At 34.1% G+C, this 144179-nt stretch overlaps 6 protein-coding genes, 2 long non-coding RNA genes and 1 pseudogene across 26 annotated transcripts in view; 5 read left to right on the top strand and 4 right to left on the bottom strand.

Annotated features, from left to right (window-relative positions):
* The window catches only part of LOC150034751 (uncharacterized), a 9074-nt gene extending 3458 nt beyond the window's left edge, over window positions 1–5616 (top strand). The window contains exon 4 of the mRNA XM_090316836.1: window positions 5578–5616. Coding sequence (XP_090172962.1) covers window positions 5578–5616 — 39 coding nt within the window. The remainder of the gene's footprint in view (window positions 1–5577) is intronic.
* Window positions 5617–27116: 21500 nt separating this feature from the next.
* Window positions 27117–28078, bottom strand: LOC150034750 (uncharacterized). Its single transcript, XR_016531601.1, has 2 exons — window positions 27841–28078; window positions 27117–27736 (listed from the first exon to the last, which is right to left on the bottom strand). It is a non-coding gene; the product is annotated as an uncharacterized LOC150034750 (long non-coding RNA).
* A 23480-nt stretch (window positions 28079–51558) lies between these two features.
* Window positions 51559–53973, top strand: LOC120082700 (BTB/POZ and TAZ domain-containing protein 1-like). The gene is made up of 5 exons (XM_039037977.2): window positions 51559–51868; window positions 52096–52229; window positions 52331–52634; window positions 52736–53052; window positions 53541–53973. Exons 1-5 carry the CDS (start codon window positions 51632–51634, stop codon window positions 53752–53754), a joined length of 1206 nt encoding a protein of 401 aa, XP_038893905.1. The 5' UTR covers window positions 51559–51631; the 3' UTR covers window positions 53755–53973.
* A 23054-nt stretch (window positions 53974–77027) lies between these two features.
* LOC120083394 (organelle RRM domain-containing protein 2, mitochondrial) lies at window positions 77028–89017 on the bottom strand. 4 transcript variants are annotated; one of them, XM_039039146.2, is made up of 4 exons: window positions 88570–88988; window positions 88410–88478; window positions 88214–88320; window positions 77028–77316 (listed from the first exon to the last, which is right to left on the bottom strand). In XM_039039146.2, the coding sequence occupies exons 1-4, from the start codon at window positions 88844–88846 to the stop codon at window positions 77272–77274; spliced, it is 498 nt and encodes a 165-aa protein (XP_038895074.1). In that variant the 5' UTR covers window positions 88847–88988; the 3' UTR covers window positions 77028–77271. The 4 variants fall into 4 exon arrangements, with proteins under 4 accessions (XP_038895074.1, XP_090172697.1, XP_038895072.1 ...); XM_090316571.1 differs by having other exon boundaries at window positions 77028–77303; XM_039039144.2 differs by lacking the exon at window positions 77028–77316 and adding an exon at window positions 86011–86316 and having other exon boundaries at window positions 88570–89017.
* LOC120083393 (protein REVEILLE 7-like) lies at window positions 81884–85028 on the top strand. The gene is made up of 7 exons (XM_039039143.2): window positions 81884–82105; window positions 82327–82394; window positions 83005–83136; window positions 83231–83342; window positions 83431–83492; window positions 83676–84104; window positions 84228–85028. Exons 2-7 carry the CDS (start codon window positions 82383–82385, stop codon window positions 84927–84929), a joined length of 1449 nt encoding a protein of 482 aa, XP_038895071.1. The 5' UTR covers window positions 81884–82105; window positions 82327–82382; the 3' UTR covers window positions 84930–85028.
* Window positions 89018–101951: 12934 nt separating the features above from the next.
* Window positions 101952–106212, top strand: LOC120083693 (DHHA1 domain protein). Of its 12 annotated transcripts, none has more exons than XR_016531417.1 (8): window positions 101969–102413; window positions 102587–102923; window positions 103323–103457; window positions 103860–103942; window positions 104800–104905; window positions 104994–105145; window positions 105210–105428; window positions 105882–106212. XR_016531417.1 is itself a non-coding variant. In XM_090316592.1 (7 exons), exons 1-6 carry the CDS (start codon window positions 102133–102135, stop codon window positions 105069–105071), a joined length of 1020 nt encoding a protein of 339 aa, XP_090172718.1. In that variant the 5' UTR covers window positions 101952–102132; the 3' UTR covers window positions 105072–105084; window positions 105210–105457. The 12 variants fall into 12 exon arrangements, 4 of the variants coding, with proteins under 4 accessions (XP_090172718.1, XP_090172720.1, XP_090172719.1 ...); XR_016531416.1 differs by having other exon boundaries at window positions 102038–102413; window positions 104994–105084; XR_005483503.2 differs by having other exon boundaries at window positions 102038–102413; window positions 105878–106098.
* NAC057 (NAC domain containing protein 57) lies at window positions 105544–108810 on the bottom strand. Of its 2 annotated transcripts, none has more exons than XM_039039534.2 (3): window positions 108550–108795; window positions 108188–108465; window positions 105544–106169 (listed from the first exon to the last, which is right to left on the bottom strand). In XM_039039534.2, exons 1-3 carry the CDS (start codon window positions 108704–108706, stop codon window positions 105864–105866), a joined length of 741 nt encoding a protein of 246 aa, XP_038895462.1. In that variant the 5' UTR covers window positions 108707–108795; the 3' UTR covers window positions 105544–105863. The 2 variants fall into 2 exon arrangements, with proteins under 2 accessions (XP_038895462.1, XP_090172721.1); XM_090316595.1 differs by having other exon boundaries at window positions 105864–106199; window positions 108550–108810.
* Window positions 108811–110153: 1343 nt separating this feature from the next.
* Window positions 110154–111020, bottom strand: LOC120084153 (putative pectate lyase 2 pseudogene; annotated as a pseudogene).
* Window positions 111021–128555: 17535 nt separating this feature from the next.
* LOC120083275 (uncharacterized) lies at window positions 128556–142013 on the top strand. Of its 4 annotated transcripts, none has more exons than XR_016531094.1 (12): window positions 128556–129023; window positions 129118–129191; window positions 129308–129373; window positions 129466–129518; window positions 129605–129662; window positions 130348–138377; window positions 138472–138545; window positions 138662–138727; window positions 138820–138872; window positions 138958–139015; window positions 141346–141406; window positions 141788–142013. It is a non-coding gene; the product is annotated as an uncharacterized LOC120083275 (long non-coding RNA). The 4 variants fall into 4 exon arrangements; XR_016531095.1 differs by lacking the exons at window positions 141346–141406; window positions 141788–142013 and adding an exon at window positions 139677–141319 and having other exon boundaries at window positions 130348–132145; window positions 138004–138377; XR_005483395.2 differs by lacking the exons at window positions 141346–141406; window positions 141788–142013 and adding an exon at window positions 139677–141333 and having other exon boundaries at window positions 130348–138364.
* The last annotated feature ends 2166 nt before the right edge of the window (window positions 142014–144179 follow it).

Raw genomic sequence — 144179 nt, 5'->3', positions numbered from 1 at the left:
AAAAATTGTGAATATCATCAAAATTTTCCTCTTTTAAAATTGTTTTTTACAACAAAATATTTGAATGAAGATAGAAGATAAAAGTTTCAAGCCTACCATTCTGGAGGAGCATCTGATTGGGGAACTGGGAACACAGCTACACAAGACGAAATTCACTCTTTTCCCGAGGTCGGAGTAAGTAGATAAATTTCTTACTTAAGGGTTGATTCTGAGGCTTGAATAATGTGACGTCACACCCTCTCCTAGCCCAAGAGAGGTTTGGTCATAGTTGGACTATGATTTATTGTTCATTAGAGTGGTACTTTAGGAGTTAGATGTAACTATAGGGGCAAAACAATAATTTTGGCCTAGTTGTACTTACGAGTAATTTGTGAAGGGTCATCGCACTATTGACTGGTTATACTGCAATGTGACGTCACACCCTCTCCTGGCCCGAGAGAAGTTCTACAAGAAATTCTCAGAATTTTTTTTCCTCCCAATCTCAATTCTCCTCTCTAATCTAATCTTTCCTTCCCCAAAATCACAGAGCTCGCCAAACTCTTATAATTCTCATTCCAGAGAATATAGAAGACTCCTTTTGGTAGTGGCGATTTGGGTTAAATTAGGATTTCGAGTTCGTGGCCATTTTGCATAGGAGAATTCTTACGCGAAAAAAGTTCTTCAAGGGTTAGTATCTCTTTACTTAATTATCTCTTTCTCTTATTTTTTTAGCATGCTGTAAAACTTAAATTAAATGCATAATTCTTCTTTAATTTTATCTGTAAAACTCTTGTTCTGTAAAATTGGGATTTGGGTTCGATTCCCGCTTCCGCTCAAGGACCTTCACTGATTCCTTCAGTTGGTATCAAAGCAAGTATTTTGCCCAAATTTTTTCAAATTTTTAGAGTTAATTTTATGGTTTAATGGTGGGATTTTAGCATTCTGTATGTTCATGTGATGAATGTGATTGTAATTATTATATGTTTTCATGATTGGATAGTTTTGTTTTATCGATTTCAATTTACTTTTAATTTGTAGGGGCCCACATTTTGCGGCAATTTTTTTGCGATCGATAACTTGAAATTTTGAGTCATTCATGGCTATTCTGGTCAAAATCTAGAGAAGATGAGGCCAAAAATCGAAGGAGACTCAAAGAAAATCGCAACTGTACAGTGCATTTTGTATAGTAGCGTTGCAATGCTGTCTCTAGCATTGCAACACTGCGATTAGGCGAACAGCATTCTATCCGTATCATTGCAACACTAGGTCACAATGTCGCAATGCTGCGAGATGGAAAGAACATTCTGGTTCGCGCCCGGTTGGTTCATGGCTCATTTGGTTCATGCCCGGTCTGGTTGGTTCGAGAGATTCATGGTTGGTTCGGGCTGGGCAGTCCGATTTGTGCGGTTCAAGGCTTGATTCGCTTGTTTTGAATCTGTTGACTATGATTATTTTATTATTTATGCATTTGATGTATATTTTTTTAAATTAATATATAAATATCTTAATGTATATCATATAGTATAAAATCTCACTATAGGTTATGCATTTAATTTCATGCAGCATTTGTATTATAAATGTTATAATATATATAGTTGCATGATTGAATTAATATAGCATGCTCGTGCATCATATAATTTAAGTGTTATACTATATGTTTGCATGCATTAATAACATTGTCATGTATCATTTATATTATAAGTGTTATAATATATAGTTTTTATGTATATATGGATGAATGTTATTAAATATTTTATTACCTTATTATATTAATGTATATATAGTTAGTCATGAAATGGAATTGCATGAAGCATGACATTATTTTAGGTAATTTATAATTGTTATAATTTACTAAGTATGTCAATGATGCAATTGTATGATTTTAATTTTTTTCATTTGTTTTAAAAGTTATAATTAAATGAAATTAGAAATTAAAATCAATAATTTAGAATTGCATGCAAACCTTAGGTTAAAATCATTTTTTAAAAATAGTTTTAAAATATGATTCACATAGACCTAAGATCATTTTTCTAATAAGATTAGAAATTAAGTTTAATCTTTTAATCAATTTAATAGGATTAAATTGATTCTTAATTAAAAGATTAAATTTGTAACAAATGTGTCTATAAAGAACCTTTTGTCTAATGTTAATTTTGTCTTGGCTGGGGTATTTAAGTTAATAGAAACGTAACACCTCTACCTAGAAACTTACCTGGAAATGTGAATTAGATAGATTTGTTACAAGCATGCAATGACTGATTGAAGTTTATTAAAGTGTTTAATAAACATTAATCAAAGTTATTTAACCATCCAAAGTATGTGCTATTTTTGGTCAAATTAAACAAACACTTAGCTAAAAATCAGTAGCCATATTTTCCTCAGTTAAATAACCCTAGGTAAAACACTCAATGGTTGAAAAATGTGGTATATGATACTTCACTTTACCTTTTCATGTTTCTCCCTAAAAAGTTCACATCGTGAGACCTATACTCGGCCTCGAGACACCTTTGCTTGCGTCCCCCTACGGATGGTGTTTGTATAGATCAATAACAAGGTGAATGGAGAGAGTATTTATAGTAAGTGGGAGTGGGCATGTGTCAACATATCCCATAGTCTCTCTCATTAGTTGGTATTAAAGTTTCATGCTCGGCCTTGAGCACCTTTTCTTGTGTCCTCCTACGAATGATATTTGCATGATTCTTTACCTCAAACTCTAGAAATGGATAGGATTATTTTAGTTTTTGCCCTAATCGGTTTTTCCCTACGGTTGGCTCACTGGGGCAGAACTCTAGAATATAAAATGAGGGATTACACTAACAAAAAATGTTAAGCGAGTTTAACAATTTCTGGACCGAACAATGGTGACTGATAGTTGCAGTACCAAGGAGTTGTTCTATCTATTGGTTGAAATAGTTTCATTTCAGTGAACAGACACCTGATCATCCTACGATGGCTTTTGTCTTGACTCACTGAAACATCATTGCAAAATAGATGTCATTTAGGGTGCGATAGATTATTTTGCTAAATTTGATTGGATTTTCAAAATGAGTTAATGCATAGATTACCAATATAAATAATTTGTACGGTTTCAACAATTTATTAACTATGACTTTCGTGACACTTAATTTTCTCGTCGTTGACAAACTTATAGGGGAAACTATACAACCTGGAAAAACACAATCAACACAATTTTAATCATCGATGACTTCCGTTTTGTCCTTAAGGAGGATTTTTCTCCTATTCCTACTTAAAATGTTCGAGAGGCATACGAGCATTGGACACGGGCAAATGAGAAGGCCGAGGTGTATATTTTGACGAGCCTTTCAGAAGTCTTGGCCAAGAAGCATGAGCCCATGATCACTGCCCATTAGATCATGGAGTCCCTGTGGAGGATGTTCAGACAACCGTTCGCACAACTCAGGCACAACGCTCTAAAACATATCTTTAATGCCTGTGTGCAAGAAGGGGCATCTATTAGAAAACATGTTCTCAACATGATGGTCCCCTTCAACATAGCGAAGATGAATGAGTTGGTCATTGATGAAGTCAGTCAGGTTAGCTTCATTTTGGGATCTTTACTTGAAAGTTTCCTACAGTTCCGTAGTAATGTTGTTATGAACATGATTTTACAATCTTACCACTTTACTCATAAGCTTCAGACTTTTGAGTCTTTGATGAAAACCAAGAAACAAAAGGGAGAGGAAAATGTTGTCTCGTCCTCAAAGAAGTTCTACAGAGGGTTGTCCTTTTGAACTAGGCCTATGCCTTCTTCTTCCGAAACCACAAAGTGGAAGAAGAAGAAAGCTAGAAAAAGGGAAAGTTAACCTACTAGCTGCTGCCCAGAAAGACAAGAAGGCCAAAGCTGCAAAGGGAATTTATTTCTATTACAACCACGAGGGACATTGGAAGAGAAACTATCCCAAATACTTAGCAGAAAAGAAGAATACTAAGCAAGGTAAATACAATTTACTTGTATTGGAGACTTGTTTAGTGGAAAATGATGATTCAGCCTGGATAATTTATTCAGGCACCATTAACCATGTTTGTTCTTCATTTCAGGGAACTAGTTCCTGCACTAACTGAAAGCTGGGAGATGACGATGCGTTTTGGAACTGGGCACGTTATCTTAACTATGGCAGTGGGAGAGCTCAGACTCTACTTATAGAAATCCTATATCTTATTAGATAATGTATATGTGGTTCTAGGTTGGAAAAGGAACCTAATTTCTATAAAATGTCTTCTTGTTGATGCCCTAAAGTCTCGTGTCCTGAACTTTGTAAATAGTTTGTACGAACGCTTGTGTTGTATAATATATAATATTTTACTTCACTTCTTGTTTTTGCTCAGTTGTGTGTTTTATTTGCTTTACCACAAACTAATAAACATAAAATCTTTGGTTATTGGTATGTAACTTAAACATGTATGTGGTGACATACAAGTGGATCATGTCTTAAGTGATAACCAAAATGGTCTATAGTATATGGATATAGGAGGGAAACCTTATCCTAGTAACGTTACGGATGTGGCCCAATTTGTGGAATGGTCACAAGTGTTGTGACTTGTCACAGATGGTCTGATCCTGATCATTCACATAGGAGACATGCGAGCGGGGGCATCCTATAACAAAGAGTTTGCATAGAACATGACCACAAAGTGTTAACGTTTCATTATATAACACCGTTCATGACAGAGACTTCACTTCACTAGGATAAACATAGGTAACATAACCTCAAACCTGACTGAGTTGGGAACTTCTGCCATTGAGGGTGGTCCTTTGATTTGTATAGGTGCGAGTAGTCAAGTCACCGACTCAAACCTACTATTTTGGGGATTCGTCTAATTTGGGAGCTGGGAACTCAGCTACACAAGATTGAATTCACTTCTTCTCCGAAGTAGGGGTAAGTAGATAGATAGCTCCCTTAAGGACTGATTTAGGGCTTGAATGATATGGCGCCACACACCTTCTCTTGGACCGAGAGGTGTTCGCACATAGTTGGACTATGTTGTATTGTTCATTAGAGGAATCAGTGGTACTTAAGAAGTGAGATGTAACTGAGGGGAAAAACAATAAATTGGCCTAGCTATACTTACGAGCATCTGTGAAAGGTCATGTACTCATGATTGGTTATATCCGATGGACACAGAAATATATATGTGGTAAGAAGAGTTCAGCTGTTGGTCTTTAGTGGAATGCCTAGCAGTTAACGGATGGTGAATCTCGTGGCTAAAGAGTTTAGTTAGCTATTCACGTACTGTTGGAGCTTTGAGCCATAGGTCCATAAAGTCCCCTAGGTAGCTTGGATAAAGTTGAGAATCAGTTTTTGGGTTAGTTTGAAATGTTCAAATTGATAAGAGGGAGTTCGATTATATATGATATAATTGAACTGGTTAATTATATATCATATAATTGACTAAATGTATGAGATACATTATCTTGGAGGAAATTAGATATAAATATGATTTATATGAAGTAAAAGAGAAATTATTATAGTAGATATATGATATCAAACTATAGGTTAAGAATATGATATGATTATATTCATTTATTAATTAATTGGTTGGCTATGTGATAATTGGCCGAATATTTCTCCTGAATAGTGTGTTAGTGGGAAAATCAAATTCGATTATTGTAACTGAAGAATAAAATGAAAATTGTTTTCATTTTGCAAAAAGTTCGAAAAAATCGCTCAAGGTGTGGAAACGTAAACGATCTCTTAGCTGAGAGCCTATACGATAACGTCTTATCGCTTAAACGACCGCACACCCCAGGTACTAAACGATCGCACGCGTTCTCTAAGCGATCGCTCAATTTTCCTAAACGATTGTTTAGCACGCCGAGTTTTCTAAACAATCACTTACTAATTACTAGATGATCGCTTAGTAAAACCTACACGATTGTGTACCTTTTCCTAAATGATAAGCACCCGCTATACGATAGCCTTTCTCCCACTTGATTGTCATTCTACACGATGGTCCCTTTCCTCCTTCCTCTACCAATTCCATCAAAGTCCACTCTTTGGATTCTCACTCCGAGAATACCAAGGGCTCTAAGTGGTGGTGTCGTCCTCTATTGCTGCTTATTCGTGTGTTGCCATTCGTGTAGATGCTCGTGCTGCTGGTAGTCGACTGTTTGCTGGGCGATAAGGATCGTAGAGGGATTTCTTCCACTAATTGATTTCAAAGTGAAGATATTCTTCAATTGGTATGTTTATTCAATCTATTGTATTTTATTTGTCAAAGCATGCCTATAATTAGTGTTAAATAGCATGCCTGTTTTTTAGAATGTGAATGTGGTAATTCGGTGACGTTTGTCCTTCCTCGTTCATTATTTGGGTTTCACGAAAATCCTTGCTATGGTAGCAGATGGCGACGTTGAGGATCCGTTGTCTTATCAGAAGGCAATGAAGGATGTAGACTGGGATGAATGGGTCAAGGCCATAGATCTCAAGATGGAGTTGATGTACTTCAACTCAGTATGAGATCTTGTAGATCAGCCTGATAAGGTAAGACTTATAGGTTGTAAATGGATCTACAAGCGCAAACGAGGTACTCATGGGAAGGTACAGACCTTCAAGACTCGACTTGTGGCAAAGGGTTATATCTAGGTAGGGGGAGTCGACTATGAAGAGACTTTCTCGCCTATTACCATGTTAAAGTCGATCTGCATCCTCCTGTCCATTATAGCTTATTATAATCATGAGATCGGGAAAATGGACGTCAAGAAGACCTTTCTGAATGTCAATCTTGAGGAAAACATTTACATGGTACAACCCGAGGGACTCATAGCTCAAGGTCAAGAGCAAAAGGTTTGCAAGCTGAATCGGTCCATTTATGGGCTAAAACAGGCATCTAGATCTCGGAACATATGGTTTAATACTACAATCAAGTCGTATGGCTTTGACCAGAACGTTTATGAACCTTGTGTCTACAAGAAGATCATCAACGCTTCAGTAGTCTTCTTAGTGTTGTATGTAGACGATATACTACTTATTGGGAATGATGTAGGTCTACTGACTACAGTTAAGAACTAGCTGGCGTTCCAATTCCAAATGAAAGATTTGGGAGAGGCTCAGTTTGTTCTAGGTCTATAGATCTTTCGGGATCGTAAGAACAAAGTGCTAGCACTGTCTTAGTCATCGTACATTAACAAGATGTTGCTCAAATACTCGATGCAAGACTCCAAGACCGGCCTACTGCCATTTAGGCATGGAGTCATTTTGTCTAAGAACATGTGTCCTAAGACGCCTCAAGGGGTTGAGAAGATGAGACGAGGCAAGGTTCTGTACTCATCCAGACATTTGCTACGTTGTGGGCATAGTTAGTAGGTATCAGTCTTAACCAGGCAAGGTTCACTGGACTGCAGTGAAGAACATCCTCAAGTATCTTCGAAGAACGAGGGATTACATGCTCGTGTATGGATATAGGGATTTGATCCTTGCTGAATACATGAATTCTAACTTTCAGATATGTCTAGGCCCAATACCCTCTATTTTGATAATAATGGGGCAATGGCGAACTCTAAGGAGCCTAGGAGTCATAGGCGCGACAAACACATAGAGCGAAAGTATCATCTAAACCGCAAGATAGTGCATCGAGAGGACGTGATCATCACGAAAATTGCTTTGGAGCACAATGTTGCTAACCTGTTCACGAAGGCTCTCACGACTACCGTGTTTGAGGGTCACCTTCGAAGCATGGGTCTATAGGATCGGGCGGCTGGACTAAGGCAAGTGAGAGATTTTCTTGTACTGGCTTTTATGCCCTAGTTATTTTTTTGTACTAGTTTTTGTACACCCCACTTTGCTTTAGGACAAGTGGACGATTGTTGGGGTTGATGCCCTAAAGTCTCGTGTCCTGTAGTTTGTAAATAGTTTGTACGAACGCTTGTGATGTATAATATATGATATTTTACTTCACTTCTTATTTTTGCTCAGTTGTGTATTTTATTTGCTTTACCACAAGCCAATAAACATAAAATCCCTGGTTATCAGTATGTAACTTAAGCATATATGTGGTGACATACAACTGGATCATGTCTTAAGTGATAACCAAAATGGTCTATAGTATATGGATATAGGAGGGAAACCTTATCCTGGTAACGCTACAGATGCGGCCCACTTTGTGGAATGGTCACAAGTGTTGTGACTTGTCACAGATGGTCTTATCCTGATCATTCGTGTAAGGAACATGCGAATGGGGGCGTCCTATATAAAGAGTTTGTATAATACCTGACCACGAAGTGTTTATTGGGTTTTATGTCCTAAAAACTCGCATTTTGTGAAATAATAAACATCTTCTATGATCAATATACTTGTTATTGATTTCATAAATTGTACGAAAGACTAAATCCAATAAACTAAGACCAGTGACTATTGTATGAGTACTTGAACTTTATGTAGAGACATAAGAGTGATCAGGTTCGAGTAAATAGTTAAAATGATCTATGGCACATGAATAAGGTTGGGCACCTTATTCTGGTAACACCATTGAATGCAGCCTACTCTATAGTTGTTAGAAAGAGTTGAATAATGCCCTAAACTCTCGTAGGGTCTTGTAGTTTGTAAATACCTATATGAACAAACGCTTGTGATGTAATAATATGAGATATTTTCTGCACTGTTGTCTATGAAATATGAGATATTTTATTTACATTAACCACAAACCAATAAACTAAGATCCCTGGTTGTCGTTGTAACTTAACCATATATGTGGAGACATACAAGTGGATCATGCCTTAAGTGATAACCTAAATGGTCTGTAGTATATGGATAAAGGAGGGAAATCTTATCTTGGTGATACTACGGATACGACCCGCTTTGTAGATATTACAAGTGTTGTAAAGTGCTATAGATGGTCTTATCCTGATCATTCATATGGAGACATGCGAGCGGGGTGTCCTATACAAACGGGTTTGTATAAGATTGGACCACGAAGTACTTAATCTCGTTATATAACACCGTTTATGACAGAGGCTTTCATTTCACAAGGATGACCATAGGTAACATGACCTTAATCCTAAGTGAGTTAGGAATTCCTACCTATGAGGGCGGTCCTTTGATTTGCATGCGTGCGAGTGACCAGATTGCCTACTCAAACCTACCACTTTGGGGATTCATCTAATTGGGGAGTTAGGAACTCAGCTACACAAGATGGAATTCACTCCTTCCCCAAACTAGGGGCAAGTAGATAGATTGCTTCTTTAATGGTTGATTCTAGGGCTTGAACGATGTGGCGCCACACACATTTTAATAGCCCGAGAGGTGTCCACTCATTGTAGGACTATAATGTATTATTCATGAGAGGAATCAGTGGTATTTAAGGAGTTAGATGTAATTACAGGGGCAAAACGGGAAATTGGCCAAACTGTACTAACGAGCGATCTGTGAAGAGTTATCATACTGTTGACGGGTTATATCCGATGGACATAGAAATATATTTTTAGTGAGAAGAGTGCAGCTGTCGGTCTTTAGTGGAGTGCCTGGCAGTTAATAGATGGTGGATCTTGTGATTAAAGAGTTTAGTCAGCTATTCACATACCGTTGGAGCTTCAAGCTCCAGGTCCATAAGGTCCCCTTGGTAGCTCAATGGATTCAAGTTGAGAATCAGTTTTTAAGTCAGTTTGAAGTGTCCAAATTGACAAGATGTGATATAGTTGATATGATATATGAGATACATTAATAGGAAGAATTTGATATAAATATGATTTATATTGAATAAAGGAGAAAAGGACTATGGTTTAAATGTTACATATGATGCGATATTAAACCTATAGGTTATAAATATAATATGATAAGTTAGTTATTATATTCATTTATAATTAAAATAATTATATGATAATTGTAGGTAGTTTTCTCCTTTAACCATGCGTGAAAAGAGGAGGTTATGATTAGTTTTCATAACAGAAGGATAAAATGAAAAATGTTTTCATTTTGAAAAGAATCATTTCATTAATAGCATTACCAATCGTTTAGCTAATTAGAGATTATACGATAACCTTTTAAGCGAGAACCTAAACGATTGTGTAAAGCACCTTTGACTAAACGATCATGTAAAGAAATTTGCTAAACGATCGCGTGCCTAGCAAGATTCTCTAAACGATCGTGTAAACGATCAAGCCTGTTTTTCTAAACGATCTTGTATTTGCTGAGTTTTACTAAACCATCAAGCACATAAAGTCTATGCGATAGACAGTTCCTTCTCCCATTTGCTTAGTCCATAGTTAGATCGTTGTTTCCTCCATCCCTTTACCAAATCCAACAAAGCCCACACCTCCTAGATTCTCACTCCGAGAATATCAAGGTTGCCGAGTGGTGGTGTCTAAGAGGGTGTTTGTTCGTGGAGAAGTTTGTTCGTAATCTAAACAACAGCAAGGTATTGACCAGACGATTGGGTAGGCAATCTGGGTGAGAGAGAGATATTGTTGTCCAAGTTCTTCATGAGAGCAAGAGATCAGTAGAAGAAAAGTTCTTCAAAGGTATGTCTCTCGTTCCTTTTGTTTTTAATTTCTAAAGCATGTTGTAATTTGTTCAATGCTGCATAACTATTCTGTATGTTTGTGAATGCCTTTATTTCCATCACAATGGATTTGGATCGATCATGCTTCCGCTTATGGGTTCTCTTTGATAAGAGTTCCTTCAATTGGTATCAGAGCAAGGTTATGATATTCCAAATCCCTTTCCGTATAGAATTGCATTTACATTCTTGGTGGGTGAAAGCATGTCTACATTCTGTTTAAGTGTTAACTATGTTTGCGGATGTGGGTTAATGGATTTTCTAAGATGATTGCCTCTGGTTGTTGAATTCTTTTACATTTTCAAAGTTAATTGTAAGGGTCCCTATATTTTTGGGCATATTAATTTGCTATCGAGTCTATAATTCAAATTTTTTGAGTCAGTTTGAGTCACTCGTGATGAAGCTTCAAGGCTTGGTGAATGCATATTACTTCGAGGAAAAAGAAGACTAAGCGCTAGTCAAATTGTGTAAACAATGGGGTAAGAGATCGTTGAGTATGGGATACTCAGTTGCAAGGTTGACGCGTGCGCACTACACGATCCTGTAGGTCAGCAAGCTTCACCGCTTAGTCACTAACTAGACGATCGTTGGGTAAAGGTTACTTATCGCTTGCTTTTCATCGTCTAGACGATCATGCTTCATAGCATCGTTGTCGTCTACACAATCATTTGGACTTACGTTTAACTTGGTGCACTGAGCGATCGAGTAGCCTTCATGTTTCATCGTATAGTCAAAGGTACTCGATCGTACCTAAGCGATCGTGATTAGTCGCCCAATTTACTAAACGATCATGAAGAAGTCTTCGCCTGGGCGGTTCAAGACATGGTTCACTTGTGAACCGGCTTGCTCGATGGTTTTATGAAATAGATAGAATTTAATTTCCGTTTTTTTAGGTTAATCATCCAGGTCCATTAGTTTTCGGTGAATGTACATAAGATGCATGTTTTATTATATGTCATAAAGTATGCCATAGTTGAAATCTCACCATAGGTTATGCATTGATCATGCATCATCTCTATATTGTAAGGGTTATGATATAGTAGTTTGCATGATAAAATTATACAAGAGCATGCTCATGCATCATATAATATAAGAGTTATATTTATGCATGCATTAAGCATATTCATGCATCATCTATTATAAGTGTTATAGTATAAGGGTGTATGGAAGCATGTATGCTTTGTTCATTACCAAGTATATAAGAGTTATATATAGTAATGAATGGACATTGCATGAAGCATGACACATAGGTTAAATTTATAAGAGTTATAAATACCTAGTTTTGCTAAGCAATGTGGATAGTTTTAATTGTTTCTTTTATCAGAGTTATAATAGAATTTAGAACTAAAGTCAATAAGAAAGACATGCATGCGAACTTAGGCTTGAATCATGTTTTAAAAAAGTTTTAAAATTTGATGGGGATAGACCTAAGATCACAGTTCTAATGAGATTAGAAACGTAAGGTTTAATCTTTTAATCAGTTTAATAGGATTAAATTGGCTAATAAAATATTAAATATGTAGCAAATCTATCTATAAGGGACCTTTTGTCTAAGGCGGGTTCTGTCTAGGCTGAGGTACTTAAGCTGACGGAAATGGAACACCTTTACCTAAGAACCTACATGGAAAGAGGAATTGAACTTGTTTAATATCAAAGACAATAATTGTTTTTTTAGCAAATTAAACACTCTTATGGTGGACGGATTAGGGCGGGACTCAAGGGCCAAAAATGAGGGTTACACTTATGCAAAATTGTTAAAGGTTAACAGTTCTTGACCGAAAAATGGTAACTGCTAGAGTCAGTTACAAGAGTTGTTTCTGTCTAATAGTTAAAAATATCTCAACCTAGTGAAGAGACACCTGATCACCCGACTGGTGACTTTTGTCCTGCCTCGCTAGGGCATCATTGCGAAATAGATGTCTTTTCACTTAGCGTACATGGAAACTATTTTGCTAAAACCAAAATTAGTGTTAAAAGTGGTAATGCATAGACTCATTAAGTTTGTTCTTATTTTTCGCAACGTAAAAATGGCTACAACCACATTAGCTCTTTTAAGTGTCGAAAAGTTGACTGGTGAGAATTATGCTAGTTGGAAACATATGATAACTATAATTTTAATCATCGATGACTTGAGGTTCGTCCTTATGGAGGAATGTCCTCCTATTCTGACTCAGAACGCCACTTGAAATGTTTATGAGGCTTATGAAAGATGGACACAGGTAAACGAAAAGGCCCAAGCTTACATCTTGGCCAGTTTAAACGACGTTTTGGCCAATAAGCATGAGCCTATGGTCTCAGCGCATGAGATCATGGAATCCTTATGGGGAATGTTTGGACAACCGTCTGGATAGCTCAAGCACGAAGCTCTCAAATTCATCTTCAACTCCAAAATGGAAGAGAGTACATCTGTTCGAGAACATGTTCAGAACATAATGGTCCACTTCAATGTGGCAGAGATGAATGGGTCACGCATCGATGAAGGTAGCCAGATTAGCATCATTCTGCACTCGTTGCTAGATAGCTTCATGCACTTTGTCAATAATGCTATACTGAACAAAGTTGACTATACCCTTACAACTCTCCCCAACGAGTTGTAGACATTCCAATCCTTGCTGAAAAGTAAGAAGAAGAAGATATGTAAGGCAAATGTTGCTTCATCTTCAAAGAAGTTCCATCGGGTTCAACCTCAGGGACTAAGTCTGTACATTCTACTTCTAACACTTCCAAATGGAAGAAGAATAAGGGTGGTAAGTGGAAGGGGAAGGTACCTACTAATCTACAACTTGTCGCTTAACAGGGAAGGTGACCAATGCCAGTTGAAAAAAGAAAGTGTTTCCATTGCAACCAGGACAGACACTGGAAGTAGAACTGTCCTCGCTGGTTGAAGAATAAGAAGAAGGCTAAGGCCAAGGAAAAACAAGGAATATGATTTACTAGTTTTGGAAACTTGTTTAGTGGAGAATGATGATTCTGCCTTGATTATTGACTATGGGGCCACTAATCATGTTTGTTCTTCTTTTTAGGGGATTGGATCCTGGCGGCAGCTTGAGGCTAGAGAGATGACGATGCGAGTAGGTACCGGGCACGTCGTCTCAACTGTGGCAGTGGGAGGACTCCATTTGACTTTACAGAATAAATTTATCATTTTGAATGATGTGTATGTTGTTCCCGAGTTAAAGCGAAACTTAATTTCTGTAAAGTGTTTGAATTGAATGCAAATATACTCTTCAATTTTCATTGAATAAAGTGTTTATTCTAAAAGATGGTGTTGAGATTTGTTCAGCAAAATTGGTAGACAATTTGTATGTGCTAAGACCGTTAGCAACAAATTCCCTCTATAATAAAGATGTTTAAAACTGTCGTAACTCAAAATAAATTACTTAAGGTTTCTCCTAAGAAAAATGCCCATCTTTGGCACCTTTGATTAGGGCACATCAATCTCAATAGGATTGAGAGGTTAGTGAAGAATGGACTTCTAAGCGAGTTAAAAGAAAATTCTTTACCTGTGTGTGAGTCATGCCTTGAAGGTAAGATGACTAAAAGACCTTTTACTGGAAAAGGTTATCGGGCCAAAGAGCCTCTAGAGTTAGTGCATTCAGACCTTTATGGTCCGATGAATGTACGAGCCTAGGGAGGCTATCAGTATTTCATCACTTTTACTGATGATTACTCCCAGTATGGGTATGTTTATTTGATGCAACGAAAGTCAGAATCCTTTGAAAAGTTCAAAGAGTTTAAGGCTGAAGTTGAAAACGCATTGGATAGACGGATTAAAACACCTCGATCAGATTGGGGTGGAGAGTTTTTAAATTATGAATTCCAGAACTATATGATAGAACATGGAATCCTTTCCCAACTCTCAATGCCTGGTACACCTTAGCAGAATGGTGTATGGGAGAGGAGAAACAGGACCTTGTTGGACATGGTTCAATCGATGATGAGTTACACTTCCTTACCGGACTTTTAGAGTTTTGCAGTGGAGACTGTAGCTTATATCCTCATTGTATTCCATTCAAGAGTGTTACCAGAGCATCTTTGGAGTTGTCAAACGAGCATAAAGCTAGTTTGTGTCACTTCCGCATATGGGGTTTCCCAGTACATGTGCAACCCCAAAGGTACACGAGGGGGGTTATTTCATGATCCTAAGGAAAACAAAGTGTTTGTGTCGACGAACGCTACCTTCTTAGAGGAGGATCATATGAGGGAGCACAGTCCACGTAGTAAGATCGTGTTGCGTGAACTTTCCAACGAAACTATTGAAACTTCAAAAAAAGTTATTGAAGGGCTTGCTCCATCAACAAGAGTTGTTGATGAAAGTTCATCTGATAGGTCAGAACCACCGCAAGAGTTGAGGGAACCTCGACATAGTAGGAGGGTTGCAAACCCACCTATTCACTATATGGATTTTACTGAAATCTTGACTATGATAACCAATGGCGAAGTTGAGGATCTGTTTTCTTATTATAAGGCAATGGAGGATGTTGACCAGGATGTACTTCAACTCAGTATTGGATCTTGTAGATCAAACTGATGAGGTAAAACCTATAGGTTGTAAATGGATCTACAAGAGAAAGCAGGGTGCTGATGGGAAGGTGCAAACCTTCAATGCTAGACTTGTGGCAAAGGGTTATACCCAGGTGAAAGGAGTCGACTATAAGGAGACTGTCTTGCCTGTTGCCATGTTAAAGTCTATCTGCATCCTCCTGTCCATTGTGTCATATTATGACTATAAGATATGACAAATGGACGTCAAAGATTCCTTTCTGAATGGTAATCTTGAGGAGACGATTTATATGGTGCAGCCCGAGGGGTTTATAGCCCAAGGTCAAGAGCAAAAGGTTTGCAAACTGAATTGGTCCATTTATGGGCTGAAACAGGCGTCTCGATCTTAGAACATTATGTTTGATACTGCGATCAAATTGTACGGCTTTGACCAAAATATTGATGAGCCTTGTGTCTACAAGAAAATCATCAATAGTTTAGTAGTTTTCCTAGTGCTGTATGTAGACAATATCCTACTCATTGGGAATGATGTACGTTTACTGATATCAGTGTAATCCAGGATAGGGTCAATGGACCACCGTCAAGAACATCCTCAAGTATCTTTGGAGAACGAGGGACTACATGCTTGTATATGGATCTAAGGATTTCATCCTTACTAGATACACGGACTCTAACTTTCAGACTGATAAGGATTTTTGGAAATCCACTTCAGGCTTAGTGTTCACTTTTAATGGAGGAACTGTGGTATGGCGAAGCACTAAGTAGGGATGCATCGTTGACTCCACAATGGAGCCCGAGTATGTAGTGTCTTGTGAAGCTGTTAAGAAGGTCGTTTGGCTCAAAAAGTTCCTGACTGATTTGAAAATTGTTCAGGAAATGTCTAGGCTCATCACCCTTTATTGTGATAATAGTGGTGTTGGGAGGGCCTAGAAGTCACAAGCTTGGCGAACATATAGAGCGGAAGTATCATCTCATCCGCGAGATAGTGCATCGAGGGGATGTGATAGTCACGAATATCGCTTATGAAGGCTCTTATGGGTATAGTTTTTTAGGGTCACCTTCAGAGCATGGGTCTAGAGACCGCCCGCGGCTGGAATAGGGCAAGTAGGAGATTTTTGTACTAGGCCTTAGTTCCCTAGTTTATTGTTTTCTACTTGTTGTTATCTTGTACACCCACTCGCTTTGAGACAAGTGGGAGATTGTTGGGGTTGATGCCCTAAACTCTCGTAGGGTCCTGTAGTTTGTAGACACCTATATGAACAAACACTTGTGATGTAATAATATAAGATATTTTCTGCACTGTTGTCTATGAAATATGAGATATTTTATTTACATTAACCACAAACCAATAAACTAAGATCCCTGGTTGTCGTTGTAACTTAAGCATATATGTGGAGACATACAAGTGGATCATGCCTTAAGTGATAACCTAAATGGTCTGTAGTATATGGATAAAGGAGGAAAATCTTATCTTGGTGACACTACGGATACGACCCACTTCGTAGATATTACAAGTGTTGTAAAGTACTATAGATGTTCTGATCCTGATCATTCATATGGAGACATGCGAGCGGGGTGTCCCATACAAACGAGTTTGTATAAGACTGGACCACGAAGTGCTTAGTCTCGTTATATAACGCCGTTTATGACAGAGACTTTCATTTCACAAGGATGACCATAGGTAACATGACCTTAATCTTTAGTGAGTTCGGAACTCCTGACTATGAGGGCAGTCCTTTGATTTGCATGGGTATGAGTGACTAGATTGCTGACTCAAACCTACCACTTTGAGGATTCGTCTGATTGGGGAGCTGGGAACTCAGATACACAAGATGGAATTTACTCCTTCCCCGAACCAGGGGCAAGTAGATAGATTTCTCTTTTAAGGGGATTGCTCTTTTAAGGGCTGATTCTCAGGCTTGAACGATGTGGCGCCACACACCTTCTCATGGCTCGAGAGGTATAAATTCATAGTAAAACTATGATGTATTGTTCATTAAAGGAATCAGTGGTACCTAAGGAGTTAGATGTAATTACACGGGCAAAACGGTAACTTGGCCCAGTTATACTTACGAGCGATCTGTGAAGGGTTATCATACTGTTGACTGGTTATATCCGATGGACACGAAAATATATCTGTGGTGAGAAGAGTGCAGTTGTCAATCTTTAGTGGAGTGTTCGACAGTTAACGGATGGTGGATCTTATGATTAAAGAGTTTAGTCAACTATTCACGTACTATTGGAGCTTCAAGTTACATCATAAGGTCCCCTTGGTAGCTCAATAGATTCAAGTTGAGAATCAGTTTTTTAGTCAGTTTGAAGTGTTCAAATTGACAAGAGGGAGTTTGATTATAATTAAACTGATTCAATTATATGTGATATAGTTGATATAATGTATGAGATACATTAATTGGAGGAATTTGATATAAATATGATTTATATTGAATAAAGGAGAAAATGACTATGGTTTAAATGTTACATATGATGTGATATTAAAACTATAGGTTATAAATATAATATGATAAGTTAGTTATTATATTTATTTATAATTAAAACAATTATATAATAATTGTGGGTAGTTTTCTCCTTTAATCGTGCGTGAAAGTGGGAGGTTATAATCAGTTTTCGTAACTGAAGGATAAAGTGAAAGATGTTTTCATTTTAAAAAGAATCGCTTCATTAACTTCATTATCAATCGTTTAGCTGATTAGAGACAATACGATAGCCTTCTAAGCGAGAGCCTAGACAATTGTGTAAAGCACATTTGATTAAACGATCATGTAAAGCAATTTACTAAACGATCGCGTGCCTAGCGAGATTTTCTAAATGATCGTGTAAACAATCAAGCCTGTTTTTCTAAATGTCGTGTACCTGCCGAGTTTTACTAAATGATCAAGCACATAAAGTTTATGCGATAGACAGTTCCTTCTCCCACTTGCTTGGTCGTATAGTTCGATCGTTGTTTCTTTCATCCCTCTACCAAATTCAATAGAGGCCACACCTCTTGGATTCTCACTCCGAGAATACCAAGGTTATCGGGTGGTGGTATCTAAGAGGGTTTTTATTCGTGGAGGAGTTTGTTCGTGATCTAAGTGATAGCGAGAGATTGACCAGACGATTGGGTAGGCGATCTGGGCGAGATCGAGATATTGTTGTCCAAGTACTACATGAGAGCGAGAGATCAGTAGAAGAAAAGTTCTTCAAAGGTATGTCTCTCGTTCCTTTTGTTTTTTAATTTCTAAAGCATGCTGTAATTTATTCAATGTTGCATAATTGTTCTGTATGTTTTTGAATGCCTTTAACTCTGTCACAATGGATTTAGATCGATCGTGCTTCCGCTCATGGATTATCTTTGATAAGAGTTCCTTCATCTCCACATACATGTTTATGTTACAATGATAACTATGGATGTTAATTTATTAGTTTGTAGTTAATGCAACTAAAATATCATATATTTCATAGAAAAAATGAATTATCAAATATTAGTATGCACATACAAGTTTCTTCATACAAAGTTTACAAACTATAGGACCCTACGAGATATAGGGCATCAACCCCAATAGAGAGATCCTCGACGTAGTGGGAGGGTTGCGAACCCGCTTGTCCATTACATGGGTTCAACATAAATCGTAGCTATGGTACTTGACGGAGATGTGAAGGATCCATTGTCTTACAATAAGGCAACGGAGGATGTTGACAAAGACGAGTGGATCAAATCTATGGATCTTGAAATGGATTTTATATACTTCAATTATGTTTGGGATCTTATAGATCAACCTGATGGGGTAAAACCTATAGGTTACAAATGGATCTACAAGAGGAAACGAGGCTAGACTTGTGGCAAAGGGTTATACTCAAGTTGTGGGAGTCGACTATGAGGATACTTTCTCACCTATTGCCATGTTAAAGTCTATCTGGATCCTCCTGTCCATTGCCTCATATTATGACTATGAGATCTGACAAGTAGATGTCAAGACTACCTTTCTAAATAGAAATCTTGAAGAGACCATTTATATGGAGTAGCCTGAGGAATTCATAACCCAAAGTCAGAGCAAAAGATTTGTAAAGCTTAATTTGTCCATCTATGGATTAAAGCAAGCATCTCGATTTTGGAATATAAGATTTGATACTACAATCAAATCTTATTGCCTTGATCAATGAGCCTTGTGTTTACAAAAGAATCATCAACAGTTCAGTAGCTTTTCTAGTGTTGTATGTAGACGATATCCTACTTATTGGGAATGATATAGGTCTACTAACTTAAATTAAGAATTGGCTAGTGACCCAATTCCAAATGAAAGATTTGGGAGAGGCGCAGTTTGTTCTGGGCATTCAGATCTCTAGAGATTGAAAGAACAAAATGCTAGCCTCATCTCAGACATCGTATATTGACAAGATGCTTGTCAAATTTTCGATGCAGAACTCCAAGAGAGGTTTACTACTTTTCAGGTATGGAATTATATTGTTTAAGGAATAGTGTCCTAAGACACCTTAACAAGTTAAAGAAATGAGACGGATTCCCTATGCATCGGTTATTGGCAGCCTAAGATATGTGATGTTATGTACTAGACCTGACATCTGCTATGCAGTGGGGATACAGTAGATATCAGTCTAATCTAGAATTTGATCATTGGATCACCGTTAAGAACATCCTCGAGTATCTATGAAAAACGAGGGACTACATGCTATGTATGGTTCTAAGGATTTGATCTTTACAGGATACACATACCCTGATTTTTAGACTGATAAGTATTCTAGGAAATCCAAATCAGGATCAGTGTTTTAATACAAGGGCAGTAGTCTGGAGGAGCTCCAAACAAAGGTGCATTGCTGACTCCACCATGAAGGCTGAGTATGTAGTAGCTTATGAAGCTGCTAAGGAAGTTGTGTGGCTTAGAAAATTCTTGACTGATCTTGAAGTGGTTCCAAACATGTCAAATCTCATCACCCTTTATTGTGATACTAGATGGTGTTGTGGCTAATTCCCAAGAGTCTCGGAGCCACAAACGCGGGAAGCACATAGAGTAGAAGTATCATCTCATTTGAGAGATTGTGCATCGAGGAGACGTGATTGTCACACAGATAGCTTTAGAGCACATTGCTGATCTATTTACAAAGGCTCTCACGACTAAGGTGTTTGAAGGTCACCTGTAGAGTATGGGTTTACGAGACAGACCACATTTAGTTTAGGGTTCTGTAGTTTGTAATTGTATTGTACAAACATTTTATTTATTTAATAAAATATGAGATGTTTTATTTGATATTTAGTAGCATTAGACCCCAAAACTAATAAACTAACATCCAAAGTTATCTTTTGTAGCTTAAACATGTATGTAGAGACATACAGTTGGATCATGTTTAAGTGATAACCTAAATGATCTGTAGTAGATGGATAAGGCTAGATATCTTATCCTGGTGACACTACAAATACGACCCGCTTTGTAGATGTTACAATTGGTGTAAAGTGCAACAAACGATATGATCCTGATCATTCATGTGGAGACATATGAACGGAGGTGTTCTATACAAAGGAGTTTGTATAAGATCGGACCACGAAATGACTAGTCTATTATATAACACCATTCATAATAGAGACTTACATTTTACCTGGAGGATCATATGTAACATGACCTGAATCCTTAGTAAGTTGTGAACTCCTGCCTATGAGGGCGGTTCTTTGATTTGTATGGATGAGAGTGGTCAAATTGCCGACTCAACAAGCCTACCATTTTGGGGATTCGTCTGATTGGGGAGCTGGGAACACAACTACACAAGATGGAATTCACTCCTTCCCTAAGGTCGGGGTAAGTAGATAAATTGATCTCTTAAAGGCTGATTTCGAAGCTTGAACAATGTGGCACCACAACCTCTCCTGGTCCGAGAGGGGATTAGTCATAGTTGGATTATGATTTATTATTCATTAAGGGGATCAATGGTATTTAATAGGGATGTACATGGTTCGGATTAGGCCGGATTGGAAGAATTTTGTGGACCAATCCAAAAATTCGGGTGGGCTAATAATGAATTTTTGAAGGGTCAACTCAACCCAACCCTGAGGTGTACATAGTCCGAGTTGGGTCGGGTTGGAAGATTTTTGTGGACTAACCCAAAAATTCGGGTTGACTAATAATGAAACCTATTAGTTCTTTTTTGGAGGGTCAACTCAACCCAACCCAACCCAAAATTTTCGAGTTGGGTCAAGTTGGGTCACCGGTTCTTTTTTTTTTTAGTTTGACTGTTTTTTTTTTTTACTTTTATATATATATATATATATTCGGGTGGGGTTACCCGAGACCCAACCTGAATTTAATATTTTTTTTAACATTTTTAACCCAACCCAACCCAACCCAAAATAAAATCTAACCCAACCCTTGCGGTTTGGGTTGGGTAGGAACCCACCAAAATTTTTTGGGTTGGGTCGGGCTAGGTCACTGGTTCTGTTTTTTCTTTTTTTTTTTAATTTTGAAATTTGACTTTTTTTCGTTACTTCCTTAATCCTTTTCTATTGAACAATTTGATATTTGTGGGTCAATAAACCTTTGTATTTACAAAAGTGAACTAATTCTAAATATATTATATCAATTAATAAAAAAACATGTGTAATGAAACTCTACCCACCCCCACGACAAACATGGAACCTCCCAAACATCAAAAAACACACAAATATCATAAACAAGGACCAACACACATAAAACTTAAACTTTGTCCCCAAAATGGTTTAAACCAATCTCAACCCACCCCCACAACATATTAGAACTTCATAAACATTCATAAACACACAAGAACTCCAAATTCAACGACAAGACGAGTGTAATAAAACTCTACCCACTCCCACGACAAGACGAGTGTAATGAAACTCTACCCACCCCCTACACAAACATGGAACCTCCCAAACATCAAAAAACATACAAATATCATAAACTCTACCCACCCCCCACAATATCAATTTTTTCCTAAATTAAATTCATACAATTCTTGCATGGACATCTTATTCGTCCGGAATCATTAACATGAAATTTTGCCATATCTAAAAACTGGGATATTCCTTTTCTATACTCCACCGATAACTTATTCCTTAGTTTAATCCATTCTTTATTCATCCTTAAAAATAAATCTTTTCTGACCAACTTGTAATCCAAAACAATAACCTGGATTAGAGAACAAAGTACAAAATTTTTATTAAGCATGAATTTTGATTAACTTAATACAAAATTTCAAGTTTGTTCGGAGTATTTAAAATTTTAAATAATTTATAATACAAAATCTCTTTAAATTTACAGATTTCAAGATGGAATCCAATTTGGCTGACCATTTAAGGATGGAAACTTGGATATGGATAAGTATTTAGTATGTATGCAGATTTTGAAGGAATAAGGTTTAATGGTTCGTTTAATTTGTAAGATTTTTTTTTTTTTTTTTTTTTTTTTTGAGCAAGAACACTCTCCTCGAGAAAAATTACAACTTTAATCTGATAAAAAAGAGATGAGAACAAATATAGTTCAAACAATTAAATTAATTATTGGTGGATCTGTTTCTTTGAGTTGTTTGAAAATTTAACAAAAAATGGAAAGGGGATTCTTAGGTTCATGGGTTTTGAAGAGGTAGAAGATGAATTATGGAGGTTGGAGAAAGAAAATTAAGGTCCTATTTGGTAATTATTTTGTTTTTTTGTTTTTGTTTTTTGAAAATTAAGTTTATTTTCTCTTCATTTATTGTCTATCATTTGCATCTTTTTTTTAAGTACAAGAGTTGAATTCTTAGCTAAATTCTAAATTTCAAAAACAAGTTTGGAGGTAGAAAGTAGATAACAAAGAAAGAAATTTGGGTTAGTTTTTTAAACCATTGGTAAAACGTAGATAATAAAGGAAGAAGTAGTTTCTATAGGTTTAATTTTCAAAAAAAAAATTAAAAACCAAATGATTACCAAACGAGGCCTAAGGAATTAACAAGTTAAATGTACAAATATTGTTTAATGAAGGGAGAGATGTATGGATGTCAGAATATGTGATAGAAACAATATTTGAAATATCGATGTCGATGAAAATATCAAGGTGTGTTAATTTTATGAAAATTTCTATGAAAATATCGATAAAATTTCAATCTCGATGGATATTTCTGGAAGAATTATAAAAACAAAAAATTCTAAAAATAAATTTAAATTAGTAAACCAACATTTTATGATTTTTAAACAAGTTAACATATCTATTATTTATATTATATATACATTAGTGATATTTTGTTGCTTAATTATTATGTTTCATGGAAATATCAATTCACCTCTTATGTCGATATCAAACCTATAAAAATGTAGATATTGATGAAAATATTGATATGTCGACGGAAATAGTAGAAAAAGTAAAAGAAAGAAGAAGATGAAGAAAGAGGACAAGTAAACCTATGTATAAGAGAATATAAATTGGATATTGACCAAAGAGTAATATTCAAGAATGAAAAGTAAATTTAATTGAGTGATATGGATTACTATTATAATTATCGAGATTATTGTACGGTTAAATTGGAAATTGCATATTGGATCGAAGTTTGGATAACAAAAAATTGACTTGAAGTCTAATACATAGTAACTCTATGAGTGGTTTATTTTATAAAATATTTTATTATTTAATTAAATATTATGAAATTTAATTTGATGTGATTTAAAAATATTTTCATGATATTTTTAGAGAGAATTTATGAATTTCATTGTCTTATATTCCATAATGATTTACAATATTTATTTTGTGAAGATCGAAAATAGTTATCAAGATTTTGAAGTAAAATCACGTTTTAACATGATTTTGTTGATTTTTTTATTCTTAATCTCAAATTAATTAATATTCTGATGATAACAAACCTACTCTTATTTAATAAAAATTTTAGTGTTTTGAAGCCTCTATTAATACCTAAAGTAATGACATGAAAATGGACCCAATTGAAAGGAGACATTTGGAGCTTTGGAAGAGTGGTAGGCTTGTGATTTTTAGATTTTTTTTTTTTAAAAAAAAATTAATATTATATAAATTTGTGTCTAACGACTAGTTTTGGGTATAGGGTGGATATTTGCTTTTTGTTGGATTTAAAAGAAATGATTTAAAAATATATATTATTATATTACTTTTTGTTTGTATCTAATAGCAATTTGATTGAACCACTGTAAAAAACATTGGTGTTAATTTTCTCTATCCTATAGTACTTTAATTTTGCACATTTATTACGTGAAATTAATTGCAATATTTGTTTTGAAGTTAATTGTTCATATTTGTATATTTTAATTGGTAGTTAACTTCTACATTTATTATCAATCTTGTTATTAGAATCAATTTGGGAGCTTTAAAGTAGTATTGATAACTTCTTGATTATTTTGGGTTGAATTTATTTGCATGAACTTATTGTTTAAATTACCTAGCAAAAAGTTTTGTTAATTTGTTTAATTGGACCCATATTAGAAAAAAAAATTTAATTAATTTTGATAAACCTTGTTCACCCTATAGGATTGTTATATCGATCCTACCATTGGTATCAGAATGAGATCACTCTTCTTTTTAATCAATTTTTTTTTATCAAAAGTTATTTTATTTGGAACCTATTGTTGGTGATTTATTCGTACAACTGGTATTGGAGAGGCTGCTTATTTGATAAATTATTTTTTTCATATATTATTTTGGTACTAAAAGTGTCTTATTAATATTTTGAAAATTTTATTTGAAAACTCAATTGCTAGAATTATGGCAATTATAGATTATTGTGTTGATAGACCTCTATTCTTTTATGGTAATAGAAATTATAATATTTGAAGAAATAGAATTAAAATATTTATGCTTTAATGTCAAAGTTATGAATATCATATATTGTGTATTAGATAGACAAATATATGATAAAATCTTATATTTTGAATATGCATATGATATTTGGAATTTTTTTTTAATAATATGTATAGTGTAGAAAATTCCCCTTGTACTATCAATGTTTTATTTGATGTGAAGGAGAATTATAATTCTAATAATCAAGAAAATAAGTGAAAATCGAAAAATTTGATAAATTCTCATTGTGCTTGATGACCCATTTGAAAAATGATTTCGATGATGAGAGTAATGAATATGAGGTAAATCACAAATCTCTATCTTATGATGAGCTATATGATACATTTGGAAGTATGTAACATGATTTATAAAAAGTTAGCTCTAAAGATCTAAAACTATTAAATAAGTATAAAATATTATCCATTGAAAATAAATTTTTGATAGATGAAAATGCATGTTTGAAAAATAGAGCAACTAATGATGTTTTGCATGATGATAAATCTCATCATGTTGAGAAAAATGCATTGAGAATTAAGTTTCTTGAACTTGAGAATGAAGAATTTAGATCTCTGTCATGTAAAATGAAAATTGATTTTTATGGTTTGGGAAAAGAAATTTTTTTTTTTAAAAAAAAAATGAATTTTGTTCTTTAGAGTTGAAATATGAAATTGCTAGTTTGAAATGTATAATTTTTTAATTTGAAAAATAGCAATAAATCTTTAGAAAAAAAAAATAAACTGTCTCTTGTTGACAAAATTAAATTTCTTGAATGTGATATTCATGAGAAAAATGATCTTTTGCATATGCTTAAAGAGAAAAAAATGCTTGCTAATAAAGTGCTTGAAATTGCAAAAAAGTCTACAAAAGAAATTGATTATGGGTACACAAAAATTAGATAAAAATATTGACTTAAACCTTGTAATGACAAAAACCTTGTAATGACAAAAAAAAGAATAGGCTATGTGAATGAAAATTGTTCTTCTAGTTCTAAGGCTACTTTTGTTAAGGCCACCTCTTCTATGTCTAAAAATGTTTTACCTAATTTGCTAATGTTGTTGAAATTAAATTTGTGTCAAAGCAAGAAAAAGTTAGACATGCCCATGAAAATTCAAAATTTATATCTAAACAACTTCATGCTAGATCAAAATGTATCCATAATGTGAACTTTGTGAATGAGCATTAAAAAGCTAGGCTTATGCTTGAAAAATCAAATTTTACCTAAACATTTTTATGAAAAAATATAAATGCATGCATAATATTAAATGTGTGCCTAAACATGTAAATGCTAGAGATTTGTATGTAAAATCAAAATTTGTGCGTGTCATTTTTGTAGAATTAAAGGTCATATTAGATCAAATTGTTTCAAATTGTTTCAAATTGAAAATCAATTAGTTAAAAAGTTCTTGCCTAATGTTATTTGCTATTCTTGTGGAATAATTTGTCATAAATTTTATATTTGTTATTTGCCGAAAATGAATACTAATAATATTAGTAATAATTTGAAATGGGTTCCAAAATTCTTGCTTACTAACAATGAAGAACTAAAACTTTTGGTTGAACTTTTTTTGTAGGTGTGATTTCAAGAAACAATTGGTCGCTTGGATTTTAATTGTGGAACTAATTGAAGCAACTAAAATACATCCTTAAATCCGACAAAGGAAATAGCATATTTGGTAACATTTAATTTTAAAATTATTGAAAGAACTATTCTTTTGATATTTGTTTGAAATTATACTGCTTTTAATGGTTTTGATTGATTAAAATTTGAGATCTTGTGAAATATTTTATTTATAGAATTGAATGTCCATGAGAAATGATTGAATATCTATCTATTTGGTATTTATGTATATTGCTTATTATTTAATTTTTTGGTCAATTAGATGTTTCTATCATTGTGTTTTTTTTTGAAAAGTTTTGAGTAAAAGAATATTGAGTTTAATTTGGAATATGTTAATTATCCTTTTTAGATGAAGTTGATTAAATTATTCAAAATTCAAAATAACTTCCACATCACAGTTCCAGAACTTACTTTTCTTAATGCAAGAAACTTTAGCATGCAGGTTTGCTTGCAATATTTTCCATTTTTCCATTTTCTAGAAGTTGTATAACTACTTTAAAATTGAAGATGATTTCCAATCAGAACTATGATTAATGATTCAGTCTCACAAATTAATTCGATAATTGGATGACAACCACTCGAAAAAAATTTAAGTACCACACAAACGAAATTTGGAGAAATTTCAACAAGTCAAATTAGGTCTAATATTTGCATCGAACACTTGTTAAGTATACTAAATAGATACATTACATAATAAAAATAAGAAATTTTGAGAGTAAAACATATAAATGCATTACTCATTGACTTTAAACTTTTTCTTATACAAAAATGATATATACTTATAAAAATGTATATATTAAACTACATTTAATGTAATAATTAGACATACAATATTATTCAAGATAGAAAGAAATGATATAACTGCAGCTGAGTACATTCTATTGCAAATTTGAACTCTAATGTAATAATAAAAAATTGATAAATATAAGAAAAGTAAATAAATAAATGTAAAAGGTATTGCTATTACCTTACCATGTAGGCCCAACAACATGTGCACGTAATGACTGTAGGAATGGCGAGGATCCCAGCACCAATATGTAGACAACAACATATCTTTTCACAATTTCAAAAAATGCTCGATAGAAATGTACAGGATGGGACTAATGAAATTTAATTTAAATTTAAATGCTCGATAGACAACAACGCAACCTTAGCCCTCAGTTTTTAAGAAGGAATTGTAAATTCATTTAGCTTTTTGTCAAAACACGATTATCAATTCTAATGAAATATGGTGAGAGATAAACAAGAAGGGATATGGAAAGAATACTAAAGGATGAGATGCTTACAGTAGTCCCAGCCACAAGGAAAATCGCGCTCGATAAACTTCCTGCCGCGCCAGAAACCAAAGACAAACATAATTGAAGAATTAGTTTTCAACTTCCAATGGAAAGTGAGAGAATAGTAGTTCGAAAGAGAGAGAGAGATCGTTACCTGAAGATTGGAGAATTTTCCGTGAGCGAAAATGTACAGACGGTTGTACGAGTTCAATCACCTCCCAAAGCGGACAATCCCCTACACGTACGACTGCGCCGCTTGTAAGCTCCAACGAGTTGGTGACCTGAAGACCGATTTGGGCTCCAACGAGTTTGCGAGATTGAGTGAATTACGGCTGAAGAAATTGATGGATGCAAAGAAGAAAGGAATTGGTGGGGCAAGGGGAATTATGGCTGAAGAGAGAAGAAAGGGAGACATAGGGTTTCATGTTAATAAATAGTTGAGGGCGATTTAGTAATTACGACGAAATCAAAATAGGGTTTTAGTAAAATGACATATAATAGTTAAATAAAATATGATAATAACATATATTATTTTTCAAAGATTTTTTAAACCCCTTAAATAAACGATAATATATTTTTTTTAAAAGGTTTTTAACGTTTTTAATAAATGTATTATATTTTTCAAAAAAAAAATTCATAACCTTGGATAAAATAGATATGTTTCAAATGTTAATTAATTACATTTGATAAATGATAATTTCAAAGGTTTTTAATTCTTTTGATTAATATAATTTTTTTCTTTTTGAAGGTTTTCAATAAGCTTTAATAAAAATAGATATTTTCAAAGATTTTTTAAACTCCTTCGATAAAGCATAATATATTTTCCAATAAATATATATCTGTTCTAAAGATTTCTTCGATAAAGAGTATATATTTTTCAAAGATTTTTACTGTCCTTTGATAAACATAATATCTTTTTTGACCTTCGATGAAAGATAATATATTTTTCAAAGAATTTTAATGTCCTTCGATAAATATAATATTTTTTCGAAAGTTTTCAATAATCTTCGATAAAGAATATATAATTTTCAAAGATTTTTTTGTGTTTTTTGATAAACATAATATCTTTTTCATATGTTTTCAATAACGTTTGATAAACATAGATAATTATCAAAGGTTTTTTAATGTCCTTTGATAAATAAAATATCTTTTCCAAAGGTTTTCAATAATCTTCGATAAACCGTAAATATTTTTCAAAGTCTTTTAAATTCCTTTTTATTAATATAACATTTTTCAAATATCTTTTATAACCTTTGATAAAAGATGGTCGAAATAGACCAACTTTTTTGTAGTGTGGCTTAGTGCTTGCATGTATTAGATACATAAATACTTCAATTCTAGAATTGAAGATGATCATGCAGCTGGAATTTCTAAACTTCTCGATTTCTTTCTCAAACCCTCTTCTTTCTTTCACCTAATCAACCTCAATTAAAGTTTCCACCACTCAATTCAAGTTGGAGAATAATAGAGAAGATTCTCTTGGTGGTTCACGGTTGATTTGGAGGTGTTACTTACTAATACTAATACTAATACTTCTTTTACCTTCTCATGTTCATACTACCATCGATGAGGACTTTTTGCTGAAATCAGTGAATGTAGCCCCTCTTCTAAAGAGCGTATTGTTGAAAATAACCACATTACTCAGCCTAATGAATCTATTGAATTGGCTACTACTCTTGAATCTGTTGAAAATAGCCATGTTATTCACAGCATGCAAACAGTACTATTTCTTCTCAACCTTCTAATGAAAACAGTCTTGTTATTGACAGCAGCCCTGTTATTGAAAGCGGCTCTGTTGTTCAAGATCATCTTACCCTTTGGAGATCCATTTGGCCATAAAAAAAGGCCTCCATACTTCAGAGATTATCATATTGTAGCTTTCTATGTTCTACTGATTTGATACCCAATATAGTTTCCTATCCCTTAAGTGACGTTCTCTCGCATGACAAGTTAAGCGATGATTGTAGGCATTTTGTCTTGAATGTATCCTGAGTATGAGCTTCAATTTTATCATCAAGTTGCATCTTTCCCTCATTTAACGTGATACAATGGCTATTGAACTGAAAGCCATGGAGAACAACCATACTTGATTTGTTGTCCCAGCTCCAAAGAACCATCAGTTTAGTTTTCAAGCTTAATAACTCTATATATGGGCTTAAACAAGCTTCGATGCGGTGGTTCGATAAGTTTTCACATGTCCTGATATTGCTCGAGTTTTCTCAGTCAAAGTCAGATTATTCCTTATTTACTCAGATTATTCCTTATTTACTCAAGGTAAGCTTCTATGGAAATATTAGTGCCATGAGACTTTATCTTAATAGTGTTTTCAAGCATAAGGATTTGGGCTTGTTGAGATATTTTTTAGGGCTTGAATTAGCTCAATCTATAGGTATTTTTTTTTTATTTGACTGCAATTATATATATGTTACAATTGCTTGAGGATACCAATGTAAAATTACAAGTTGATCAGGGTGAATAGCTGCCTAACCCTCCTGAATATCATCGTCTGATTGGTTGGTTATTATTTCTAACAATGTCTCAACTTGATATTATTGTTGTTGTTCACAAACTAAGTCAGTTTGTTTCACAACCTCGACAATCTTGTCTTGCTGATGCTCATGAGATACTTCGATTTCTTAAGAGTTTTCCTAGACAAGGGATTTTCTTTTCAACTTCCTCAAATTGCCAAACTCAGGATTTTACCAATGTTGATTGGGGATCTTGTTTGGACATTTGCAAGTCTGCTACAAGTTTATGCACTTTCCTTGCTAATTCACTTTGCTAAGCCAAAAAGCAAACTATTGTATTTAGATCTTCACCAGAAGTCTGGTATCGAGCTTTGGTAGCCACCTCCAATTATCAGATTATTTGGTGGTTACAATTGCTTAAGGACTTGAATGTTTCTTCTCCCACACCTACTTTGATTTTTTGTGATGATCAATCTGCTATATATATTGCTTCTAATCATATTTTTCGTCAAATAACTAAGCATATTGAGCTTGGTTATCACTTTGTTCACGAGAAGATTGTTTGGGGTGATATTAAACTTCTTCCAGTTTGTTTATATCTCTAGCTTATAGATATTTTCACAAGGACTCTATCTCTTCCTATTATCTCTTCTTTACTTCCCAATATGGGTGTTATTGATGTTCACAAGCTAAGCCATCATGAGGGTAGTCTTAGAGATTATAATTAGTTAGTTTGTTAATCTTTCATTGCTAATTAATGAGACGATGGAAGTTTTATTAACTTGTGTGTTGTAATACGAATCAATACAAGACAGATAAAAGAATATATTTCGTTACATGTTCATTATCAACGAGAGGGCTTAGGCCTACAAAGTTGAACTTGGATAACATCAGGAGGAATACCAGACAACACTCGAGCTTGGAAGGTTATAGTTGAAAATTCTGGAGGTGTTCGAATTCGCTTCACATCAAACGTAATGTTAATACAATATTCCACGTGCATGATTAGCTTTCACAATCTTCACGACATCGTAGTTTGTACCCTATAAATGCATTATGGGGTAGTATGATCATTAATCCCATCAATAATGTGTAAAAATAGATAATAAGAAAGAAAGTAAAAACAATTAGCAAAAGTAATGTATACATTTGCGTCGCAGTGCTTAATAGCTTCTTGCGTGAGAAGTTGAAGATCTTGGAGTCTTAATGAGACAAAGTATGTTGAGGGTATGAGGCGAGCTCATTAAGCTTGTTACATTTATTTAAACTCTATTATCAATTGATATTTTGATGTTAGTTTGTTACTAATCAGTTGGTTAGTTTGTTTATTTATCTTTTACCTCGTGTATATTCTATAAAAGGTTACTGTACTAGATCACTCATCATCAATAAAATACTACTTCATTTGTAATCATTTTCATTAACTTTAAGTCCTTTTTTGTTGTCATAGCATAAAAGTCTAATGATGCAAATCCTTGATTTTTTTTTTTCCAAGCATGGATTCTCCATCTAGTAGTCTAATGATGCAAATCCTTGATTTTTTTTTACCACGCATGGATTCTCCATCTAGGGTTCAATCTTCAACAGCAACTGTATCTTCTTCCGTTCCTCTAAAGGTAATCGATTTTGGAAACAAAATCAACACTGTGAAGTTAGATGAAGGAAATTTTCTCTCCTGGAAATTACAAATTACTACTACTTTGCATGGTTTTGGTTTTGAGAAATTTCTTGATCTAGACAGTAGCGTGCCTTCGAAGTTCATCAACGATGAATGTAATTCGTCTTCATCAAGAATTATCAATCTGGAATATAACTACTGGATTAAGCAAGATAGCTTAATCATTGCTTACCTTCTTGGAGCAATGTCAAAAGGCCTTCTTACTGAAATACTTGACTACAAATCATTAAAAAAAAGCATGGATTGTTCTTAATGTAGGATTTTCTTCCCGTCATATGGCTCGAATGCTTGATTAGAAAGGAAAATTGGATGCGATGAAAAAGGGAAATATGAAACTCGAAGAATATTTCTAGAAAAGTAAGAATTTGGTTGATTCCTTAAAGGCTGCTAGAAGAAAGACATCTCATAAAGATCATATAATGCATATTTTGTTCGGATTAAGACCAGAATATGATTCAACAATATATGTGACTACTGATAAAGATGAATACCCATCTTTACAAAAAAATTTATTCTCAACTTACTCAAGAAAACCAGATTAAAAGACATAACTCTGTGAATCCTTATAGTTCTCTTCCTTCTGTGAATCTAACAACTCAAAGTCAATTAAAGCAATCTACCAATCCTTCTTTTTCAATGGCTAGCAATGATGTAAATAGAAAAGGCAAGAATCAAGGAAGCAAGCAAAACAAGAAGTTCTAGAATAACAACGGAAAACCTCAATGCCAAGTCTGTGGCAAATTTAGGCATACAACCTTGAAATATTATCTTCTACTTAAGAAATGATTTCAAGGCCTGAATACTACTCAACATGGAAAAGGATTCTCTTCTCAATCTCAAGGGCAGAGTATGAATCCATCTTCAATAAATATAGTGTCCATTCAAAATGAGTTTAATAGAGAAAATCAGTGGTTTCGAGACTTAGAGGCCATAAATCGTGTCACAAATGAAATATTCAACTTGACCTACAGATCAAAATACCTGGGAGACAACAAAGTCTTGGTTGGGAAAGGTGTAGGTTTGAATATTTCTCATATAGGATATTCTTTTCTTCAACCATCTACTTATCCAAAATCTATCTTTAACCTTAAAAACTTGCTTCATGTCCCTAAAATCACCAAAAATCTTATATGTGTAAGCCAGTTTACAAAAAATAATTCTGTATTTTTTAATTTTATTCAAATCTTTGTTTTGTGAAGGATCTCAATGGCCAAAGCCTACTGCAAAGGAATCTTGTTGATGGACTTTATTATTTTGCAACGGAAAAAGCAATGTCCCAAGAGTCTTCATCCAAACCAAGTTCATTCTCCGAAGTTCAACCTCAAGTTCTTTATACATCAATTACTCAGTGTAATCCAAAGCCATTGCCTACATTTTCTATTGTTGATATATGGCATAATAGTTTAGGTCATCCAAATTTTAATACTGTTTAGCAAGTTATGTCTTCTTGTAATATTTCATATTCAAATAAAAAGAAGTTCTCTGTTTGTCATGCTTGTGCTCTTGCAAAAAATCATAATCTTCCTCTTTTAAATTCTCAAATCATATATACAGCTCCTTTACAACTTGTTGTAATCAATATTTGGGGACCATCCTATCAAGTCTCTAGAAATGGCTTCAAATATTACTTAAGTTTTGTTGATGCTTTCTCAAGATATACTTGGATTTACTTTCTTAGGACTGAAAGTGAAGCATTTAGTGCTTTTCTATTATATAAACAAATAGTGAAAAAACTGTTAGGTCATTACATACTTCGTCTTCAAACAGATGGTGAGGTGAATTTCGTTTGTTTACTCCTTATCTAAAATCCAGTGGTATTGAACATAGGTTGTCTTGTCCTCATACTTCTCAACAAAACGGTCTTGTCAAAAGAAAACATAGATACATAGTTGAAACGTGTTTAACCTTGTTATCTCATTCTTCTTTACATCTTGAATTTTGAAACGATGCTTTTTCTACTGCGGTTTATTTGATAAATAGGCTCCCTATTTTAGTTCATCAAAAGATATCTCCCTTTGAAAAGATTTTTGGCATCAAACAAAACATTCCTTCTTAAAAGCCTTTGGTTGTTTGTGCTATCCTTCTTTGAGTGCCTATAACAAACACAAAATTAATCCAAGATCTACCCCTTGCATTTTTCTGGGGTATAGTTCCATTCATAAAGGATATAAATGTCTCTCAAAGTCTTGTTGATTTTATATATCAAGATATTTCATAATGGATGAGACAAAATTTTCTTCCATGTCCTTTTTTCAGTCTACACAGCTATCTTCGAATATCCCATCAACCTCAAGTTACCTACCGATTTTATAAGTCACCCAACCAACCTCTAATCAACCTATTATATCACATTTATGTCCTGTCATAGATGACCAGTCACTTCCAATGTTAACAGATACTGTACACTCCAATAACCAGTGTACAAACCAACTACCCATCAGTTCTTCAACTCCTTCTTTATCTTTTTCTCTTTTCGAAATTTTTCCCTTAAACATGTCAGACTCTATTAATATACTAGTTCATGACTCTTCTACAACTTCATCTCTTCTATCATCTTCATCGCCGAACCATTTTGATCCCACAAATAATTATGACTCATTCACTGTTCCATCATTGCCTAATACATCTCTTGTTGTCAATAACCATCCAATGGTTATAAGAGGAAAGAATGATATTTTTAAGCCCAAAGTTCTGATAGTGGAGTATTTTGAGATGGAGTCTCCAAATGTTAAAGAAACCCTCAAATGTTCTCATTGGGTGAAAGCCAGAGGAATACAATGCTCTTTTAGCAAATAAAACACAGGATTTCGAACCACAACCTGCAGATAAAAGGTGATTGGATGCAAATGGATGATCAAGATCAAAAGAAATTCATATGGACCCTAGCTAGATCAAGCAAGGTTGGTAGGCCAAGGTTATAATCAAGTTGCAAATATTGATTACACTAAAATCTTTAGCCATGTTATAAAACCTATGACCATTAGAATTCTATTTACACTTGCTTTATGTCATAGTCGGAAATTGAGACAGATGGATATCAATAATGCATTCCTTCATGGATTATTAGAAGATGAAGTGTATATGACGTAGCCACCAGGGATGGTTGATTCGTCTGCTTCTACAATGGTTTGTAAATTGAAGAAAGCATTATATGGATTAAAGCAAGCTCCTAGATTGACAACGCTTTTACATTCACTAGGGTTTGTCAACCCAAGAGTTGATCTATCTCTTTTGATTTATCATGAAAAGGGCATGGTTTGTTATAATCTAGTCTATGTAGATGATATTATCATCACTAGTAATTCTTTACATATGGTTGATAAACTGATTGTTGATCTAAATAATCAATTTTCTCTTAAAGAGCTTGGCTGTTAAACTACTTATTGGGCATCAAATTTTTTGAAAGGATCGGATCCCGCAGCGGAAGTGTTGTGAATGCCTTGCAACCTGCAAATCAATTTTTACATAAACTAAAATAGTAAACTACAACAGAATAGACGTAGAACAAACATGTAAGTAGCATGTTAAAGGGAAAAGATAGAATCATTCTTACCTTTATAGATTCTCAAGCTCCTAGAACGATCCTCTCGATGATCCAATGAACGACTCCTACAACGATCTTGAACACGAACGTTTCCTCGAACAATCTTGAGCATGACCACAAGAGTAACCTTGTTATTCTCAAAGATTCCAATAGAAGGATAAATGGTATCCAACTATTGGAAGAGGGTGTGGAGGAAAACTTTTTGAGAGAGTAGAAAGGATTTCTTTTGTGAGTTAGAAAAATTGCACAATCAATGCTTGTAATTCTATTGTGTTTCGTGTGTCTTCAAAAGGGCCATAAGGAAGACTTGAAAAGGGTCAACCCCTTCTCCTAGTCTTTTTTCCAATTTTTCCTTATGCACAATTAATTAAATAACATTTATTAAATTAATTAGTACAATAATTAAATAACTATTTATACATTAAATCCAATTTAACATATGTATGTATATATATATATATATATATATTTAATTATCATAAACATCATGTGTATATGTGCAACACCTCTCTATTAATTAATTAATTCTTTGTGAATCTAATTCACTTGAATTAATTATTTGAATCTCATTCAAATGTTTCTTTCCAACTTAATTTAAATTATAGATCACATCCACAATCAATTACATATTAATCATATTAATATACAATTTCTTCAAATTGATTTGAACAATTCAAATCATCCCTCTTTAATATCCTTTAGTGAGCTAACAAGGAAACCTAGTAAACCTATAGATTAGAAGCTCCAATGATATGAGATTAATTGGCTAAACTCATTAACCAAATTAATCGATATTCGTTAATTGTGGGTACACTCCATTAAAGACCCACAACTGCACTCTTCTCATTACAGATATATTTCTGTGTCCATGGATGTAGACCAATAACAACAAGTTAGTCCTTTACGAGTGTTCGTAACTCCAATCGGGTCAAATTACCGTTTTACTCTGGGTTACCTCTAACTTCTTAAGTACCAGTACTTTTCTAATGAACAGCCTATTTATGATCCAACCAATAAACAGAAACCCTTCTCAGGCCAATGAGAAGATATGACTCTTTGTTCAAGTCTTGAAGACACTACTTAAGGGAACACTCATCTACTTACCCTGAAGACGGGAAAGAGTGAATTCCATCATGTATTATTATGTCCCCAGCTCCTCAACCGGTCTTGTCTCCAAATGGTAGGCATATTGAGTTGGCGAACTAGTCACCCTCACCCATACAAATCAAAGGACAATCCCTTGTGAACATAAGTTCAAAATATACTTAGGATTAAGACTAAGTTGCCTAGGTCATCCTATTGAAATAGGAACCTAATTAATTGACAGTGTTACATCTAATGGTTACTATTTCGCAATCCGAAGCATAAGATACCTCCACTCGCGTGTCACCCACACGAATGCGTTGAATCAATGCGTTTGATCAAATACAAAGTGTGTCGTATCCATAATGCCACCAAGTTAAGGTACCCAGTCCTATCCCTATGCTATAAGCTCTTTAGGTTGTATCTTGAACACTAATCCATATATGTCTCCACATATAGTTCAAGACTTATAAGGTAGTCTTAGATGTTATTTTATTAATTTAAGGTTATTAAGACAAAATAGAAAACAGCACAATAACATTTATTGAATTAACATCTATAACTCTTTATTCATGACGGTCAATTACTAACATTTACTATCTACGAATTTTAGGGCATAAAACCCAATTGAAGGAAATCGGACATGAGGATTTCTATGAGCAGCGGAACGATCATTCCAAATTCCATTCATATTTGTACATATACAATTACAATCAAGAAACGAAAGCTTACATGCTATTCACAAAACGAAATTACAGCATGATTTACATAAAATCAAGGGAAAGAATAAACATACCTTTAAAGACTCATCTTCAATCTCTCTTGATCCCGAACGCTCGTTCAAACAGTAAGATAGCAAACAAAAACGCTCAAACACTTCGACCACAACACAGCACGATCACAGCGACCACCACATAAACACCACGAATACAACGATCTCCAAGATTAAGAACACAACGAACGGCCTCCAAAAACCTCGATTTAGTCGAGTTGGGTACGACACCACCACAATGGCTACCTTGGTATTCTCGGTGTGAGAATCCAGAAGTGTGGACTCTGTGTGGATTTGGTTAAAGAAAGAGACTGGAGGAAGAACAATCGTGTAAAAGATTGAGCAAGTGGGAGATGATAGGGTCTATCGTATAGACGATGCCCAATCGTTTAACAAATGTTATGCGATCGTTTAGCAAAAGCTCCGTGATCGTTTAGCTAAAGGCCAGCTGAAGGAACTATCGTAGAGTGTCACTTCACAATCTTTTAGTCTCTGTTCAGCTATCGTTTAGTGAATTTCATTCACTAAACAATCTTTTCCTGAGAACTTGCCGAGAATAGACAATCTCTTTGTAACAACTACTAAATTTAGGAAAATATTTTTTCTTTTATCTCACGGCTACCATGAAACCACCAACAACCTTCCACTCAATTGGTTATTAGAAAAAAAAAAGATATAATTATCCAATAATTAATATTATTATAAATATATATGATAACCAACTTACCATACTATATTTATAACCTATATTTTTAATATTTCATCTCATGAAACGTATAAACCATAGTTATTTTTCTATTTCATGGTACTTAATGTAAATCTCATTTATATTAGTCCTCCACTTATTGTATCTCATACATCACACCGATCATATAATATATAATCGAATTTTCTCTTGTCAATTTGAACATTTCAAATCAACACCAAGAACTGTTTCTCAACTTGAATCCATTAAGCTACCAAGGGGATCTTATGAACCTGTAGCTTAAAGCTCCAACGGTACATGAATAACTAACTAAATTCTTTAGTCACGGGATCCACCATCCGTTAACTACCAGGAAGTCCAATAAAGATCGGCAGCTGAACTCTCCTTACTACAGGTAATCTTGAGGAGACCATCTATATGACTCGACCAGAGGGGTTCATAGTTTCAGATCAAGAGCAAAGAGTTTGCAAGCTTAATAGTGAAGGAAATCGACACTCGAGATTTCCATGAGTAGCAGAACAAGACTATTCCAAAGTACAATCATGAATTAACATAATATTTACAGTCGATTTTAAACATAAACGGTTATACAAATTACAGAGAAATTCCAGTATGAAACAACAAATGTACAGAGGGACAAACTGTACTAACAATGGCGGAAACGTCTCCATGCTCCGATGCACACTCTGATCGAACCACAGCAACCATGAGCGCTTGATCTACACGACCGCAACACCACACGAACACAGCACGAACACTTCGCATTCGTCCTCAACGATCTCCTCGGTCACGATCTCCTCCGTAACACGAACTCCTCCATAACACCACGAACGGATTCCTCCAAAGCACCACGAACGGCCTCTAGAAAACCTTAACGATGTCGAGTTGAGTCTGACACCACCAACAAGGCGACCTTGGTATTCTCGATGTGAGAATCTAGAGGGTGGGCTTTGTTCGGACTTGGTGTGAGGCAGACGAACGGAGGAAAGACATATCGTGTACACGACTGGGCAAGTGGGAGGAGTCGGAGACCTATCGTATAGGTCGATGCCATACGATCGTCTAGCAAAAGCTATACGATCGTTTAGCTCTATCGTTTAGCTCGGTCAATTCTACATGATCGTTTACCTTGGGCCAGCGATCATCTAGCAAAGCTATGCGATCGTTTAGTAAACACTGTACGATCGTTTAGCTAGCATCTGCACAATCATTTACTTAGCCTAGCCGTCGTTTAGTAAATATGTATTTACTTGACGACTTCCGTGAGTTTCTTTTTGCCAAAGAGAAAACTCAAAATTCTTTTCAAACTTTTGTAAAAAAAACTCTTTTTCAAAATAGGAAACCGATTTCCTTTATACTCACAGTTACCATGATCAATAATCATCCACTATTTTGGTTATTTAAAAGAAAAAGTATTAATTATCTAATAATTAATATTATTATAAATATAAATGATAACAAACTTATCATACTATATTTATAACCTATAGTTTTAATATTTCATCTCATGAAACATATAAACCATAGTTATTTTTCTATTCCATGGTACTTGATGTAAATCTCATTTACATCAATCCTCCACTAGATGTATCTTATACATCATACTGATTATATCATATATAATCAAGATACCTCTTGTCAATTTGAACATTTCAAATCAACACCAAGAACTTATCCTTCAACATGAATCCAAGCTACCAAGGGGACCTCAAGGACCTGTAGATCCGAAGCTCCAACAGTATGTGAATAACTGACTAAACTCTTTAGTCACGGGATCCACCATCCGTTAACTACTAGGCACTTCACTAAAGTCCGATAGTTGAACTCTCCTCACTACAAATATATTATGTGTCCATCTTAACCAATCAGCAGTGCGACAACCCTTCACATATTACTCATAAGTACAGTTGGGCCAATAACCGTTATGCCCCTATAGTTACATCTGTCTTCTTAAGTACCACTGATTCCTCTAATGAACATAAGTCATAGTTTTACTATGACTGGGTCTTCTCTTCCAAAGTGAAGCTATGACCACTATGTTCAAGCCCCGGAACCAGCCCTTAAGGGGGCAATCTCTCTACTTATCCCTACTTCAAGAAAGAAGTGAATTCCATATTGTGAATTGAACTCTCCTCACTACAGATATATTATGTGTCCATCTTAACCAATCAGCAGTGCGACAACCCTTCACAGATCGCTCGTAAGTACAGTTGGGCCAATAACTGTTATGCCCCTATAGTTATATCTGTCTCCTTAAGTACCACTGATTCCTCTAATGAACATAAGTCATAGTTCTACTATGACTGAGTCTTCTCTTCCAAAGTGAAGCTATGGCCACTATGTTCAAGCCCCGGAACCAGCCCTTAAAGGGGTAATCTCTCTACTTATCCCTGCTTCAAGAAAGAAGTGAATTCCATATTGTGAATTGAGTTCTTAACTCCCAGATCAGACAAGTCCCCAAAAAGGTAGGCATGTTGAATTGGCAATCTGGCCACTCTCACCCATACTAATTAAAGGACCGCCCTCAAAGGCAGGAGTTCACAAAACACTCAGGATTGAGGTCGTGTCACCTATGGTCGTTTAGGTGAGATGCAAGTCTCTAGTATCAACGGCGTTATATACAGAGTCTAGTCATATCGTGGTCCAGATCTTATACTAACTCTTTGTATAGGACACCCTCGCTCCACATTTCCACACGAATGGTCAGGATCAACCATCTGTAGTAGTTTACAATACTTGCTAACCTCTACAAAGCGGGTCGTATCCATAGTGTCACCAGGATCAGGTATTCTACCTTAATCCTTATACTACAGACTGATTTAGGTTATCACTTAAGGCATGATCCACTTTTATATCATATATACATGTTTAAGTTCACATAAGATAACCAAGAAGCTTTATTTATTGGATATGAGTAAATGCCAAAATTAAATAACACCTATTTTATTCATTGAACAATGTGTATCTTTACAAAACAACGAGACTTCGGGAGAATTAGGATACTTAATCCCAACATAACTGACTAAACTCTTTAGTCATGGGATCCACCATCCGTTAACTATCAGGCACTCCACTAAAGACCAACAGCTGAACTTTCCTCACTACAGATATATTATGTCTCCATCTTAACCAATCAGCAGTGCGACAACCCTTCACAGATCGCTCGTAAGTACAGCTGAGCCAGTAATCGTTATGCCCCTATAGTTACATTTGTCTTCTTAAGTACCATTGATCCCTCTAATGAACATAAGTCATAGTTCTACTATGATTGAGTCTTCTCTTCCAAAGAGAAGCTGTGGCCACTATGTTCAAGCCCCGGAACCAGCCCTTAAGGGAGCAATCTCTCTACTTATCCCCGCTTTGGGAAATAAGTGAATTCCATATTGTGAATTGAGTTCCCAGCTCCAAGATCAGACAAGTCCCTAAAAAGGTAGGCATGTTGAGTTGGCAATCTGGCCACTCTCACCCATACTAATCAAATGATCGCCCTCAAAGGCAGAAGTTCACAAAACACTCAACATTGAGGTCGTGTCACCTATAGTCATTTAGGTGAGATGCAAGTCTCTAGTATCAATAGCGTTATATACAGAGTCTAGTCATCTCGTGGTCTAGGTCTTATACAAACTATTTGTATAGGACACCCCTGCTCCATGTCTCCACACGAATGGTTAGGATCTACCATCTATAGTAGTTTACAACACTTGAAAATCTCTATAAAGCGGGTTGTATCCGTAGTGTCACCAAGATCAGGTATCCCATCTTAATCCTTCTACTACATACCGATTTAGGTTATACTTAAGGCATGATCCACTTGTATATCATATATACATGTTTAAGTTCACATAAGATAACCAAGGAGCTTTGTTTATTGGATATGAGTAAATTCCATAATGAAATAACTTTTATTTTATTCATTGAACAATGTGTATCTTTACAAAACAACGAGACTCCGGGAGAATTAGGAAACTAATCCTAACATGTATCAAATCTAATGTTCTAAGATCTAGATGCCTGTTTCAACCCATAAATGGATCGATTCAGCTTGTAAACTTTTTGCTCCTGACCTCGGGTTTAGACATAAAGATATTCTCTTCAAGATTGTCATTCAGAAAAACAGTCTTGAAATCCATTTGTCATATATCATAGGTATAATATGTGGCTATGGACAAGAGAATTCTTTTATACTTAAGCATAGCAACAAGGGAAAAAGTTTCCTCATAGTCAACCCCTTCCCTCTAGGTATAACCCTTTGCTACAAGTCTAACTTTGAAAGTTTGTACCTTTCCAGCTACATCTTTCTTTGTTTTATATATCCATTTATACCCTATGACCCCTTCAGGCGGATCTATAAGTTCCCATACTGAATTGAAGTACATAGACTCCATTTCAAGGTCCCATTGGTTCTTGTCTATGTCATTCATTGCCTATTTAAAGGACAATGATCCTCAACACCATCATCTAGTATGACAACCTGAGTTTCAGTTAGACCCAAGTAACAGTCAGGTTGTATCACAACTCTACCAGTACGTTGAGGTACTCTCAATGATTGAGAAGGATGAGATTGACCTGAAGTGTTGGCTTCTTCATTAACTCTTGATAAAGGACCAACTGCATCAACAAACTTTGTTGATTCTTCAGTAGCATCACTTAATATTATTTTGCTTCATGGTTTATGATGTTTCATGTGGTCTTCCTCTAAAAATGTAGCATTTTTCAATACAAACATCTTATTTTCTTGAGGGTCATAAAACCAACCACCTCTTGTTTCCTTAGGGTAACCAACAAATTGGCATAATCTTGAACGAGGTTCCAACATCTTAGGATTTGTCACTAACACATGTGCAGAACAACCCCAGATTCTGATGTAACGTAAACTCGGTTTACGCCCCTTCATAACTTGAAAGGTGTTTCAGAAACGCTCTTCGAGGGAACATTGTTCAAGATTTGAACTGCAGTCTCTACTGCATACGCCCAAAACGAGTTGCAATTGAGCATAGCTCATCATAGAACGAACCATATCTATTAAAGTTCTATTTCTCATCTTTGATACACCATTCTGCTAAGGTGTGCCAAGTGTTGAAAATTGGGATTGAATTTCATGTTCTATCATATAGTCCTAAAATTCTAAATCCATGTACTCTTCGCCCCGATCGGATCAAATTGTTTTAATTATTTTACCTAATAGGTTTTCAACTTCAACCTTATACACTAGTTCAAAGACTTCAAACTTATGTTCCATTAGGTATAAGTAACCATATCTCGAATGATCATCTACGAAAGAAATGAAGTATTCACACCCTCCTTCAACCTTTACATTCATTGGACCACAAAAATCCGAATGTATGAGCTCTAAGGGCTCTTTATCTCTATAATCTTTTCCACTAAAAGGTCTTTTAGTCATTTTTCCTTCGAGACAGGATTCACATGGAAGTAATGAATCATCTTTTAACTTGCTTAGAAGTCCATTCTTTACCAATCTCTCGATCCTATCTAGATTTATGTGACCTAATCTTAAATGCCAAAGATACGTATCATTGTTACTTGGAGAAATTCTTTGCATTTTTGTTTGAGTATTTGTAGTTTTAAATATCTCATGATTTAAAAGTGCTTTTGATTCAGTTGGCCTTAACACATATAAGTTCTTTCGATTCATAATGAACGCTTCATAAACAGGAAATAGAAACAAGGTTCCTCCTCATTTTGGGAACAATAGATAAGTTTTCTAAAAACAAAAATCTACTTCAAAAAAAAAAAAAAAAAAAAAAACTTGGCAACTCCGACTGCACAAGCTAAAATGGTGTCTCCCATTCTAACCTTGAGTGTCATTTCACCATCTTCGATTTGCTAGAAGGAACTAATTCCTTGTAAAGAAGAACAAACATGATTGTGGCTCCTGAATCAAATATTTAGGCATCATGGTCATTTTCCACTAAACAAGTTTCCAGAACTAGTAAATCATATTTACCTTCCTTGTCTTTTTTCTTCTCAACAAGGTAATTAAGAAAATTGCGTTTCCAGTGATCATCCACATTGTAGTAGAAGCATTTGCCCTTGTCAGCCTTAGTCTTGCCCTTACCCTTCCCAGCACTGGGAGCCTTCCCCTTCCCTCCTTTCTTTTTCTATATTATCTTAGAACCAGATGATGAAGGAATAGACTTAGTTCTTGAGGATGAACCTTTTGGAACTTTTTGGAATGGGCAACATTTGCCTCTCCTTCTACTGGTCCCTTATCTTTCATAAGGGACTGAAAAGTCTGCAACTCATTAAGAAGGGTAGTCAAAGTGTACTGTATTTTGTTAATAACCGTGTTGCTATGGAATTGAAGAAAACTCTTCGGAAGAGATTCTAAAATAAAAGATACCTAACTTTGCTCATCGATGACTGCATCGCTCATTTTAGCGACATTTAACTGGACCATTAGGTCGAGAACATGTTCTCTCACTAATTGACTTTTCTTCAGGGCTTCGTGCTGGATCTGAATGGACGGTTGTCCAAACATCTCCTGAAGGAACTCCATAATCTAACGCACAGACATCATGGTCTCATGCTTCTTGGTAAGAACGTCATACAGGCTTGCCAAGATGTAGACTCGGGCCTTTTCATTGGCCTTCGTCCAATGGTCATAAGCATCCTTCAACGCTTGGGTGTATTTCAAGTGGGGACTAGAGGACATTTGTCTTCGTCAAGATGAACTACAGATCATTAATAACCAGAATCGTATTCAAGTTAGATTTCTAAGTCGCATAGTTTTCACCGGTTAATTTTTTGTTTTTAAGCAAAGATATGATTGTAGAAGACATGTTGAAACAAATAACAATCCATTTACCATATTAGTTATATTTCTCTTAACCCATTACATAATTATCCAAATCAATTTAGCAAAAACACATGTAATCATAGAACCCTAATCAAATTATTTAGTTTTTGCAACGATACTTCAGAGGTTTAAAGCAACAGTCACCAAAGGATGATCAGCTACTCCTCCCCTGAATTAAGACAATCTCAGCCAATTACTAATACCAGAATAACTCTTATTCCTATATTTTTAAGCTACCGTTGTTTAAGTTGAAGATTCGTTAACTAGCTTAATTCATCCTGCAAGTGTGACCCTCCCATTTTCGTATCCTAGAGGTACGCTTCAATAGGCTACCGAAAGGAAAGACAACTGTTGAAGATTAATCTAAGAAACCCTATTAATTGTTGGATTTTGCGTTGTTCCGACTCCTATGATCAGACCATTTGAAGGGATAGTCGCTCCAGGACGACATGCAAGTGAACCATAGGAATCTCAAGGTGCAACCTAATGGAGGAAACTGTAGGATACGTTGACACGCATCCCTCTCCTATTACTATGAACACTTTCCCTATTCACATTGCTATTGACTCATGCAAACACTTTTCAAAGGGAGGCCACGCCCAGAGCGACATGAAGTGCGCATGGATCTCACGGTGTGAACTCTTAGGGACATGAGAGCTAAAATTTGATATATCACATATACCGATTTTCTTCTACTAAAGTATTCTAATATTTTTAGGATTTTATAATACTTAGTTAAAACCCAGCTAATGAATTTAACTAATTCTTTTTAATTTTCTCAATATAACATTTATATTGAATGATTTAACAATACTTAATTTCATTTATATCCCACTAAAGACGATGCCACATGCAAGACTAAGTACGGTCTTTCATTTTTAGGTCAAATCACAAAAATTACCCTTAAACTATGATTGTAGTTGCAATTACACCATCCAACATTCTACTTTCTTTTGTAAAAATTCAATCTTTAAACTTATACAAGTGTTAGAATTAGATCCTCAAGCTTATAATAGTTCTAAAAATTGGACCCTCAAATGATAAAAACTCTCAAACTTATATAATTGCTACAATTTCTACAATTTTATGCAAGTTTGAGGGTTTAATTTTAACACTTAAATAAATTTGAGGGTTCAATTTTTACAATTAAAAGTATGAGAGTGTAATTACAACTATCACATATTTTAGGGGTCATTTTTGCAATTTACCCTACATCATTCTTATTATTATTATATTTTTATTTAATAATTAATATATTGTGTTGCTAACTTAGATTAATTAGTATTTAGAAGGGTAATTACAATGGCTAACATTTTTTAAAGAGCAATTGTTGGCACTTTTAAATCTTATAATTAATTACTTTAAAATTGACATTTTGGACATTTTCTATGAGTTGATTGTTTTATATATACTATATTATGGATTTAATTGTTATATTTATAACTATCGTTAAAATTAATTAGTTAATCGTTGTATAACTACTTTTTAAGTTGTAATATAATTAAAAGAAAACTTTTGGAATATAATATTATAAAGCAACAAAAAAAAATGGAGAATGAAAAAATGTAAGATTAATTTAAGGGGTATACTTATAAATAAAAGAATGAAGGTTAAACTCGACAAATAGGAAAATAGTTAATAATTACATGTGGCTTTTTAAATTTTAATGATTTCTGAAGACAAAAAGGTTTAAAGAAAGGCCACCACTTGAAAAAAAATGAATCTTATTTTAATATCTAACACCAACATTGTGTCAAAAACCAATCATCCCAATCCTAAACCATAAAAACCATAAAAACCATTATTCTTTTATTGCAAGTAGAAAAAGAAAATAAAGAATGTCTGTGACATCCTTTCTTTTTGTATGACAAGTGGGATGCCACGTGGCAAAGGTTGTGTGTGGGTGAGATGGAAAAGGGATTAAGACAAGGTACACGTAGGACGGGAAATAAATGATTCTTCTGAACTCCAAAGGTCATTTTAGCATACATGGCCTTTTCCTATCAGCATGAGTTGGTTTATCCTTTCCACCTAGGACCAAAAAGATCACACTTTCTTTCTAAGATATTTGCTAATTAGATTAGATTCCAAAAAGGTAGGGCCTACGTGGATTTTTCTAGAATTATTGGATTGGAAAATAACATTTCTCCGTTGCACCATTCGCTATCACTTGAACAAGTAAACTCGACCCTTTTTATTTATTTATTTATTTCTTTTGTGTTCTTTAATCCGTCGTTTGCACTTTTGATGGATTACTTTTGCTTTTATAATGTAAATCCATTTTTGGCTCTTTTTGACTTTTTTAAGTTAATGAATTATCTACTTTGGATTCTACACTTTTTACATTAATTATGTATTTTGCATTTTTTTAATTAGGTCATCCATTTCAATTAAATATTGTTTACAATAATTGATCCCGTTTGGTAATCTTTTCATTTTCTTTTTATTTTTTGCTTTTAAAAGTTAAGCCTCTCACATTCTTTTTACATCTAAATTTCTTGCTTTTTTTTATCTACTTTTACTCATGTTTTTCAAAAATCATGTCAAATTTTGAAAAGTAAAATATGTAGTTTTTAAAAACTCGTTTTTGTTTTTTAAATTTTATGAAGAATTCAACTTTTGTAATTAAAAAATATGCAAATGAAAATATGAGAAGGTAGGCTCAATTTTTAAAAATAAAAAACGAAATTGTTACCAAACGGGACCTTAATTTACGAATTTACGAATTTGTAACATTCATTTTAATCCCGTAACTATAGTCTATAACAATTTAGTCTCTGTAATTTTTTTTTTTTTTTTTTATAATAATTTAGTTCCTATCATGGAAAATATTGTTAACATTTAATGAAATTTGTACATTGAAACCAATGTATTTATAAACTGCCAATAAGAACATAACTCAATTGTCATAGTGCTTGTACTATTGACCTTGAGGTCTGGGGTTTGATTCCCCCACCCCATTATACTTTAATTACAATACCTTTAAAAAAAATGTATTTATAAACCATAAAAGCTTAATCATTACAATATAAAAAGTCAACATTTAATTTTGATAAAATCTTTTCGTAGAAGAAATTAAAATGTTATAATATTTAAAGACTCTTGATTAAATTGTTATATAAAATGCAAAAGTAAAATTGTTACAAATTTTTCAGTTTTAATTGATAAATGATTACGGACCATTTAGTTTAAAGTTTTAAAGATATCTGATAATCAAAGATGATTGTATGTGATTATACATAGGAATGTTATCAGAATTTTATAACAAAAGTTGTGTCTGCATTTCATTTATGAAATTAAGCATGAAAATTTTATATAATTGTAATAGTCTAATAAATTAAAGATTAACAACATTCAATATATCAATAAAAAATCAATTAATTATGAATCAATAATAATTTTAATTATAAATGTTTGAAGATTGAGTAATTTATAATTAAAAGTAACCAATTAATGCATTTAATGAATGTTCTACTAATTATAATTTAATATTTAATCATTTTTATAATTAATTAAATTCAACATTAGTAATTTTAATTTTAATTAAATAATTTAAGAAAGTATATGGAAAATTTTTATAGATAGAAAAAATGTTAAACTATTTACAAAAATACCAAAAAAATATATATATATAGACTTCTATCAACGTCTATCACATACTATCAATGATAGACTCCTATCAATTTCTATCACTAGTAGACACTTTCGCCTCTATCAAAGAAGATTAAATTTTGTTATTTGTGAAAATAGTTTCTCTTATTTTTCTATTTTGGAAAATTCCCCAAAGTATATTTTAATAAACAATATATTATATAAAAATTGTAAAAAAAAAAAAATATATGATATATTAATAAAGAATACTAAAAAATATTTTTGTAAATATATTATGTTAATAATCAGTGGAGTAATAAAAATAATCCCAATAAATAATTAACTTGTCATAAATAATCAATAATGATTATATGTTCATAATGAATGATCAAATTAAAATTAATCTCAATAAATAATTACTCAATTATTCAAAAAATAATAAAGTAATAAATATTATTATTAAAAAAATGAAGTTTTATCCTAATTAAATTTAACTAATCTTAATTTACTTATTAAATATATTTAAGATTTTGTTGGCTAATAAATTAATAATTGATGTAAAAGACAATTTCCTTCATTTAATAAATTTTAAAATAAGTTAAGTAAATATTTTAAAAGATTACTATTAATTTATCAAAATAAATATTTACATTGTTTTTGTTAAATTAATATTAAATTAATTAATTAACTATATTCTAAGTGAAATTACATATAAAATGAAAAGCAGATAGAGAGGGGAAGAAAACAAAACCCACAATTTTGAAAAGAATAGAAAGTCTCTATCGGAAGTGAAGATGTCTTAGAAATAGCTTATTCCCAGGTAAAAGATTGAAAACAGTGAAAAAACCTGCAATTTGGATGTTTGTGTCAATTTCCACGTAAAAAACCTTCCAATCAAAGGATCCCAAGTTTAATTTGACAACATTTTCTAGTTTTTAATTTTCTTTTCCATAAAAGAAATAGTTAACTTTAAAAAATAAAGCAAAAGTTTGCTAAAACTTTTAATTTCTAAAATTTGATTAAGTTCTCAATGATATTTTTAATTTAAGAGTTCTTATAAATAGAAAAAATCCAAAATTATTTATACTTTATAGCAAAAAAAAATTTCAAGAGTGATTTGTATTTTTTGAATTTTTATTATAAAGTGTAAACATTTTTAAATATTTTTTTATATTTAAAGTTCTTAACATAATTCCTTTTTAACTCTAGACCAAAAATATTACTTTTTTTTTCAAAGAAGAGCATAAAAATATTTTGAAACTAATAAAACATGAAATGTATAACCATAAATTATTGTTGAAATTTAGAAAGTATGTATACGATGAATAGGTTTTAAAATAAATTTCTAACTTCTAATATAGCAGTGCTTCAAAGTCCTTTTCGGAAAAAAAAAGGGAAAAAAAGAAAGAAAAAATTCTAATATAGCAGACGTAATAATTATATCAACATTTTTAAAACGGAATTCTAATATCTTTTTATGATTTTATAATTTTTTTATTGAAGTCTTAAATAACATTTTAATATTATTTTTTAACCATATTTTTAACATATGATTATGATCCTACAAATCCGTGGAATATCTATATAAAAACTAAAATTAAAACCCTCGCGTTTCATTCTTTTTCTTTTTATTTTATAATTTGACTTCTTAAAAAATATTGGAAAGAAAAACAAACTAGGTATATGGATAACTAACGGTTTGGAAGTGATTATAAAATTGTCAAAAATCATTTTTATCTGGTTGAAAATCACTTATAAATGCGTATAATTCAAATATAATTTAATTTTAAATTTTGAATAATTAAAAGCATATTTTAGAGTAATTTTGAAAATGATAAAAGTGATTTTTGTGTGTTTGATAAATTATAGAGCAAATATTAATTTATACCAAGAACTTTGAGAGTAATATTAATTTAAACCCTAAACTAATAATTGTATCCATTTAAACCTTAAATTTTCACAAATATGTCAATTTTAATCTCAAACTAATAATTGTATCAATTTAAATCCTGAATTTTTATAAGTTTATCAATTTAAACTCTCAACTTTCATAAATATATGAATTTAAATTTTCCATTAGATTTTATTTACATATACTTATGAAAGCTTAGGGTTTAAATAGATATAATTATGAAAGTTTGATATTTAAATTGATATACTTATAAAAGTTTAAGGTTTTAATGGATACAATTATTAGTTTGAGAATTAAATTGATGCAATCCCAAAGTTCATATTTAAATTGATACAACTATTAATTTATGGTATAAATCGATAAAATCCAAAGTTTAGGAATATAAATTGAAATTTCTCCTAAATTATAAAACTTATACTATGAAAGTAAATGATGAACCACCATACAGAAACAAAACAAAAAGTTAGATTCTTATTTAAATTTAGGAGTTTATAGATATTTGAGTAATAATTCATCTTATACATTACTTGAGCTTAATATCGTATTATAATAATAAAAAAAATCAATATTATATTATGCAAAACTCAAAAATCAATTTAGAATCTTATTTAAGTGAAGATATTAACGACTTTGGTTTAATTTTTTTTAAGTGTTTAATTTTGAAAAGAAATTATTTTAGAAAAGTTGAAGTGTTCGACAATCAGCTTAAAATATTTTTAAATTATTTTTATCAAAAAGAATTTAAATAATAATGACATTTTTTTTAAAAGAAAAGTCAAATCTAAACGGATGTTAATGTTTTTTTTTTTAAATGAAGGTGCAAATTATGCAAGAGCTTAACAAATCAATTTGGAGTTGTACTAAAAATATATATATCAATTTAGAGTTATAAGGGAAGAAATTGGAAGGTTAGAGGCTATGTTGATAAATGGTGCCAGAGTTTTGGATATAAATGGATTATTTTTAATTAAGATTAGAAAGAAGGAAAGATATGGGATTTGGAATATTTGACAGGTGGCAAAGAAATAAAGGAACGCGTTGGGATTAGTTGGCTTGCCTCCAAATTTAATTCTTCTCCTAAAAACTGGAATCCAAATAATTTGGTAAATTGTCAAAATAAAAAAAAATTAAAAAAAAATAAAAAAGAAAAATCCATGTATTTAACATATGTTGTAATCTTGATCCCGGACCATTCTCCGAGTCCGAGTCCACATGGGACCCACCGCTTTTCCTCACGCGCATCTTGTAGCGCGTGTTCGTCACGTCTCCTGCCATCTTATCTGACTGGTTGCTTCGTCTTCGTGTGGCAGTAGCAGTCCCCACTTCTAAATTCTCTTTCCATCGCCGCCTATATATAATAAATTCAATGGTGGCATGCCAACCCACAGCCACCTCTCTCCTATTTTTCCCCTTCTCTTTCTCACCATCAACACTCGTTTCTTTCTCTCGATTTTGCTCATGGAAGCCCTTCATCTTCCCTACGAAATCCACCCCCATTCCCTCCCCGCCGCCGTCAAGGATCCGAGACCAGAGTTCCAGGAGTTGCCGGAGCCGGACATCCATATCGCCACCTCCGGTGGACTTCGTATACCCGCGCATTCCACCGTACTGGTACTCCATCCCACTTCTTTCTCATTTTTCGTATTCCGTTTTCCTTTATTTCTCGTCTTAACTGAAATTTCAAGAAGTTTCGCCTTTAAATGTCGGTTAGTTGCAATTAGACCTCACGAATTAGGGTTCGTAATTTCATTGCCTTCGATTTGCCTGATTTTGCATTCGATTGGGGGATCTGTTTTCGTTTCTTTTTCGTGCTTCAATTGAATCGATTTCGATTACAGGCCTCAGTCTCATCGGTGCTGGAAAACATTATCGAGCAACCGCGAAAGCACCGTAGCTCCGAGAAAGTGATTCAAATTCCCGGCGTCCCGTGCGAGGCAGTCGTTTCGTTCGTTCAATTCATCTACACATCTAGGTCAGTACGCAATTCGCAATTAGAATTAGTCGATTTTAATTTTGGTAGCCAGTCAATCTTGGTAGGCGGAGTAAGTCTAAATTTGTCGGCGTTGCTTTTAGGTGCCGTGAAGAATATCTAAGGAAATATGGAATTCATCTTTTAGCGCTATCGCACGTTTACCTCGTTCCACATTTGAAACAGCGATGCACCAAGCACTTGGCTCGAAATTTGACCATCCATAGCGTTATCGATATACTACAACTCGCAAGAATGTGCGATGCACCGGATCTCTCACTCAGCTGTATGAAAATGGTGTCCACCCACTTCAAGGCCGTCGAGAAAACGGAGGGCTGGAAATTCCTGCAAAAACATGACCCTTGGCTCGAGCTTCAAATTCTGCAGTTCATGGATGAATCGGAATCGGTATTTACCTATTCATTGCGCTAGTTCTTTCTCGTTCACAACAGGACAAGACATTAATTCAATTGTTGATCTGGGTTACTGATTGTTTGTATTATGTGCAGAGGAAAAAGAGATGTAGAAGACAGAGGAAGGAGCAGAGGGTGTATCTTCAGCTAAGCGACGCAATGGAGTGCTTAGAGCACATCTGTAAAGAAGGGTGTACAAACGTTGGGCCGCTGGACGTGGAACCCACAAAGAAGCAGCCATGTTCGAAATTCTCAACGTGTCGTGGAGTTCAGCTTCTGATTAAGCACTTCGCAACATGTGAGAACAGAGTCCATGGAGGAGCCTGCTGGCGGTGCAAACGAATGTGGCAACTTCTACGCTTGCATGCCTCCATCTGCGACCAATCCGATGCTTGCAAAGTCCCTCTTTGCAGGTTCATTCTCAATACCCCTCTTTTTTATGCCATACCTAAATTATTTCCTTTTTACCAAACTTTGATTTGATTTGACTTTGACTTGACGTCTTAATTTTAATCGTTGATTGATTCATAATAATCTCGTTTGAAATCAAATAGTATGGATATGTAATTAAATTGATTGGCTAAAAGCAATCGATTAAAATGAAAAAAACGCATTCGAATTAAATATGAATTGAGGTGGGCTTCTAGGAAGGTCTACGGCTGTTTTTCAAAGAAAAGAAAAGGAAAAAAAAAGTCTTCGGCGGATACCTTTTCCAAAAGCTAAATGATGGATCAAAATTCCCTTTCACCTGAGCGTGTTTTAAGTCAATGATGGATTGTTTGCGGTTGTTGGTTGGGGTGGGAGACCCAATGATGATTTTCAAGTTTTTTTTTTTTTTTTTTTTTTTTTTTTTTTTTTAAAAAAAAATTTAGTTTTAACTTTGTTGGGTTTGGTTTGGCAGGCAGTTCAAGGTAAAAATGCAGCAAGAGAATGATGGAAAAGAGGATCCGAAGTGGAAGCTGCTGGTGAAAAAGGTGTTGTCTGCCAAGACAATTTCTTCAATTTGTCTTCCCAAAAGGAAGAGAGCAGCGGCAGACGCCATGAGCGCGGATCGTATCAGAAGCTTCAGAATACAATCCGTCGAACAAAATCGATTGCTGTTATTAACAGCTTAGAAATAGAATGTAATGTTGTTTTCAAATTAGAAATTAGGAGGGGGAGAGCCTTTTTTGAAAAAAAAATTTGGTGGTTTCATTTTATTTGTTTTTATGAGGAGCTTTGGGGTTTCCTTTCTTTTCTAACTGTTTGTATTTGTATAGGGACAGGGAGGAATGTGTTGTGTTTTGTAAGAAAATATAGATAGATAATAAACAGATTTTGTTTTGTTTGCTGCATTTCTAGTTTTTCCAATATTAGACGTGTACTCTGTCTGCCCAAGAGTGAGTGCCTTACAATACAAAAAAGCTTCTTTCTATGCTCTTATTCATGGGTAAAAATAATGCAAATTTTTCATTCACCAATAAAATACATATACCAGTAGTTGCCTTAGAAGTAATTCAGAATATTGCAAAAGTATGTGGATGCAGATGTTTAGCTTGCTTCCTAGTTTACTTTAATATAAATCTTACTAGTGATTTTTATCCAAGTAATTCTTCAAATGTCAAATCCATACACACTTGACCATCTCGAATTTAAGTTTAGCGTTCTCAAATGTTTTAGATTGCATATTAATCAAAAACTTTCTCAAACGTTCTCAGTGATGAGCTTTCTCTCCTTGTGGTGTGGTGTGGGGTGTAGTGGCTAGATTGCACATTAAAAATGTTTTGTTTATTCCAAAAAAATTGTAATAGGGTGGCCCATAACCTGTTCCATTGTTCCGTTGAAAATGTTGACTATTTTATGCCATGCTCGTTTAAAATTAATGAATTGAATTATCTAAGCTGAACAGTTTTTCCTATTTAAACTCAAGTTTAAGTTTAATTAGAGTTTTCTTGTAAGTGTCAGGTCAAACGTAGGGACTTAGACTAATGAATATGCTTGATCCAATGAATGATCTTTATGCCATTAATACCAATGAATGCATCGAGTGAATGTTTGTACAATTGAATTGATGAATTAATTAGATGGTGAGAATGGATGGAGGTAAACGGTGAGTGGTAGTGGAGATATGATACATTGAATGTGAGTGTACAATGGTGATGTGTTGAGTGATGGAAATGGTGGTGGTGGTGATAGAAATACAACACAAATGAAGCAAGTGTGTGTTGAAAATGGTTGAAAATCAGTTGATGAAGTAGGGTTGAGAAGGTTCACTAACATTCTCCTTAGTGATGCATAAGTATCTGTTCATTTCTCTAACTTATAAAATGACGAACTCACCTCTCAGTGTTTCTAGCTACATTTACCCTACTTCTAGGATGCATTCTTAAGTTAATTTTGACAAAAGAGAGTTAAATTTATTTCTAAAGCTATTTCTTTTCTTGTTTAATGAGTTCCACAACCACTAACTGTAAGCCCTCGATTCCTTTTTCTCTTCATCCAACCTAGTGATGCACTAAATAAAAACTTGATCCAAGGAAGTATGATAAGCGCATGCTTGTATCTTAGAAGTTAAAAAATTGACTAAGTGCAGAAAACTGTGGTACTTAGGAAAACTTCTAAGTGTTGGAACCATGTATTTAATATTAAGAGATGAAAATTTGAACGCATAAGCCATGAAGGATTGGAAATATGATAAGGAATAAGGACTTAACTTCTATTGAAAGCATGACTAGAGCATGATTGGAAGTCTTGGACACATACTATGATCAAGGAATGACCAATTTGGACGCATACTTTGTGTAAAGGAAGTTATCTTGGTCGTATCTAAGGTTAAGCATACTTAGATGGACATATAAGGAGAAATTGAGGTTGAAATCCGAAGGGTTAAGAAAAGAGTACACAATGGATGCATGGTTGAACTCTTGGACACATCATTTGGACACATACTTAAGTCAAGAAGAAGAGGAAAGTATAAGAAGGCCAAGTTGACAACTAGAAGGGGTATGTGGCAGATTGGGATGAAGTCTTGACCAAGTCTAAGTAGGAGGTGATCGCCCATGAGGCAAGGAGGAGCCATGCAAGAAGTTGGTGAAGACACCTCAAAGGGGGGTGTTGGGGTATGCATGCTGAAGACACCTAGGCATGCATGCATGGAGCCTATCACAATGAGAGAGACTTGGAACTAGTATAAATAGAAGGAAATGAGGCTTAGCTCTTCCAATCCATTCGAGCAAACTTTCATTTTCTTGAGCCAAATTAGAGAGAATTGAATGTAGGAAAGGGTTATGGGCTACCACAAAGTTTGGAAAACAAGGTTGGAAAATTTTGAAATTTGGTGGAGAAGGCCAGTATATCGCATAGGCCAACACCAGGCACCTGTTGGGTTTTATGTCCTAAAACTCATGGTTTTTAAACAATAGAACTTATTCTGAAAATTCAATAAATTGTTATTGAATGTATTTCTTATTAGAAATCCAATAAACCTAAAAGTCCCTTGACTATTACATGAGTACTTGAACTTTATGTATAGAAATAAAAGTAGATCAGGTTCGAGTAAATAGTAAACAATGATCTGTAGTATATGAATAAGATTGGGTGCCTTATTCTGGTAACACTATTTGATCCAGCCTACACTGTAGTTGTTACAAAGAGTTGTAAAGTGCTCCAAACGAAGTGATCCTAATTCGTACATGTTATGACATGAGGAGTGGGGGTGTCCTGTGCAAATGAGTTTTGTACAAGATCGGACAATGAAATCAGTCACTCTTACTTTATAATGTTGTTTACTGTTTAAGATTGACTATTTCAAAGCGATGATATAAGTAACTTGACCTTAATCCTAAGCTAACTATGAACTTCTATTTGTTCGAAATTATCCTTTGATCTGCAAACGGTGAGAGTAATCCAACAACACTGCTCAATAAGTCCCCCATTTTGGGGATAACACTGGATAAATAGCTGGAGACATAGCCCTACAAGATGAAATTCACTCCTACCTGATTAGGGTTAGTAGAGAGGTTGTTTCCTTTAAGTGCTGATTCTAGGTCTTAAAAAGGGATCCCACCCTCTCATTGGCCCAAGAGGGACTAAATTTATTGATTGGATCACAAATCAATTGTTCATTAGAGGATCAGTGGGACTTAAGGAACAAGAGGTAATTTCGAGGGTATAACAGAGATTCGACCCAGTCGTTATTATGAACAACTTGTGAAGAGTTAACTTACTAATCATGGTTATATCGAGTGGACATAATATATCTATAGTGAGGGGAGTTCAACTATGGGCTTTAGTGGAGTGACCCATTAGTTAACGAATGGGGGTTAGTTCGGTCTAATGAGTTTAGTCGATTAATCTCGGATCGTTGGAGCCCAGGATCTGTAGGTCCGCGAGGTCCCTCTACTAGCTCGTAAATAGATTAGCTTTAGAGTAGTGTGATAAGTCAATTTGAAACGTTCAAATTAGAATTAAAGGAATTAGTAATTATATGAGATATAATACGTTTAATTTTAACAATTAAACAAAATTAGAAAATTAATATTTAAATATGATTTAAATATATGAAGGCGGTTTTGTGTAAAATTAATTTAATATTTGATATTAAATTAATTAAAATTGTTTAAATTGTTTAAATAATTATTTATTAATTTTATTAGAAAAATTAATTTATGAAATTAATTTATAAAATTAATAAATTTTGATTTTGAAATCAAATGAGATTTTAAAAATCAAATTGGAAAAGATAAACACAAAATGAAAAGGTGGATTTTTCCATTGAATCTTCAAGTTGCTCACACAAAACCCATTACTTAAGGCTTCAATTACTCCAAGCATGAGCTGCATCTCATGCAGCCATCTTCATTGCATGATTGTCTGCAATATATTGAGTAGATTGGAGTGAATTTGAAGCATGCAATCAGTTGAATTTTTGCTGAAAATTTTGTTTGAAGAATGTGTTTTTCATCTGGGTTGTTGCAGTGAGTACCTCTCCTAATTCCCTTAATTCAAGTTTATTTTGAGTCCCACAACTCAATCTATAGCTCTAAGAGAATAGTAGAAAAAATCTTGGGATGGTCTATAATGAGATTTGGAGAGATTTGTAGCTGGAAATCAAGCTTTGAAATGATTCTACATAGGTATAACTTGAAACCCATTTTTTACTGTGTAAGCATGATTTAGTTACTGCCAAAATTAATGAATTAGAGTGTTTATTGATCCTTGTCGCTTCCGCTGCATGATGATACAATCCAACAGCACCCAACCCAACCACTATGCCTAGTTACCACACATGCGCCATTCCTACACACGATGCCAGCACTTGCACTTCACCATGCCACATGGCCAACCTAAGACACGTTCGTGCCTGCGTGCACCCCGTGCCCTACACTGACGCCTATGCTCACATGCCTATCACCCATCTGTGTGGCCAAAAAGTCTAGTCCAGCGACTGTCTGTGTCTGTGCGCGTCAATAGCCCCGCTCACACCCACATGTGTAATTAGAGAGACGAGTGTAGAAAATGGTTCCGCGCTTCATAGAGTTTGGAAAACAATAAGGTTGGGAAAATTCGAAATTTGTTGGAGAAGGCCAGTCTATCGCATAGGCTAACACCAGGCACCCAACCCAGCCACTCTGCCAAGCTACCGCGCACCATCAGCACGCCCCGTGCACGCACCTCTCACAGACTCCACATGCCTCGCCCGCACCATTCCCGCATACAGTGTTAGTACTCGTGTCTCTGTTGGGTTGATACACTAAATCTCAGTGAGTTCTGTAGTTTGTAATTGTAATGTACAAACTGTTTATTTATTTAATAAAAAAAATAAACAGTTATGTGGATACATTTAGTAGCATTAACTCACAAAACCAATAAACTAATATCCAAGGTTTTCTTCTATAACTTGAGCATGTATGTGGATACATACAGGTGGATCATGTTCAAGTGATAACCTAAATGCTCTGTAGTAGATGGATAACGTTGGGTACCTTATCCTGGTGACACACGAATACGGCCTGCTTTGTAGTTGTTACAATTGTTGTAAAGTATTATAAATGATCTATTCTTAATCATTTATGTGGAGACACGTGAGCGGGTGTATTCTATACAAAGAGTTTGTATAAGACCAGACCACGAAATGAATAGTCTCACTATATAACATCGATGAAAGAAGAGATTTACATTTCACCAAGATGACTATAGGTGACTTGATCTAAATCTTGAGTGAGTTGTGAACTCCTACCTATAAAGACGGTTCTTTGATTTGCATGGGTGAAAGTCGCCAGTTCGCCGACTCAATATGCCTACCATTTTGGGGATTTGTTTGATTAGGGAGCTGTGAACATAGCTACACAAGAAGGAATTCCCTCCTCTATAGTTGAGAAAGAAGAGAAATTGTCCTCTTAAGGGCTGATTCCGGGACTTGAACAATGTGGCACCACACCCTCTCGTGGCCCAAGAGGGATTTGGTCATAATTGGACTATGACTTATTGTTCATTAGAGGGATCAGAGGTACTTAAGAAGTTAGATGTAACTATAGGGGCAGAACGATAATTTTGGCCCAACTGTACTTACGAGCAATTTGTAAAGGGTCATCGCACAGTTGATTGGTTATATCTAATGAACACAGAAATATATCTGTAGTGCGAATAGTGCAGCTGTCGGTCTTTAATGGAATGACTGGCAGTTAATAGATGTTGACTAATTTAATTAAAGTGTTTAATTAATTATCCAAGTACATTGGAGCTTCAATCTAAAGGTTGAAGGAAATCAGATTCAAGATTTCCATGAGCAGCAGAAGAACAATTATTCCAAATCACAATCATAAATGAACAATGCATTTTCAGTCGACTTTAAACAAACGGTTATACAATTTAAATGCAGAAATTACAACATGAACAATACAAATTCATAAAGAGATCAAACTTTACGTACAATGGCAGAAGTGTCTCCACACTCCAATGCGCACGAGTCGAGTCTCCTCAACAACACCAACAAGGCTACCTTGGTATTCTCGGTGTGAGAGTCCAGAGGGTGGGCTCTTTTTGGACTTGGTATGAGGCAGACGAAGGAGGAAACACTGATCGCGTACACGACTAGGCAAGTGGGAGATGGTGGAGACCTATTGCATAGGTCGATGCCCAATCGTTTAGATAAAGCTAAGCGATCGTCTAGCAAAATCTATGCGATCGTTTAGCTTGGTCTGTCGCCTACAGACTCTACACGATCGTTTAACTTGCCCAGTCGTCGTTTAATAAATCTGTATTTACTTGACGACCTTGTAAGTTTCTTTTTTGCAGAGAGAAAACTCAAAACTTTTTAGCGTTTGTAAAAACTTATATTTAAAATAGGAAAACCATTTTTCTTTTAAACTCATGGTTACCATGATTCAATAACCACCCACTACTTTGGTTATTTAAAAGAAAAAGAATTAATTATCCAATAATTAATATTATTATAAATATAAATGATAACCAACTTATCATACTATATTTATAACCTATAGTTTTAATATTTCATCTCATGAAACATATAATCCATAGTTCTTTTTCTATTCCATGTTATTTAATGTAAATCTCATTTATATCAATCCTCCATTAGATGTAACTTATACATCATATCGATTATATCATATATAATCAAAATACCTCTTATCAGTTTGAAAATTTCAAATCAACACCAAGAACTGATCCTCAACTGAATCCATTGAGCTACCAAGGGGACCTCATGGACCTGTAGCTCGAAGCTCCAACGGTACGTGAATAACTGACTAAACTCTTTAGTCACGGGATCCACTATCCGTTAACTGCTAGGTATTCCATTAAAGACCAACAACTGAACTCTCTTTACTACAGATATATTAAGTGTCCATCTTAACCAATCAGCAGTGCGATAACCCTTCACAAATCGCTCGTAAGTACAGTTAGGCCAATAACCATTATGCCCCTATAGTTACATCTGTCTCCTTAAGTACCACTGATCCCTTTAATGAACATAAGTCATAGTTATACTATGACTGAGTCTTCTCTTCCAAAGAGAAGTTTATAATAGTAATTGTAATTATAGTTAGAAACTCAAAATTCGAAATTATATAGTGACACATTTTTTTATTATTTTGATTCTAGAATTTCTAATTCTAGAATTTATATATTCTAGAATATATAAATTCTATTATTTTATTCTAGATTCTATTCTAATCCTTAGAATAGATTCAAATAATCTATCATGATTCTAATGAATCATGATAAGTTGTTTCCTTGAATTCAAAAATATTCCTATTTTCCACTATGTTCAAACTCCAGAATCAGCTCTTAAGGGAGCAATCTCTCTACTTATCTTTGCTTTAGGAAAGAAGTGAATTCCATCTTGTGGATTGAGTTCCCAGCTCCCAGATCAGACAAGTCCTCCAAAAGGTAGGCATGTTGAGTTCGCAATCTGGCCACTCTCACCCATACTAGTCAAAGGACCGCCTTCAAAGGCAGGAGTTCCCAAAACACTCAGGATTGAGGTTGTGTCACCTATGGTTGTTTAGAGATGTAAGTCTCTAGTATCAGCAGTGTTATATACAGAGTCTAGTCATCTCGTGGTCCAAGTCTTATACAAACTCTTTGTATAGGATACTCCCGCTCGCACGTCTCCACATGAATGGGCAGGATCTACCATCTGTAGTAGTTTACAACACTTGCAAACCTCTACAAAGCAGGCCGTATCCGTAGTGTCACCAAGATCAGGTATCCCACTTTAATCTTTATACTACAGACCTATTTAGGTTATCACTTAAGGCATGATCCACTTGTATATCATATATACATACTTAAGTTCACATAAGATAACCAAAGAGTTTTATTTATTGGATATGAGTAAATGTCAGAATTAAATAACACTTATTTTATTCATTGAACAATGTGTATCTTTACAAAACAACGAGACTCTAGGAGAATTAGGACACCAATCCCAACACAGGTCGATAAGGTCCCCTCTATAGCTTAACTGAGATTATTGATAATCAAATTAATCAAATTACTTTTGGATTAATTTGAGTTTTTCAAATTAATCAAGGAAATTAATTATATATAATATAATTAATATAATGTATTTGTTACATTATAATATAAAATTTTATTTGAGAGAAAATAAATATTTGAATTTGATTCAAATATTAGTTATATGAATGTGATTCATATAAAATTGTAGGTTAAATTTAATATGAATTTGGTTCATTATATAACACCGTTCATAATAGAGACTTTCATTTCACTAGGATGACCATAGGTAACATGACTTCAATCCTGAGTGAGTTGTAAACTTCTACCTATGAGGGCGGTTCTTTGACTTGTATAGGTGAGAGTGGCCAGTTCGGTGACTCAACAAGCCTACTATTTTAGGGATTCATCTGATTGGGGAGCTGGAAACTCAGCTACACAAGATGAAATTCACTCCTTCCCCGAAGTAGGGGTAAGTAGATAAATTTCTCCCTTAAGGACTGATTTCGGGTGTTGAACAATTTGGTGCCACACCCTCTCCTGGCTCGAGAGGGGTTTATTCATAGTGGGACTATGATCTATTGTTCATTAAAGGGATCAGTAGTACTTAAGAAGTTAGATGTAACTACAGGGGCAAAACGGTAATTTGGCCCAGCTGTACTTATGAGCAATTTGTGAATGGTCATCATACTATTGATTGGTTATATCCAATGGACACAAAAATATATCTATAGTGCGAAAAGTACAACTATCGGTCTTTAGTGGAGTGTCCGACAGTTAACGGATGGTGGATAATGTAATTAAAGAGTTTAATTAATTATTCATGTACTGTTGGAGCTTCAAGCTACAGGTCCATCAGGTCTCCTTGGTAGTTCAAAAAGATTTAGTTGAGAATAAGTTTTTGGGTTAATTTAAGTTGTTCAAATTAATAAGAATGAATTTAATTATATATGATATAATTAAATCGATTCAATTATATTTTATATAATTGATATAATGTATTTGATACATTATAGTTAATTTGAGAAATAAATATTTGAATGTGATTATTCATAGTTGTTAAATTTAATATAAATATGATTTATATTAAATGCCATAAAATAGAAAAAAAGAACTATAGTTTATATTATATATGATGCAATATTAAAACTATAGATTATAAATATAATATGATAAATTGGTTATCATATTTATTATTTTGGATAATTAATCCCTTTTCTCTTTAACGACCTTAGTGGGTGGTTAGTTGGTTTTCATGGTAAAATGAATAAAAAGAAAACGATTTTCTTTTTCTTCCTTAGAAATCTATACGAAATAACAACACTACATGAAATTAGAGAGAATATAAAATAGACACTCTTGACTATATGATTGGATAATCTTATTATACGATAGTGCTCTTTCTCAATCGTCTTCCTCTTCCAAACTCACAAACTCTCTCCTAACCAAAATAGTTAGAGCCCACCATTTCTAGGTTCTCACTCTGAGAATATTGAGGATACCAAGTGGTAGTGTCTTCACACTTTTGATTTGAGTTTTGTTGTTATTTGATGAGTTTGTGACTGTTCGAGGAGTTCGTGATAGTTCGAGAATTTACGCGAAGAAGTGTTCTTCAAGTGTATAATCTCTGAACTCTTTTTCTAGTTTAAAAGCATGTTGTAATTTTGTTAAAATATATAATCTGTTTGTGTTTACTGTAAATTTATGTTTTCAATCAAAACGGAATTTGGATGATCCATTTTCACTCATGGATCTCCTCGTAAAAGAGTTCCTTAAACAACCTACACCCGCTAGTAATAGAACTAGAATATTTGTATCGAGGGTGTCATCTAGTAAGAATTTTAAGGTTGGGGGAAATCAGAAATTCAAGAGTTCTAGTCACTCCGTGGGTTATGCAGAAAGCCTAGAAACAGATGTACCCCAAAGGATTACCATCGAATTTGATAAGAAACCATTGTGTGATGAATGTGGGGAAGATCATAATAAATTTTACTACTACTGCCACGAAGTAGGGAACGTTCGTAAAGGATGCCCTTGACGAAGGTCAAAGGAGGGACCAAGTCAAACTCAAAGAATGATATTTCCATAATATTACTCAACCAGAGGAAGATACCCTTAATTAAGGAAACATTAAGGGGGGGAAGAAAAACTAGAGGAAAGACTAGACGGAAGAAGAACAAATGATAAGAAGGTTAAGAAGGCTGTAGAAGAAGAATTTAGGACATCTCTAGTATAAATATCATGTATAGAACCTAAGAAATGTAAATAAATAAAAAGGAGGTTCCTTGTAAATTGTTGTAGATATCACCCGGTGTTAGTTACATTGTAGAATTATGCTTAGAAGCGGTAGAATCAAAAGCAACCTGAAGTCGAGGACCAAAATAATACCGGTAGACAAGGAGAAGAAAGTGAAGGTGAATCCAGCCATCCTCAAGTTGTGATCGAGATGGAAGAACAAATCTTAGATAGGTTTTTCGAACAATTAACTACAAGATTAGAAATAACTCAGTTAGATCTTAAGAAAATGTTTGGGATAGAAGGGTTAAAATCTCTAAACCATAGATCTAGCTGATGCCGAAGTCTGGATCAATATGTTAGAAAAGTGCTTTAGGGTAATGAAATGCCCTAAAGATCAAAAAGTAACACTCGTTATGTTCCTTTTACAAAAAAGAACGAATGACTGGTGGCGAGTATTTGAAGAAAGATAGAAAGAGATGGAAGAACCCACCTAGAAGGAGTTCAAAGAAGATTTCTATAATAAGTATCATCCGTTTAGGGATACAAAACGCAATGCGTTTCTAAAACTAGGTTCCATGGTAGTAGCAAAATATGAAAAGAAGTACACCGAGCTGCTGAAGTACGCCCTCAATATAATCAAGGATGAAGTAGAAAGATGTAAGTGATTTGAGGAATGATTATGGGAAGAAATTCGAACCCTCGTAATGGCAACTGTTGAGAGAGGTGAATTGTCGAAACTAGTAGAAGCTATGATGAGGTTAGAAAGGAGCCTGAAGCAGGAAGAGGAGGTTGAAAAGGAATACAGTACATTTAGAACCCTAAGTCCATCTTCAGACAAAACAAGTAAAAAGTTCGTGCCCAAAGTATCCAACAAAGGGACTTAATCTAAACATAAGGGCATCCCGAATTCTAAATCAAGTTCGAATAAAGAAACTCAGAAGTCAGGTGGATTGAGACATTTTGTAGCATCCCCAAGGAAAGAACATAGAAATGAAACCCTTAACAGGAGTCTGTGGTGTTCATCTTATAATAGATATCATTCAGGATAATGTTTTGGAGATGCTAATGTGTGCTACAACTATGGACAAGTCGACCATTATAAGCGAGATTTTCCTCAGTTGAAGCAAGAAGATCTTGGTGCCCAAAGAACAACCTCGAAAATAGTAAAGGAACCACCATGATCTATAGGCACTATTGAGGGAAGGAAAAATGGGACGAAACAAAAGAGTGTGGCCGGCCAATCTCTCCAGTAGAAGGAAAACATCTAAGGTCGCAAGAAGGAATAATCAAGCCTAGATAGTTGATGCATGGTCTTACTTTTATGATATCTGTAAATAAGCTTAGTAGTTTGTGAACTTAAAAAAATAAATGTATCCATAACCTCTTGTGATAAAGTAAATACTTTTTGTGGTTGTTAAAAGCTATAACACGAGTATAGTCATAGTTTCGACAAAGGAAGATTGGTATCCATAAAGAGCTCTTTCTCATTCAGTCAGATTATTCAGAAAGATATGGTTTGACCCTTTTTCTTTTTCTTTTCATCTTCATATAGAAAGCCAGCCTTCCTCATACTCCTCCCTTCATTCATTGAGTTGGAGGAATCCATAGGAGGCCCGCCCGTTATGCATTGACTCGTCCCTTCTAAATGCTCAGCTATGTTTCCAACCTTCATTTCTAATACTTAGTTAAATTTTGCTCATTTTAGACCAACTCATGCCCTTAATCTTTTCTAGGCTCAAAGCATAGTTTGAACACTTAGCCAAAATTCTGACTTCGGCCTACTATGCTTCTAACTTTTGAATCCCAACCTTTTTTTCCCAGTACTTGCCCAAACTTTTCTTCTACTCTTTTATCCGAACGCATACTTCACTTCTAAGTTCAACCATATGCCCCCAACACTTGAAAATTTTTCTAAGTACTACTGCTTCCTTCAAAGTATAGTTTGGATACTTAACCAAATTTTTATCCTCCAAAATTCCAGCATGCATTCCAACTAAATATTATCAACTCCAACGATTATTTAGTGATCTTTAAACCTAAATGGAGGGAAAAGAAATTAAGGGCTTTCATTAGACTTTTGGTTTCTTAATTTACGATATGCAAATTTTTATTTAAAGAAAAAAAGTTCTCAAATGAGCATAGCTCAACCATAATTGACATGTGTATTCTTTTTAAATATGAGATTCAAATCTTCCGACTCCATTAAATATGAGATTCAAATGAGCATAGTTCTCAAATGAGCATAGCTCAACCATAATTGACATGTGTATCTCTAACATTTGATCATGTGATGTCATCTCTTGAATGTTAAATGATATTTCAGTGTAACATCCCAAATTTTAGAAGAATTTAAGTTAGTTATCTCAAATTATTGAATTTTAGTTTCTCTTTCATTTTTTAAAAATTGGGATTAAATTGAAATAATTGAAAAATTTTTATTGGTTAAACTGAAATTTAATGGAATTGAGAGATTTGAGAGTTTGAATTAAATTTGGAGATATAGAGTTTTGGAAGGAAATAATGTTTTAATTTGAAAAAATGAATGTGGAAGTTGAAATTTAATTAAGTTGTTAAATTAATTCGAATTTAATTATTTTGCATTAATTGGAGTTTACATTTGTGGTGAAAGTTGAATTATAGAAAGGATAAGTCAGTTTTATTAAGTGGTGGAAGATATAAAATATATTGGAGGGAAGTTTAGATAAAGATTTGAAATTTAAAATTTAATATGATAAAAGATTTTGTTATATTTGAAGGATTTGGAAGTTAAAGAGGAGAAGGAAGAGATTTCTCTGACCCACAAACGCTGCCATCCTCGTCGAGCACTGTAGTAGTTCATCGCGGGATTGTTCGGTTTTTGTAAGGGTTTCTTTTCCAGATTTAGTGAGTTTTTCTTCAAGTTCTTGGTTAGTTTTTAATTTACCCATTAAGTTTTGGCCTGGATTTTAATTTACCCATTATGTTTGGATTTTAAATTCAAGGTTTGGAAGATTTTTGGTCTCTTCAACAAAAAAAATTGTTAATGTTTAGTAAGTTTTGGGGGGTGAATTCTAGCCCTGAGCGAAAATTTTAGTTAATAAACTTTAGATTTAATTTAAATTCAGGTGTGTCAGTAGAATTGGGTTTTAGAATTAATTTTGGACCAAGCCTTCGAAACGTTAAATTAGGGATATTTTAATTAATTTGGTTAATTGGATTAAGGTCCCAAAGGATTAATTTAAATTTTTGGATTCATCATTTTAGGTCATGGTTGCTAAACTAAAATTGTAATTTATGTTATAGGACTGATCCAAGTATTTCAAAATTCATGACCAAATTTGAGGTGGGTAATCTTAATACTGTAACTGCTTTTGTGCCAGCCGATAAATTTAAGAATAATTCTAAGGACCCTAAGACTATTTGTATCTAGATGCTTGAGAATATATAAGCTGAAGTTGATTATGTTTAAAGCATGTTATGAGTGCAAGATTGAATTAAATTATTTTGTTTATATGATTTACTAGATGAACATTAAGCATGATGATATGTATTTGCATATTTGTGGTACTATGCTTTATGATGAACTATATTTTTATGATAGTGATAGTTACCCTACCCGTAATTAGATACCTACCAGAGGTGGTGATCTCCTTCGAAATTTCACCAAGGGTTTGTGTATCTTTCGGGATTCACTAGAGCTTCGTGTTTCCTTTGGGAAGAGGACCATGTTTCCTTTGGAATTCACCAGAGATGGTGATCTCCTTTGGGACTTCACCAGAGGTTTGTGTTTCCTTCGGGATTCACTAGAGGTTTGTGAGTACACCTAATCTACGGTAGAGTGGGCTCACCTATGCACTACTAAGCCATCTCATGGAAAGTAAAGGTTTATGCATGTCCCACTAGAGAGTGGCATCTAGAGAACATATCTCTAGCTTAACCCTGATAGTGAGGTTACTTATTGAGTATTTTATACTCATCATTTTTTTATGTTATGTTTTTCAGGTAAGTGCAAGGATGTACTGGTGAATGGCAGAAGGAATCCATGATCGTGCCATTAGGACCAGAGAGATGCTTCCGCTCATGTGTTCATGTTTTAGTGTTTTAAATTTCAATCTTGATGTTTGAACTTAGAGTTCCATTGTTGAAATTTTTATTTATAAAACTTCAATGGATTTATTCTGAACTTATATTTTAGGGGGACCCCATCAAAGATTTTCAGTTATTTAGATATTAAAAAAGTTATTTATTTAATAAAATTCGTTTGATTTAGTTAAAATTTGTGAAATAGTCGTTTTGAGATTTATGCATGCATGTAGTAACGCCCTAGTATAAAACCTAGGAAGTCGGACCATTACATCAGTCCTCCAAGTCTTCAATCTTCAATGTTAAAAGTTCAATTAGAGCTTCAGAATCTTCAAAGCTTTAAAGCTTAAATGCTTTGTCTTTAGTTCTTCCTTCCAAACTCCTTCAAAATGAATGGGTAAGACCTATTTTTGTAGAATTTTCATGGTCTTACATGGTTTTGGGTTAAAGTTAGGTGTGGGACCAATCTTTCCTTTGGCTCTAAAATTCTACCATGAGCTTGAATTGGTTGGGCTTTTGACTTGAGCGATTTTAATCTCTCAGTCGGATCCAATTTATAATTTCAAATTCAATCGAACCTCTAGCCAAATTTATCAATCGTGGATCAAGCTTCATCACCGTTGAATTTAATAAACCCATTGTTGTGATCAAATGACAAGAGAGGAGACACTTGGTTCTTTTTTTTATTTTACCATTTATTGGTCTCCAAAATTTTAATTTAAGAACCCAATAATTCTTAATTGATCCTAAATTTGATAAATTTGGTTATGACATGAAACCTAATTGGCCAAAAAAATTTCTCCACTAGTTAATTATTTTAAAATAATAATAAATTACGATGTAACGCTTTCACAAATAGTAGGATGTTTTCAAACCAAATCAAAATCCCGGTTGAAGGAGTTGGACCAATGGGCTTAGTTATACAGATCCAAACAATACTTGAAGTTGGGTGTAGGCCCAACAAGCCCAATTCTTAGTGGACTGGCTCCAAAGGTTCATTCCCCGATAAGTTGCAGTCACGCCATGCCTTTACTAGGTTGGATAAGTATTTAATTTGATCAAGAGATACTTCAATTTTTCTTTTCCTTTTTTATTTAGTGAGCAAGACTGGAACCACAAATCTCGTAATCACTAACATAAACGTCTGTCAGTTGAACTATGCTCACTTTAATCCGATAGTCCAAGAAGTGGGAAAATGAGGAAAGTGGAGGTGGATGATTTTTTTAATTTGTTTTAAAATATAAAAAGTAATGGAATTTGGAAGAAGGTGGGAGAAGGAAAATAGGTGGTGTAGAAGAAGCAGTATTAGATGTGGGGATGGGAAGGATCAAAATCATGGCTCTCAAATTTCTTAAATTAAAAATAAGAAAAACAGACAAAAAGGCCTGAGACTGAGTTGAAACTATTACAGGATTATGTTTTTATTGATTTAAAAAGAAAAATGAAAAAGAAATGGCACGTGATTGGTGGTCGGATGGCACGGGGTTCTGGCGGATGTCACCAAAAGGGGAAGACCCCCTATTTACAAATCTATCCCTTTTATTTTTTAAGAGAGGAATATCTTTGACAAATATCCGCCTCTCCTTTTAATACAAAGCATTTATTGGTTTTATTTGGACTTTTTTGAGCCTTTCACAAACACTAAGAGCTACTTTCTCTCAATAACAAAAAAAACAAAAAAAACGGCCTTTTTTCATGCTTCAACTTTCAGTTTAAGTTGCATCCATTTCCACCTCCTCCTCCTCCTCTCTCTCTCTCTCTTAAATTTGTGGCCTCAAATCTCTCTCTCTCTCCTCTTTTAAGTTTTGATTAATATTTCTTTCAATCCTAAACTACCGATAAATTGTAAGACTTTGCGTAACCACACTCATTATTTCACAAACTCTTTCTTTTTCTAATTCAAATTTCAATTCTTAGTCAAATATTTTCAAAATTATAACATTTTTTTCTTTTTAGATGTCAAAATTTTATATAGATTTTGAAAATATTATTCTAAGTAAATAATAAAGAAAAAAATCACAAGGATAAGGACTACTATTAGATAAACTCATTCAAATTGTCTCATCTCAAATAAACACAAGACACATGAAATAGTTTCATGAGAGCAACAACTAGGGACTGGAATTGATGAAACAATTGAGTCATTTAACCCAAAACATCTACCACAACCTTAGAGGTCAAGATCGAGGTCGAGACTGAGACCAAAACGAACAAATTTCATCAAGTAGGTCAAATGGCCCAAAAGGCCTCCCTCAACCTATAACTTCAAGGTCAGGGCAACCAGCCCTAATTGGTTCTCCTTCTACAAGTTCAATTTAGCCTTCTAGAGTTCTATTTGTATAGAGATTGAGGAACCTAAGGTTTAATTCCACTATGGGAGAATGATAACTCGATGTTATTCTTAAAAATTTACTTTTATTCTTGGGCTGAAAATTAAATATCGAAGTGTCTGTACATTAACAAGTGACTTTATTCTCTAAATATAAGTGTGAAGATTTGGAGAATTTTTTTACCATATTTTACCATTAATTAATTTAATTTAAAATAATTATGAAGAGGAATTTCAATAATTAATTAGGGTGTGGATTGTGCAATGAGGATAGGATTAGACGGTGACTTGTGGATTAAAATTGATGTTTCTAAGGGAAAAAAAAAAAAAAGGAAAAGCGCAAAGTTGGGTCTTGTGATGACAGCTCATCAATATCTTTTAGGCGGAGTCATTCCACGTCTTTTTCACAAACCAAACATTTGGAGAAGGACAGCTGTCCATCTCTTCGCCACATATTTATTATTCTCTTTTTTAAATTTAATTAAAATAAATTAGTCGGTGTTTTTTTAGTGAGCCATCAAAATGTTATCTCTTTTCAAATTTTGTCGGAAGCTTCATTTTTAATACCATCTCAATCATTATTAAATAAAAATCATTCTTTTCCATTTCAGATTTTTTTTTTATTTCTTTTTTTTATTGCGCCCCAAATTTTACAATTTCTTACATACTTTTACATTCCCCCCCCCCCCCCCCCCCCCCCCAAAATATTTAACAACTTGAAACCAATTTTTAAACGTATCACTTTTTTCTTTCAAACAAAAAAAAAATAGTAAAATTTCTTTTTCTAAGAAAAAAAAAAAGATACTTTTATTTAGAATATTCCACTACACTGTAAATGAAAATAAATACTTCAAAATGATAATCTATTTACATTATGATTTTATAATTTATTGATCCATATATAAGTTTGTTCTTTAGGTGAAATCAATAAGATATAATTGTCAAAAAAAAAAAAAAAAATCCAATAAGATATAAGTAAAGCTAAACATTGTAAAATAAATAATAATTAAAAAATAAATAAATATATGTCTTAGTTGCCAATTTATAGCTTGCATTGACAATTGATAATAAACTTGAATCAAATTGTAATTAGTCTTAATTTCACTTTTCAACTTTAGTTCGTATAATAATAAATTTTGGTTAGCAATTTGCAGGACTTGTTGAGTTTCTTAATAAGTTGTAGCACAGGCAATAGTAAAATGGCAAGTGTAATTCATTTCAGTCTAGCAATTGTAAAGTGTGGAGTCAAAGTATTAATTCTTAAGATTGGTAAGTTGTATAATTAATTATTATCAAAATTATTATTTTAGTAGAGGTGAAGATGAATATTTGAATATTTGACTTCAAGTGAATCTAATAATAATGCTAACAACATTGATGTGCTTGATTATTTCATAAACTAGTGCTTGTTTCACATGCAATCAAGCTTTTGTTTCATGTTTTCAAATTCACTAAGTTTAACGAATGTGTATAAGAGACAATTTGAATATTGTTTTTAAAACGATGTTTCGTTTTTGTAATTCAAATAATGTAAATTTTAAAAATAGCATTTTTGTTTTTTTTAGTTTGTCAATAATTTAGACTTCGTTTGGTAATTATTTGGTTTTTATTATTATTATTTTTCTAAATTGAGTCTATTTCATCTACATTTCTTACAATGATTTGCATCTTTCTTGAACATAATGATTGAATTCTTAGTCAAATTTCAATTTTTAAACCATTGGTGAAAAGTAGATAACAAATGAAGAAATTCGGAGATGAAAGTAGTGTTCATAGGTTTAATTTTTAAAAAAACAAAAACAAAAAACAAAATGGTTATCTAATGACCTTAGATTTTAAATTTTAAAATGTAGAAATATGGATTTAATAAATACAATAGTTTGTGTTGTAAATTCAATTTTTGTTTGTAACATAATATGTATTATATAAAGTACTAGACAATATATGATATTATGAAATAACAACAATACAAAATGCTTTAACATGAAACAACTACAAGTAGTTTTGAGTTTTATAAAACATATTATCAAACACGTTTTTAACGGTAGGTTAAAATAGAATGCTAATTTGTGAATCTCCTACCAAGCATACATTTGAAAATATGACATACAACTTTTTTTTATTGATTCTTTTATTTTCATTTTCAATCAACAAGCCCCATCTTCTAATAAATATTTCTAAAATGAAAAAAAAAAACAATATTAGAGTTTTTTCAAGTAATTATTTTAAATAGTAAAATTATTGGAAATATTTTTAAATATAGTAAAATGTCACAGTCTACAATGATATTTTGTTTTATTTTATATAAGTAGGTTCATTTTACTATATTTATAAATCATTTTTTTACTTAGGTATTGTATGAAAAGGGAAAATTATCAGAAATAATCTTTTTAAGTTCTCACATTACAAAACTAACACTCTTTTTTAAAACTCGTTATAAAAGTTTTTTTCTGTCCATCTCGTCCGAGATCGGCCACCGAGATTTAATTAAAAAAAACTAAGTTTTTTCTAACTTATCGATTGTTTTAGGCCTTCTTTGTGAAACACGGATCTCAATTTCCCTACTTAAGCATAAAATTAAGGGGATTAACTAAGTATAAGTTAAATCCTATGTCAAAGAGAAGGAAATTATAAATGTTGAATAGATTTTCTTTGAATAGCTTTGAGATAAGTCTTAACTAGTGAAAATTTGGCTGAGTGTGAAGTCAAAAGAAACCATGCGTTGGGTGTTAGGAAACATTAACGCATGAGATGAGGCTGAGTTAGTAGAGGCTTAAAAAGGATTAAGCATTGAAGCAAAGGCAACCATGCGTTTGTGAGGTTAGACGCATGTTGATCAAAGTATTGGCAAGAGGCGTTGCCAAGAGTTGCTCATGCGTTGAGGCTGCATGAGCGAGAGTGGAGAGAGCGAGAGAAGTTTGGGCATAAGGTGCTAGACAAACGATCGTATAGCTATGTGCGGGTGTTGATGATGCGCTAGACGATTGTGTAGCTTCGGGTGGCGCTAAACGATAAAGCTACACAATAAGCGATGACACTACACGATCAGTGTAAGCGCTAGACAATAAGCGTGAAAGCTAAACAATAGCGTATGCGATAGCACTATACGATAGCGTTAAGCATTGAGCGAGCGCTAGACAATGTGCAGGCATTGGGTGATAGACTATATGATGGCGCTATATGATGAGCATAAGCGTTGCACGATAGGCCAAGTGTTATGTGATGGGCATTGCGCGATAGACGTAGATGATGGGTGATGGCATTAGACGATAGGCAAATGCGTTAGACGATAAGGCGTCAGCGCTGCAAGATGGAGCAATGATAGGCGCAACAACTATGCGATGGGCTATACGTGAGATCATTGAGAGCGAGATGCTTACTAAATGATTGAGCTACACAATGGGGCGTTGGTGCTATACGATGGACGTAGGCACTAAACGATTATAGCGAGAGACAGCGAGAGGGCTGAATGTTAAGCGACAGCGAGATGTTTAGTAGACTATGGAGCTAAGCGATGATGTGTAGGAGCTACACGATGGACTAAATGATGGAGCGGTGCTGAGGCTTGCGTTATACAAGGCTGATGAGCTCACTTGGACAAATGGTTGAACGGAGAGAAGGTTGAAGATTAAGTTAGTAGGAGAAGGACGAATAAAGATTCATGCAAAAAGAGTCTTATGCATGAGGAAGACAACTCAAGTAGGTGAGTGGCATAAGAGTAGGTGAATGGAAAAAGAAGTAGGTGATGGCAAAACATGGTGCAAATACTTCAAGAATAGGAAGTGTCTTGTATTAGAGACCTTAAAAGATGAAAAGGATCATTTCTTTTAGCCTATAAATACCACCACAAGATGTTCTTCAATTCATAAGCCAAATCCTCAAATAAGAGTGTTAGAAGGTGGATTTGGAGGATACCATGCGTTGATCATTGAGGGCATACGTTGGTAGCAAGACCATGTGTCGATCATGAAGTTCCAAGAGGAGGAGATGCTGTCGAACAGTGAAGTCTGAAAGTAACATCAATTTGGAACGAGAAGTTCTCCCAGAATACTCATGCATTTTGAGTAATTCTAAAGCCACCTAAAAGCACTGAAAGTATAGTTTTCATGGTAGGGCTGTTAGAGAAGAAGCTCCAAGGAATCGGGCTGGAGAGTGAGGAAAAGACAGAAGGGTCGCTGTTAGGTAAGCTTGGGCCAGTCTTGATGTTTTGATGATGCTGGCCAAACCACGAAGAGTTCTAAGCTAAGATTGTAAGGTAAGCTTCTTGAGACATTCTAGAGCATGTTTGTAGAAGGAAGTATCTCGAGATAAGGCTTAGAACTATGAGTAATCTGAGCTTTAAATTGAATGGGATTCAAAAGAAGACCCGAGAAGACTAAGGAACTTCTAGAGAGGAAGATTCCTATCTTACCAAGGTGAGTAGTACTTTCTTGTAAGACTTAAAGTATATCTTTTAAGAGTATATGTAAATGCTTATGTTACGAATGAGTAAATTAGCATGAGAATGAGATTATGTGATCAGGATGGTCAGAGGGTCAATAGACTTAGTTCCCAAGCCTTGAGTGGAACCTCACAAGATGGTTAGGGGACCGGGAGATCTAGTTCCTGAGCCTGTTGGAGGAACCTTGTATGGGATGGTCAGAGGACCAACGAGCCTAGCTTCTGAGCCCATGAAAGGGAGAACTATGTGCACATAGGTTAATGAATGTTTATAAATGTGAAATGTTAACTATCTACCGTGTGTGTAGGTAGAGTTTGAGATCAGACTCATTCAAGGCTGAGGTTTGAGTATTAACCTCGTATATATGATATGCTTGTTATTATAAGTTGAAATAGATTCTAAGTTTCTTACCACTCACTGAGCTTGTGAAACTCATTCTTTTCTTTCATGTTTTTCTTCCCAGGTAGTGAAAGGTAAGGAGTTCCAGGGTACTGCTAAGTTCAAGGTCTACCACAAGCCACAGTTACACTTCCGAGGTTTTAAGAGTTGTTGTTTTAAACTTTGTAGTTAAGTCTTGGAGTTGTATAAACGTTACATTGTTGTAATAAAATGGGTCTACTCAATCAATTGTTATTTATCTCTTTGACTTAAAGTTTACTGAGTATAGTAACGTAGAGATGACCAGTAGGTATCATAAAAGGATGGTATCTGCAGTCCCTCACGCCTCTCCTCGGGCTCAGGAGGTGGGCTTGGGGTAGGATGTGATATTCTTAGTACATCTCCCTAAATTACACACTGATATTTGCTAATTTTGTATGTAATCTTCCCAAATCATAAATGTCAGCGTTATCCAAAGTCTTCTGATGAAACAAGAGATATAGAATCTGCTTCGTCCATTCTAGGAGGCCGACAATATAAGACTCTGACTTAAAGGGCACTTAAGTGGCTCACCAATTTCGCTTATACCAAATCTTATATCTTTTCAGATTTTCTCCAAATTTAGTTGTTTTTATTAAATATTATATCAAATTATAACATAATTTTCAAATCTTTTGCATAAATTATGTTTTCACAATTGTATGAATTTCCAAAATTCTAAATGAGTTTTCCAATTATGAAAATAGATTTTCCAAATTGATTCAAGATGATTATTGCACTGTCATTTTTAAACTTTGGAAATAACAAATTTTGCAAAAAAAATGGGTAAGATTTTGGATATATATTGAATCTCGGTGTTAATCCTTCCGAGATTCCACCGAGAAAGCTCAAATATATCGGATTTTGATATTATTTTTTCCGAGATTAACACCGAGATCCACATAATTGCACAAACTTCTAAATTGATTTACCGGTTATCTAAATAATTTACCAATTGTTTTTTCAAATTTCTCCAAATTGTGTAATATATGGTAGTGTGAATTTTTTAATTGTGGAAATATTTGAAAAGATTACATAACATTTAGAGAAATTAGCAAATTTCGACAAGTAACTCTAGCGAGTTGTATTGAGAAGATCCAAAAACCATCAATAAATTAGAAAAACTAGTTTTTTTTTAATAAAACATCGGTGGTCGATCTCGAACGAAATAGACCGAAAAAGACTATTCTAACGAGTTTTCAAAAAGAGTTTATAAAGGAAAAACTTAAATGTATTATTTCTAACCATTCACTTAATCAACATGTTTGGTTTTTTCTTTTTTTTTTTCTTTCTTTTAAATGCACTTGGCTGTTGAGGGTTGACCATTGTAGTTTTTGCCTTATTCATTGTCCACGTTTTAATTAAATAAAATGAAAATTTTCATTTGATAAATTTAGTCAAGTTAGTGGTCAATGCACAGATTAATATATAAAACCACGAATCATGCTGCACCGAAATCGGTTGAAAAAATAAAAAAAAATTAACACTACAGGAAAATTTCCTAATTCTTCGAAGGTGAAAGTGAATTTTAAAATAAATAAAAAAAAAAAAATAGAGCTATTGCGATGGATAGTATTCTAGGGTATTAATAATATTTAAAATAAATTGCAAATATAGTCACTTTTTGTTAATACCATAATTAAAAATTTCCTTGATTTGAAATAGAAAAAAAAATATATCTGCGTTCGATTTTCCGATATTCTCCATTTTATCGATTTGTATCAGCTTCATCCTCGCGCACGTATTGCTATATTCTCCCTTTTCTCAATTCTTTTATTGTCCCCCTTCTTCTCAATTCTTCTCTGTGGAATTCTTCGACTTTTGACTGATTTTTCATGGTGATTCTTCACCAATTTCTTATGCACTTTTATCAAAACCTCGTGTTAACCTTTTCCCTCATCAACGTCAAAAATCATGCAGACTAGAGTTACGAGAGTCACTTCTAATGTCTAATGATTAATGTATAGATTAATCTTGCGATGTATAGATTAGTGTATAGATCAGTTTGCAATCGCCTCTAATATGCTATTTTCATGGAAGTGGAAGTGATAGAAACTAGGAGATGTTTGTCGCTGAATTTATAGATTCGCAAATTGAATGGCAAGAAGACGATGTTGATGAGTACATCAATTGTCATTGATTGTATTAAATTTGGTGATTAATGCATCAAGCCTTTCTGAGTTTCCTCTAGAGATTGTTGAGGATGAAGTTTGGTAACTCTGCCATTATAGACTGACGTTATTTGGAAAGAAAAAAAATTAGTAACATATGTATATACAAACAAGTATAACATGAATATCAAATTCGAACAACAAAAAATATCAAAACATTACCACTAGACTATCAAAAAAACATACATAACTACTATCAATGATATCTTTCTACATTGATAACAATACAATGATATTGCTGAAGAAACTATCAATGATAACCACGATATGAGGGATCTTACTGATATTGATGATAGAACTTAAGCGATATCTAGATATCGAGTTTCTTTGAAAGTTGATAACCAGTTATAGAAGTCTATCATTAATAGTCATTGATAGCCTTAAGGATTATAATTCAAGGTTGATTCTAATTGATGAATGTCTATCAGTGATAATCACTTATAGCATCATTCAATGATATCGACTGATAGTTGCTATCAGTGATAGCCATGATAGAAGATTACCAGTCGTATTAGTGAAATTTTCGGGTCTAAACTCTTAGGTAGTCGGGGTCCAAACTTCTCTGAAGCCATATTACACCAGTTTCTCCCATGGTCGACTTGATGGCTTAAAATGAATGTCGGTGGACAAAACCTGAGGTCAATTCGTTTCCAACGAAAAGATTATCTTCGGATGAAAAAAAAACCCTAATTAATTCTAATGGACAAAATCAAACGAAGAATAAGAGTCTGGTTTGGTTGTTTGCTATTTTTATAGAAGTGCCCTTGAGAGGTATCAAAAGAGGGATCGTACGAATGTTTGAAAAGGACATGAAAATGGACAATAAGGTAGTCAGTAGCTATCACTGGTAGAAGCTACCACTGATAGCATGTTGTCGGTGATAGAAGCTAACACTGATAGCACGTTATTGGGGATAGAAGCTACCACTAATAGCATGTTACCGATGATAGAAGTTATCATTGATAGCATGTTATCGATGATAGAGAGCTACCACTTATAGCATGATATCAGCGAGATCATTGATAGCATATTATCAGTGAAAGAAGCTATCATTGATAATTGCGATATGAGGGATATTAGTGATATCGGTGATAGAAGTTAGGTGATATCTATTATATCGAGTTTCTTTGAAAGTTCATAACCAATTATACAAGTCTATTATTTCTAGCCTTAAGTGTTAATATTTCAAGGTTAATTTTAATTGATGAAAATCTATCAAGGATAGCGACTGATAACTGTTATCAATGATAGCCACGATAGAAGATTATTAATGATAGCTACTGTGTTAATCTTTCAAAGTTAAAAGTCATTTATGAAAGTCTATTAGTGATAGTCACTAATAGTTTTCCATCACTGATATAGTTCAATCTTTCAAAGAAGTTGGTTTTCTTTCAATGTTGATAACTACTTATAAAATTCTATTATTGATAGCCACTGATTGTCTTAAGTGTTTATATTTCAAGGTTGATTCCAATTGATGAAAATGTATCAATGATAGTCACTTGATAAATTGATAATAAATTGAAAGCTAATATTTCAATATTGTATTAATATTTCTCAAATTGAAAGCTATCACTGATAGCAGCAATTAGTGGCTATCATTGATAGCAACTATCGATGATAGCTTTTAATTTGAGAAAATCGGAAAGAAGCGAGAAAAATGAAGGCTAGACGTGGACTTTTTAGTATTTTACCATTTTTGTTTTATATATGCAATTATTTTATTTTTATATTACATATTCTATTATTTTAGACTTGAATTCCATTTATGCAACTAGCCCAAAAAAAAAAAATTTGATAATTTAGGCCCCGTTTGATAACCATTTTGTTTTTGAAAATGAATACATCCACTTCCAAATTTATTACTTTGTTATTTACTTTTTATCAATAGTTTAAAAAAACAAAACCAAAATTTGAAAATTAAAAAATATAGGCTCCATTTGGTAACCATATTTCTAGTTTTTGTTTTTGAAAATTAAGGTTATATCATCTACAATTCTTACCATGATTTGCATATTTCTTATGTATAATGGTTGAATTCTTAGCCAAATTAAAAAAAAATAATAATAAAAACAAAAACAACTTTTTAAAATCAATTTTTTTTAGTTCTCAAAATCTTGTCTTTTTTTTTAACCATTCGTGAAAAGTAGATAACAAAGGAAGAAATTTGGAGGAGAAAGTAGTGGTTATAGGTTTAATTTTCAAAAACAAAATGAGTACCAAACAAGCCCATAGTTTTTCAAAAGTTATTTTTATTATTAGAATATGGCTAAGAATTCAACTATTTTACTTAAAAAAGATATAAATCAAAGTAAAAAATAGAATGAAATAGGTTTGATTTTTTTTTTTTTAAAAAAAATAGTAATTAAATGGGGACTTAAAAATATTTTATTATTATTATTTTTAAGATAGAAATAAATTATAACTTGAAAGCACATTAGACAATGGAAGAGTACTATTTCAATCATTTAGGAGAAGGACTATAGAGCTATATGCATAGTGTGAAATAGTGATTTCCACTGAAAAAAAATCTAATCTAATGATTTTTTTGAGGGGAAAACAAAAGGGGAGAGATTTTGAATGGAGAAGATGTGATGTAAGTGTTTTGAGTTGTTGTAAAATCATAGGGTTCATGGGAGGAAGTGACAGAGAGGCAATAAGTGGTGGGATTCAATTTCATACACAAAGAGTAAAGACAAAACACACAACAAAGATTGTTCACACATTAATCTAACTTTACTTTCCTCTCTCCTATTTCTCTGCCTCCATAAGGACAAGGCATTGGATATTATTATTTCTAAATCTTTCTTCAATAATTTCAAGGGAAAAAAAAAAATCACATTTCTTTTTCCTTTTTCAAATCATATAAAAACTATGTATTACTTTGACTTACTACCACAAGAATCAAATGTGCTTTCTTTTATTAACAAAAAAAATTTACAGTAATCTTTGAGAAATTTTCAAAAATTGAAAGTTAAGGATTTTTTTTATCCAAAATAGTAACATTTTTTTTTTATATAAAGGATGATAAAAGTCTATTAATATCTATAAATGATAAAAATTTATAGATATTTATTACTGATAAACATTGTAGATGCAGATAGAAGTCTATCCGTATCTATCGGTATTTTTTTTTTGCTATTTTTGTAAATAATTTGATATTTTTTCTATTTGTAAAAATTTTCCTAATATTTATGTTAGATTAATTTTTTTTATTTATTTTTACAATAGGGCAAAAGGATAGTTTTAGGCAAAATTTTAGATTTCACAAATGATTGGTTTTCCACCTCTTATTAATGTACCCAATTTTAAGAAAGTTATTGCTTTAACAATAAATCGAAAATTGCATCTCTTTTTCTCGTCGTCATTAATGAAATTACATCTTTTTCTTTTTTCTCTTTTTTGCTTGTTAAGGAAAAATAAATATTCCATGAGAGAAAAGGACTTCTTTGGGTCGAGAAAGCCAACGGATAATTAAGAGAATATATTTTTTGAAATTTTGATTTTTTTTTCTAAATTATACTTTTGGTTAAAATTTTCTTTTTCATGTTTTTTTTTTTTTTTTTTTTCTGTTTTTAATAAATTTTAGTGTGTAAATGCTACTTCTTCTCCACCTATGAGTTTATTTGGTTTGTTATTTACTTTTCTACCCATGTTTTGAGAATCAAAACAAAATTAAATTCACGTTTGATAAACATTTGATTTTTTATTTTTACTTTTAAAAATTAAGTTTAATCCATCTACATTTTTTTACCATGATTATCAATCGAAGTTTTCAAGACTAAAAAATAACTTTAGATTTTTTTTTATTTGTTTTTACAAATTGGAAAACAATTCAAAAGTTTCTAGGATGTGATCAAGGCTAAATTAATAGAATCGATTTACTAAACATGATATTTTAAATTCAAAAACCTAAAAAAGATTGAAATTTTAAGAATAAAACTTGTAATTTAATCCATTTTTTAGAATAAGAGGGAAAGGGACACCCAAAGATAGAGTAATGGATAATAATTAAAAGGGGGGGAAAAAAAAAGAAAGAAAGATAGTGTAAATTAAGTTGGGAAAAAGAAATAGAAAAAGATGGGTAAATAAACTTGGTGGAGAAAAAAAAAAAAGAAGAAAGAGAAGAAAGTGGCAATAAGATAGGGAGTGTTTGGACGTAGGAATAGGAACACATTGAAAATGGAAAAAAAGTGAAAAAGAAGGAGTCGGATTGGTCGTGGAAAATGGAAATAATACCTTCCTCCCCATCTCCCCAAACCTGTCAACACCACCCTAAAATATCTAATTTTCAGTTAATTATAATTAATTATTATTATTTATTTATTAATTTTTATATTTCTTAACTTTGGCCTTTTATGATGATATATCCGCCCACCCTTCTCTTCAGGCTTCAATGTCTTCCACAAATATATTTCTCAAATATCTTTCTGTAATTTTTAAAATATGAAATTGAAAAAAAAAATGGTGAAAAAAGGGGGAAAAAAAAGGTGGGGCGAGAGAGTGACGCGTGTACGTGGCAAAGTGGAAGCTCAGCCACAAGATTTAGAAAGCCTTCTGGAGGTTTCCATGTGGAATTAATAAAACTCCCAAAATATATGCGTCTGACGTGTCACCCTCTCCTCTTCCTTCCTCTTCTCCTGACTCTTTCTCTTTTCTTTTTATGTTTTTTTATTGTGTCTTCTCTCCCAAATCCCATCTCCTGCTTTTCTCTCTACTGCTCTCGATTCTTCTTCTTCTTCTTCTTCCTCGCCTTTCCCTCCCTTACTTACTCCTTTCTTTCTGAATCTCACCTTCGATTCTTCTTCTTCTTCTTCCCAGATTCTATCCATTCCTAATCGACTTACCAGGTTTGTTCTTTCTACTCTTTACTCTTTTTCTTTTTTATAATTCCTCTATTCTGGCTCTCTCTTACTTCAATCTTTCCTTATTTTCTCTCTACTGGGTCTCTACAGAACTTCAATTTTGGTAACTAATTTAGGAACTGGTGGTTTTTGGGGGTACCCTATGGCCTTCTGATTAATTCCTAAAGATCATTTTTTTTTTTTTTTTTTTTTTTTTTAAATTTCAGGCCCTTTTGCTGAACTCTGAGATCGAACTTCCTCGCCAGTTTTGTTGCCAGCGCTAATGGGTGTCCAGGTAAAATCCTACACACTGGTTCCCCCCCATCTTGTTGTTTTTCGTGGAATTTTTCTGTGTGGGAGTTGATTGATTGGTACGAGCGTCCCTCTGTCTGGATTTGACTTCCCAATTCATTCCTGTTCTTTAGTACTCATATCTCACTTGGTGGTATCTTTTTTTTCTTTTTCAGAGAAAAAGGAAAAAAAAAATCTCCTTGCCAATTTAGTAACCTAACCCCTGTTGCTCCGTCCTTTACTGAAGTATTTGACTACATAATTGAGCCAAAATCTTGTCCTCTTACTCATATGGTTCTGGTTTTTTATTGCTTGAATCGTACTGGGTGGCACCAATAGATTCTCATGTAGTTTATAAGATTCCTTCTTTGTTGGTGGATTGTAGTCATAAAGTTAATCTTTTCCCCTACTTCTGCTTTGTGCTGCTAAGTGCTCCTACAGGCTTCACTTTTATTTTACTGCCTAACACATTGAACTATGCATTGCATTGTTACAAGGGTTATACGTTTATCGTTTATGAAATGTGTTAGTTGACAATGGAATTTTAGAATTATTAGCTCCAATTTTTGGTGGGCTCTAACTTTTGATTTTTATTATTTCAATATGGAATGTAGGAAAAGAATGAAGGCACACTGTCAAACGGCTCAATTGCAGCTAATAATTGCCTTTCCAATGATGGGACACAATTGGATCCACTGATGCGAGTTAGCTCCCTATCTTCCTATGGCAATGAAAATGCATTGAAGGTAACAACATTTACTTCTATGATTTCTTCACTTCTTTTTCTTTTCTGGAAGGCCTTAGCTCTGAATTGTAATGGAATTCTAATGGTATGAACAGGTTAGGAAGCCCTACACTATTTCAAAACAAAGGGAAAAATGGACAGAGGAAGAGCATCAGAGGTTCCTTGAAGCTCTGAAACTCTATGGTCGTGGATGGCGTCAGATCAAAGGTAAGGCAGTTTGAAATCAGTTGTATGAATCTAGTATTTGCAATACCCACCCAACCCATCATTTAGTGTTACCTTGATCTTCCTGCAGAACATGTAGGCACCAAAACAGCTGTTCAGATCCGAAGCCATGCTCAGAAATTCTTCTCTAAGGTCAAAAATGCCTTTTGTTTTAGTACCCCAAAAATATAAAATCATTACCAAACAAAATATGAAGGGGATGATAGTGAATTTTTTTCACCAAAATAGATTGTCACCAAACCTTTTACACTTACACGTACGTTTTGAGCAACCATTCTCACCCGAAGTTTTATGTTGTCTTTTGTTGTGTTTCAGGTAGTGCGAGAGTCTAGTGGTAGCAATGAGAGCTCCATTAACCCAATTGAGATTCCTCCACCTCGACCGAAAAGGAAGCCACTGCATCCTTACCCTCGCAAAGCGGTCGATTCTCTCAAGGCAATATCAGTTGCAAGAGAATCAGAGAGGTCTCCATCCCCAAACCTCTCACTTGCTGAAAAAGAGACCCAATCCCCCACTTCTGTACTGACTGCATTCAGTTCAGATGATCAAATTTCTGCGGTTTCGGAGCAACATAATAGATGCCAATCACCTATTTCGCAAGCTGTTGACATGCAGTCAACTAGACTTTCTCCTGTTAAGAAGGGGGAGCTGTACCCACCATCAAAATCAAATGGAGGAGAAGAAAAAGGAATGCTATCGCTCGAATCATCCTCAGAGCGGTTTCCAGAAGACTTCTTAACTCTGGTAATTTAAAATGCCGTCTTAATCTTGCACTTTCTTTCCTCTATGAACTTGATATCTAGGATCTGACTTTTTTTTTTTTTTTTTTTTTTTTTTTCTCTGTTTTGCTCTTGCCTAATCGTTCAGAAATTCAAGCCAGGATCAGCATGTAAGAAAGTGGATAACAAGTTGCATACTTCTGTTAGAAGCATAAAGCTTTTTGGAAGGACTGTAATGGTAACTGATGAGAAGCAACCATCCCCTCATGGTTTTGAATTCACTAAATCGTTAGCATTTGATGGTGACAGTAAGAATAAGTGTAAAGTGTATGCTGAGAAGCCTGTTCAGACCCTACCTTCAAAACATATGGATGTAAGTTTAGCTCTTGGAATGGATAACAATGGTGATTGGAATATGTCACCTGATGGAGCACCTACATTAGCGTTAGGGAATCAGGACAAAAGTGTCCCCTATGTTAAGGCGATGCCAAATGCTCCTCAAACTTGTTGGTCTTTGTATCAAAATGTACCGTATTTTTATCTTGCTCCATCTGATCAAACTTCAACTGGAACATGTACTGACCATGTTATGGAAGAAAGGATCCAAAATGACAATTCCCTGGAGAGTTCTTGTGCGGATTCATGTTCTGGCTCCCCCAGTAAGGATAAAAATGAAACCCAGAGTCCAGAAGTAGAATGTCAAGTGCCTTCTTCGATAGGAAGAGGTAATGCAAATGAGAGTAAGAAAGGGTTTGTGCCTTACAAGAGATGCTTGGCTCAGAGAGAGACAAGCTCTGTGCTGATTGTTTCAGAAGAGAGAGAAGGTCGGAGAGCTCGAGTATGCTCGTAACGTAGCTTCTGCAAAATCATAGTGGAATTGGTCCAGCAACAGATTTAAGGTCCATAGAAAGCAAATAACCACGATGCTCTGACATGGGTTTCTGAGTTCTCTCTTTTGCTTGAGATGAAAAAATGGATGCCTCATTTGTAGCATATCACATCTAAAGTAAAAAAACAGGAGGAGCGAAGTTTGATTTAACATGGGGGGGGGGGGGGGGGGGGGGAGGGGGGATATATGAGTGACAATCATTCATTCTGTAAAACAGAACGGTGTTACTCCATGACTTTTGACATATTTGCAAACGTTATTTTTGGAGTTTTTATTTACATCTTCATAATGGAAAAATTTTATTTCTCGGCGAATAGAGCTTGAAAGAGAGAGATACGATTAAATGTTAACTAATCTTTGAACAAACTTGGCTCAACTTCCTGGTGGAGATGGTTCAATTTGAAGGCCAAAATTATTTAACGGTCAAATATTTAATCTTCCTGAAGATGAAGAATAAAGAGCACTTTCAGGACAAATGAATCTAGCTTCCAAGCATCCAATCAGTGGCAATCTTAAACACTGTGTTATTAATCCAAAAATTATTTTATTCACTTTCGTACTCTCGACTAAAGTAACACAACACAGATCCGAAGTAATGGGAAAATCCCCCCTTTGTTCTCCACTTAAAACTTGTTGCCAATACATAAGGAAGTATTTTCTAATACCTATCCATCCATGACTGCCATATCACTAGATAGCGAATATCATGTAACTAAGTGATGGTTCGTTTAATTTAAATTGGGAAGTTCGCAGGTTCTTGTGATTACAAGGGGAATCTTCGACTTGTCCTTGAGCATATTTTTTTTTGCTAAGGAGAGAATTTAGCAGGGACGGAACGGGAGGGCTCTCCTTGTTTGTTTCAAATTATGTCCCACACTCTCCTCACGGGTATGCGTCTGGTATGGACATCCCTAAAATTCCTCTTAATATTTCTAAAAATCCGTGCTCAGGATTTAAGCAAAGCACTCATATTCTTGTTTCAATCTGTGATCTTTGACCATAATTCATGCCTCAGAAGTTCATATTTGGTTAGGTGAGCCACTTGACCAATCCCAAATATTAATATCATTAATTTCAACAGAAAACGCTGTTCCTGAAATACACTTTGACTACATCATAATTATACACAATCAAGATCAAGCTTTCTCATACCAATAACGACAATGCAGAGACCGTCCATGTATATATTATTTATATTTAAACGGCTCCTTTAAAAATGAATGTGAATTTTGAGGGAAACAATGATCCCTATGTACTAGCAGCGTTAGCTAGAGTTTTCTTTGAGGCCTTGGCGAAGCTCCGATCTGGATTTTGCAACTTCCACAAAAATCACCCTGCCATCCAGAAACTAAACCAAAGTTTCCCCTATTAGCTCACAATGCTACTATTCAATGATTGAAAATACTTTGCACCAACAAAATTTAAGACGAAGATCATCACAGATTCTCTTTTTATTTTATTTAGATTTTAAAATAAAATAAAAGAAAAAAAATCCCTCACAATCAGTTGGCATAGAACAAACCCTCCCGGCTATAGGCTTGATTTCAAAAGTAGCCTTTTTCTCTTGAGGTAGCATCGGAATTTTATCCATGGAATCCGAGAAGAGAATATCATATCAATTCATGCTTCCCAATGAGAAGAGGTGGGGAGAGTATATCCATCAAATAAACCTGGGAATAAGTTCTTTGACTGTTAACTTCGACAAACATAGTTGTCACTACAAATTGGAGGAAACCTCGAGGCCAAAAAGTCCCTCATATTTAACAGTACTTTTGCTAGTTGTGGAACTCTGATATACAATTTTTTCGCTAGAAACGAGAACTTATTGAATCTAGTGTTGCTTGAACTTAATTAAAAATAAATCCTTTTATATAACTTGTTCATTAAACAGTGATCGGTTTATGACAAGTCAAGCCAGCAATTAGGGTTTAACCATGATATTTCTCTAATCAATTCTCTTCCAAGTCCAAGTTAAAACTATACTGAATTTTATTACGATTAAGTATGTAGAAGTAGAACATGCCAAATATTCAAGAAACCTTCGATATTTTGGTTTAAGCAGTATTTGATAGGCCTCCTAAGCGTCCCACATGATTTACTTATAATATGAAGGCCAAAGACGAGAATGACCACCAATGTTATTGAGTTCGAATCACTTCCAGAAAAATGAAAAAATTACTTCAAAATAATTTCCAAAGTTTTCATGGTATTTAGTTAAATGATAAAAATTATTTTGAAGATTTAGAAAACACCAGTGCTTTCGCTTTGAACACCTTTCCCCTTAGCCAAAGCTAGTTGGAACTAGTCAGTTTCATAGGTAAGTGATCGTAAATAGGAGAGCTTTGGGAAGGAAAGGAAAAGGGAGAGAATTAGTTACTTCCTGCTGGTAAGTTTCATTTTGCTCAGGAGACAGGGGAAGAGCCAATGCTCATGTATAAAGCTTTGGTGAGTCTGAGTACCATCCAAGGCTTTGCATGTAGCAAAACGGAAATTTGATTGCTACAGCGGGTTCAGTTAATTGGATTTGTTCCTCCTAACAATGTTAATCTAACGGTAACAACTAACAAGTAATCTACCTACTGATATATACACATTCACTAATGTAATAAAATAAAGTCATCAGGTTCATAATAACAAATGCTTAGATCAGCATTCAACTATTAACTATCCACTGAAGCAGTTCATTTTTTCGTTTGAAGGTATAACAGTGTTAATTTTCCACAGCTGGGAAAGGAAGCAAGATTAACAATAACTGGATGAACGCTACTTTATATCTTCTTAATGCCACCTTAAATCTATTGCATCCACCTCTTCCTACCTAGACATCTAGTCTCTAGCTAAATTTATAGAGAATTTCAACGTCTCTTGCTTTGTGTAATGCCTAAACTGGAGATTCTAATTTCTGTGATTTTATATCATAGATACTGAGAGGCTTGCTCAAGATGACAGTTAATGGAGTTAACTTCGCAATTTCTAGATTATAGTCATCCTTTAGAGTTCTTATAGATGGATCTACTGTCTTCAGCTAGAGATGATGACCAAATGAGATATACTTCTAGACAGCTAGCCATATGCATCACAAAATCACAGTGGATAAGAAAAGAGAATTTTAAGTGGATTTTGGCGATTGAGAGGATAATATATAGTATATAACACATAAGAAAACAATATGCATTATGAAAACTACACTCATTTAGAAGATATAAGACAGAGTATCGATTGCAAAGATGGAGCATTTAAATTACCTTGCCGTGCATTCCCTCGATAGCCTTTTGAGATTCTTCTTCAGTAGCATAACGGAGGAAGGCAAATCCTCTTGGTCTATTGGCTACTTTATCCATCACCAAATTGACTGAAATTTATAACAATTGATAGCAGTTAGCGCCAGATATCAAGTATTGAGACAAAATGGACGTTCAGAACACAGTACTAGTCGACGACCTTCTACAAGTTGGCCAAAGCTTTTGAAAGCATTTCGCAAGCTCTCTTCAGTGGTCCGGAATGAAAGTCCTGCAGGCGTGAAGTTGGAATCATTCAACAAATCCAAATTGTCTCAAACAAAATTAGGCGTAAATACACAATTGGGAGAAAGAAAATCAACCACTGACGTAGAGCCTGGTTGAAGGCGTGTATCTTCTGGGAGAAGGAGAAGGTGAAGAAGAGGCACATGCCAATGAAAAGAGTGGTGAATCTGAAATTGAGTGAGTCTTCCTCACAGAGAAGAAGGGGAGTGGCGTAGAACTGTAAGCCAATTGGGATCGAATGCTATGAATTCGAGTATGCGTCTCGGTTGAACGGATATTATTATGATGAGTAATCTGAAACTGAAAGAACGGTTTTGGAGCAGCTGCGACTGTGAATGGTAATCCGGCGGTCATTTTCGTCTTCTCCGGCGTTTTACCCGAAGGCCGCTACAACAGTTCGAGGAATTCGTAATCCGGAATATTGGGGACCATACCCCATTTTTCTGGGTTTTAGACCTGCAAAACGACACCGTATGACATCAATAAATTTTCAATTACCCCTTTTTAGAGAATAAATATCCATCAATTATAAAGCCAACCCAATTCAACCTCAACCAAGTTTGAAATCTTAACCTGGGAATATTAAGTCTGAAGTTAGACAAAGAGGTTTAGATAGTCCGAGTTTAAAAAAATTGTGTTTGGAATACAGTTTTTCGAACTCTACTAGGGGTTTAAGAAGTCTACACAAATTTATAAATCATGAGTTTGAGAAATAGTTTCTTGTATTTAATCAATTGTTAGATTTTAGATTAGTTCAAATTTATCGTTTTAATTATTTTAGTATGGTTAAGTTTAAAATAAACTAAAAATTTTTTTAAAAAATGTTTGTTTTTTTTTTTAAAATGAAATAGAGATGTGACTAAATTTATAATTTTGTTAATTTATTGTTTTAATAATTTGGTATTTTGATTTTACTAGGTTTTGAGATATAATTTCATAGACTTTTATCACTCTAACTGATTTGGAAGTGATCAATTTTTTTTCGTAACATGTTAACTTCAAATTGAAATAAACTAGGATTTCAGTCTTAAATTCAATTGTAGCCTAATGAGCTACTATTTTACACAAAAATGAAAATTGCCTAATTAAATTGAAAAAATGAAAATGTTAAATTAAGTTGGAACTTTCTATACATATAGCCTAAATAAATATACCTAATTATATAATTGTAGTCTAATGAGCTACTAATTTACACAAAAATGTAGGCCAATTTATTTTTTTAGCTCTCAATATGTAAAAGAAGTTTCTGGTGGTTTTGAATTTTTCAAAATAGTTTTCTTTTCAAAACCTATACAGTAAGGAAAATATCTCCAAAAATCCGAAAATTTTTGCCTTCATAAATGAAAGTAAGAATCGACGAGAAACTTTGAAGGAGAAAATAAGGTATAATTGATATATACTAGTTTGATAGTACGTGTACTACAAGAACAAGACAGATCTCTCGACGTGAAAGACCATCATCGGGAGTTCACTAGTCGGGAGATACACTATTTTCGGATGCCATAAAATAACCGTCAGGAGTTACTTATAACTCCTGACAACGTGTAACCAACGTCGGGAGTTCTAGTTAAATATGGCCTACCTTCCAATGGGTTAATTAATGCGTCGGGAGTTGTGCGTAACTTCAGATGCTAGTTTTACGTCGTCGGGAGATACGCTTCACATCTTTCATGATGGGCCTAAGAGTTTGAAGATGTATAACTCCTGCCACTAGTTTTATGGCATCGAGAGATAGGCTTCACATCATCATGCGACATCGAGTTTGAAGATACATATCTCCTGATGCTGACATATTACAACGCCAGGAGATTATATGAACTCCCAACGAGTAATTTATGGCATCGGGAGTTAGACATAACTCCTGATGCTAGCGTTTTGAGCATTGTAAGATACCCTTTAAAAATTCCAGATCCATCACAGATCTGGAAATCGATCTTCAAACGCAACTAGGATTTTGAGCAATTTCTCTTCGCCGATCTCTGTCGCAATGCCTTTCGTTGGTGCCCTTCAGTCGATCATCGTTGTTGCCTGTCGATCCTCAAGATAGGGTCGTCGTGTGGTGATCAATCGAGCACGGTCGCCGTCTCTCTTGCCAGATTTCGTGCTTTTTTGGATAAGTGCTTTATTTTTTTCCTTTTTTTTTTTTTTGTTAATTATGATTTTGTTCCTTTTTTTCCCTTCATCGAGCTTTTTGGACATCTTCATTGAGCGCCACGGGTTTTGTTTATTTGACTTAATTTTGATTTTGGGTAAGTGATCTATTTTTCTTAAGTTTTGCTATTTTATCCTAAAATTCCTAATAAATTGAAAGTGATTCTGAACTTGAAATCTATGTTCTTGAAAGTGATTATGAACTTGAAATCAGCGAGTCGAAGACGTTGTCATCTTATTGTGTTAGAAATTTTGTTGTTGAAAATTGTTAACGTACTGTTTTTACTTCCTTTTCCTTTTATTTTTTATTTTCTAGAGCATCTTTTTGGATCTATGGAAATTGTTGAGGTTGAAGTTTGTATATAGTAAATGGAAATTGCAAAGGTTGAAGTTTGTATATAGTAACTAGAAACTGATTAGATAAAGTTTGAGTTATGGTTATCTCTGCACGTTCAAGTCATTTGTTCATTTAAGCATTTAAGGATTCATTCATTGTGTGTTTGTGGAGTTTTGTATGTGTTTGGGGAGGTTTATGAAATTTGAATGTTGTGTCGGGTGAGTTGAGATTAGTTATACCTATTTTGGAGTTCAACTTGGAATTTTTTGTGTGTTTGTGGAGGTTTAAGGTTGAGAACATGTAGCATTGGAAGTGTGTTGATTTTCTTTGTTTTGTAGGATTATAGGATTTTCTTTGTTTTGTAGGATTATAGGATTTTCTTTATTTTGTAGGATTATAGGATTTTCTTTGTTTTGTAGGATTATAGGATTTTTTCTTTGTTTGTTTATGGAAGTTTATAAATTTTGAATGTTGTGTGGGGTGGATTGAGATTAGTTTTCAAATGAGGGGTTGAGAGTTCTTCTTACATTTAATCTTGATATGTATAATAATGTCCTTTAATTAATGTAATTGTAGGTAAACTACCGTTTTGGAGATGTTATTGGAGATGTTGGAGATGTTGTTGGAGATGTCATTTGGAGATGTCATCAAACTTTCTTCTATGTATTCATCAAGACATTTGTTTTATAGACCATCTTTGCTAACTTTTCTCTCTTTTGTGTTATAAAGAATACTATCGACTTTGTTTGTTTGTTTATGTGAATACGTTTTGTTCTTTATGTGAATACGTTTGATGTGTTTAATAATGTTTTAAATGTTAGGTTATTCAGATCAAAATTAAAAAGAGAAAAAAGAAAAAAGAAAAAAATACTTGGATAGTGCACTATTTTCGGATGAGTGCATCGGGAATTCTACTATCTCCTGACGGCTAGTAAATCTTTGGGAGTTTAATTTTAGAAATTGGGTTTCTGAATCAAACTCCTGACAACTTTTATATATCTATTGGAAGTCCATAACTCCCGACGCAGTAAACTAGGCTAACTCCCCATAGTATGCATACGTCGGGAGATGATCTCCCGATGAGTATATCCCGACAAAACATCCCACGACTATTTAATCGTCGAAAGTTGACTTCTCGATGTGTTTTTACCATTTTCGGATATTTCAAGTGTCGAGAAAGGGTGTTTTTTTATAGTGGTGCCTTGCACGTGTTGCATAAAGTTTAAAAAGAGAACTTAGTTCTAAAATCTTAATAATACAACTTTAATTTATGATTAAGAGATTTTTATTTTTTAATAAGTCATGAAAAAACATTTATAAAAATTTGGGAGTTGGATGAGGACAAATAATAGTATTTTAATGGAGTATAAAATGTATTATAAAAGAATATATAAATTAAACATGTATAAAAGAAAATATAAACTAAAATAAAAGAATATATAAATTTTGTGATAATTATATCTTAGTAAAAGAATTTGTTTTATTTTAATCGAGATTATTTGATTATCTTCCTAATTTCAAACTTTAATATGAACAAAAATATTATTATTATTATTTTGATTTTATGGTCACTTGTTAAAAAAATGTATTTGATATTTGGATTTGGATGAATTGATTATCCTCCTAATTTTGTACTACTATTCCTTAAATTTCGTGATAATTATCTCTTAGCTAATTTTTTTTTTAAATTTTAATTTTGATAATTTGTATCTTCTTAATTTCAAACATTGATTTAAACAAATATATATTTTTTAACTTTGTGATAATCTATTCTTATTTTTGAACTTTTTTATTGGATGTTTTAATTACCCTCTTACTTTTAAATCTTAAATTAAACAAAAATAATTATTTTTATGTTTCATTAAATTTCGTGATAATAGTCTCTGAGTTATTTTTTTTATATGATTTGATTATCTTGTTAATTTCAAACTTTAATTTAAACCGGGAATCTTATAAAGAAAATATATATCATGATAATTTTTTCTTTTTTAAAAAAAAAAAAAACTTTTTTTGTTTTGTTAGTCTCCTAATTCTAAATTTTAAATTAAGCCAAATTCTTTTTCTATTTTTTAAATTAATTTTGGAATTGATGATTGATTATCCTCTCCATTTTAAACTTTAATTCAAACCAAAGTATTATTTTATATTATAATCTTATCTATATTAAATTTTTTTAATTGATTTGGATGATGTAATTATCCTTTCAATTTCAAACTTTAATCAAAGATAAAATAGTATTGGTTTCTATTTTTGTATAACATTTAAAAATTATTCCTTTTTGTTAAAAAAAAAAAAAAAAAGATAATTTAACTATTCTCCTAAATTCATTTTTTTTTTCAAATTTTAGTTTCAACAAAAATATAATTTTTCCTATGAAAACAGAGACCTAAAATCTTGATCTCTTTAGATTTGCAATGATCTTCTTCTTGATTTTAAATTTTATTTCAATTTTTTATGAATTGATTTGTACTTAAAAAAATGAAAAGAGAAAAAAAGAATAAAAAAGCATGTAAAAATAGGAAAAAAAATTATTATAAACTCTTAAATTCATTGGTGTGTATTTACAAAAATAAAACATAAAAAAAATTACAAAAGCATTAAAATAATCGTGTTCTTCTTTGTCACTTTGTCTGCCTTTAAATTGTTTAAACAAGCAAAGTCGTTTCTCCATCATTTTCAATATGTGAAGTTAAGTAGGTGAATCTGATGCGTGTATAGAAAAAAATAAAAAAATATATATATAAAAAAGTTATATAAAATCACGCTATATGTTTTTACAAAATTGAAAAATATGACATATGTCAAACAAAAAGAGATAGATGATATCTTCCTGCTGAAGATAGAAGAACTACTTAAAACAAAGAAACTAAACTTCTTAAAGAAGAAAAATAAACACTAAGAAAAATGTTGCTATTTACAAAATAAAAAAAATACCTACAACAATTTTTTTTCAAAAAAAAAAAAAAAAAAAAACAAAACAAAACAAAAAACAAAAAGAAGAAAGCAAAGAAGTTAGCTAGAGAAAGTTGGTTACCAAAATATAAATAAAAAATAGAGATGAGATACGTGATGGAAAATGAGAGGTAGTTAATTATAGAGAAAATTTAGTTCTCAAATTATAATTTGATTTTATTTCATTTAAAAAGATAACTTTGAGAAATTTCTTGAACTTCAAAAGCAAGGTTTTTTTTTTCTCCATCTTCTTCAATATGTTAAGTTCAGTAGATGAATTTCTTGCATGTATAGAAAAACTCAAAAGCATATAAAAAAAGTTAAATAAAATCACTCTATATGTTTTTACAAAATTAAAAAAGATGACATGTCTTAAACAAAAAGAGAGGTGATATCTTCCCATAGAAGATAGAAGAGATACTTAAAAGAGATAAATTAAACTTCTTAAAAGAAGAAAAAGAAACATTGAATTTTTTTTATTTTTTTTTATTTTTTTTTATTTTTTTTTTTTTAAAAAGAGAGGAGATATCTGATGGAAAATGAGAGGTTGAAATTAGCTATTTATATAGAAAATTTAGATATCAAATTATAATTTAATTTTATTTTGTTTAAAAAGATTTTTCTTTTGTTTAATGTGAATTAGAGATTATTAGAGATAAAATGTGATTTAAAACAAAAGATTTTTTTTTGTGAATAAGAGATTACAGGATAAAAAGAGATTACATGATAGTATATATTTATTTATTTAAAAAAAATACTTTATTTAAAGAAAATTAGAGATTATTAAAAATAAAATGTGATTTCTTCAAAAAAAATATTTTTTGTGAATTAGAGATTAAAGAATAAAATGTGAATTTTTATATTTATTTTCTCTTTATTTAATGTGAAATATATATTAGAGATAATATGAGATTTTTTTAATAATTTAAATGTAAAATTACGTAAAATATCTCAATGATAATCAATTAAAAAGGGTAAAAGGAGAAATAAAATGTTTCTTCTACTTAGCTCCTTTTAGATAGTATAGATAGCACTATATATTTGAATTTTCTATAAACAAATCAGTATATATTTGATAAGTGCACAAATAATACAATTTGTATAATCTATTTTTTTATACTCAAACAATATATTCAATGTATATCTACATTTTTTAGTACATTTGTAAACATGCAAAAACAAAAAGCTATGGTATATGCGATGTATATTCATTTTTCACTAATTAACAGTATATTCGACATATACTTGAGATCTCAATTTATAGATAATTGATTTTCAACTAGGAAAAATAAAAAATAAATTAAATATCCTAAAATAAAGGAAACGTTAATTTTAAACCAAGAAGGGAAGAGAGAATTCAAAAAGATAATATAATAACAATAATTTAGAAGAAAAAAACTCCAAAAGAAAAAGTAATTAGAGGAAAAGAGAAAGTGCATTTTAAAAAAATATTATTGTAATTAAACCAATGGCCTCTTTGAAATGATTTAGAAAAAAATGTTGGTCGAACTTGGTGGCTAGAGGTTGGTCGGTGATAGTTGTCGAAGGTGGCGGTTGGAGGTTGGCTGACTGCGATCGGAGATTGCCAGCCACAGTCACCAGAGGTGGTGTCCAGAAGTTGGCTGGCGAACTTTCTAGATTAAATTAGAAAGAAAGAAAACCAAAGGTAACCTATGGGTTTAAATAGTGTTTACTATTCAAACCAATGGAAAAAAAGGTGTAGGAATTAGGAAACCTAGGCTTTCTAGATCCTTACCTAAACCAGGGTTGGGCTTAGGATGTCTAACCCAACCAATCCTAACCCTTGAAACAAACACCCCAAAGGAAAGTTATCATGCTAGTAATGAGATTAGGACCTTATAAGAACATGGGTATATATGTAATTACATCCTTATTTTGGACTTTATTAATCATTGAGCAATACTTAGTCCATACTCCCTCTTCCTCTACACACGTGAAAAAATAATTTTTTTTATTAATTTATTAGTTTAAATACTATTTTGGTCTTTGTACTTTTAGTTTTAGTTCATCTTAGTCCCTATACTTTTAAAATATTCATTTTGGTCCCTATGCTTTTAGCTCCGATTCATACTTTCAACTTTGTTTCATTTTGATCAACTTTTAAAAAGTGACTATTTTGATACCAAAGTAAAAATGAAAATGAAAGGACCAAAATAGTCACTTTTTGAAAGTACAAGGACCAAAATGAATATTTTGAAAGTATAGGGACCAAAATGAAACTAAAGTTGAAAGTATATAGATCAAAATTAACCAAAATCAAAACTACAAAGACTAAAGTAGTAGGGGTGTTCAAATGACCTAATAACTCGAACAACCCAAACTACTCAACCCAAATTATAAGGATTCGGTTGGGTTAGTTTTTAATTTTGGGTTGTGAAAAAACGCTGAGGTGACTCGTCGCACAAATGCAGATGTTAAAAGGAAAGCACTGACAACAAATGTAGCAATAAATTATCAATAACAAGTAAGCAGTTAAAGAGACACAGAAGGTTGTAATCCAGTTCGGTAAAATCCACCTAAGTCTGGGAGACAATGTGTCCGAGAAAGATAAACCACTAGTATCAAAGAGTTAAACAGTTTACAACACAACATTTATCTACAATACATAACTACCACAACGACTTATGTAGAGCTCAACTCATTGATCACCTAGACTTCCCTAGATGTGAGACTCCCTCTCACATGTACTTAGGCTCTCCTAAATTTGGTAATATTAGTGTTGAACACTTCGACTTTCGACAATGTGTGAGACTTGTTATCTTCCCACCAAGTTAGTGAATTCCCTTCATTGATGAATCTTAGGATCCCCTAAGATGGAGAACTCTTTCTCCGAAGTTGAGTCTTAGACTCCCCCTAAGACCAAGAATCCCTTCTCTTCAACTGTGCCTTAGGCTCTCCCTAAAATAGAATAGTTTTTACATTCTTGAATGATTTACACAACAACGGTGCCCACAATGGATGAAGAATTTGTACAACGGAATGTAATGAGCAAAGAGCAAGAACACCAAGATGAACAATTCGACCACAAAACAAAAAACGACTTGCTCAATTACAAAAGCGGCAACCCTAAATGATCAGTATAATTCTACTCTAATAATCAAATTCAAGAAAGGAAACAAGTCCCCATTTGGAAAAGAAAATTCACACCTCAATAAAGGAAAATATCGGACAAATTATTACACCTGGATATTTCTAGATAAGGAAAATAATCTGCAGGAAGATACTTTGATGTCAGAGAGATGTTAAGATTTTATTTGTGACATATGCAGAAATCATTGCCTTAGAAAAATATAACACCAACTAAACAAATCTCCAACAAGTTAGGTTTGGTTGATTTTTTTTTGTTTTTTCGAGTTGGGTTGGGTTCTTATTATACTTTTAAAAATTTAGGTTAACCCAACTCAAATTTCTAGTATTATTAATATATATATATATATATTATAACTATAAATATTAAAACTATATATACAATTATGATATTTGCTTGAAGTTTGTAATAAATATCTTGAATTTTGATATTTAGGATTTGAGTTTTAATGAAATTTTAGTTATTAATATGTGTTATAGATAAATTTAAGTATTTTAAGTTAATAAAAAATACAGTAAATAAAAAGAAAAGGAAAAAAACAACCCGATAATCCAACTCAACGCATCCCAATTTTAAGGATTGGGTTGGAGACCATATTTGGGTCATTTGGATAGCCAGAATTTTTGGGTTGGTTCAAAAAATGGATTTGTACATAAAAAGCCTATCTTTGACCATATATTTTCATAAATATCTTTAAATTTGATTTTTTTTCAAAAAGGTCTTTTAGTGTTATTTTTGGACAGTTTTACCTTTTTTATATTTATTTATATTCGATTTTTGATGTTACTCTAATGATGAAAAGAGAAAATGCATTTATTATAGGAAAATTATTTCAAATGGTAAAATTGTTGAAAATATTTACAAGATATAGCAAAATTTTAGAACTATCAATGATAGATGCTAATAGACACTGATAGACTTCTATCAGTGTCTATCTGTCACACCCCCTCTCGAGCTTACCTTTTTCACCTGGAAGAAGGCATGAGGACAGTAGATTCCATCCTTCCCGAGCTTACCTTTCTCACCTGGAAGGAGGCATGAGGATAGTAGATACCATCCTTCCGTGATACCTACTGCCTACTCCAACTTATTTTTGCTTACAAATCTCTCAGCCAAGGAAATATATCAACAACTCTTGGCTTAGCTTATTTTATTACAAATAGTATAATGTTAACAAAACTCTAACTCTAATTATACAACACTCATAATAACAAACTTAAGTCTGGAAGTGTGGCTGTAGTGTGCCAGACCTTGACCTCAGCAGCACCTTGGAACTTCTCTTTTACGCTACCTGGGAAGGAAAACATAAAAGAAAAGAATGAGCTTCTAAAAGCCTAGTGAGTGGTAACAACTTACAGGGTCTCTTACAACATTTAACATTAAATGGCTAAAAAACAGTGCGTCAATCAAACACAACGAGGTTCTTTCGCAAACCTCTGGCTCGAACGTTTCCGTTTCCTGCTATCCCTACACATACACGGTAGACAGTTAATCCCTTTATGTGTACATAGATCTACTTCTTATGGGCTCAAAAACTAGACCCATCGATCTTCTGACTATCCCACGTGAGGTACTTCCCACAGGCTCAGAAACTAGGCCTTATGGCCCTATAACCATCCTGTGAGATTCCGCCACAGGCTCAGGAACTAGGCCCTATGACCCCTTGACCATCCCGTACGATGTATTCTTATCACCATACAAGTTACACATATATACTTGTAGGAAAATTCTCAACAATCATCCAAAGACTCACAATTTAACATATAGTTTATATTGAAAACAGTTGAAAATAAACCACTCACCTTGGTAGGGTAGGAACATTTTTCTCTAGAAGTTCCTTAGTTTCCTTGAGCTCCCTTTTGAATCCTAAATTTCAGATTCAACTACAAGCTTGTTCCAGACCTTATTTCGAGATATGTTCTTCTACAAACATGTTCTAGAATGTCTCAGGAAACTTACCTTAAAATCTTAGCTCAGAAATCCTCGTATTTTGGCTGGAATCCTCAAATCATCAAGGCTGGTTCAAGCTTACTCGAGAGCTTGACCCTTCTGTCTTTTCTTCACCCTCCAGCTTCATTCCTTGAAGCTTCTTCTCTGAAAGCCCTTTTCTTGAAAACTAGACTCTCAGAACTTTCAGATGACTTTGAAATCACTCAAAACTCATGAGTAGTTTGAGAGAATTCCTCGTCCCAAGTTGATGCTACTTCTAGACCTCACTATCCGACAGCATCTCCTCCTCTTGGAACCTTTTGATCAATGCATGACTTCCTCCGAATCTACCCTCTAACACTCTTACTAATGTTTTTCAAGAGGATTTCGGGTTACGAACTGAAGAGACACCTTGTGGTGGTATTTATAGGCTAAAAGAACCGATCCTTCTCATTTCTTAAGGCTTTCAATGCAAGACACCTCCTACTTTAAAAACTTTTTGAGTGTCTGCCCCAAGCTTTGCCACTACTTACTTCCTTGCCATTCACCTACTTCCATGCCACTCACATACTTGCATGAAGTTTGAGTTGTCTTCCTTGCATGAAACTCTATTTGTCCACCTCTTACTAATTCAAGCTCAACCTCTTCTCGGTTTAGCCACTTATCCGAGTGAATTCATCAGCCTTGCATACCGCAAGCCTCAGCAACATATAAACACTTGGCCCGTCGTCTAGTTCATTGTAGCTCTTGCACTTCATCGCATAGCTCCATCATTTAGTTAATCTCTCCCTATCACTCATCATCCAACCCTCTCGTTGTCGTTCATCATCCAGCCCTCTCACTGTCGCTTATCGTCTACCGGCTGCGCACATCGCATAATGTTTACACCCTATCGCATAGCTTCATAATGATCTCTCGTTGTTGCTTATCACCTAATGCTCTTGCTGTTGCTCATCGTGTAGCACTGACGCCTATCGTTTAACGCATCACACACATCGTTTAGCGAGTCCGCTTATCGTGTAGTGCCATCGTCTAGCGCCTGCATCTATCACGCAACGCCCATCGTCTAGCGCTTCGCCTATCGTGTAGTGCCCAAGCTCATCGTTTAGCGCTATCGTTAAGAGCCGCATGTAGCTACACGATCATCCGCGTGCATACTCCAACGCCCAGCGCCTTGCGATCATTGTCTAGCCCTCTCGCTCTCGCTCATACAGCCTCTTATCATCCTAATGCATGAACAACCTTTGGGCAGTGCCTCTTGCCAATGCTTCAGTCAACATGCGTTCCTTGCCATGCCAACAATTGGGCAAACTTCATAAACTCAACGCATGGTTGTCCTTGGCTTTAAGGCTTAATTTCTTTTAACCTCTACACACTTAGCCACATTAGAGCCCCATGCATTAATGCTTCTTTAACGCCAAACGCATGGTTTCTTTTTGACTTCATACTTAGCCAAATTTTTACTAGTTAAGGCTCAACTCAAAACTACTCAAGGAAAATTTATTCTAATACTTAAAATTTTCCTTCTATTCAAATATAGAATTTAACTTATACTTAGTTAATTCCCTTAATTACCTGCTTAAGTAGGGAAATCGAGATCCGAGTTTCACACTATCAATATCACTAATAGACACTGATAGAAGTCTATCAGTATTTATCATTGATAGTTTTAAAATTTTGCTATATTTTATTTGTTTTATTTTTCTATATTTAAAAATGACCCTTTATTATAAAGAGAGAAAAAACATTTAATATAGTTTTTCTCATTTATCAATTGGAGAGAGAAAATGTATTTATTTTAATTGTTTTTTATTTTTTAATTTGGAAAAAAATGCATTTAATGAAATTTTATTTTCTATTTATTTTGATTTTCACATATCAATTTATTGACATTTTTTTTACGGATTAATGATTATTTTAAATATACCTTAGAAAATTTTGATGAATTCATGATTATTTTAAATATACCTTATAACATTTTGTTAAGTATTTGAAAATATTCTAACCAATATACACAGCTTATAAATTAGAAATTGATTCAATGTTTGACCTAAATCACAGTATAAACCAAAATATGAAATATACCATAGTATATAAATCTTCATAAATTTCATTTACTCAACAATATATATCATAATACAATAAGCCTAAATAACAAAAATACTCGTTTATATCAAATAAACGAATACATATACCATAGAATATATCAAATTTCTTACAAAAGCTAAAAAGAAAGTATATATATATATCACAGTATATATAAAAAATAGGAAAAAAATAAAGTCCATCTTCATATGGGGGTTTATAATACATAACCCTCCATATTCATCTCTTCTTCTACAGCCATGGCCGCCAAAAATCTCTCTCCCTATCGTCGTCGATCGAATTTGCTCACCCCGTCACCATCAATTCGCCCCATGCCACCCACACCATTGATTTGTCCCAAGTCGTTCGTGTCATCTCGTGCTGGGTCATCAATTTGCCCCAAGTCATCGTCTACCGCCTACAACTCACACCGTCGGAAGGAGAAAAGAAAGGGAAGAGGAAGAAATGAGTGTGAATTATGGGGGAAAGAATATATAAAATATATTATTCGAAGAGAGAATATATGCATGACGGAGAGAGAATATGCATGAGAGAGAGCATGCATGGGGGAGAGAGAATATTCATGAGAAGAGAGGGAAATAAATAAATAAATAAATATATAAAATATAGATGATGGTTAAATTGTTAATAGCCTAGAGAGGCCAATACGTTTTTTTTTTTTTTTTTTTTTTAAATAAAATGTTTAAGAATGTAATATGTGTCTATTCTTTAGGTCTTTTATGTAGAAATCCCTTAGAGAAAATCCTCTAATTCAATCCATATACATTCCTACAAAGTATATTTAAACCATAATTTATTTGTTTACTCTTAATGGATTAGATCAGGCGTAGATCATAAATAGGTGTACCCAAGTTTTTTCCTTAATATTTGACAATAGGCCATTCTAATCGCTATCTAGGTCAATAATAATAATAATAATAATTTTTTTTTAAAAAAATATTGAAAAGTTGACAAAAAATTTGGTAGACAATCTCAAAGTGTGTAACTGGTTTAAAAATATTTATGAAGTTGAGGGGAAGAGTTTAAGATTAAAATCTTAAGATTGAGATTGGTTGGATGAACAGAAGATTGACAATGAATTGCGTAACCACAAAATCTACGGCGGTGCTTTATCATTATCCTTGTCCCGACGGTGCTTTCGCCGCTCTGGCCGCTCATCTCTATTTCTCCGCGGCTTCTCTTCATCAACATCAACCACCCCCTCTCTTTTTCCCCAATACCGTCTACAATCCCCTCAGATCCAACCAGCTTCCTCTGCATCAAATTGCCGACGTTTACCTTTTGGATTTTGTGGGTCCTTCTGGATTTGTTCAGGATCTCTCTTCTAAAGTTAACAGGTCTTTATGCTTCTTATTCCTCAATTCTGCTATCTGGGATATTTGTGATATTTGTGTTGGTGTCTCGTGTCTGTAATATAATATCAATGGAATTTAAAATTATTATGGTTGCTTGGAAATTGTGTCTCTCTACTTTAACGATTTCTCTTTTTCTCTTCTTTATATATGGTCAGAGTGATTGTACTGGACCACCACAAGACGGCTCTTGAAAAGCTTTCTTCATTTGGTCAAAACGTGACTAAAGTTATAGATATTCATAGAAGTGGAGCTACTATAGCTTTTGACTATTTCAAGCAAAAGCTAATACAAGATGCTGTCGGCAACTTTGATGGTGGTTCTTCCCATCACAAAGTGCTGAATGAATTTGAGCGTATGAGGAGACTTTATGAATACATTGAAGATGGGGATCTTTGGAAGTGGAGTCTTCCAAATAGTAAAGCTCTAAGCAGTGGTCTGAAAGATTTGAATATTGAATTTGATGCCCTCTTGAATCCTAATTTATTTGATCAGGTAATTTCTCCAGTGGTGAGATGGTGAGATTGTTCTTGCTCTTATATTTTTCTGATTTTCAAACTTGTTTGTCTAATCATCAAGTGTCTTCTTTGTGCTTGGTCTATGACAATTTTGAAATTTTCCTATTCTTAGAAAATGGAGCACAATGTTGTAAAATCTTAATGGCTTCTAGTTAATGTAACATAGATGGTTTTATAGTTTATTAGATTGCTCATATGAAGCAAGATTGATTAGAAAGACACCGAGTTGCAAGAATGCTAACCTTTTTCAAACTCTTGAGCAAATTACATTACATTACAATCCTTCTCCTTTCTGTGGTAGAATGTCTCCATTCTCTTGGATAACTACAATATATCAATAGCTCTAGATATGATTAAGGAGTATGTGTTTTTGCAGTTACTATCTCTGGATATGGAGACTATGATTAGTCAAGGAATAGCGAGCTTATCACACAAACAAAAATTAATAGACGATGCCCTGAATCAATCGTATAGCATTACACTCGGTGGTGGAGTTTATGGACGTTGTCTAGTATGTCCACTGGTCTTACCTTTCTCATCTTTTATCCATCTTTCTAAGTGAATTGAAATTTTAAATTAGATGTTGATTATCATGTTGTCTGAATTATTAATTAAATGAGTAGTTGTTATGTTGGCTTGATTAAAGTTTTTCAAATAATGGTTCTCAATCAAGTAACTGAATGTGTTCGAGGTTTTTGGTCTTGGTCGAGCTTCATTTTTACCAAACTTTGCTTTTCAAAAGGCTGATATCTTCTTTCTCAAATGAATAATCATCAATTCACATTCCATGCTTGTTTGTGCCCATTAAAGTATTTAACATAGTGGAGCTGAAAATTGGAAAATAATTAAGATTAAGAAATAGTCCAAAATATAGAACCTATTATATTCTCTAATTTTGTTCCTCCCCCAATAGGCTGTCGATGCAGATTCTATTTCAGAACTAAGGAGTGAATTAGGTCATCAATTGGCTACTAAGAGTCAAAACTTAAATTTAAGGTATGACAACTGTTCTACTTATATACTTTTGTTATCTTATCCCAAAAAAAAAAAAAAAAAAAAAAAATTCTTCGTATTTGTATATTTTTAAATCCTAACAATCTACGGCAGTGTTCTGTTTAAAATTAATTATCACCCCTAGAATGGGATTTTCATCTCATAATCTTATGGATGTTACTTATTTTGAGATGGAGATATAGTATGAACAGTTTTTTGGCTAAGAAAGTTGACATCTCTTCTTCTCTAGTTTCTTTCCTTGTATTTTGTCCTCAGGAGAATTTACTGTATGATGGTACCTGCATTGATCATTATTCCTTCCCCTGAACTTTTTGCAATGTCTTCTCCTTTTCTTCTTTTTATTAGCTCTTGCTGTGTTCTTTGTTGATTTTGTCATGTGAAGGTTTCGAGTCTCACTCTTAAAATATGTAATCATCTTAAATTCTTGTTCATTGGTCTGGCCTTTATGTGTACCTTATTGATTATTAGTATGAATGCTTGTGTACTCAGCCCTCCTCCCCACCCCCCAATAAGGTTGTGTTGCCTTAGTGATTGTCCAGTTATTTGTAGTCGTAACTTATAAAAGTTATAGCCACCTATTGTCATCATAACTAACGGTCTATTTAAGATGACTTTTTAAGTACTTTTCCACTTAAAAACACTTTCTTAAACACTTAAACAGTCATTTTGAACAGGTTCTAGCTTCATTTAAATGATAGGGAGGTTTAAAGTTTAAACAAGCAGCAAATCAATCCATCTTTGTTTCTGTCTTGAATTCTTGACATGTGTCTTGTTTTCATTTTCTCCAAAATTTAAATGTCACCTTTGTAGTTTATTTTCATTCGCTTGTGTTTTTGTAGAGGCATTGGGGCTGTTGTATACCGAGTCCCTGCACTTGGGAATGACCAGATGTTAAAAATAAGTCTTAGAAGTGTGCATGACGAAGACACAACTCGCATCTCACAGGTTGAATGATTCCTCTTATCTTTTGAAATCAAACATTAAATCAATAATGAGCTAATAATGGCAATGATTTTTTGCTTCCATTTCTCAGGAATTTGGAGGTGGTGGCCATAAAAATGCAAGCTCCTTCATGTTAAGCTCAACAGAATTCCAAAAGTGGAAGATTTGAATAGTACACAAAAGTAAGCAAAAGAGTGACTTCAGCTGTGGAGGATTTCATGTGCCCTACTCTTTTCATTCAAGGTAATTTTATAGCCTTGTGACGTACCAGCATTTCTAAAGATTGCTCATCATTACCCTTCTACAGATTCCTCCAAAGCTAAATGGACGAGGAGTCTACTCTATATTATGGAAGGTGCTAAGCATGGAAAATTTTCAAGGATTTCATGCTAATAACCGAACTTATATGTGGAATGAATAAGTTGTTATAAATTCTACCTACACAGACCAATCTCGGCAGTGTTCGAGATGGCTGGTGGACAATCTTGTGAAACTGGCTAACGAGCTCCCGTCAGCTGATCAATAAGTAAGTGTTTTTGTTGCTTGTGGATATTATGGATAGGTTTAGAAAATATTAAAAAGGGAAAAGAATGAGTATTTATGATGTTGTTTTTATTGAAGTAACACCCAGAGGCCAGAGATGAGAGATAATTCACCAAGAAAAGGTGAAACCAAAATATATTCCATAGAGGTCTTGTTTCTACTTGATTAAATTTGACCCTACAGAAGTTACCAACCACACCCACAATCCAAAATACATAATCTACAGATGGAAATTGACAAATCTCACCACCCTTCTCCTCACTCTTTCTTCCCAATCCCATCAACTTGTATGTATATATGTGTATATATATGTAGAGAGAGAGAGAGAGAGATACACGTCGTTCGTATAAATTATTATAGTAAAGAAAAAATATAGGGACCATTAAATCTATAAAATTATTAGGAACCAATATGAGTTTCAATTGGTGAAAGTCAGGTGAGAGAGGTCGTCGAGGCCGATTGCTGATGAATTGGAAGCACACCATGCATCTTCTGTAATGAATTGCATCCATGAATCATCCTTTTCTTCTTCCTCCACGAAAGAAGATGAAGCTGCCATCAGAATATCAGGTGATAAAGTTTCGTAATCATTGACCAAAGTTTGTGATGTTGAGTTTGAGTTCTCCATAAATGACAAGCTGCTGCTTTGTCCACCTACTAATTGTTCTTCCACTTCCGAACATATTCCATTTTTCTTGAATACTCTACACAATGCGTAAGAATCCTGCAACCCAATAAACAAAACAAAAAAACACTTGCAATTTTCATCTCTTTTCTCCTGCTTCATATGTTTAATTTCAGCTTTCATTTTTGTTCTCATTCACCCATCTGTCACACTTAACTTTAAGCGTCAATATGAATATAATTCAGCTGATTTAAGTATATATATGTATATATGATCTAAGATAAAGGTGATATTAGAGGTAGAGAAGAGTGAAAAGAGAGAAATGTAAGGAGAAATTAATGACGAAATCTTTAGAAAGAGTAAGTCGTATGTGTCACAAGTTCAACAAAACTCGTGGACAAAGAGAGATCCATTGGGTGATTTTAGTGATGGAATAAAGTGAAAAGTGAGAGACATCTTCTTACAACTTAAAAAAAAAAAAAAAAAAAGCAAACCGATGGGAGATTCTTCTTTTGCCTCTCTCTCTCTCTATAGCTTCATTTTGGTAGCTAATTTGTTTAATTTTTTTTTAATAATAAGAAGGAATCAAACTTTCATAATAGAATAGATCATCTAAAATGCTGGAAATATGGAATATATTAAAATCAAATAACAGGTTGTGTGTGTGTGTTTTAAGTCATAGGGGATAACACTTTTGTCTCATTTGCCATAAGAAAACAAAAGCCAAACTCAACTTTATGACTTGAAAGATCCTGGTACAAGTAAAGAATATGTATGCCACTCATTTCTTTTTATCATGCTTCCCTCTAAATGGACTTTCTTTTTTCTTTTTTCTTTTTTCCCTTTTTCAACTCTTCTTCCTACTCTCTATTTCTACTTATATTATTACATTACGAATTGCAGAAGAAAAAAAAAAAAAAAAAAGAAAAACTGTCAATAACTACCTATCCCTTTCTTTTAATTTCATAAAAAATAATAGTTGTGAGATGTGTAATAAATACCTAATAAGTCACTAAGGGGGCGTTTGAGGCAAGAAGTTGGTTATTATAGCTCTACATTATTATGGTTGGGTTATAATAATTTACGATTTGGATGTAGATTATTTTAATTTGGTTATAATAGTATATGTTTGAGAAGGAAATTGTAAACATGGTAACAAAAAATAAAAAAATGATGAATATAAAATAGCAAAAACTATAGTAAATAGTAAATACTGTAGCAAATAGGGGTTTTGAAATAGTATTAATTGTAACTAATAAGGAATACAAAATGGTATTTACAGTAGCAACGGTAGTTATTATAATCATACGATATTCTTTGCCCTAAACACACCCTAAATTTTCTATCAATAATCAAATAAATTATTTTCTCTCTTTAATAAATGTTTAACCTTGTTTCAAAAAAATGTTTAACAAGTTCAATATTTAAGTTTAGAGTCGTGTTAAGAGTTTAGAAATATATATATTAAAATTATCATTTAGCCTAAAAATTAAAGATATAAAAAAAAATATAGAAAATGTTTTAACTATGTAGAAAGAGAATAGAGAGAAGAGGATCATGCGTGCATGTGTGAGTGAAAGAAACAACAAAACTTAAAGTTAATGAGAGTTTAAAGTTTAAATGGTGGAGAAGGCTGAGCATAGAATAGCTTTCGGTGAAGTGCTTTGATTTAACATTGTAGAGTAGAGTTTTAGGATTGGGTTAGGAAGCTGGAAGAATATTACTATGTATATATAGCCAAACTTTAGAGAGCTTTCTATCCCTAACAATGCAAAAGAAATTAAAAGTGATGAGTGGCCAAAAAACAAAAGTGAAGCAAAAAAATCTTTGTCGATGTTCTCTCCTCCTCATGGCTCATCTTGTTTTAAACCCAATCATAAAAATTCTAAAGAAGCGAATATGATTGCAAAGAAACAAAAATAAAAAAGAGCAAAAAAGAAAAGGAAATAAAAAATGCAAAGACGGTTGTAATCATTGTGCATGGGAAAAAGAAAGGAAAAGAGAGAGAATTCGAAATTTGAAAATTCGAATGGTCGAAAATGAGGATACAGGTGAAGAAAAAACTTAGTGCAGCTTAGATATGATTCCATTTGAATCTTTTGTGACGATGGGATTACCTGAATGCCAGAGCTGTCCTCGCAGTCCTTGTCGTCGAGGCGATATTCATGCATGACCCAGTCGGTTCTAATGCCTTGAGGGGCTCGGCCTCTATAATAAACAAGCGTCTTCTTCATCCCAATGGCTCGGTTTTGTGAACTGACTCGCCTGTCTTTTCCGGTGGATTTCCAGTACCCTGCTCTTGTGGCTCTGTTTGTTCTGAACCCATTTGGATACTTTCTGTCTCTCGGCCCAAAGAAGTACCATTCTGGGTCTCTACTTGGAAGAAACGACTTTTCTACAAATAATAATAGAACACCATTATTATTTCTCCATTCCAATTTTCAACTAAAATGGGAAAGAAAGAAATAAATAAATAAACCTGATAACTCCCAAGGCTCGCATTTGTAGAGATCCACCTCCGGAATGATATCAAGCTCGATTTCTTGGCCACTGATCTTCCTCTTGAGATAGTAATTGACGAGCTCTTCGTCGGTGGGATGGAACCTGAACCCCGGAGGCAACCCCACTGGCGCCATTTCGATATATATCTTCTTTAATTTCCAAACTCTTTTCTCATTTTCCCCGATATATATATATATATACACAAAACCCCTCCCTTCTATTCTCTCTTTGGGGATCCTTTACTTTTCTTTTCTTTTCTTTTGCCTTCTTTTCTCTTTTCCAGATTCTTGGACAAACGTTTCTTACAAGCCCTTTACTTCTTAACTTCACACACCCATCACTCTTTCTCTATCTTTCTCTCCCTATAATAATACGTATTCTCCCACCACGCTTCTAAATTATATTAATTCATACTTATTATTTAACTTTTATACTTTTAATATTGACCATATTTAGAATGTCGGTACCGCGCGTGATCCTCCCACATCCATTTCATACTCCCTTACGGTTATTAATTCCTTCTCTGGTTTTCAATATTCCTTTCGATTATCCTTAAAGGCTCCTTGTTTAAGTGTATTCATCAATTTTTCCCTTTCTCCTTCTTAATTAAGTGTGTCTTTGAATATCACTTCAGTTAATTACAACCTTAATTGACAAATTATGAAACTGGAACGTACATCAGATCCATCCCGTGGATTGTCCCATCCTTGTTATGTTAACTAACTGGAAATGAAATGAAAGTTTAAGGTTTGATTATAGAAAAATCTCCTGAATTTTGTACTTTCATTAAAAATATTTTTAAACTTTCAGATTTTTAAAAATATCTTTTATTGTCCGTTAGTGTTTTATTTAAAAAACTACTCATCAAACTTTCAAAATTATATATAAGAAGATGTTAGTATATAAATAGAAACGGTTTCCATTGGAAAAGAAAAAGAAAAAAACTAAATAAAAGTATTACTCCTATTGTTAGTATAGTAATTTGTTTGAAGTTTATTTGGATTTCAAAAGAATTAATTTAGTTATATACATATTCTCATTTTCTTATTTTTCTCCAATCTCATGTATTTCTTTAAAACAATTTGGGGTGTGTTTGGGACAATAACTATTCTAAGATTATAATAATCACATCTTGCTATAATAAATATTATTTTGTATTTTCTAATTAGTTACCGTCAATATTATTATTTCAAAACCCCAATTTGCTACATTTTTTACTATTTTACATTATCATTTTTTTATTCTTTGTTACAGTGTGTACTATTTCGTTCTCAAATTAAAATAGTTTACATCTCAAACACACACTATTATCGCCCAAACTAAAATAGTCTACACCATAAATACAAACTATTATAACTCAACTATAATAACCTATGACTATAATAATCAATTTCTTATCCAAAATGCCTTAGTTGTATTGAAGTTTTCTGTTCATATACTAACACTAATAATTTTCATAAAAAATTAATGGTAAATGTATTCTTTTTCCTTTTGAAATTTAAGGGTATTTTTACCCAAAGTACAAAATTAAAAGGGTGTTTTTGTATAATTTAGCCTAATTTTAATTAAATTCGTAATATATTACTTAGGCATGCTTTGTTTGCAATTTGGTCCAAAATGGTTATAGACGGTGAGTCTCATGTTCCGATCTCGGACATAACTGTCGTCGTGGCCAAGAAGAATAATCTTGTCTTGGTCTTGAAACCAATTGTTAGAAATGGTGTTGTCTGTAGACCCACGGGTGACATCAAGCAACCCATCCTCGCAATGGTACAACATGTGTGGTCAATCCACACTTTTGAGGCCGTTACTAAACGAATGGCATCACCGTCCATGTGTCCAAGCGTAATGATCTTGGAATTGGGGCCCATGACTTGACCCGCCGCTTGAGCCCTACAGTGGTGGATGATATGGCCGTGGATTATAATGTTGGTGGCGCCTCAACTGTCGATGGCGGTGAAGCTGCTATAAGAAGTGGCTCTTAAGCACAATATGCATATCTTTTCAGAATGTGATCCATACTTTGGACTTGATCATTGTGGTGTCATATCTGAGTGTACCTAGACGTGGGTTTATAGGGTCATCGCTAGGGTCCGTAACTTGGTAGCGTATGAGACTTCTTCCAATGTTATTGGTCATTTTGCCAACGAACCCAACTGAGCAAATGGCTAATTGTTGCCTGTTTCTTCTCCAGTATGTGTTCGATCTCCAGCATCTGTCAATGGCGTTCATGTTTAAACCATGGGCTTCTGAATAAGAAATTGTGGCAGAGAGAAGAGTGAGGGAAATGAGAGACAGAACAAAGAGTTCTTGGGTGGTGGTTAGTTTTGATTAGATTGTTGTGTTGTTGCTCAAGACTTTAGAAGGGGTTTGATTTTTATATTAGTGTTGTGTTTTTAGCATTCAAATCTTTCATGAATATTGTTTTTAAATGAAAGTGAGAGTTTAAACGGACGTGTGATGGAGTTGCATTTATATAAAACTGCTTCGTTTTAATATTTCAATGTTTTAATTGGTAATAATTAACTTCATTGATTTCCTTTTTTCTTTATTTAATTAATGTCTGTATGTAAATTACAATTAGTGTGGTATAAAATTCAACTCCAATGAAGGAGTACATACTTATTATGAACAAAATCACTTTGACAATAAATTTTTTATATATACAACATTACTTCTCTCGACAAACAAAAATTTATTCGAGAAATATAAACTTTTTTTTCGTGGATGCACATTAAACAAAAAACACTAGAATTATATTTTCAAGGTGTACTAAACTTTATTCATATATTCAATATTTTTTACCATAACTTAGCAAATAAAACTACATATTATTATTTCAAATATAACGATAGTAAGTTGCATTTAAGTTTCACGCCCCTTCTTTTACATGTCAAAAAATAATCTTTTTTAAAAGATGAATTATCACGTGGCAATTTCAAATCTATATAAATTTTTTATTTGAAAGTTTAGTTTTTCACTCCAAACTTTATATAAAATATATATGTCAGATACATTTTTTATATAAATCATCAGATTTATTTTAAATCAATGCATTTGGAAAGTTATTGGTATCTTTCATTTCCTTCACTTATTTTAGTCCACATACTAATGACAAGGTTTTTTTTTTTTTTTTTTTTTTTTTTTTTTTTTTTTTTTAAGTTAAAGGTTATTATTGAAATTATTTAGAGTACACCTATAGTATTTTAAAAACAAATACTAGCAAATTCTATCCAAAACTATTTTTGAACATCTTTTTGAAAATTAGATGATATTATTGAAAATATTAAAAAAGTACATATTCCAGGATATATTTTTTTTTTTTATAATTTAGCATTTTTTAATTACAATAAATGGATATGCAATTTAAACCTCCGATCTCAATGAAACATATTCATTGCCGTTTAGATAAACTCACCTTGACAATTAATACCTGATAAATGATATATATTACTTTTGATAAACAAAATTTGTTCGAGAAAATAAACAGAATGTTTTTTTTCATCATTGCACAGTAAATTAGAAGCATTAGAATTATCTTTTCTTGAGCATGCTAGAACTTTATTTATATTGTCAAATCGAGCATAGCTAAATAAGAATATAAATTATCATCTCAAATGTTAATGATTTAATTTCTCACTTCCACAATGGTTGAAACCATACAATATATATCAACAAATTTATTTTAAATTACCACTATATTTGGAAAGTCATTTCCTTTCCCATTGGCTTTTAAATGGATTGGACATGAGAGAAGAAGAAAAAGTTGTAGTTCATTTGGGTGACTTATAAATATAACGCAATTTTCAACATGAGTATATATATATATAGTCAACTAGCATGAACTTGAATTACTAACATCGAAGTATAAGGTTTGAATTTCTCATCCCACATATTATAAAAAAAAATATAAGTATGACTCCATTACTAAACTCTTTTAAATGCCAAATTTACATTTAGATAGATGAATTTATGATCCTAATTACACACTTACCAATCCAACTTAAGTTACCTAAATTCATCCAAATTTTACTTATAGATTACACTTTTATAAACCACAAACTGGCAATACAAAAATAGGCTATAGAAATCTAAATGATGACATCTATTATACATTTCTTGATGTGGAATGTTGAATATGACTTACTACACATTTGTTGATTTTTTTAAAATTGTGACTTGTATCTTTATCTGAATTCAAACACATGTTACACATAACTTAAAATACATTAAAGTATGACCTCAAACATTCCAACTCAATTAATATTATAATCACTTTCAAACTATAGTGATGTAATTTGCAATTGTTGATTGAAAATTCTTGGATACAATATATATTGTATCAAGTCTTGTTGACACAAATGAATTGAAACTCGTTAATAACTAAATTAAAATTATAGCGATAGCCGATAGCCGATAGGTCAGCACCAAACCATAGTATATGGGGCCCTTGCAACCCACAATAATTTGAGAGTGTCAATACATAGGCAAGGACACTACAAGCATTGTTTCCCAAAAATATAGAAAATTTTTAATTTTAATTGGGGTTCCTGCATAAAAAAACTTTAAAAATAGGCTCTTAATGCCTTAACCTTTCGTTTTTTTACCAGAAAAAAATCTCGCTATTTTCACTAATATCAGTGGTTATTTACAATTTAGCCCACCTATGTTTTATATATATTATCTCTCTCCCTCATAAATATATTCTCTCTTCCCATACTTCAAAGCCATTTCTTCCTCCTTCTTCTCTTTTCTCCTTCCTTCTCCCTCTCTTTTTTTCCTTCTGACGATGTGAGTTACAGGTGGGAGACGAAAGACATTGAGTGATCCAACGACGGGGCGAGCACGGAACGACACAAATGGCAAGGGTGAATCGACGCACAAATGACGTGGGCAAACTCGGAATGGATGAATGGTGATAGCGGACTCGGAGCAAACGAACGACGATGTGGACTCTGAGTGGACGAATGGCGGCGGCAGACTCGGAGCAGAGAACGGAGGACTTGATTCAACTTTTAGTTCCATTTTTTTCCTAATTTTTATATATACTATGAAGGAGCAATAAATAAAGTCGATAGAGAAGGAGCCGAAGCCAAAGTTGGTGGTGAAGTTTTAGTGAAAGGAGAGGAAGCCACGTCCAACGAAAACAAATTGAAGCTAGATGTGTTTGTCATTGTTGGTGGAGGAGCCGATTTTAGAGAGAAAGATGGTGGCAACTTGGTTGAAGAAGAGTTCGGTACGCTGTTCAAAGCTTGGCAAAGGGAGACACTAATAGTCTCTAGATGTTTGTTTTAATTACAATGTAATTACAAATATTTTGATAAGTTAATTGCAATCTCATTTGTTTGGTTGGGGTTAGTTTAGACTTTTATAATTCCATTTCTTTTTTAATTTTTAATTCGTTTTTTCATTTTTACAAAAATGTTGATTTACTATATTTACAAATGAAAAGTTAAAATAGGCTATTTTTCTTATCAACACTATAATTACATGCTAAACTAAATGAACAAAAGGTAGATCTGTGTAGTTTTGTTAAGTTTAATTTTTTTTAAAAAATGGAAAACTACAGATATAATGGAAGGAATTTGAAATAAATAGGTTTCAGAAATTTTTTTTTGGGCATTTTACTAGTTATAGAGGTTGGTAATTAATTTCGTGTCATGATTAAGAAACATAAAAATAAAAACCAATTTTTTTATTCACAGTGGTGTGGGTATGTGTGTGTATATATATATGTGTGTTCCAAATAACTTTTTAAAAAATATTTTTATTTTGTCAAAATATTTTTATTTTGTCAAAATATTGATATTATTTTGACAACCTTTCTAAACTACTCTTAGAATGTACACTTTTAGAATTTTTGAGGAACGTCAATACTACAAACTTTTAATTTATACTACTTAAAATAAGTTACACGGAGAGAAATATTTGATTTTCTCTGTGCCCATTTTAGTTGATAGTCATATGTAAATCTTACGTAATTTTACATTTAAATTATTTAAAAAAATCACAATTTTATCCCTAATAATCTGTGCAGATTTTGTTGTGTTGTTATTGCTCAAGACTTTTGAAGTGGTTTGGTTTTTAATTAGTGTTGTATTTTTAGCATTCAAATCTTTCATGAATATTGGTTTTAAATGCAAGTGGGAGTTTAAACAGACGTGTCATGAAGTTGAATTTATGTGAAACTCCTTCTTTTTAATATTTTATTGTTTTAATTTGTAATAATTAACTTCATATTTACGATACTTTTGGTCCCTAAACTTTAATGAAACTAACAATTTAATTCCAAAACTTTGGTTGGTAACGATTTAGTCCTTGTATTTTTAGTTTTGTAACAATTTAGTTCCCAAACTTTAATATGTAATAATTTAATCTTTCATACTTTGAAATTTGTAACAATTTAGTCCCTAACGTAAAAGAAATTATCAAAGTTGATTTCAATTTTTCTTATTTTGTGATGTAAACTTTTTATTTTTTATAAAAATATTGACTCTATAATTAGTTTATCGATTTATTTAGGTAAGAAATCTCATTAGATCTTAACAATAATTTTTTCAATAAAAATTAAATTATTACATATTTGAAAATATAATGACTAATTATTACCTAGTAAAGTTCAGGTACTAAATTATTACAAAAGCTCAGGGACTAAGTCGTTACAAACCAAAGTTCAAGACTAAATGGTTACTTTTACAAAACTTCGTAGACTAAAAGTGATTTTTAACCTTAATTTCATTGATTTCTTCTTTCTTTAATTAATTAACGTCTGTTTAATTAGTGTGATATTAAATTTGAAACTTTGTTCTTAATGGATGAGTAAATACTTATTATGAATAAACTCACTTTGACAATAGATGTTTGATATATAACGTTACCTCTCTCGACAAATAAAAATTTGTTCGAGAAAATAAACATTTTTTTTTTTTTTTTTATTCACATGAGACTAAAAGCATTAGAATTATATTTTTCTAAGTGTACTGAACTTTACTCATATAGTCAAATTTGTTTACCATAATTTAGCAAATAAAACTACATATTATTATTTCAAATAGAGCAATAGTACGGTGCACTTAGGTTTTAAGTTTCCTTCATCTGCACATCAAAAAATAATTAAAAAAAAAATGAATTGCCACGTGGGAATTCCAACTCCACCTAAATATTTTCCTTTCAAATATTTGATAGTTTAATTTTTCACTTCAAACTTAAAGAAAATATATATGTCAGATACCTTTTTATATAAATCATTAGATTTATTTTAAACCAATATATTTGGAAAGTTATTGGTATCTTTCAGTTCCTTTCACTTATTTCAGTCCATATACTAATGGCAAAAGAATTTTTTTTTTAACTTTATTTATTTTATGTTAAAGGTTATTATTGAAAATTTTAAAGTACTCCTATAGTATTTTAAAAACAAATGCTAGCAAAAATTATCCAAAATTGTATTTGAACATCCTTTTGAAAATTTAAGGATGTTATTGAAACTTTTTGTAACGACCCGACCCCCCTAAGACTCAAGTTAAGTCGTTACTAAACACATGCATGCATAGAACTTAAAACGACATCCTTTTATAGTGAAATAAATGCTAAATAAATAAGTTGAACTCAAAAGACTTCATTAAATTCAGATATTAAAAGCAGACGATAGGGTACCCATAAATCATAAATAATAATAAATAGGCCTGAAAACAAATCTTAATAGTAAGTTTCAAATATCAAATTGAAAGTTGAAAAACATGGAAAGAAATCTAAATATCATGAGCGGAAGCAATAAACTGGTCCCTAGTGACTCGTTCAAGAATTCCTCTTGTCATCCGCCAGTACGTCCTTGCTCTTACCTGAAACATAAACATGAGAAAATGTGAGTATAAAATACTCAGTAAGTAACCCCACTACTACGGTCAGGCTAAGCATGTATGTCCAATAAATGCAATATGAACTGAAGCTTTCTACTAGTGGGACATGAAAATGTCCCTTACATGGCTCACTCTTTTTCTTTTCTCCTAGAGTGCATTTCCCTTACATGGCTCACTCTTTTTCTTTTCTCCTAGAGTGCACTTTCTATGTACACCCCAGGTCCTCTCTATGAATGTAGGGACGTGTACCTCTTTTGTACACGTAGTTATGCATACACCTCTTTCGTATACACATAACCTGTCACACCCCACCTCGAGCCCGCCCTCTTGAGCCCGAAGAGAGGCATGAGGGACCGCAGTTACCACCCTTTTGTGACACCTACTATCCAATTGAACCTCTTTACTACTCTTAGTAAACTTTAAGTCAAGGAGATAAACAACAACTGGTTAAGTAGGCCCATTTTATTTACAACAATGTAAAGTTTATACAACTCCAAGACTTAACAACAAAGTTTACAACAATAACTGTAAAACCCTCCGAAAGTGTAATTGTGGCTTGTGGCAGACCTTGACCTTAGCAACACCCTGGAACTCCTCACCTTTCACTACCTAGGAAGAAAAACATGAAATAACATAATGAGCTTCACAAAACTCAATGAGTGGTAAGAAACTTCTAGAGTCTATTTCAACTTATAAATAACAAGCATATCATAAATACGAGATTACATTCAAACCTCAGCCTTGAATGAGTCTATTCTCAATTCTATTTACGCGCATGGTAAATAGTTAACTGTTATTAATACAATGATTACTCTTTTGCGTTTCCCCTATGTCTTCTATGTGCACATAGCTCCCGCGCATGGGCTCAGAAGCTAGGCCCGTCGGTTCTCTGACCATCCCATACGAGGATCCTCCCACAAGCTTAGGAACTAGACCTCTCGGTCCCCTAACCATCACGTGAGGTTTTGCTTTTGGGCTCAGGAACTAGGTCTATTGAACCCCTGATCATCCCGATCATATAATCTCATTCTCATGCTAGATACTCATTTATAACATAAGCAAATAAAATTTACTTTAAAGATATGCTTTAAGACTTAAAGGAAAGTATCACTCACCTTGGTCGTGTAGGAACCTTTCTCTCTAGAAGTTCCTTGGTCTTCTCGGGCTCCTCTTGATCCCTAAATTCCAGATTCAACTGAAAGCTCAGATTACTCATAGTTCTAAGCTTTATCTCGAGCTAATTCCTTCTACAAATATACTCTAAAATGTCTCAGAAAGTTTACCTCAAAATCTTAGCTCATAACTTCTCGTGTTTTGGCCGAAAATATCAAAACATCAAGATTGGCCCAAGCTTACTTGACAACTCGACCCTTCTGTTTTTCCTCATTCTCCAGCTTGATTCCTTAGAGCTTTTTCTTGGCAGCCCTACCCTGAAAACTAGACTCTTTCAGCTTTCAGATGGCTTTAGAATCACTCCAAACGCACGAGTATTCTGGGAGAACTCCTTGTCCCAAGTTGATGCTACTTCCAGACTTCACTGTCCGACGACATCTCCTTCTCTTGGAACTTCATGACCGATGCATGGTCTTGTTACCAAGGCATGCGTTCCTCCATCGACGCATAGTCTCCTCATACACTCTTTTGAATGTCCTTTGAAGAGAATTTGAGTTATGGTCTGAAGTCCTTGGCCATATTCATAGCCGTCCAGAATCTCTCCGAGGCCAACACCTCCTACTTAGCCGCATGTCCAAATGTCTTTTCCTTACACTATTAACGCAACCTTGCATCATCGCAATCCAATGTGTCTTGCTCCCCTTTTACCAACACATAGCCCTCAAGTTTGCATGTCTTCTTGTGCATCCACCTCATTTTCTTAAGGCTTAAGATTTCTTCCTAACAAGCCACATGTCTGGATGACGACCTTGAATGCGTCCATCCTTCATATGCGTTCATCTAACCACAAATGCGTCCATCCAAATGCTGCAACATTCCTATGTCCGAACATTACCCATTGGCGTATGCGTCCATCCCATGTTTGCACCCTTGCAATGTCACCCTTCAAGCCATTGCCACCTAGCACCTTTCCCCATATGCGACTCACTAACCTCGATTATGCCATTTCCAATTAATGCAACCTTACTTTGTGCATCCCATTGACGCAACTTGGTCGCATATACTAGATGCTCGCAAGGCTCTTCCTTGGTCACATGCCCTCTACCGCATGGCTTACCTTTTCCCTATGCGCTCAACTAGGATTATGAATAATATTCTTCCACCACATACTATTTGCTCAAGCCTTGTCCTATTCGACCGCATACGTAACATCGCCGCATCCATCACGGAGTATCGCCACATGCGTAGCATTGTCGTATGCCTCCATCGCGTAGCACTGCCCCTTGATCAACCAATGCGCGCAACTCCAACGCCCAGCGCCCTTGTCCGCACAACTTGAGGCTGGCGCATGCGTTTTTCTAACCTCTCAAGACATTGGCTGCCGCATGCGTTTCTCTTGGCCACACTTTGTCTTCCTTCAATGCCCAAATAACCTCTAAATGAGCAAGGCCAATGCATGGAGCAACACTTAGTCAATTTTCTAGCTTCCAACGCATGGGATATACTTAGCCCAATTTCCTACTAGTTAAGGCTTATCTCAAAGCAACTAAACAATCTTTATTTACACACTTAGAAATTTCCTTCACTTCAACATAGGATTTAACTTTCACTTAGTTAATTCCCTTAACCACCTGCTTAAGTAGGGAAAATAGAAATCCGGGTTTCACATAACCCACTGAATGTGTACCTCTTTCGTACACATGGTTATGCATACACCTCTTTCGTATACACATAACCCACTGAGTGTGTAACTTTTTCGTACACATGGTTATGTATACACCTCTTCGTATACACATAACCCACTGAGTATGTACCTCTTTCGTAAACATGGTATACACCTCTTTCGTATACACATAATCCACTGAGTGTGTACCTCTTTCGTACACCCCAGATCCTCTCTATGAATGTAGGGATGCATATCCCTTTCGTACATATGGTTATGTATACACCTCTTTCGTGTACACATAACCCACTGAGCGTGCACCTCTTACGTACACCCCAGTACCCTCTAGGTGTGTATCACTTTCATATACACCAGCCCTAGTACATCTTTTTCATATACTAGCACCCTCGGACATACATCACTTTCATGCAATCACATAATCTAGAAAGGAAAAAAGATTGCATTTAACTTCACATTACATATAACATTCACATAATCGTGAGTCCTCTAAATCTCCTCATCGAGGTCATGTTAATTAACCTCAACATACTTGTTTAATCTAGGTTTAATGGTTCAACTCCAGTATATCACTTTCATGCATTAACTCATGTAAACAATCAAACATTCGACATTTCATAATACATTATATAGCCTACACACTTTCATAATAAATCACATAAATATGTATATCAACAAATGCTCCAACTTTCACCTAGTTTTAAGACATTCCAGTAGTAGTGTCGCTTAACTCATAATTTAGGGTCATGCTTAATCGTACTTATAATATGTCTTATAAAATTCTAAATCATGATCATATATTAACATGCTTCGGACATATTATCACATGCTCATATATCTTTTCTAAATAGTCCATTAAATCTCGGAACAATCAAAATTATCCTTATAACTAGTCTTAAAATCCTCAAAATAAATCGTAAATTTATCGCTCGGCATAAAAGCGGTTCTAGTAATAAGATCACTTACCTCAATATGAAACTGAAATAATAATTCTGCACTCAAGCAAACTCTCCAATCCCACTTCATAACCTTTAGTCCAATTCTAGGGCATGAAGAAAATCCATTTTAGTCTTCAAGCTCGATTCCATACATAAAGCAATTTTAAAAGCCAACAAAATTCTTACCCAACTAGCACTTTAATTTTAAATCACCTCCAAAATCCAAGTCAAAATCCAACTAGGAACTCCTAATTCAATCTTGTGTTGAATAGCGTGAGAGGGAGAAGAAGGGGTATTTTCTTTTTTTTTTTCCTTTCTTTTTGATTCTCCACCACACAAAAACATAAATATAAATAATATATATATATATATATATATATTATTTCATTTCCTTTTCTTAAATTCCAAAACCCATATATATTCTTTCCTTTTCTTAATAAACATATCACATCAAGTTCAAATCTTTCACATCTTCTCCAATTAATTAAATAAACCTTAAAATAATTTCACCAACTTTAAATCACTTCTTTCCAAAAATCCTAAATCCCAAAATTAAATTATAACTTTCCAAATTAACTTAAATTCAAATTAAAATCTCTTTAGATAATTGATTTAATAACTTCCAAATAAACTAATTATCTTTTCCTAATTCTTTACTTAAATTTTGGATCCAAATTCCAAAATTAAAGAGGGTAAAATTTTAAAACTACAATTTCTCCTTTTCCCTTTCAAATTTCACAAAAACTCAAAATTTCTTATCCAAATAATTCAATTATCCATTCCAATTAATTTAAAACTCCACTAAAAAAATCCACATAACCAATAAAACTTCGATGCAGCAGGTATTTCTTTATTTTTCTTTGTTAAAGACCTATCATTGAACTAACTGATATCTAATCTTAGAATCAGGGGATTAGTGAGTTTGGGTCTGTGTTCCGCCTGTGCAAGATGTCTCCGATGCGGTTGTACTTTCGCCGTAGTCTTTCTATTTGATTGTTGTGGTTGTGTGTTTCGAGATTTCATTGCCGCGATTCCGGCTACCTGATTAACAATTTCATTCCAAATTCTAAAGATTAGGGAAATCAAAACTCAACAATTTGCGATAATTAATTTAAATTTTCATAAAAACTCGGGATGTTACACTTTTAAATGATTAGAGGTATTTTTTTTACAAGGTTCATGGGGATTTTCTATAATTTAGCATTTTTTTATTGCAATAAATGAATACACAATTTAAACCTTTGATCTTATGAAGCATACTCATTACCGTTTATATAAACTCACCTCCACAATTAATGCCTAATAAGTAACATATATTATAATTGAGAAACAAAATTTCATTGGAGAAATAAACTAATTTTTTTTTAATCATTGCACAGTAAACTAGAAGCATTAGTGGAATGACTCGACTCCTAAGACTTAAACTAGGCCATTACAAACTAGACTGTTACTATAGGCATTCATGCATACAATTCAAATTGACATCTTTTCATGACTTAGTAAAACCAAATAAATCACACAAAATAATTAACTTTATTAAAACTAAAGAACTGAAATTCGTTTAGCATGATACCCTTAAAACCATAAAATAAAACTAGAATTTTTTTTAAAAATGTTTAAAGCACAAATACCAAAACTTTGAGTTCAAACATTAAAACTAGAAACTTTAAAACATAAAATCCTGAAAACATGAGCAGAAGCATATGATTGGTCCCAGTGGCTCGATCACGGATTCCGCTTGTTATTCGTTGGCGTGTTCTTACCCTTACTTAAAATGTAAACATGAGAAAGAATGAGTATAGGCTCTCCCTCTGCTCCTAGTCACTAAGTTGTGCTATTCAGTCCTCGGCTCGGGAGGACTCCACCAAGAGGTTCTTTCTCTCACGTAATTTCGCCCGTTCCACTTCCGTGCTGGAGGAAATGGGATGAGAACCCATGATACAATCTTCTTGTATGTCGATTTAGCAAACCAATGCCTTTAGCCACTCAGCCATATCTCCAACTTGTTGATCGGAATTTGAGCCGGCTATCTGATCCGATCAACTGCGTAAGCCGTAGCGCGCTAGCGCTAGCGCGTGTACTCTTCCTCGAGATATATGAGCAAGACTCTATAATACTCAATAAGTAACCCCTCTATCAAGGTCAGGCTAAGTATCTATGTCCTTTAGATGATACTCTCTAGTGGGATGTGCATAAACCTCTATTTTCCATGGGATGGCTAAGTAGTGAATAGTTGAACCGACTGTACCATAGATTAGATACACCCACAAACTTTTGATGAATCTCAAAGGAAACACAAACCTCTGGTGAAGTCCCAAAGAAAATCACCACCTCTGATAAATTCCAAAGAGAACATAAACCTCTGGTGAATCACGATGGAAACACTAATCTCTAGTGAAATCTCAAAGAGATCACCACCTCTAGTGAATTCCGAAGGAAACACAAACCTTTAGTGAATCCCGAAAGAAACACAAGCCTCTCATATTCCTCTCCTCTTTCTCTCTTTGTGTTCTCTGGCTGGCAGCCTCTTCACATCACTTCAGCTCGGCCAGCTTCGACAGCGACATCCAGCGAGTGAGCTGTGCGAGACCCTCCCTCTGGCGACCCATTCGTATGCATTCTTCTTCATCAACCACACGAGACCCAATGTTCCAACGGCGACAGAAGCTTCTAACGAACGTGACCAAGGGCTGCAACTTTTTCCTCCACAAACGACACTCACCAGGACACCCATATTCTTTGGTGACCCGTTTCTGATAGCGTTTCTTAGTGCTCGACGTTCCAACATTCCCTTTTAGCTTTTCCCCCCTTTTCGGCAAGTTTCGACATTTACCCATTATATTTTGATGTTGGATTTGAGTTTTCCATTGCTTAATAACTTCAAATATGTAGGATTAAGTCTATTCAGACACTAATCAACAAGGTGTTGGGTTGTTTGGGCAAGTTCCAATAGGTAAAAATGCTCTGAACACCATTTCAATCTAGTTAAAGATGGTTTAGATTTGTCTCTAATGCTTGGAGGCATTCATTTGTAGATTTGGCATAATTTCAAGACAGTTTGGACATTTTGCAGTAAGGAACAAGTCTATCTTGGTGAGTTTTAGGTGTTATACCTCTCTTGAGACATTTTCAGATTAGATTTAGATTATGTAAATTAGTTATCCGTTCATGAATATATCTTTATTTGTAATTTGGACTTGATTTGAAGCGTTCAAATTGAGGCTTAAGGTTGCTTTAGGTAAGCTTGTTCATTTCGAACACTATTTGAGATTTTTGATAATTTAGTCATTCCTTTCATCTCAATCTCTTCTAAATTTGGGCAATTGCTATTTTTTTTTTCTAGTTCCTATTGAAATCATGCTACCCAGCTCATATTAGCTCAATGTTGCTTGGACAATTCTCCTAATTGATGGAAGGGCTTCAAAAATCTTTCTTGCATTTTCTGGTCGTCGTTAAGGAGTTACTGGGTTTTTTAGGGGCCGTTAAGGGTTGAATAAAGTGGTTTGTGTATGCATATGAGTAACACTATATATTGCAATGACTTCTTGTTGCTTTACAATCCTGAATTGTTGTAAAGGGAATAGCAGCCCCGAGGAATCGACAGAAGGTGAGAATAAGGTAACTTTATTTTTCTTTTGCAGAATCTAGGTTAATTTTATATATTCTTAAGTATTTTTTTTCAAGAGGGTTTCAATATTTTTTGATAATTTGAAATGATTTGTTGCTTCGTATTTGGTTAGGGATTAGTGTTACAAAAAATGTACACATCTTTTCTTATAATTCCCTGAGGTCAGCAACTAGGAATTTTCATCCATAAAGCAAATAGGTGCTGGAGGCTATGGAGGTCTACAAAGTGAGACCAATGTTGTTATTTTTATGATTCTCTCTTGTAATTTCTTCCCTGAAGGTACCTTTCCCATATTAATTCTGATGCATTTTAATCTGTTATTGATACGATGAAAATGTAATGATGGAATATCCCTTATTTAAGGATTGTATTGACCTCAATTTGTGTTTCAAATATATTTCAAATATCTTGTATTATTGTATCATTTTTAACTGAATATTTTGTATTATATGTTTAAGTGAGGACAGTAGTTCTTAACTCAATTCGGAGGTTGTGTGAAACTATCTTGTTCTGCTCATTATTCTTGAATCTTGATTATTTAAAGGCTCAGGCATCTCTGGTACTTGTAAATCTTTCATCACAAATTATTTTGCTTTTAACGTAAATGACTTTGACAAATGACATGTTTTGTTCCAATAGATTTTTTATTTTCCTTGCCAATCAGAATCCTATGTCTCCAAGCTTTGCCTCAATTTTAGTTTATGGATTTTTAGGTGTGTTTTGAAGTTTGTTCTTTTCTATTCGTTTTGTATACTTTACCTTTTTGCACCTCCAATTTCTATAATATTAATCTAATGTGGATTATTGAATTTTTTTTTTAATACTCAACGAATCGACTCAGATCGTTACTTCCTTAACTTAGGGAATTTTATTTTGTGGGTTATCAAATTTGCTGGCCTTTGATCTAGAGGGGATACTGATTTGAAAGTTTTCCTTTTTGTAACAATTCTTCTATTTTATACAGTAACAGTTTCTTGATTTTTTGTGTGGTTTACTTTAACTTTGAAATACATATATGTATATAAGAAGTTTAGTAATCAATACAAGGCCACCCTTGGAGTTATTTATTTATTTATTTATTTATTTTTTTAATAAAGAGGTGCAATTCGAAGATATACTTTTCACTTTGCAGGTCGAAGATGGGGAGATTTTGATTTGCTTATGCCCCTGTTTACTTTATTAATATAATTAGGCATTTTGAATTGGGTGTAATAAAAAAGTGCAAAAAAATTGCCTAAGCAATTCACCTCAATTTACTTTGTGGTGTTTTTGACTTTCATTATTTGGTATTATAGAAATTGGAGGTGCACAAAAAAGTGTACAAAAATTGCCTAAACAATTCACCTCAATCTACATTGTGGTGTCTTCTCTATTATGTGAAAAAAAACACTTCATTGGATGGAAGTCCAGTCCCTCGTTTGAAAATATGCGACTTTGATTACTCAAAGGTATTGATTTCTCAGTTTTCAATTGCAAGAGCCTCATGCTTTCCCATATTTGATTTTATGTTAGAAGAAAAGTTTACTTTGTGGGTAGGGTTGAATTCTTGTATAAAAGATTTAGCATTCACCTTGTTTTACTTTGTAGTGTAAGCTTATATAAAAGTAGGGAAGCAACAGAGTATGGACATATTGCATGTACTAGTAGATTTAGATGTAGAATAACTTGTGATAACTTGTCAAATATTGTAATTTTTTAGTGTAATAACTTGTGATAACTTGTACAAAGAGCATTGAAAACACTCCCCATCACAACAAAGTTTCTTAAAAGTATGTTCTTACTCTTTTTTGATACACCAATAAAAGTTATCTGTATCTAACAAATTTTTAATTTTGCTATGTGACACTTATGAGCTTTGGTAAAGTTTCAAATAATCACAAGGAAGAGGTCATTTTTCTAGATAATTTATGCAACTCATTGTGTCTAGCTAATTTTATTGTTTCTCTAACTAAAGGGAAAATACTGCTGGTGTAAGAGCAAAGTTTATACTAGAGGCAACTAACCACCCTACTATTCCGAAAGTAGATGAGGTAATGTTTATACTTTAATCTTGGATTTACACTTATGCTTATTATTAGGCATGATTCCTATCTAGTCTTGCTTCTAGCTCATAACGGGTATAAATTGTTGTTATGCATTTCCATTCCTTGTCCATGTTATTTGTTGTTATGGTCTTTGATTTCTAAATTTTGGAATATACACTAGAAGAATTTTGGGCTTTAATGTCGGTTGCAACCGACATTAAAACCCTTTAATGAAATTTGCAACTGACATTAAAGCCCTATAATGTCGGTTCCAACCGACATTAAAGTCCAAAATCTGTCCATTTTTATCAATTATTGTCCGTTCTTTTAAATTTCGTTGCTGAATCTATTTTTTTGGTCAAAAAGTATAACATAACACATCATCATCGAACACTATGGCTATGACATATTATTTATGTATGGATTGCAAATCTATTATATTTAATCCACAAATTCTGCTATAAAATTATAATTTAAAAGGTTGTACAATAATTTAGCCCTTGAAAACACAAATTACAAGTAAAAACATTATGATTTTACAAACATTATGAGTTTACTGTCCCTCTTCACTTGGTAATTATGGATCCTTTCATAATTCTTCTTGAACAAACCCCCAGCTTCAGCAGTGTTTGGTTATAGGCATCTTTATCTAACCACCGTTGTTCAAAGGATCACAAACAAAAAAGGTTTAAGACAAAGGATTGAAAGTGAAAATGTGATCAGAATTCATATTCAACTAACCCTGTTTATTGGGAATGTGTATAAATGATACACTCAAGAAAAAAATTCTTTACTAGAGTTCCCCAAGAAAAAGTATAAAGAGGTTGTGATACCAAATCTTTACTCCTTTATTGCACCTGCAAAACAAGAAAACTCAATAGTTGAATAAATGAGAGAATCTTCTTTTTAAAACTGTGAGTCATCAACTAAAACTTATTAAAACTGTGAGTCAAACATTCTTTTAGTGTATTTAATTAGCATAATGCACATGTTCTCAAGCTAATCAATCGTTTAGTTCCTGCATCTATCGTTTAGCTCTAGTGGCCCATCATGTAGCTCAATCGTTTAGTAAACAATCTCGCGCATAGGCTATCATTTAGCTACCACGCCCATCGTTTACCTCCATCGTTTAGTGCTGACTCCTTATCGTCTAACGCATTCACCTATTGCTTAACGTCATTGCCTATTGCTTAGCATTTCGCCTATTGGGTAGCGTCTCTGCTCATCGTCTAGCGCTAATGCCCATCGCGTAGCGCCATCGTGTAGTCTATCGCTTAGTGCCCGTGCATCTGCTATACGATCGACGATTGTCCAGCACCTGCCTACACGATCGTCCAGCACCCGCGCATCTGCTTTACGATCGTCCAGCGCCCGCCTACATGATCGTCTAGCGCCCCCGCATATCTACACGATCGTCTAGTGCATCGCTTAGCTCGTGCATCTGCTATTCGATCGCCAACCTCATTGTTTAGCTCCCTGCATTACTACACGATTGTTCAACACCCACCTACACGATCACCTACCTCATCATTTAGCTCCATGCATTGCTACACTATCATCCAACGCCCGCCTACACGATCGCCTATCTTATCGTGTAGCGCTACCCATTTGCTACACGATCGTCTACCCAGTGCCTTGCGCTAAACATTTCGCTTTCACTACTCTTGCTCATGCATACCCAACACAGGAGTAACTCTTGGCAACGCCTCTTGACAATACTTCAATAAATGTATCATATACAACAAAACCATTAATCAAATCAAATTTCAAAGGCTATAGACACATAACAAGGCCCAAATCTAGAAGCAAAGAGACATATTGAAGTGAAACCGCAACTGGCTTTCATTGAGACATTTACACAAACAGTTGAAAGGCATAACATAAGAACAAAAATTGCTGTGAGTTTAAGAGTGGAAAGAGAAGAAGATCATTCTGATCTGGATGAACGACAAACGACGAACTTTAGATTTTCAGATCTAGACTTCAGATCAAACGACGAATGACAACACATACCACGTGGGAATATGAACTTCAGATCTGAAGACACATGATTAGTGTATCAAGTTTGAGTGCTTATTTATCAAACCGAGACTATAAGAAACAGAAAAATAATTGAAGAGGGAGTAGCAGACCGGGCTGTGGCGCTTCGACAGAACGAGCTTTACCCATGATCAGATCCGGGTTAGCTGTGGCGCTTCGATAGAACGAGCAGCAGATCCGGACGACTGGGTGCGATGGCGTGGGTTGCACGACGAACAGACCTGCACGGAAGCCAGATCTACACAACGATAGACTCTTCACCCATGATCGACAGACGAATGGTAAGGGTTTGGAAAAGAGAAGTGAGAAAGTAGAGGGTCTGAAGAGGGAAATGTGAGAATGAGAGGAAAAAGAACATAGATACATAAAAAGGCCCAAATCTAGGAGAAGTGTAACACCCCGTATATTTTTTTTTATTAATAATGTAATTTCAGTAACTTCATTATTTGGAATTTCAGTAATTGTTATTAGTTGGAGGGCATTTTTGGGATTTTGAACTTCAAGTGTAAGTGCGGGAATTTAATTAATGGTATGAAATTATTCAATTTGGAAATTAATGGCAGGAATTAATTTTCTTTTGAAAAGAAAAGGAATTTAATAGTATAAAGTGGAATAAGGAAAAGAATAAAGTATAATTATATTTATTTTCTTTTTAGTTATTATTATTATTATTATTTATTTTTTTTTATAAAAATCAAATTCCCTTTCTTCTTCACGCATCTGGCGCCCCCCTCTTCCATTCTCAATTTATTTTTCCTTCACCGAAGCCTACCTCCATCTTCCATCGACGTAAACCTAGCATCTCCCGTTGCCGACCTCGACCAGCATCTCCCGTTGCCGACCTCGACCAGCATCTCCCATCGTCAACCTTGACCAACATCTCCTTGCCGCTGATCGTTTGCGCCGCCCAGATCTGGTTCCGGTCTCCCACGTCGAGCCGCCTACACTCGTATGCCGCCAGATCTTCTCACGCCAAGCCACGTCGTCGGATCTGAAGCCGCGCCGTCGACGCCCAGCCGCCCAGATCCGTGCCGCCTAGTCATAGCACTTCTAGCCAGTCGTGCCCTCCCCTCGCCGTTAGCTCGACCTTGTCGTTGAACCAGCTTCCACCGTAAATCTTCTTCGCCACTTGGTTCTGATCGAATCTTGGTTGGAGTAAGATTTTTGCGTAAGTTTTTGGGTGTTATTGTTGTTCTTGGTTGTTTTTTTGGATCACTTGTTATGTCTTGGATTTATAATAATGCTCCTCCTTGCATTTAAAGGTTAATTGGGGGTTTTAGAGGAGAATTTGTGCGCTGTCCAGCGGGTGTTGAAGTTCCTTCTTCGTGACAATTTGGTAAGTTCCAAGGCTTTGTAACCTCCATTGTGGTTTGGTTTGGGGATTGTTAGATTAAATTTTATATGTTTGGTTTTGGGTTAAAATTGTTAATATCTCTTGGGTTTGGATTTTAGATTCAAGAATTGAGACGTTTAGGGTGTTGCTCATCAAAGTAAAGGCCAATTATCTATTAAAGTTTGGTAAGTTTGAAGTAAGTTGTTGGGTGGTTATTTTGAATTAAGATTAATTGTGGAGAATTAAGTTATTAATTTTGAACTTTGTGTATGTTCAGGTAACCAACAGAAGTGGGTTTTAGAATTAAGTTTAGACCGAGCTATAGTTTAGGTAAAGTAAAATTGGAAGTCTTTGAATAATTTGGTTAATTAGAGTTAAGACCCAAAATATTTATTTAAATATTGGATTTATCTTAGGTGTTGCTTGTCTTGAAAAGGATAAGCTTGCTTGGGCTTCTTTGGATTTAACTTTGAGGTAAGTAATCTTACTACTGGAACTGCCCACAGGCCAGGCATTAGATGTATGCTAGCATGATAAATGTATGTTATGGCAAAATGTTAGCATGATAGACTGATAGTATAATATGATCAAAGTATGTTTTGGTACGAGATCTGAATTATTTATTTATGCACATAGACACTTGAATGCTAGTATGATATGGTATGTGTTTCCATATGGTTGTATTTGATCTGATGATGTTGAGGTATACATTTACGTTGTAGAACCATGATCTTGAGGTATATGTGTATGTTGTAGAGTCATGATGTTGAGGTTTATATGTATGTCATAGATTCGTACAGTGATGATTATGATGTTGAGACTGTCCTTACTGATTAGTTAGATGCCCATTAGATTTTGTATTTCCTTCGAGATTCACCAGTTTGTGTTTCCTTCGGGATTCACGAGTTTGTGTTTCCTTCGGGATTCACCAGTTTATGTCTCCTTTGGGATTCACCAGAGGTAGTGGGCATACTTAACTATAGTAGGATAGGACTCAGTCTTCTTATTTCATGTGTATATATGTCCCATAAGGACTAAAGCAGTTTATATGTTTCACCAAAGGTGGGTATCTAGAGAACATAGATGCTTAGCCTGACCCCAGTAGTGGAGTTACTTACTAAGTATTTTATACTCATTCTTTCTCATGTTGTTATTTCAGGTAAGAGTAGAGATGCACCGACGATGGACAAGCAGAATTCATGATCGAGTCACTGGGACTAGTTTTTACACTTCTACATCATGAAATTTAGAGTTCTTTTCATGTTTCTCTTAAATTTTAGTTTTGATGTTTAAAACTTACTTTTAAGAATTGTTTTCAGACTTATTTACTATCCTTTATGATTTCTGTGTACCCTACTATTGTTTTAATATTTGAATTTAATGAAAGTCTTTTGAACTTACCTTATTTAATTAGCATTTATTTCGCCATAACCGAGTGTCATTTTGAGTTCCATGCATGCATGTATTTAGTAACGGCCTAACTTAAGTCCTACAGGGTCGGGTCGTTACAATTGGTATAAGAGCCCATGTTTGGGTTCTGTAGATTGACTTACTACGTAAGTCTAGATAGTCCCTGTGGCCTAGTAACGGATCCCTCGTCATCGCTAGGTATGTTATACTAATGAAAGTTTCAATGCATATATGAGAACAATGATGTAGTGTTTTAAATGCATGATGTCTGAGAAAGACCCAGAAAGAGCTAGTTAATGTATGAATTCATTATAGGACATGGCACCTAAACCTAGAACAAGAAAGACAGTTAGAGAAGAAGTGCAAGCACAGAGAGCTGAGAGTACCCAGACTATTCTGGCAGCTCCAAATCCGCTTGTGACCCAAATTGATGAAAAGGCAAATGGAAACTAGAATTAGTGAAGCTGTTGCATCCTCTCTAATGGGAAAGCTGCAGGAGCTGATTTGTAGCACGATGGTAGGAAAGACTGCCCAAACCCAGGCTTAGGAGGAACTGGTGCCACCCGAGCAGTTACTACAGACTCGAGTGTAGGATAGAGACATGTCTCTTGAGGTTAAACATCTGAGGGATTTCTGAAAGTATGACCCTTGCCCCTTTGATTGATCGTTGGGGAGCCCCACCAAAGCAGAGACGTGGTTGTCATCTATTGAGACAATATTCCGTTTTATGAGGTGCCAGGAAGAGCACAAGCTTCAATGCGCAGTCTTCATGTTGACTGGTAATGCAGAAATTTGGTGGCGTTCAGCAGAAAAGATGATTGATACTGGTGGTGAACTTGCAACCTGGGAGCAGTTCAAGGAGCGCTTTTATAAGAAGTACTTTTCGGTTAACACCCAATACAACAAATAGACAGAATTCTTGAACTTGAGACAGAGAGTTATGTCGGTGGAGGAGTATGGGCAGAAATTTGATAAGCTGTCTTGCTTTGCTCCTGAACTAGTAGCCACCGAGGCAGCAAGGACAGAGAGATTCATTTAGGGCCTGAGAAGCAGACTACGAGGGATGGTGCATGCCTTGGACCTCAAGACGTACGCTATGGCACTACGGGCTACCGTGAAGATTGATGCTGACTTCCAGATGAGAGAGGAATACAGGAGGTCGCTTGGGATTGGGACCTCCGCAGGTCAGAAAAGAAAGGCTGAACACAGGGCTCTTGAGCATCAGTAAAGGAACCAGAACACAATGAATGCTCCACGTCAGTGGGGACAGCAGGGTTCCCAGGTTGTGACTGGTAGGGAGGATAGGCCGATATGTACCACTTGTGGTAAGCGACACTAGGGACGTTGTTTGGCCCGCTCTGGGATATATTTTCGATGTGGCCAGAAGAGGCATATGTCAGATAGATGCCCGAGGAGGAGGAACGCGCCTGAACACAGGGGCCAACTCGTAAGTTTCTTTCATGGAGGCCTGAGTCATTAACAACAGCAGGGTAGGGTGTTTTCTGCCACTTGGCGTGAGGCCGAGAAGTCAGACACAGTGGTGACAGGTACACTTCCTATTTTTGGGCACCATGCTTTAGTTATATTTGACTCTGGCTCTTCGCATTCGTTTATATCTACTGTATTTGTGAGGCATGCCATGTTAGACTCAGAACCTTTGCCATTTGCATTGTCCATTTCCACTCCATCAAGAGAGATCATGTTAGCTACAGAAAAGATAAAAGCATATCAGGTAGATGTAGCCAATCGTGCATTAGATGTAACCTTGATAATTTTAGATATGCGCGATTTTGATGTAATATTGGGCATGGATTGGTTAGCTGCTAATCATGCTAGTATAGATTGCTCCTGTAAGGAGGTCATCTTTAACCCTCCTACAGGAGCCAGTTTTAAGTTTAAAGGGGTTGGAACCGTAGTCCTACCCAAAATGATTTCAGCATTGAAGGCCAGTAGACTATTCGACCAAGGGGCTTCGGGCTTTATGGCCAGTGTGGTAGACACTAGAGAGACTGAAGTCACCTTGACTTTGGAGCCAGTAGTGAGGGATTTTCCAAACGTTTTTCTAGAGGATCTTCCCAGACTGCCTCCACAGCGGGAGACAGATTTTGCTATTGAGTTGGAGCCAGGCATAACCCCTATTTCGAAGGCTCTATACAGGATGGCCCCGACAAAGTTGAAGGAACTGAAGGTCCAATTGTAGGAGTTGTGGTTTCATACGCCCTAGCGTGTCACCATGAGGTGCACCTTTTTTTTTTTTTTTTTTTTTTGTGAAAAATAAGGATGGATCGTTACATCTGTGCATTGATTATAGAGAGCTAAACAAGGTGACTGTCAAGAGCAAGTATCCCCTTCCCAAGATTGATGATTTGTTTGACCAGTTGCAGGGAGCTACGGTATTCTCTAAGATTGATCTCCGGTCAGGATACCACTGGTTGAGAATAAAGGATAGTGACATACCCAAGATAGCTTTTCGTTTGAGGTATGGACATTATGAGTTCATAGTGATATCGTTCAGTCTAACAAATGCACCAGCAGTGTTCATGGATTTGATGAATAGGGTGTTCAAGGAATTCCTCGACACTTTTATGATTGTTTTTATTGATGACATCTTGGTTTATTCCAAGACAGAGGCCGAACATGAGAAGCATTTGCGGAAAGTTTTGGAGACATTGAGGGCCAATAAGCTGTATGCTAAGTTTTCTAAATGTGAATTTTGGTTGAGGCAGGTGTCTTTTTAGGGCATGTAGTATCGAAAAAAGCTGTCTCCGTGGATCCTGCAAAGATTGAGGCAGTTACGAGTTGAGCTCTCGTCCAACTACAGTCAGTGAGGTGCGTAGTTTCTTGCGGTTAGCAGGCTACTATAGATGATTTGTAAAGGACTTCTCTGCATAGTGCATGTCATCTTAGGCTGTTTACTTAGAATTTTGAAGGTTGTTAGGCAGAATATGCAGTAATCATGATAGGAATTCACGAGGAAATGAGCTTGTTTCGATCAGCATGTTAAATCTCAGCTAACCTGTCATTTTGCGTTATTATGTGTTCAATGTTCTATTTTTGTAGCTAAAATAGGAAATGGATGCAAACGCGAAAACCGAACCACTGCATAGATGACTCCATGCAGAGAAACACTCCATCGCAAGGCCGAATGCATCGATTAATGCATGGATGTTGCAGTAATCAGCTATATGCGTCCATCGTATAGGAGTTGTGCTCACCTAGCGATTGGGGTCATCGTGAAGAGTTGCGGTGTTAAGGAAATGCGGTCATTAAATGATTGCGGCTATGCGACAACGCATACTAATGGGATCAACGCAAGGTTGGTGGAATGAACGCATCAACGTATCTACCTTGAGAAAAACCAAAAGATGATGCTAACATTTCACCTACCACGCCGTTAGTTGCAGAGGTTCAAAAAGGACTAACGTGCTGAATGTCAGACTTAGAGCAGTCCAATAAATGCTGTTGGCGACCTAAGCTCTATAATTAAAAGCCGATAAGCAGAAATTCAAGTTATCTAAGGTTTTTGCTTGAGGTTCGCCTAGGGAGGATCCTTGTGATCCAGACAAACTGCGTGAGAAGATGGCTGAGAGTTCTTTACCTCCTTCATCCATTCTGAGTGACGACCGGAGCCCTCGACTGGAGCTAGATCTCGAGAGAGTCAGCTTCTTCGCCCATCCATGGTACCACCGCAGCCTTGATGCACATCCGCTGAAAGTAAGTCTTTACTTCCAGTCAGTCATTTCATTTTTCTTTCTTTTCTTATATTATATTGTATGATATTTTGTGATTAAGGAATTAATACAAATTTTTTTCGATGGATGTCTTTGTTTCCTTCGACTCCAACTCCATCTTCTTTGCTTAGCACCTTTAGTTTCATTGCAACACTTAGTGAGATTGCTTGGGTATTGCATACTTAGTCATGTGGATTAGGGATATGAAGCATGTAGCAACCTACAGAGAGGTGTGCGTTGCGTGAGTGTTTGAGTAACTTTATTTGCTTAGTGTGAAGCTGCGGCAACGCCTATCTATAGGCTAACGCATTGCTTGTCTATGAGTAAAGTCAGCAACAACCAACTGCCCGGGAGGGTAAGTGGTTGGTCGCATTAAGCAATGTATGCATTGTTCACTAGAGATAGGAATAATCATGCGTCAACCAAGTTCATGTGTTTGTCTTGTTTTATGTTGTGCCCAACACCTCTTGAGAGCTACTTGAGAAATAGTCTAAAGAAAGAACCTAATGACTCGAGAGAGCTAGGTTAGAACCTAGACTCGAGAGAGCGAGATTAGATCAGCATAAGCAAGAGATAGGGACTTAGAGATAAGCTCTGTTTGTTAACCTGCATCGCATGCATCCTAGAGATCAGAATGATATTATGTGGTCGCCTTATTTGTATGTGTGTCATTTTGTCATCGTATAAATAAGAATAGAGGCTTATGTGTAGGTCCTATGGACTTATCGCATATATCGCATGCGTTCTAGCATTAGAAGCCGTAACATTCGCACCGAGAGGTGGTTTACTATTGTATGTGTGCTGCATGATCACATGGCTTGCGTTGACGAAGGTTGCCCTTGCGGTCACTCTTAAGGGTTGCAATGAAATCATCTCTGTATTTTATCTATTTTTCCATACATTTATTTCATGTCAAGTGTTGTCGTATCTCTACCTCTCATGCATATTCTTATTGCGTTGTCTGTTAGATAGAAGTAGGAGTAGGGGTAACTTAGCAACCTTCCTTCCATTCTTTTATTTAAACCACCACATACACATTACTGCATACATATAGCTACAAGTCCCTGTGTTAGACCTCGGACTACCCGAGAAACTTGCGTTCGCGTTATACTTAGCGTGAGTGCAAGAAAACTTGTGACAGGATGCATGGTCATCGCATACATTTATTAACGCATATTCATTTCAACGCATGACCATCGATGCATGACTATCAACGCATATCTTAGGAACATGCATCGCATACCGCATCTAACAAATTTTAGTTGTTGAATAATTTGACTTCTAATTTCCCATCACCAATAGCCGCCTCATTGACTCAGTTGACCCGAAAGGAAGCAAAATTTTTTTGGAATGAGGCTTGTGAAAACAGTTTCCCGAACCTCAAGCAGAGGTTGGTTTCATCCCCAGTTCTTACAGTACCGGATGGATCAGGTGGATTTGTCATTTACAGTGATACATCCAAGAAGGGGTTGGGATGCTTATTTATGCAGCAGGGCAGAGTAGTTGCTTACACTTCACGTGAGCTAAAGAAGCACGAACAGAATTATCCCATGCACGACTTGGAGTTAGTAGCAGTGGTTTTTGCTCTCAAGAACTGGAGGCATTACTTATATAGAGAGAAGATACCTATCTTCACCGACCACAAGATTTTGAAGTACTTTTTCACTTAGAAAGAGTTAAACATGCAGCAAAGAAGGTGGTTGGAGCTGGTGAAGGATTATGATTGTGAAATTTTGTACCATTCGGGAAAAGAAAATGTAGTGGTAGATGCTCTAAGCAGAAAGGTGGCTCATTCAGCAGCCCTCATTACAAGACAGACTCACTTGTGCAGGGAATTGGAGAGGGCAGAGATTGCAGTGGCTGTGGGAAAGGTCACGACACAGTTAGCACAGTTGTTGTTGCGACCGAGTGAAAGGCAGAAGATTATTGATGTGCAGCAAGACGACCCTTATCTAGAAGAGAGAGTTCGTAGGGTGGAGTTAGGCCAGGATGGTGAATTCTCAGTTTCAGCGGAAGGTGGCCTCCTTTATCAGGGGCGTTTATATGTGCCAGCAGTTAGTGATATTAAAGATAAGTTGTTGTCAGAGGCTCATAGTTCCTTATTTTCGATTCACCCCGGCAGCACCAAGATGTATCGGGACTTGAAACGTTACTACTAGTGGAATGATATGAAAAGAAAGGTTGCAGAGTCCGTCAGTAAGTGCTTGGTGTGCCAGTAGGTGAAAGCCTCGAGCCAAAAACCAGCAGGCTTGTTACAGCCATTGAGTGTACCAGAATAGAAGTGGGAGAATGTGTCTATAGACTTCATCGTGGGGTTGCCTCAGACCAGTCAAAGGTTTCACTGTGATATGGGTTGTGGTAGACAGACTTACGAAGTTAGCACATTTCATACTTGGGAAGTCCACCTTTTCAGTGAATAAGTGGGCAGAGATATACATGAAGAAGGTGGTGAAATTACATGGAGTGCTCGTGTCCATCGTGTCGGACAGAGACCCTTGTTTTACGTCTAACTTCTGAAAAAGTCTTCAGGCAGCTTTGGGAACCCGGTTAAATTTTAGTACAGCTTTCCACCCACAGACTGATGGGCAGACAGAGCGATTGAATCAGATATTGGAAGACATGTTGCGTGCTTGTGCCATAGAGTTTTCAGGAAGCTGGGATGCTCACTTGCACTTAATGGAGTTTGCTTATAATAACAGCTACTAGTCCACTATTGGGATGTCACCATTTGAGGCCCTATATGGGAAGAGTTGCAGGTCCCCTGTGTGTTGGGATGAGGTAAAAGAGAGGAAATTGTTAGGACTTGAATTAGTTCAGGCCACAAATCAGGCAATACAGAAGATTAAGGCTCGTATGCAAACAGCTCAGAGCAAACAGAAGAGCTATGCCAATGTAAGATGTAAGGACCTAGAATTTGAGACTGGTGTGAAAGTGTTCTTCAAAATGGCACCCATGAAAGGTATTTTGAGGTTTGACAGGAAGGAGAAGTTGAGTTCGAGATTCATTGGACCTTTCGTGGTCTTGGAGCGAGTTGGCCCCGTAGCTTACCGTTTGGCACTACCCCCAGCACTGTCTTCAGTTCATAATGTCTTCCATATTTTGATGCTAAGGAAGTATGTGACAGATCCGTCCCATGTAGTTGACTACGAGAAGAAGCCTATAGAGATCCTCGCCAGAGAGGTAAAAATATTACGCCGCTGGAAAATTGCATTTGTAAAGGTCCTATGGCAGAATCAGTAGTTCAAGGAGGCTACCTGGGAGTGAGAGGATGAGATGAAGGCCCAGTACCCAGAGATTTTTCAAGAATGAACTTTCGAGGACGAAAGTTCTTTGAGGAAGGAAGAATCTAACACCACGTACATTTTTTTAGTAATAATGTAATTTCAGTAACTTTATTATTTGGAATTTTAGTAATTGTTATTAGTTGGAGGGCATTTTTGGGATTTTGAACTTCAAGTGTAAGTGCGGGAATTTAATTGTTAGCGTGAAATTATTCAATTTGGAAATTAATGGCATGAATTAATTTTCTTTTGAAAAGGAATTTAATAGTATAAAGTGGAATAAGGAAAAGAATAAAGTGTAATTATATTTATTTCCTTTATTATTATTATTATTATTATTTTTTAAAAAATCAAATTCTCTTTCTTCCTCACGTATCCCCCCCTTCATCGAAGCCTACCTCTAGCCGCCATGATGCAAACCCAACATCTTCCACCGTCGACCTCGACCAGCATCTTCCGCCGCCGACCTCGACCTGCATCTCCTCGAAGCTGACTGTTCGTGCCGCTCAGAACTGGTTCCGTCTCCCACACCGAGCTGCTCGCACTCGTGTGCCGCCAGATCTGCTCACGCCAAGTCACGTCGTCGGATCTGAAGCCACGCCATCGACGCCCAGCCGTCCAGGTCCTCGCCGCCTAGTCATACACACACCCAGCCAGCCGTGCTCTCCCCTCGTCGTTAGCTCGACCTTGTCGTCGAACCAGCTTCCACCGTAAATCTTCTTCGCCACTTGGTTCTGATCGAATCTTGGTTGGAGTAAGATTTTTGCGTAAGTTTTTGGGTGTTATTGTTGTTCTTGGTTGTTTTTTTGGATCACTTGTTATGTCTTGGATTTATAATAATGCTCTTCCTTGCATTTAAAGGTTAATTGGGGGTTTTAGAGGAGAATTTGTGCGCTGTCCAGCGGGTGTTGAAGTTCCTTCTTCGTGACAATTTGGTAAGTTCCAAGGCTTTGTAACCTCCATTGTGGTTTGGTTTGGGGATTGTTAGATTAAATTTTATATGTTTGGTTTTGGGTTAAAATTGTTAATATCTCTTGGGTTTGGATTTTAGATTCAAGAATTGAGATGTTTAGGGTGTTGCTCATCAAAGTAAAGGCCAATTATCTATTAAAGTTTGGTAAGTTTGGAGTAAGTTGTTGGGTGGTTATTTTGAATTAAGATTAATTGTGGAGAATTAAGTTATTAATTTTGAACTTTGTGTATGTTTAGGTAACCAACAGAAGTGGGTTTTGGAAATAAGTTTAAACCGAGCTATAGTTTAGGTAAAGTAAAATTGGTGGTCTTTGAATAATTTGGTTAATTGGAGTTAGACCCAAAATATTGATTTAAATATTGGATTTATTTTAGGTGTTGCTTGTCTTGAAAAGGATAAGCTTGCTTGGGCTTCTTTGGATTTAACTTTGAGGTAAGTAATCTTACTACTGGAACTACCTACGGGCCAGACATTAGATGTATGCTAGCATGATAAATGTATGTTATGGCAAAATGTTAGCATGATAGACTGATAGTATAATATGATCAAAGTATATTCTGGTACGAGATCTGAATTATTTATTTATGCACATAGACACTTGAATGCTAGTATGAGATGGTATGTGCTTCCATATGGTTGTATTTGATCTGATGATGTTGAGGTATACATGTATGTTGTAGAACTATGATGTTGAGGTATATGTGTATGCTGTAGAGCCATGATGTTTAGGTTTATATGTATGTCATAGATTCGTACAGTGATGATTATGATGTTGAGACTGTGCAAATGTCCTTACTGATTAGTTAGATGCCCATTAGATTTTGTGTTTCTTTCGGGATTCACCAGTTTGTGTTTCCTTCGGGATTCACCAGTTTGTGTCTTCTTCGGGATTCACTAGAGGTAGTGAACATACTTAACTACAGTAGGATATGACTCAGTCTTCTTCTTGTTTCATGTGTATATGTGTCCTATGAGGATTAGAGCAGTTTATATGTTTCACCAGAGGTGGGTATCTAGAGAACATAGATACCTAGCCTGACCCCAGTAGTTAGGTTACTTACTGAGTATTTTATACTCATTATTTTTTTTTTAGGTAAAGGTATAGATGCACCGGCGATGGACGAGCGGAATTTGTAATCGAGCCATTGGGACTAGTTTTTACGCTTTCGGATCATGAAATTTAGAGTTCTTTTCATGTTTCTCTTAACTTTTAGTTTTGATGTTTAAAACTTACTTTTAAGAATCGTTTTTCAGACTTCTTTACTATCCTTTATAATTTCTGGGTACCCTACTATTGTTTTAATATTTGAATTTAATGAAAGTCTTTTGAACTTACCTTATTTAATTAGCATTTATTTCACCATAACCGAGTGTTGTTTTGAGTTCCATACATGCATGTATTTAGTAACGTCCTAATTTAAGTTCTAGGGGGTTGGGTCGTTACAAGCAGAGAGACATATTGAAGTGAAACTGCAGCTGGCTTTCATTGAGACATTTACACAAACAAATGAAAGGCATAACATAAGAACAAAAATTGCTATGAGTTTAAGAGAGGAAAGAGAAGAAGAGCATACTGAACTGGACGAACGACGAACGAAGAACTTCAGATCTAGACTTCAGATCGAACAACGAATGGCAACATACACTACGTGGGAATATGAACTTCAGATCTGAAGACACATGATTAGCATATCAAGTTTGGGTGCTTATTTATCAAACCGAGAGTATAAGACACAGAAAAATAACTGAAGAGGGAGTAGCAGACCAGACTGTGGCGCTTCGACAGAATGAGCTTTACCTACGATCAGATCCGGGTTGGCTGTGGCGCTTCGACAGAACGAGCAATAGATTCGGGTTGGCTGTGGCGCTTAGAAAGAATGAGCAACAGATCTGGGTGATTAGGTGCGATGGCGCGGGTTGCACGACGAACAGACCTTCACAAATGCCAGATCTACACCACGACAGACTTTTCACCCACAATCGACGGACGAATGGCAAGGGCTTGGAAGAGAGAAGTGAGAAAGAAGAGAGTCTAAAGAGGGAAGTGTGAGAATGAAAGGAAAAAGAAAAGAGGGGGAGAGTGAAGAGAGAAAAATGAAAAAAATGGGGGGAAAATAGAAAATGGGGGGAGTGTGAAGAAGGAAAAATTAAGTAGGTCTTTAATGTCGATTTAAAACTGACATTAAAGATATGTTTTTTTAAAAAAAAAAAAAAAAACCAACATTATACATCCGATGTCACTTTTTTTAATCAACATTAAAGCCCAAATTTCTTGTAGTGATATTTGTAATGGATTCAGACTGATACAGGGTGCTCGAATTGGAGTTTGAAGGTTGTCCTTAAGGTGGTCTTTCTCATCCTTACCTTTCTCATCATAATAGGTGCTGATAATTTGGATTATACTTATTTGCCTTCAGAAGGTAAGGCTTTGAATTAGACACATTGTAAGTAAATTCTTAAGATGAATTTATAATCTCTTTATAGAGAGTGAAGCTTTAGCTTTGTTTGTCCAATTCTCTATAACTCTCTTCCTCTTTTCTTTGTGAATGGAAAATTCTTAAAAATTTTGTTTCTGCAACTGTTTGGATTGTTTACTTCTTAAGAATCGGAAGTTCTTTAGCTTTGTTTGTCCAATTCTCTTCCTCTTTTCTTTGTTTGGCTACTTTGGTTTTCTATAGAAGATACATATTCTACTGTCTACCGTATAATGGAAGACCCTTATCTTTACTAACTTTCTAACTTTTCTATAATTGTGTATCTAGTGTGGAAGCAATGGAGGGATTCTCTAAGTTTATTTCATAGACACATTCTAATATCAATGAGGTACTAAATGCCTTTCTTTGGCAGAGACTTAATCTTTTTGGTTGTGCATTGGCTCATGTTGGTGTAATGGACATGCTGCAATTCCATAAGTGTTCAATAGGTTTGTTCACACCATATTATGACATTGATTTTTATGCATGAGTGTGTGTCTAACCAAGTAATTTTCTTTAGGTCAATTGCACCAAATGTTTTCTGTTTTGGTTTGATTCCTAGGATGAGATATTAAAAAATAATTAAATAGGATCATTTATTGATTTATTAGGATTTTGAATGGATGGTTCACAAATATCTCTCTTTGAGAAGGCTTGATTTATAATGATTTTGGTCTAAATCCTAGTTTGGGATTGTACCATATTGAATCATGTGAGGCTTGTTTGGCAGTGGAGCTAGTAGCTATGACGGAGGAGTAGCAACTCAAATGTTAAGTATTGTCTTACAAGCAATTCAATTGATTTTTAGTGGAATGAGTTAGCGGCTTGATTGAAGAGATTGTTAGCCTTTTTTTCTTTCTTTTAGCTTATGAGAATATTAGAAATTCAAGTTTGTATTTTTACCTTGTGAGCAATATTGAGATTTAAATTTGTGTGTTTGATGAGATCTTAATATATAAAAACAATTAAGAATTAATTTTGTATATGTATAGATAAAAAAAAAAGGAGAGACTATTGATTTGCACGTGTGTGGACAAAATATATATGTGTGTGTGTGTATATATATTAATTCAATGACAAAACAATGACAGGCATTTAATATCAGACAATAACTGACAAAAAGTAGGTTAAAAATCGACATTGAAGATAATGTTCAATGTCGGTTGAAAATCGATATTGAAGAGAGTATTCAATGTCGGTTGAAAACTGACATTGAAGATAACTAGCATTGAGATCTGGTTATCTAAAATGTCGTTTTAAAACTGACATTAAAGCCAATCGACATTGAAGATCTTTTATAACATGATCTTCAATGTCAGTTTTCAACCAACATTGTACCCCTATAATGTCAATTTTAAACCGACATTAAAGTCCTATTTTGTAGTAGTGAATCTCATTTGTATGGCTGGAGTTAGTTTAGACTTTTATAAATTCACTTATTTTTGTTTTTAATTTGTTTTTCGATTTTTACGAATGAAATGTTGATTTGTTATTTTTACAAATGAAAAATTAAAATATGTTATTTCTTTTATGAGCACTATATGTGCATGCTAAACTAAATGAACAAAAAAAAGTAGATATGAGTAGTTTTGTTAAGTTTAATTTTTTTAGAAAAATGGAAAACTACAGATATAACGGAAGGAATTCGAAATAAATAGGTTTAAAAAAAAAAACCCTTTTGGGCATTTTACTAGTTATAGAGGTTGATAATTAATTTTGTTTTTCACGTTTAAAAACACAAAAATAAAAACCATTTTTTTTATTCACCGTGGTGTGTTTATGTGTATATATGTATGCTAAATAATTTTTTAAAATACTTTTATTCTGTCAATATATTGATATTATTTTGATAACCTTTCTAAACTATTTTTAGAGTATACATTTTTAGAATTTTTGATGAAAGTCAACGTTACAAATTTTTAATTTATACTATTTAAAATAGGCTGGGGAGAAACAATTGACTCCTTTTGCCAATTTTAATTGATAATGATATGCATATCTTACATAATTTTTCACGTTTAAATCATTTTAGAAAATCATATAATTTTGTCTTTAATATTCTCTACGGATTTTGTTGTGTTGTTGCTCAAGACTTTAGAAGGAGTTTGATTTTTATATTAGTGTTGTGTTTTTAGTACTCAAATCTTTCGTGTATATTGGTTTTAAATGAAAGTGAGAGTTTAAACCAATGTGTGATGGAGTTGCATTTATATGAAACTGTTTCTTTTTAATATTTCAGTGTTTTAATTTGTAACCATTAACTTCATTAATTTCCTTTTTTCTTTAATTAATTAATGTCGGTTTGTTAATTATAATTAGTGTGGTATTAAATTTGAAACTCCAATCTTAATGGAGGAGTACATACTTACTATCAATAAACTCACTTTGACAATAAATTATATATATATATATATATAACGTTAATTCTTTCGACAAACAAAAATTTATTTGAGAAATATAAACTTTTTTTTTTTCGTGAATGCACATTAAACAAAAAGCATTAAAATTATATATATTTTTAATTGTACTAAATTATATTCATATAATCAATATTTTTTACCATAACTTAGCAAATAAAACTAAATATTATTATTTCAAATAGAACGAAAGTAAGTTGCACTTAAGTTTCACGCCTCCTTCCTCTCCACATCAAAAAATAACTTTTTAAAAAAATGAATTATCATGTGGCAATTCCAACTTCATCTAAATTTTTTATTTGAAAGTTTAATTTTTCACTTCAAACTTTAAACAAAATATATATGTCAGATACTTTTTTTTTATATATAGATCATCAGATTTTTTTAAATCATGCATTTGGAAAGTGATTGGTACAAAGATATTTTTTTTTCAAGTTAAAAGGTTATTATTGAAATGATTTAAAGTACACCTATAGTATTTTAAAAACAAATACTAGCAAATTCTATCCAAAACTATTTTGAACATCTTTATAAAAATTAGATGATATTATTGAAAATTTTAAAAGATAGAAGTATAAAAAAAAATACAGATTCATGAGTATTTTCTATAATTTAACCTTTTTTAATTACAATCAATGGATATGCAATTTAAACCTCTGATCTCAATGAAGCATATTCGTTTCCGTTTAGATAAACTCACCTTGA

The sequence above is a fragment of the Benincasa hispida genome, chromosome 8 (assembly GCF_027475165.1).
Source record: "Benincasa hispida cultivar pf3 chromosome 8, pf3_genome.v1.1, whole genome shotgun sequence".
Lineage (NCBI taxonomy): Eukaryota > Viridiplantae > Streptophyta > Magnoliopsida > Cucurbitales > Cucurbitaceae > Benincasa > Benincasa hispida.
Note: the sequence above shows the minus strand (reverse complement) of the source record. Positions and strands in the feature narration are given on the sequence as shown.

What these genes read in the sequence shown, in the direction of transcription:
- NAC057 (XM_090316595.1), bottom strand. Translation starts at nt 108,706, where the DNA reads ATGGCGCCAGTGGGGTTGCCTCCGGGGTTCAGGTTCCATCCCACCGAC. An exon ending in CGAGCCTTGGGAGTTATCAG is followed by an intron (nt 108,466 to 108,549) that starts GTTTATTTATTT and finishes TATTATTTGTAG; the next exon opens with AAAAGTCGTTTCTTCCAAGT. An exon ending in AGGACAGCTCTGGCATTCAG is followed by an intron (nt 106,200 to 108,187) that starts GTAATCCCATCG and finishes GAAAATTGCAAG; the next exon opens with TGTTTTTTTGTTTTGTTTAT.
- LOC120083394 (XM_090316571.1), bottom strand. Translation starts at nt 88,846, where the DNA reads ATGACCGCCGGATTACCATTCACAGTCGCAGCTGCTCCAAAACCGTTC. An exon ending in AACCAGGCTCTACGTCAGTG is followed by an intron (nt 88,479 to 88,569) that starts GTTGATTTTCTT and finishes TCACGCCTGCAG; the next exon opens with GACTTTCATTCCGGACCACT. An exon ending in CTTTGGCCAACTTGTAGAAG is followed by an intron (nt 88,321 to 88,409) that starts GTCGTCGACTAG and finishes TATAAATTTCAG; the next exon opens with TCAATTTGGTGATGGATAAA.
- LOC120082700 (XM_039037977.2), top strand. Translation starts at nt 51,632, where the DNA reads ATGCCAACCCACAGCCACCTCTCTCCTATTTTTCCCCTTCTCTTTCTC. An exon ending in TCATGGATGAATCGGAATCG is followed by an intron (nt 52,635 to 52,735) that starts GTATTTACCTAT and finishes TATTATGTGCAG; the next exon opens with AGGAAAAAGAGATGTAGAAG. An exon ending in TGCAAAGTCCCTCTTTGCAG is followed by an intron (nt 53,053 to 53,540) that starts GTTCATTCTCAA and finishes TTGGTTTGGCAG; the next exon opens with GCAGTTCAAGGTAAAAATGC.
- LOC120083393 (XM_039039143.2), top strand. An exon ending in TGGATGGCGTCAGATCAAAG is followed by an intron (nt 83,343 to 83,430) that starts GTAAGGCAGTTT and finishes ATCTTCCTGCAG; the next exon opens with AACATGTAGGCACCAAAACA. An exon ending in CAGAAGACTTCTTAACTCTG is followed by an intron (nt 84,105 to 84,227) that starts GTAATTTAAAAT and finishes CTAATCGTTCAG; the next exon opens with AAATTCAAGCCAGGATCAGC.
- LOC120083693 (XM_039039533.2), top strand. Translation starts at nt 102,133, where the DNA reads ATGAACAGAAGATTGACAATGAATTGCGTAACCACAAAATCTACGGCG. An exon ending in GAGTTTATGGACGTTGTCTA is followed by an intron (nt 103,458 to 103,859) that starts GTATGTCCACTG and finishes CTCCCCCAATAG; the next exon opens with GCTGTCGATGCAGATTCTAT. An exon ending in ACACAACTCGCATCTCACAG is followed by an intron (nt 104,906 to 104,993) that starts GTTGAATGATTC and finishes TCCATTTCTCAG; the next exon opens with GAATTTGGAGGTGGTGGCCA.